The 123,102-nt window shown below is 45.6% G+C and overlaps 1 protein-coding gene across 1 annotated transcript; it reads left to right on the forward strand.

Annotated features, from left to right (window-relative positions):
• Nucleotides 1-30,855: 30,855 nt before the first annotated feature.
• On the forward strand, nt 30,856-112,680 carry LOC115328540 (aminopeptidase Ey-like). Its single transcript, XM_042293778.1, has 17 exons — nt 30,856-31,353; nt 31,507-31,968; nt 35,677-35,681; nt 36,878-37,033; nt 39,790-39,892; nt 40,910-41,030; nt 46,931-47,082; nt 63,684-63,797; nt 67,727-67,861; nt 75,921-75,986; nt 85,851-85,916; nt 87,437-87,597; nt 92,012-92,103; nt 92,190-92,320; nt 98,297-98,352; nt 112,262-112,409; nt 112,609-112,680. The coding sequence occupies exons 1-17, from the start codon at nt 30,856-30,858 to the stop codon at nt 112,678-112,680; spliced, it is 2,538 nt and encodes an 845-aa protein (XP_042149712.1).
• The last annotated feature ends 10,422 nt before the right edge of the window (nt 112,681-123,102 follow it).

Raw genomic sequence — 123,102 nt, forward strand, 5'->3', positions numbered from 1 at the left:
GTCGATGATAACGTTGAGGTTATTCGACACTGTTACAGAAACGTCGTTTCGGGGCGTTGCGGCGTTAGAGTGGGAGAGCTCCGACGATCTTGGAGGATCTTGGCATCGTTCGTCTTCGGCAACACCGCCTCCCGGCATTGCCGAGCCTAGTTTTCCCGACGGGACGCAATGGGTGACAGGCTGTCTCGGCGAGACCTGCGGAAGGGCGATGGCGAGCGTCGGGGAGATGGCGAACGGAATACTCGACGGGGAGACGACTCAGGAGATGAAGAGTGGCGGAGGTAGTCCTCGATGTCCCGAGGTCGCTCTCCAAGACGTGGTCGAGGGTCGTTGGGCGCGAACCCTCGTAGGCCCAGCTGGCGGTAGGGACATCGTCGGTAGATATGGTCGGCTTCCCCGCAGTGGTAGCACAACGGGCGTCGATCAGCCGTCCTCCACACGTCGGTCTTCCTTGGCGCAACTTGTTCTGGACGAACGTGCGCCCGATCTTCCTGGCGTCGGGGATGCTGCGGCTCTGGAAGCACACGTCGGGGAGGCGCCATGTACGGACGCGGTGCTGATGGTGCTCGGCGGAGCATTTCGGCGTAGCTTACGGCTGGCTCCTGCTGTGCTGCTGCGGTGACGGCAACCTCGGGATGGAAAGCTCGGTGAACTTCCTCTCGGACGACGTCGGCGAGTGAGAGTAAGGCTGTGCGATCTGCAGCAGGTAGAATCTTCCGGAGCTCTTCCCGGACGATATCCCGGACGATATCCCGAAGGCTGTCGACACCGGTGGTGCTCAGGTCCGGAAGGGTAGTTGCGACGGTTGGAGAAGTAGGCGCGCCGGCAAGTCGGTGGTAGTGGCTTGCTCGGGCCGTCAGTGCGCGCTCGATGTTCGTGGCTTCACTCACAAATGCATCGACGGTCGTCGGGGGATTGCGAACCAGGCCTCCAAAAATTTCTGCCTTGACGCTTCGCATGAGGATTCGAAGTTTCTTTTCCTCAGCGGCCTCCGGGTCTGCTCGGGCACTTAGACGCAGAACATCCTCTACAAAGCTGGTCAGGCTTTCATTGGGGCCCTGCACCCTTGTTTGAAGCAGGTCCTCTGCTCGCTGGCGACGATGGTGGTTAATGAATGTTCGTTTAAGTTCGGTGACGCAGGACTCCCATGTGGGGAAGGAGGCTTCGTGGTTTTCAAACCAGTACCTCGCAGTGCCTTTAAGCGAGAAGTAAAGGTTGTGGAGGCACTGCTCAGTCGTCCATCCGTTGTGGCGGGATACACATTCGTAGTGTCGCAGCCAGTCTTCGATGTCTTCGTGGACCTCCCCGTGGAAAGGCGTCGGAGTCCGTGGTGCGACGGACAGGACGACGACGCTGGCGGTGGACGGGTTCTGCGACGACTGGCTGTCCATCGTTGGTCTCGTTGGCTGCATAGTCTTGGGCGGCAGAGGTCCGAATTCCGGGTGTAGGCCTTGGGTGCGACGACTGAACCGGATCTCGGAAGTGCTTTCGTTGGTTCTTCGTGAGCTAGGCGTCGGACTTGCACTGCAGGCCCTCGGAGGGGTACGCGGCAGGGGCATGCGTTACCCCGCACCTCCACCAAAATGTCACGGATGACAAGTGACGAGGCGGCGAATGACCGAGTAAACTGAACGTTTAATGGGGCGAACTTGTACCCGAAAATAAAAGAAATAGAAAGATAACAACAGCGTCGCGGGCGTCGAAGGCGGCGAAGCAGCAAGCTCGAACGCTGAGGCGAAACTGACTCGACAACGTTCCGGTGGCCTCTTATCTAGAATGAGTCACTATCTCGAAGATTCGGCGGAGAAGGTTCGAGCGTAGCGCGCTCGGGGTGAGAATGAACGCGCACTTTCTAGAAAAACAGAAGCAGGGATAAACGATAGAAGGTATGTCCGGAGCAAGAATAAACAAGAATCTTCTACAAGTTCGTGACCCTGCGCGCGGCAATATAAACACAAGATTCTCAGCACACGACTAAGTCATTGTCGCACCCTCCTGCCGGATTTCCGAACCTCCAGAAAACTGCGTTGCCACAGGACACCTAGAGGGCACACGCCACGGCATCGGCACAGCTGACCTCTTTCTCTAGGATGAAGATAAATCACGATCATACCACCTTTCCAGCGGCTTGACGTTGAAGTGTTGGCGGTTCTATTGTTTTATTGCGTATGGACATTGCACTTCTGAAAATTTTTTTACCTCTCACATCCTCTACTATACTATATCTTTCTTACCCCTTTCCCTTCCCTTTGAGGACGGTAACAAGAATGCGCACACTAGCGTCCTACCAACTGTCCTGCATCCTTCCCAAGAGTAATTAAAATACATTGCCAAACAGCTAAGCAGAGCTCGCAGCGGCGAGAGCTCCGGGCTCGGAGCGAAAATAAAAGTTTTCTCTCTCTCTCGCAGCGGCGCGAGCAAGGCTACGATGAGAACGTGATGGTGCTCACTGCTCGAGCCATCTCATCATAAACCAATATTTCGGCCACACCACGGGTGGGTGTCGCCATATATTGGTTAAACTAACGCCTTGTTCAAATTGGCTGCCGTGGGTCATTCAGACACCGTCCAGTCTGTCCAGCATAGTAGAAAGTTTTAGAATAGTGGGCTCCAACGCTTTGGGGTACCCAACGCAACGACACCCCACGCAGCGTGCTTATAGAATAGGGTTTGTGACGACGCAACGCGGCACGCTCGCCTTTTTTGCGTGCAGCGCCATTGTGGACAACAAACAAACTTCTTAACATTTAAAAATTTTTAAAACGCAAAACATGTGCGCTGAAACGACACTTTATTGTGGCTTGCGGTTCAAATAATAGGGAGGGCAACACCAGTTGGAAGGGCACAGCTAGACCCATCCGCCGACCGTCTCTGAATCAGAAGATTTACTTCTCTGGTCACAGGAGACTGCACGCCCTCAAATACCAGGCTACCATATGCGCCAATGCAATTATCTGTGAACTAGACGGGCCATTCCCCGGTCACAGGCAGGACGCTGGTAGGTGTAGCTTGCTTTTAGCCCATCCGGTAGCTGAAGCAGCACGACAGTTATAGAGAGTTTTGTAATAGGGCGTCCCAAAGCATTGGGGCCCCAAAGAAATAAGGGCTCAGCAGTGCGGATGCGCAGAACCCAAACTCAGTTCTGGTTTTTGGGTTGGTGCGCGCCCCCAACGTGAAATTCGAGAAATAGCGTGGGGCCCCCAACTGCTTGGGGCCGGGTTGTGTCGGCAAACGTGGCGGCGCCCTTTCCGCTCGCTTCGGAGCAAATTCGTCATGGTCACTGCAGTATTAGCTAATTTCATTGCCAATAAATAGGGCAACCGGGTTCGGTTTGCTTTATGTCGCTCAGGTCACAAAGAATGAGTGGTGGGCTCGCCCCATTTTGAAGATCGTACCTGATTCTGGCCGTACCTAAAGGTCGGTTCACACGATGCATCTTTTAGGCGCGCAACAGTTTCGCGACACTCAAGTTTCGCGAAATGTGCTCGTTCACACGTACCGCTTCACGTGCAACAACGATGACGTTTAGACTCGCGAAAATAGTTTGGGTGTTGACCATAAAGTGACGCTTCAGTTGGAAGCCAACATCATCATCATCACCATTAGCCATTCAGAGTCGTGTTCTCCATCTCCCGCCACAATCTAAGAGTCAAAACGCAGGCGAGCTGGTGAACAATCATAATTAAGAAATAAAACCTTAAGACAAGGAAACAAAAAAGGGACATACACACCACCGTCTTAAAACCAGCACAGCATACAGCTGTCATTTACTTCCATTTACTTAATTTACTCTCAAATTGTCATTTACTAGTTGTTGAATTGTCATTTACTGCCCAATTACTTTATTTACTGTTGAATATGTATAATTTCGATGGAGGTTGACAAAGAAGAAGACTGTTGTGGAAGTAAATGAGAGCTGTACGCTGTGCTGGTTTTGAGACGGTACTGTGTACGTCTCTTTTTGTTTCCTTCTCTCAAGGTTTTATTTCTTAATTATGACTAAAAATAGAGACGAATTAACGTCAACAGCAATTACGTCTTCGTCCACCGCTATATTTTTTTCCGGTATGCTACTCACTTCTCCTTCAGTGGTGCTTGACGTGCTTGCGGAAGCGCCGGCAGTATCCATCGTTCGTGGTTTCGGTTTTTTTCGGATTTGGCTCGGCTACAACACTGGCAGTGAAGTTGTCTTCTCAAACAGCTCGCTCCCCCCTCAAAGGCCACCTGAGAACGTTTCTAAAGGCCCGTTCACACGATGCATTTTTCTCGCGCATCTAGTGCCGCGAAACGTAGTTTCGCGAAATGGTTCCGTTGTCTGAACGAGTCCGAAAAGGACGCGCGCATCTAAAAAAAGTTGCGCGCACACCTCGCTTCTGGAGCGAGCTTTTGCTGAAACTTTGCCGAGTCCTGTCAATCACTCTGAGGGCGCCGCCAATGGCCGCTCAGAAACGCTCTCACGTGGCCTTTGAGGGGAAAGCGAGCTGTTTGAGACGACCACTTCACTGCCGGTGTTGTGGCCGAGCCAAATCCGAAAAAAACCGAAACCACGAACGATGGATACTGCCGGCGCTTCCGCAAGCACGTCAAGCACCACTGAAGCAAAAGTGAGTAGCATATCGGAAAAAAAATCCAGCGATGGACGAAGACGTAATTCGTGATGATGATAATTCGCGTCTATTTTTAGTCATAATTAAGAAATAAAACCTTGAGACCAGGAAACAAAAAGGGACGTACACAGTACCGTCTCAAAACCAGGACAGCGTACAGCTCTCATTTACTTTTTTTTTTATTAGGCTTAAAGGGTGAAAAACAAAGAGGTAAGCCAAGGCCTATCCTTGACTGGCTACTTTGTTGGGATGGGGGAAGGGGAGAAAAGAATATGAGAGGAAGGGAAAGAAGTGAAAAAATTCACACACACTTTGGCACGATTGTGATAACACGGATTGCGTAGCAGAGTTGCTAGTGGTAACTGTGTTCAATTGTCTTTGTATAAGAGTCCTCCGCAATCGCAGACACCAACGCAGACACAATCACCGTCACGGTCACGAATAGTTTGTCACACACGTGGTCACATTCTAAGACAAAGTTCGGACGGAGAATGGTAGTCGTGCATTGGTTGGTACCTTTTCAATTAAATAAAGAACATATTTAAAACAGATATTTAACACTAAAGTCTCTGCATCAAACCTGTACTCTCCAAAAAGATGGAAAACATTTTCACAGCCTTTCATTGTTCGCCTGGCGACAGCCAGGGACCTAGTATTTGAGATATGTTTATATTGGCGGTCTGAGTACCCGGTAGGGACATAAGAAGATTAGCACGTTCTGTGTTGTAGAGCGGGCATTCGGAGATGATGTGTTTAACATCTTCAAGTTTTCCACATGCACAGCAGTTGGGGCTAGACGCAATCCCAAATTTGAACTTGCGGCCATTTGTGTAGGCCGCGTTGATTCTTAGCGGATGTAGTAGCGATTCTAGTTTCCTTGGAAGGCCTTTCGGAAGGAAGTTTCGTAAACAGGGGTCAATGTGGTAGGGGTAAGCATGATGATTTTCAGGCGATGTCCAAGTCCTAAGAAAGTGATCCTTACCTAGTGTATTAACAAGTTGGCGACAGTCTGCTTTTGTAAAAGGTATATCTTCACCAAGCTCCATGTCGTGTCCGCGTGTGGCAGCAGCATCTGCTGCCTCATTTCCAGGGAGGCCGCAGTGTCCCGGTATCCATTGAAATACAATGTGCTGCCCATTGCCTATCGCTGTCGCATGGAGATATAAAAGTTCAGAAATTAACGATTGATTTGTTGTTTTGTAGAGAGGGTTTTTTAAGCATTGGAGTGCAGCTTGCGAGTCTGAAAGTACGACCCATTTTTGTTGGAGATTAGAAGCCGAGATGTGTTGAAGTGACTTTTTAAGGCCATGAAGTTCGGCTGCAGTGGATGACACTTTTCGTAAAAGTCTGAAAGACTCAACGATTTGCAGAGACGGGATATGAATTCCTGAAGATGAAGAAGTATCAGTTGTTGATCCATCTGTGTATATATGTATAAAGTTTGTGTACCTTGAATGTATATGTGATAGTGCACATTGCAGCAGGACAGTTTTAGATTGTGTGGTTTTGTTTGTAATGCCGTCTACATGCAGCGAAACATTCGGTGAAGGTAAAATCCAAAGTGGGCAATCGGGAGGCTCAGGGTAAGCGGCAGCTTGCGGGACATTACGCTGTAGCTGTGCAATATTTTCGGAGACGTCTGAACGCCTTTGTTGTACGTTCATTAGGTGATGATGATGATGTTGAGTTTTGTATCTAAGGTAAATGCGGAGAATTTCTTGAATGCGCATGATGTTAAGTGGAAGTTGGCGGGCTTCGGCAAGTGTTGCTAATGGGGATGAATCAGGAGGCAATCCAAGACATATCCTTAGCGATTTATTCTGTCCTGCCTGAAGGTTCGACATGTTGCTTGTGCATGTATTTAGCACGGCTAACGAATACCGCAACAAGCCATTTACGAGGGAATTTTGTACTCTGAGCATGGAGTATGTTGATTTGCCCCAAGATTTACCAGTCAAGCAGCGGAGAACGTGATTTGCTGAGTCTATCTTTTTTCTCAACGTCTTAATATGAGGGGTCCATGTAAGGTTTCGGTCAATAATAAATCCCAAAAACTTATGCTGTGAAGAGTAGGGGATTGTTCTTCCTGCCAAAAGTAATGGAAATCTTTTCATTGACATGCGTGTGAATGCCATTGCAATAGTTTTTTCTGGTGAGAGGCTGAGTCCGCGTGAATTTAGGAAGTTGCTAATTATTCGAAGTGTGTGTTGAAGCTTCCTCTGAGAAATGAAGCGATTTTGATTGGTGGTCCATATGCAGACGTCATCTGCATAAAATGTGATTTTTACTCCTTCAGGGAGGTTCCGTACAAGAGATATTAGACACAAGTTGAAGAGTGTCGGGCTGAGGACACCACCTTGCGGGACACCCCTATTAACTGTATGAGGAGAGGTGCGCCCCTCCATTGTTTCCATGAAGACAGTCCGGTTATTAAGGTAATCTTCAATCCACGAGTAAATTCGACCACCAATTCCATGTTCAGATAAGGCTGTTAATATTGCAGAGTGTTCAACAGAATCAAAGGCGTTACGAATATCTAGAAAAATGGCTATTGTTGTCTTCCTCTCCGATATCCCGTGTTCCACACAGGTAATAGGGTCAATCACATTGTCTATTGCTGACCGCCCGGATCGAAATCCGGACATTGCCTCGGGGTATATGTTGTTATTCTATAGGTACCAGCTTAGCCTTGTGAGAATCATCTTTTCCATAACTTTTCCAGTACAGCTTGTAAGAGCGATTGGCCTGTATGATCCTAAATGAAATTGGGAATGCCCCAGTTTTAGAATAGGTATGATTTTAGCCCTTTTTCATTCTGTGGGAACGGAGCTATTTGTGAATGATGAGTTGAATGCTTCAAGTAGTCTACGTCGTGGATTGTCTTTTAACCTACTGAGAGCGGCATATGTCACTCCATCAGGACCAGGGAGGACTTTTTCTTTGTACTTTGTATAGCACTGTCGAGTTCACTCAGCGTTAAAGGGAAATCTAGTCTGCGGTCGAATGAGGTAGGAGTTGTCGGTTGCTTTATTGTATACGAAGCTCTGCTGTCTGAAATCAGTTCGCAGTATGACTCGGCAACTTCAAGTTCAGTTGAATCTTCTCTGAGAGCAATAGTCCTGAAAGGATAGCGTTGGAGGTGAGTTTGGCGCCTGATGCCGCGAATTATCTGCCACATTTTTGCTAGGCTATTTTTGGCGTCTAAGGACACACACAGTTCTCGCCATGATTTCCGTGCGAGGGCATCCAAATACCGTCTTACTTTTTTTTGCGCTCTCCTCTCAGCTCGGCGATCTTCCGGAGTTCTTGTTCGTCTCGCTTTCCTTTCTGCTCTTCGCCTAATTGCACGCAATCTCTCATACTCTGCATCTATTTCGTTTCTGTTAATCGGCATTTTTGTTCGTATTGTACACTTTGCCAGGCAGTCCTTTATTATTGGTCCTAGTTCTTCCAAGGTAGTAGCAGTAATGGACTCATTTACAAGTACAGAAAATTTTTCCCAGTTGGTGGCAATCAAAGTATGAGTCTTTTTACGCATAGTAAAATCTTTACAAAATGTTAGGAGGGGCATGTGGTCGCTGCCTCTACTCTCGAGGTCTGTGGTCCAGCGAAAATTATGACATTGGTCTGCGGATACAAAAGTTAAATCTAATGCACTACTACTATTACCTCTATGAAAAGTTGCGCTGCCATCATTTAGGAGACGGAGATTAAATTTTTCAATAATACTCAGCAGGGCAGATCCCCGTGTATCTGTGTACCTGCCACCCCAAAGTTCATGGTGAGCATTAAAATCGCCACATATGAGGCGAGGGTGTAGTCTCTAATAGAGTCTCGAGACGTCTAATATCAAATTCAACTTGTGGCTGAATGTATGCTGATATTAACGTGAATGTTTTTGATTTGTTGCGTACTGTCACGCATGCATATTAATTTGTTTCATGTGGGGAAACTTGATGTTCATTGGAAACGAGATCATTTCGCACAGCTATTAAAGCTCGACTAACTCCGTTTGTCCGTGCTGATGTGCTGTATGAATATCCCGAAAGTCTCAGTTTGGTGACATCTTCTATTCCTGCCTCCGATATTGCTAATAGTGGAAAAGAGTGGGTCCGTACAAGTTGTTTGAAGCCTGACATTTTTGAGCGAAGGGCATTCGCATTCCATTGAAAGACAGTTGTTTGATTTAGAATTTCACAGAATGGTTCATTTATTTGAACCAAGCGAGGAGGCAAGGTTGAATGTAATTAATTAGGCTGAGTATTATAGGAGCCCATGTGTAGTTGCCTTGTCTTAGAAAGCTCCGCACAAAATCGAAAGCCATCGTTACGGCTGATTCGCAAAGGGATTTGTTGTTTTGTATGGGAGTTTCATGGCGGGGCGCATTTTTGTGGGAAGACACACGAGCGTGACCACTTGCATCAGTGTCAGTGTACTTACTGGTTACTGATCTCGGCTCCGTTTGTGCAATGTCAGCATCTATCGACCTGGATTCTGCTCCACCCGGCGCGATATCTTTACGCGAGCTCTTTGGAGGCTCGGCTGTTAAGATATCCTGATAGGATTTTTTGGATGTGGCATGTACATGATGAGGTGTTTCCACGATCTCTTCAGTCACGCACACAATTTCAGAGCAGACCTCTGTAGAGGGATGATCTTTCCTCTTTGTGACAATGGCTTCCTTTGGAGCAACTGTGTCTGTAGCGAAGCCTCTCTTACGCAGCTCAGCTTTCTTTTGCTGTTCAATTCGTATGGGACAGGTAGGGTCGAGTGCGTCATGTTGCTTTCCGCAATTGATGCATTTTGGGTTTGTGGCATTACATTTTGAACTGCTATGCCCTCCTCCGCATCGAGAACAAGTCTCGCCCTTTTCACAGGTCACGCCTTTGTGGCCTTAACAGCCGCAATTTTTGGCTAATGGTGATGATGATGATGTTGGCTTTCAGCTGAAGCGCCACTTTATGGTCAACACTTAAACTATTTTCGCGAGTCTAAACGTCATCGTTGTTGCGCGTGAAGCGGTACGTGTGAACGAGCACATTTCGCGAAACTTGAGTGTCGCGAAACTGTTGCGCGCCTAAAAGATGCATCGTGTGAACAGACCTTAAGCGGCCACTGGCGGCGCCCTCAGAGTGATCGACAGGACTCGGCAAAGTTTCAGCAAAAGCTCGCTCCAGAAGCGAGGTGTGCGCGCAATGTTTTTTAGATGCGCGCGTCCTTTTCGGACTCGTTCAGACGGCGCAACCATTTCGCGAAACTGCGTTTCGCGACACTAGATGCGCGAGAAAAATGCATCGTGTGAACGGGCCTTAAGCGTAAACATACGTCGAAACGAGTGACATGGTGACGTATTGTTACTCCGTGGCTAAAGGCTCGTTCAATTCACACAGACCCGTTTTTTTTTTTTTTTACGTTACGTTACGAAAAGTCATTGGGAAATCTGTGCTTCGTATTATACTGTGCCCGCAGCAGGTCGACCCGGTCGCGGATGGCCCGCGTGGAGAAATTTATTCCGATCCTGTAATAGGAAGTATTTACTGGCGGCCATATCCGTGTGCGCTGCTGCTGAGCGCGTGCTGACGGCGAGCTTCCGCAGTCCTTTTGGAGCGCGCATTTAGCACCATCACGGTTGCCGGTCTTAGCAGTCTGTTAATAGGGAGTTTTAGAATAGCGCACGCTAAAGCTTTGCGTACGCAAAGAATAGCGTCGTCGCCACTGCGCATGCTCTGAACGCAAACCAGGTTTTGCGCTTTGCGTGCGCAATTTTAGCGCGCGCTATTTCTCGGAATTAGCGTGCGTACGCAAAGAGTCTTTGCGCTTCTCCAAGGAGGATTCGTGATGGGAAGTTGGCTAAAGCCAAGACGAGCACAGTTGAAAAAAATGGCGGCTTCCAGGATTATGTCGGCGGCTGCTTTGGCGGCGTCGTGAGTGCGACTTCGGCGGCATCCTCGTGACTGCAATTTTCAATACGGGACGACATTGTACTCGGTTTGGCAGCGATCACCGGCAACTTGATGCTTGCGACGCGCGAACATTTCACGGCGAAGGAACGATGTGCGAAGGTCAGTACACGAGACCTCTCTTGTCGAGGCGACGCAAGCGGACACGACCGGTCAACCGCTCGCGTCGTGTTCTCATGTTTAAACAAATTAAAATGCTACTCTGGACCAAAAAACTCGTTTTCTTTTAAAGTTACATCATTTCGTGTGTGAAATAAAAATTTGACTATCTTGGTGGCGTCGCAAGCGCGAGATGCTTAGGCTTATACGTCGCGGCGGAGAAACGCTATTCTAAAACTCCCCTGCGTCGCTAGCGTGCGCTAGCGTGCGCTAAAATTGCGTACATTATTCTAAAACTCCCTAATAGGGAGTTTTAGAATAGCGCACGCTAAACCTTTGCGTGCGCAAAAAATAGCGTCGTCGCCACTGCGCATGCGCCGAACGCAAACCAGGTTTTGCGCTTTCCGTGCGCAATTTTAGCGTGCGCTATTTCTCGGAAATAGCGTGCGTACGCAAAGGGCCTTTGCGCTCCTTTAAGGAGGATTCGTGATGAGAAGTTGGCTGAAGCCAAGACCAGCACAGTTTAAAAAAAAAAAAAAATGGCGGCCCCCAGGACCACGGCTGCGGCAGCTGCGGTCGCTTTGGCGGCGTCGTGAGCGCGACGTCGGCGGCATCCTCGCGACTTCGATTTTCAATACGGGACCACGGGACGACATTGCACTCGGTTTGGAAAACCCAGTAGGGTGGGCATCGATCACCGGCAACTTGATGCTTGCAACGAGCGAACATTTATCGGCGAAGGTCAGTGCACTCTTGCCAAGGCGACGCATGCGGCGGACACGACCGGTCGACCGCACGCGTCGCACTCTCACGTTTAAACAAATGTAAAATTGTTACTCCGGACCAAAAATCTTGTTTTTTTCTCAAGTCGCAGCATTTCGTGTGTGAAATAAAAATCGTGACTGTATCTTGGTGGCGTTGCAAGCGCGAGATGCTTGGGCTTTTGCGCCGCGGCGGAGAAACGCTATTCTAAAACTCTCTTGCGTCGCGTGCGCTAAAGCAAGCGCTAAATTTAGCGCTAGCGTGCGCTAAAATTGCGTACGTTATTCTAAAACTCCCTAATGTGAGCTCGTTCTCAGCATGCGCTCTAAACATCGCCCTCAATTATGGCCTCCAGTGAATACCTCCTATAGGTTAGTGGCGTACACTTCGCGTAGGACTAAAGTGTCATCATCGGTCGAGAAGCGAACGCGCGCGGAAGCCTTCTCTTCCGCCATTTTCGGATCGGCCTCGACTCGTTCGGCCATCCCGCTTCGGGTGTAGCCGAAACAATCCAATCTGTAGCGCTCTAACTTGGCGCTTGTTCTCGTAGTAACATATGGCGAATTCCACGGTCGTTTTGGAGCGCGCCGGGATCGACTTTTCTGGAGCGAGCCTATTTCACTGGGCGATCGGGATTGAGACCGACATGTTTCACTGGTCGTTTTGGATTAGCTCCCGCTCCAGATCTTGATCTGGATCCGATGGCGAATTCCACTGGGCTTTTTGGAGCGCGCCGGGATCAGTTGACCAGATCCGGAATGGAGCTCACAATCCGAACGGGGTCGCGCCGGGGATGGATCCCCGTGGAACATGACCACTGCTCCGGGGTCGGCATTTGCCTTCATGTCATTCGACTGCCGGGGAATCCCCTTTCCGCGGCCGCCGCGATCGTTTCGAAGACGTTTTCGCAATCGCGGCGCTAACACGTGTTCGACGCACGAGCGGCAGGAATGGCTCAGGAGCTTCTAGCAAAGATTGCCGGAATGCCCGTAGCGCGGCCAAAACCTTCTCTTCTCCCTCCTGGAAAACGAACCGGCTGTCGAGCCAAGAGGTAAGGGTCCTGTCACACTGAGGGGACAGTTGGACAAATCTATCCGGCAACACGGGGAAGTCGTGTTGCCGGCGACCCTGTCACATCGCGGCAACAACAACAGTCGGGCAACATGTTGCTGCCGCCCGGCAACAGTGTTGCCCGATTTGTTGTCCGACAACCCCGTCACACCGCGCTGACGGCGAGGACAACACGGGGAACACTCCGCCATCTTGATTGTTTACCTTCGTTCGTGTGCGGCACGGAATCGCTGGAAATGTGACTCTACAAAGTGCTAGTGCGTTGGAAGGGCCGGGAATTACCACGGTACGACATCAACCAGTGGCTGTAATTAGAAAACTTGACACGGAGAGTATTTTCCGCTCTTTATTTTATCGGGATGTTCTTCATTCGCTGACAAAGCAGATAGCCCTAACCGAGGAAAGTGACATCGCTGATATATGTTCGGCATTTACGCCACCGTATGAAATGTTTCTGTCCGGTTCTTTCATGCACCTCCTATTTCTACTGTGAAATTGCGTTAGCACCGACAGTACCCCAAACCGTCTTTTGTAACGTGGTGTTGAGCTGAACTGACAGTGCTTCAAAACTGCGACACCGACACCATCGGCCTTCATAACAATCGGTGGAATAAATATTTTTCAACGCTGTCTACTTGTTTACCGCCTGCTATGTGATTGATTCATTCCCCCAAAACGTCCTAGGTATTTTTGAAACAAATCAGGTGTCTGGTAGCCGCTGGTTCCAAGTTCCAAGCATCAACGTTTTCGAGATCGCGGCTCTAACACGTGTTCGACGCACGAGTGGCAGAAATGGCTCAGGAGCGTCTAGCAAAGATTGCAGGAATGCCCGTAGCGCGGCAAAACCTTCTGTTCTCTTTTCCTTTCTGGAAAACGAACCGGCTGTCGAGCCAAGGGGTAAGCAAGCGGCCATTACCATTTCCTCTGAGGCGAGATCAGGCGAGATGCCCGCGAGAAAGGAAGTCACGTGTGTGCGCCGAGGGCTGACCCGGCTGGCTTCCGGTTGAATCCGCCAAAATCGGGGGAGCGACTTTTCTCGGATCCAGATCGAGATCTGGAGCGGGAGCTAATCCAAAACGACCAGTGGAACAAGTTCGTCTCGATCCCGATCGCCCCGTGAATTAGGCTGGCTCCGGAAAAATCGATCCCGGCGCGCTCCAAAACGACCCGTGGAATTCGCCACGAGAAAAGTCGCTCCAACGATTTCGGAGCCCTCGGCGCACACACGTGACTTCCTTTCTCGTGGGGCATCTCGCCTGATTTCGCCTACTGTGATTTCGCCCATCTCGCCTCAGAAGAAGAAGAAGCACGTCGCGGGCTGGGCTCCTGATTGTCTCGACATCAGAAGAATTCGTAATGGCCGCTTGCTTACCCATTGGCTCAACAGCCGGTTCGTTTTCCAGGAAGGAGAAGGGAAGGTAATTGCCGCGCTACGGGCATTCCGGCAATCGTTGCTAGAAGCGCCTGAGCCATTCCTGCCACTCGTGCGTCGAACACGTGTTAGCGCCGCGTAGCGAAAACGTCTTCAAAACGACCGCGGCGGCCGCGAAAAGGGGATTCCCGGGCAGTTGAATGACGAGAAGGCATCCGCCGATCCCGGAGCAGTGTTCATGTTCCACTGGGGATACGTAGGCGGCGCGACCCCGTTCGGATCTTGTGCTCCAATCCGGATCTGGTCAACTGATCCCTGCGCGCTCCAAAACGCCCAGTGGAATTCGCCAATAGAGAGTTGAACTAGGTGGTACTCAGAAGGACATACCTCAAGCGGGTTTCACATGCAGCGATTTTGGCCCTAAAGGGCCACCCACACTAGCGAGAAAACGCGCCCGGCGCGCCGATAAATCGGTTAAGCGGGAAGATAAAGGGCGTGTCTCTGCACGCGCTCGTGGCGCTGACTGTGCTTCGGCGACATTTTGTTACTTGCCGCGATCGGCGTGCCACGCGCGTTTTCTCGCTAGTGTGGGCGGCCCTTAAAGCGGCGCGATTTCTGCCGTCGCGGCGCTCGTGCCGCAGAATTGCTGGTGCTGGCCAGAGCGCCGCGACGGCAGAAATCGCGCCGCTCTAGGGCCAAAACCGCTGCATGTGAACTAGGCTTCAGACTGCGCACAAGCACAGGAGGAAGATAACGGAACACGGGTAGGGGCGCTGACTCTCACCTTATGCATTGTGAAAGAAAGAGAAAGAGGAAGCTTCAGATATGATGCCCACGTTGTTGGTTTTCTTTCTTCTTTTTTTGCATATTTCTTTCGCAGTGACCTTATAATGTCAGTTTTCTCTTTTTCTGCTGCAACTTAGTAAGGTATCTGTTTTTATTCTTTCTTCTTTTTTACCTTGTGGGTGCGCGTGGGGGGCTTCATGTCTGAAGCTTCCTCTTTCTCTTTCTTTCACAGTACGTAAGTTGGGAGTCAGCGCTCTTTCCTGTCTTTTATTTTCGTCCTCCTTTGCTTGCGCGCTGTTTTATGTGTGGCTCGTTCTCGAATTTTTTGGGCGTTCATGTGCGCTTTGACCATCTGCAGCCTAAGATTTAGGCCTTCAACTATGCCGAGACTGAGACGAACGCGAGCGCGCATACACTGCGAGCAGCCGCACTATTTAGATCTTAGCCGGAGCGACTTTGAAGACATGAAATGCTTGTTTTTAAGCTGCAGGTATCGTGTCACGAATGAAATCCACTCGGAGCCACGGACTAGCCATACGTTTGCCATGTCAACGGTTGCCGCGCATGTTTAGGCTTCGAAACGGCCAGAATCGGGGACGGCATTTAAAAAGGGGCGAGCCCACCGCTCATTCTTTATGACTTGAGCGAGATAAAGCAAAGCGAAAGCCGGTTGCACTATTCACTGGCATTGAAATGGGCTAATACTACAGCGACCATGACGAATTTGCTCCGAAGCGAGCGGAAAGGGCGCCGCCATGTTTGCCGACGCAACCCGGCCCCAAGCAATTGGGGGCCCAAGCCAACACCTCCTAGACAGGTGGTGTTGCCCAAGTGCCAACCCAAAGTGGTGTTGCCCAAGCGCCAACCCAAACCCCAAACGGAGTTTGGGTTCTCCGCATGCGCAGTGGTGAGCCCCTATTTCTTTGGGGCCCCCAAGCTTTGGGGCCCCCTATTCTAAAACTCTCTTGCAGTACCTTCCACATAAAAGAAGAATGCTACAGGGAGTATTCACTGGCGGCCATAGCTGTGTGCGCGACTGCTGAGTGCGTGCTGATGACGTGCTTCCACAGTTCTTTTGCAACCTGCATTCCGCACCATCAAGACTGCCGGTCTTAGCAGCCTATTGATGTGAGCTCGTTCTGAGCACCCGCAAATATGGCGTCTATACTCGGCGACAACTTTTCTTGGCAATGCAGTGGAGGGTACAGGCACGTGTTTTCTATCCAATTTTGAGCGCTGGATAAGGCTGTGCGTGGGCTATCGTCAACTTCCTCTGCACTGCCAAGAAAAGTTGTCTCCGAGTATAGTGAATACTCCTCATATACAACGCCTGGTGAACAGAAAACACAACACCGCACTCTTTTTTTTTTTGTGGCATGTGTTTTTTTTTTATTACTTTTCCTCTTTTACATGAACGTTAGAACAAATTTGTCGGATTTTTAGGGGCTGATAGTACTACGGGCACACCATACCTACTTGTCACTTGTTTTAGATTATGCGATATTTTGTGTAGATATGGCATAACCACCACGTGGTTTTCGTCAACAGGGCGCCTAGTTTTTTTTAGCTACTTTTACATTTTTCACTAGCGTTCCTATCACTTCCATTAATATCTGGTTAGGGAAGCCCGAAAATTTTAGTCTATCGATTTGGCCCAAGAGACTCCGATGAATGGCATGGAAACATGGCTTTCTTAGGGCTGAAGTGAGGCAAGGGATAGCAATGCCTCTCTTCACTACCTTGGAGTGTGAGGATGTCTAGTCGAGGATACCTTTTAGGAAACTTGGTCAGAATGACCAGTTTGACAAAACCCGGGTGGCGGTTATGCCACTCCTACACAAAATATCGCCTAATGTAAAACAAGTGGCAATTAGGTATGGTGTGCTCTTAGTGCTATAAGCCCCTAAAAAAACGCGACAAATTTGTTCTAAGGTTCGCGCCAAGGCGGAAAAATTATCAAAAGCTCGTGCCACAAAAAATATGTGCGGTCTTCCGTTCCCTGTTGATCGGGTGTTGTTTATAGCATTCCTCTTTCATGTGGAAGATACTATGTCAGACAGACTGGACGGTGTCTGAATGACCGGCTACGAGAGCACAAACTTTCTTTAACATTCACCATAGGAGGTCACCTAATTGGGTATAAGACCCGTACGTGCACATTATCCTTGAAACGAACACCAATCATTGGGCGCTTTAAAGAAAACGAATTCGCGAGCAGCTCGAGGCTTTCATCATCTTAAGCCTGGCCGAATGCTCCAGCAGTCAGTCGTCGGTAGCTTTAAGGCCACGGTCCCACTGAATGTGGCAGTTTAGGTACTTTTTGGCAGGTCATTACTCATCTCCTTATAAATACTGTTTTGTGGCATTGATGCCATTCGAAAGGTAATGCATTCCTCTTTCATTTGATATTATGTATGTGTTGGATTTTACTGTTCATGCGCGTTTGTAGCGTTGCGAATATGATGGCGGGGACCCTCACCTGCTCCTCTAGTTCATGTTTTATGAACGATCCATTAAAGATAGCACGTTTCCAATATAGCAGTTTTGTTAAGATGATGTCGGAGCAAAATGTAACGATACACTTTTTTGGTATTTGCACTACTTTGTTTTTTTCATCCCTCCAAATATTGCCCTAAAATTGACATTTTTCAGCACAAGTATGTTTTTATTGACAAGCGCTAGGGCAATGAAATTAGCTACAGATGTAGTGCTTATAATTGGTAATATGCAGAACAAAAATTTAATGTTGTGTAAAAAGTTTTTGTTTAGATATTAAACGTAGCACTTTTTTGTGCTTTGAGTTATCGTACTTCAAATGCCGCTGAGGAAATATTTAAACTATGATAAAATATTTTATAACATTTAGAGCTACAATGGTTGCCCAAGAGGTGGACGATGGCTTTTTTTCATTTTCAAAGTCATAACGCTCCAGGAGCCCTTCAACCTTACCTGTTTTGACGCATATCTTTTTGGACATCAAACAGATTTATTGGCATCTAATAACATTTATTGTTTGCAATAGACATACATTGCGATGTATTAAAGTTTCACAATGATCTTGCTTTGGTTTCATAATAGGTGTAGAGCTTAGCTAAATTTGAAAACAATTAAAAACTGTTTGGGTGTTTTGTTGCGCTACCTGGCGGATGGCAGACAAAGTGCTGATTTCTAGTGTTCGAAAAATTTCCGAGGGCGGCGTTGGCGTCTGTATCATCATCAATCGCCGTGTCTTTTTACCTTCACATTTAAAAAATATATTGGAAGATTTACTATCATCGATAAATGAATGGTTTAAGTACTGGGTCAGGTTAATAAATCTAAGACAAATAATTACACACGCGTAGCGTAATAAAATGTGTTAATTATTCGATATGATTGAACTCAATAAACAATAAAGACGAAGAGAAAAATAATACACCCGAGTTCACTTCATGCCTAGAGTCACTGAATGAGCTTCAAAGTGTCGGCACTCTGTTCCCCAAAATTTTCTGGGCGCCGCCATTTTGGATTCTGTTCAGTGCAAACGCAACTGCCGATCGTCATGATCCAAAAGCACGACTTCCTCAGCATTAGATGCGGTGCTAGGAAGCTGATGCAATATTGCAATGCTCTGTCGCGGGTAGTTTAAACATTTGTGGGGGACGGAAAAGCGTTTCCTGTGATTTTAAATAGTGCTTCAGGTAACTGGCAACCATGATTTTAAGCCACAATATGGCCAAGTGTCGTTACTCTGAACCGTAGCTAATTTACTGGCACAAGCGGGAACAATAAAGAAGAGGCAGGTGTCAAAAGGTAGTGGCTTGTGGAATCCACGGGGCTTACGTCTTGGCCCCTCCAGGTATTAGAAGCCTCTTGAACAAGAGCATGAATAGTGTCATTAAATAAGCTACGCGTGAGAGTAGCGACACTTGGCCATATTGTGGCTTAAAATCATGGTGGCCAGTTATTTGAAGCTTTATCTGAAATCACAAGAAACGCTTTTCTGTCTTCCACTTTAAACAGTGTGCGACAAAGCGAAGCAACATTACATGAGCTTCCTAACACCGACTCTAATGCTGAGGATGTCGCACTTTTGCATCCTGACGATCGGCTGTTGCGCCTGCTCTGCACAAGAGGAGGAAGCGGCCAAGTAGGAGAAACGCGGGTTTTATGTGCGACCGTTCTAACCGTCTCAAAAGAGAGAACGCGCGAGCTTGCGCTGGTTTAAAAAAAAAAAAAGGCATCCAAAGGAAAGAGGCGGCACGCTGTGCTCTTTGTTATTATGCGTCTAATTGCAAATTGTTGTGTGTATGTTTATACAGCCGGAAGTTAGTCCGCCTCAGTGGGCGTCTGGCTCTCAGCTGTAGATAAGCAATTCAGCTAGTGCGGTACAACCGCCAACCTGGTGTCTTTAACGTGCACCACGCAGTAGTGATACACGACCACACGCCGGTAGGATGCTCTTCCAGATCGAAACGGGCAGGGGCGGGGTGGCTTCTGCAGCGCGAGCTTTCGCTCCAAGTGCTCCGAGCTGGTGTGCGCTAGACCATGCACTCGGCCACCGACGACCCCCCCCCCCCCGCCCCCCCCCCCCCCCCCTCCCCTTGTGCGTCTGATTTATGTACAGGTGTAAGTATTTGCAGATCGACGATGGACGTCGATTGTCTCGAGGTAATGTAACGTAATAACATTATATAAATAATAAACTTGTTGAAGGACTCAACGACTCAATTTTTAATTCTTGGATTGTAATATGGCCGTAGCCTATTGTACTTGCTGTTGATGAAGAGCAATATGAGGTGACGAGGTAATGATTAAATGATGAGGCTCTATAAGCACGACGACATTAGTGAGTGTCGAACCACAACGTACAGTGCCATACTTGTTTCAAGTATCGTGTACCCAAAGACTTTCTTCTCCCGCAACAGAATATGGTAGAATCAATGAGGATGCTACTTTACAACTGTACGTGGAACAGGAAAACTGCACTGTGCAGAAGTGCGGCTTATTCGTTAATAAGAGGGACGGATTTCTAGCAGCATTCCCTGATTGATTACTTGGAACAAATGGCCTCATTGACGTAAAGTGTCCCCGTTACAAAAGATTCTTGAAGCATACTTAAACCGCAAAGGAGTATGAGGCGAAAAATAATAAAAAGGAGCCTGGTGTGAAAGGTCCGAATCACCCACAATGGCTTCTACTATGAAACACAAGGGCAGTTACACAATACACAAAGAGAGTTTTGTGATTTAGTTATATTTACACTCAAGGACGTTGATATCCAACGTATACAGAGGGATGACACCTTCTGGTCAACCAACATAGAGCCTTTTCTACTCAACTTTTACATGGAAGGCCCGACTTCCGCTGAAATTCCTTACCTATATAGACGAGTTGTCCGACCGAATAAACTACAAGTACTCCCGATCTGGGAATCTCTCGATCTTCGTTTGTAAGCCATAGTATCATGAGATCGAGGCAGGGGCGGATCCAGACCTCCATTTTAGGGGGGGCGGTTCCTCGGTGTAAAAGGGGGGGGGGGGGGGGGGGGGGAGTGTTTATATTTTTTGTGGAGTTATCGTTTTTACTAAACTCTGATAACATAATATAGATCTTGAGAGCTTTTGTATCGGTTTACCTGTCGGGGATGAACTCTTTGAATTAAAACCTTTCGGGTGACCACGCTAGAGGTAAGTATCTAGAAAATTGTGGTGGCACTATCCTTTCTGAACACCATAACGCAAGGAATTTTGTAGTTCATAGAAAACGGGATTACTGGATTCGCGTGGCAGCGCGCTAGAAATAGAAAAAGATGTTTAACTACTGGGGATGAATGTTTGGTGCTATAGCGGCTGTGACAATTGCAGACAGTGTAACTTGATAGCTCAGATATCCCCGGCAAGGCTACAACTTTTGGGCTCTTTCTGCTTGAATAATATATTCTCGTTACACTCGCAGAGCATGTACGGAGAGCCAACCTTTGCCAACTATACGAAGGAAGCTCATGCAGCTAATGACAATGCGAAAAACGTTTTAATCTAAAACTCGGCTGTTCTTTGAGATTAAGCATGGCATAGTAGTTAGAACTTTATATTCAGTGCCAAAATGCAGAACGTGGTTTTAAAACATAATTTCATTGTCGCCGGTTGCTTCAATGGAGCGAGTACGTTGCAAACAAGCGACAAAAATGGTCCGGCGGCTTCGACGCTGCTTGCGGCGTCAAAACACTGTTGACGCAGCGAGCGAAACGAACGCTGCCAGGCAAGATCGTCGGTTGTTCGCCGTATATTTGGAATGTCCAGAGCGCAGCACATGCGGCATTGCCAACCCAAACTCGTGTTTTTACGTGTTCTGGATGCAACTCGAGAGAACGAAAGCAAATAATTGTTGAATATTTTTAAAAGCATGTTGCAGTTCGGCAACTTTTAAACTTAAACAAGACCTTAAACCAGCAATGGATCCTTCCAAATTATATTCAATTGCACCTAGTCTAGATATTTTGGTATGAAAGGAACACTTGTTTCTGGGTAGTTAGCTCATTCGTCAGGGTCGAGAGGACAGGTGCAGAGATGTGATGGGACAGAGCGGTTGTCCGGTCGGCGAATCTCAACTGCCGATCACGACTGCAGCATGGATGCTTGGGAGTCGGTGTTCAATCGAACGGGAACAGGCACTGTCTATTTAATTTATGGATAGTCGCATCTTTGAAAGGGATCATTTTCCCCAAGTCCCTAGGTAGAAAATTCGAAGCCGCAGTTGCAAACCAGCAAGCCCCGCCTCTGTTCCGTTCGAGACACACATATTCGCTCCTGCAAAGCCGCGCGAAAGCTCTGCCGTCAATCCACAGAAGCCGCGTTTAACTCGAAAAGTAAAGACGGCGCCATGGTGAGACAAGGGGTAGCGGGCGCCTTCGCTAAAATATGTCCCGCCGACCTAAGTTCAAAACGGCATTGTATACAAATAAATGCCTACGGCGTCGGCTTGAGGACCCCGTGTAAGCAGCCTCCAGCCTTTAGAGTGCTCGTACCGTTTATTTTTCTTTTATTAGCTTTCCGCCACGAGGATTCGTACCGCAGGCAGTATCAAGCCCATTAGAGGAAACATCTCCCCCTTCTAACGCTCGTCGGCTTCTTTCTGTAATGGATGAAGAAATAATAAACAATTAAAACAGGGACAACACCAACCACATTTTTCAACTAGCAACAGACTAGTAAACTTTCAACAGCGAGCAGCCGAATATACCCATAGGAGTAGGGGAGAGAAGGGGGAGAGAAGGAAAGATTAGACACGCGAAGTGCAAGTCAGGGTTGTAGGGTTATTTCGGATTTTAAAAATTCAACCTCAGTTTTCGTCAGCAGGAGGGAAGGGTTTGACACGTTGTTTTTTGCAGTGGTCAGCAAAAAACAACCCTTCCCTCCTGCTGACGAAAACTGAGGTTGAATTTTTAAAATCCAAAATAACCCTACCACCCTGACTTGCACTTCGCGTGTCTAATCTTTCCTTCTCTCCCCCTTCTCTCCCCTACTCCTACTGGGAATAGTCGGCTGCTGGCTGTTGAAAGTTTACTCGTCTGTCGCTAGTTGAAAGATGTGGTTGGTGTTGTCCCTGTTTTAATTGTTTTATTCTTTCTTCATGCATGACTTACACCAACACGCTCTTCTCCCAAGCATTCTTTCTGTATACCGCGCTGCGGCGCTGATCCTCAGTGAGGGGTGGAGGCGAGGACGAAAGAGGGCTTATGTTTAAGCCAAGGTCGTGGGGAAGTCCGGAGCGTCTTTAGGAGAAGCTCAGACCCACACTACACTGTACCCAGAGCATTTGCTTCCTCTCTCAGTTGAGAAGAAAAGCAATTTGTCACCTGGTTGTACAAGCTGCATCCCCCCCCCCCCCCTGGAACGTCTCCTCTTGGTACGTCCCCTCCCCACTTCCCTTGGTAATGAGCACACCGTGCCATTAGTGAGCCACCTTTTGTGAGCCCGTGGGCGACAGCATCTCAAAGCAAGCCAAAAAAGACATGCCAAAAGACAAGCCCAGAACCACGAAGAAACCATCAAACGAAAAGTGATGAAAAGGCGGCCGCTAGAGAGGAAGGATATTCCGCTATGTATAAGATCGTACCCTTGAGGAAGTCTGCTTGGCGTCTCCGTTTTGGGAGCTTTCAGGGCACAAATTTTTCGCAGACAACCTCCATAGAGATAGAAGGGGGACTAGATATGTTGAAGGTATTTTCCCCCCGTGCTCGACGTGCTGGCCTTGTTTGGAAGTGTGCCTGCAGTGGAGGACCCTGGTATTTGGTGAGCCTCCCCACTGTCTCTTCACTTCGAAACTCCTGGCGCCGTCCCTGTCGGGAAGACGTACCGTGACCTTGACGGAGATAAACCCCACTTTGGAAGCGCCCAGCAGGCGCGTTCACCCACCGCTGTTTTAATCTTTTGTCATTCGCGTCGATTGCTTACGTTTTTTCTTCGAGCTGACAAAGAACCCCGGGGGAGGGGGAGGGGGGGGGTTGCCTGGCGAGGCGTTTGGGGGGGGAGGGCGATCGCCCCGCCGCCCCCCCCCCCCCCCCCTTGGATCCGCCACTGGATCGAGGGGTCTGGCTCTTCGTCCACCGAATATTTCTTCGGCGGGTGTTTTAACGTGTAAGAGGAGACCGTCGCGTGCTGCTTGAACAACAACCTGGCGATTCTTCACTGAACTGCTTCTTCTGTAAGCTTCGAAAGGCCTTTTTTTTTTGTTTCGCACTCCATCTGTTCTGCATGCCCGTTAGTCGCAGGATGGTATGGTGCACTAATGTGATGCGTGATGCCGGTTTTTTTCTTCAAAAACTTGTTTATTTTGTTTGAAGCAAGATTTGGCGCGTTATCAGAGAAAAGTATTTTCGATAGGGCAAAAGTAGGTAAAAGAGACCGTAGAACGTCAATGACAGGTTTGGGCGTCGTGGCAGGCATCGTGTAAACTTCCAGCCACTTAGAGTACGCATCGCCCATGACTCTGCAGATACGGATACGTTTCGCCACCCACCGATTGAATAGTGGACCGTTTTCAGTTACTGTTCATGATGGCGTTGGACTCAAGGAAGACTTCGAGTCTTTCCAGAAAGTTAGCCTAGGTGCCAGGACTTTTGTCGAAAACGGTAAGTGTTCGAAACGTCGACAACGTCGGTAGCCACGTGTTGTGCTTGACACTCGACACTTACCATTCGCTGAGACGAAACTTGCTTGTTCGTCTGCCACGAGTCGTCCGATATCAGGTCATCACCGCAACACCATCTCCCGACAAAAACGCATGTCCATAGTTAGCAATCACGTGAATTTATAAATTCCCGAACGCTCATAACTTGCCGTCGCTGAACGCCATTCATTCATAGCGTCATCATTGCAAATAAACGCCTCCCTATTTCTTCTGATGGTTTTCATCATATTCCTCCTAAGCTGTACTTACAACATTATGTGTGTCGGTACTTCCGAACATATTGCAACGGCGTTTGTTTTCTGGGAACCCCCCTCCCCCCTGTAATGTAACAACCTTTACAACATCTTCCGAATCCCATGAAACACAATATATCGTGACGTTATTTTAGTCGTCATTAAAATGGTGAGGTAAGCACCGTAAATCGCGAAGCCGTTCACTAGACGTCCGCTTCCACGGTGTCTTGGAAGATTGAGTCTACTGAGCGTGCATTCCTGCAGAAGAAATTTTCATTGATAGAATATTGACACGTCAATCAACATTTGATTCCTTCTTGGTAAGATTTATTGCGAAAGCCCGTTACAACCGCCGAACCGCATCTTCCTGTATCAGAGAACAATTTATACCCAGCCTGACATTCTCGGATACATCAGTTTGATGGGCCACGCTACTTGAGCTAGCTGAGCACAGCTGGCAGCGGCGCGAGCAAGGCCACGAGGGGAACGTGATGGTGCTCGAGCCATCCCACTGTTAACCAATGTTTCGGCCACCCCACGGGTACGTGTCGCCATCTATTGGTTGAACTAACGCCTTGTTCAAGATAGCTGCCGTGGGACCGCAGCCTTAAGCGAAAAAAATGTTGCCTTCTTGCGAACATTTGACTGTGACTGAACTCTTTATCCCCTAGTGCCGTTGTCCCCTGTCATGAAACGTGCTACCTCTTTCCTTTCTTCACTTAATATACCAGAGTTGTGAGCACGCGCCTGTCTGTGTTCTGTGTTTCTTTCTCGTAATTGTCCCTCTCTCTTTGCGCGCAAAAGGCCATATGCGCAGAGCCGTTTATACTGAGAGAGTTTGGCCTTCTTAAGGAGATTTTGACAGTCTGACAACCACAGCAGCGTAGTCTGACAACCGGGGGATAACTACTTCCGTCCGCCATATTGTGGATCTGACTCATACGAACTCTACGCGATTTCTCAGGAATGAACAAGACAAAGAAGTAACGCCATATTGTGTTATCGCGAAATCCGCTTGTTCTAGCGGCCAACAAGCTCCGCCCATCGGCCAAACTCTCTCAGTATAAACGGCTCTGCATATGCGAAATGTAGAACGCCATCTAGTAGCGCGCCGAGAACTACGTCCGCCATCTTGTTAGTGACAAGAAAACAAAACCGCGAGACCCCACCGGCTAAGACACCATGTAAACAAGCGGCCGCGCTTCGTGCGAGAGATGCGATGCCAACGATTGCTGCGTTCCGCTGCGGACGCAGCGATAAACCTTTGATTCGCGCGTGACGTGAACGCAAACGTGAACAGGGTAACAACTAAAAAAAACTAATTTCGAGTCATGTATTTGCGTGGAGCAGTATACCGCTAAACATTACGCTAAGCATGACGGCCTCGTCCTTTCGGAGGGCTGTGCACACGCTGGCGACAACGAGCTTCCACAGCGAAGGCATAGGAATTGCTCCGCTGCTTCGGCGAGGTTGTCGCCAGCGTGCACAGGCCTCCGAGAGTTTTGTCAGACAGTTGCGGTAGGTTGTTTAAACTGTTCGTCCACATAATACCGTCAAAAGGCGGAAAACAGTTGCTGCGCCATTGCACATTGCCCGTACGGATGTCTCCGATGCCCCCACCGTGCTTTGGTACCGACAACACTTGCCAACAATAAAATGGCGACGCTGTCAGTGTTGTCAGACCACAAAGCAATTTCGCATAAGGCCTATTTTTAACCATGTTCAACGTTTAGCAACGCGCCCAGCTTACTATTGTACTAAATTTGAACGTTCAGTCAACTGTCGTCGTGATGGCGATACCAACTTTTACGAGCGACTTGATAGCTGTTGGATATAACGTACTAGACAGCTAATGTGCGTATGGAAGACTAGAAGAGAAACAAGACATTGAGACTTTGTAGCACAACAAAAATATGCTTGATTGTTTTACAGCAGCCTTTGATGCGTACATTAGCTATTTAAGAAATGGTATCGGTCAACTATGAAGCCGCTCTTGAAAGCTGGTATCGTCGCTTCGACATCTGTGTACTGAACGTCAAATGTCTGTTTTTGGGGTGTTACATATGGGGACTAGGGTGCCTCAATGTCCTTCTGTTTAGGGTGATGCCATCGTTTGTAGTACCCGATGCCGACAGCACGCGCACGCAGGCAAAATACATAGAAATCGCAGGAAACAAAATGTCGCCGTAGCACAGTCAGCGCCACGAGCACGTGCAGGGACACGCTCTTTCACGCGCTTCAGAACAAAAAATAAAAATAAGCGTTCGAAACAAAATGGCCAGATGTCATCACCCCAAGCAAAGCGCACATGAAGGCACCCTAATGGGGACAAGAGGTGTAATCCTTTAGACCACCTATTCCTTAGAGCGTGCCTCAGACTAGATGGTGCTGGCTACCGCCCGATTCAAGCAATACCGACATTATTCACCATCCATGTGTCAAGCTGACGGTTATTGCATGTCTCCATGCATTTACCTGGGGACGCTACTGGCCGCTGGGAGAGTTTGCTGACGGCCAAGTGGGCCGCTGGAGGTTATCGAAGTGTCCGCTTTTTGGTTCCCTTTTTTTTTAATTGATGTGAAAGAAGGAAGCCAGAGAAATTAGCCGCGAAGGATCTCCTGAGTTTCTAGTCTGGTTAGAGGGAAGAGATGTGGGTAGAAAGATATAGTAAGTGTTAAAAACGCAGGAAAATAAATAAAAATGAGATGAAGAAAAGTAAAATCAGTGTATATCTTGTCACAGCGTCAGAGTTTCCTGTTGAGACCGGTCGCCGATAGGTACCGCAAGAGGGCATTTGCTGCTTTTGTGGCAGAGGCTTCGTTTTCCCATGGTCCCAGTATCTTGCAGACGGTGAGGTCTTCTCCAGAACGTAGTTGCATTTCTTTTTGCAGTTGAGTGCGTTCTTCTTCATACTGAGGACATTCCAGCATGACGTGTTCTAAGTCTTCTGTAATTCTGCAGTGATAGCACTGTGGAGAGGCAATTCTACTTATGCGGTATAAGTATTGATTGGTGTAAGCTACTTTTAAACGTATTCGGTGTAGTACAGCTTGGTGCCGACGAGTGAGACCACGAGGTACGCGAAACGTTAGGTGAGGATCAATAGCTTTTAAGTGTGTATCTTGATTGGTTGCGTTAGCCCAGAGGCGTGCAGTTATAGTCTTCGCCAGGACTCTTATTGTACTATTTATGTCCGTTCTAGTAAATGAGGCTTGAACTTCGTGTGTAGAAATTTGAGCATCTGCTGCCACAGCGTCAGCCAATTCGTTGCCTTGAATGCCGCAGTGACTTGGTATCCACTGAAGACCATATTCATTACCTTGACAAACTGCGTCCCAATGTAGTTTGAGGATGTCCTAGCTGTCCGTATAAGCTTTTCTTACATGGGTGCTGGAGTGACTGAAGTGATGATTTAGAGTCTGTTATTATTGTCCAAGGTCGAGGAGGAATTGTTAGAATATATCTCATCGCTTCACGAATAGCCACCAGCTCGGCAGCTGTGGACGACATCCTATGGGAGAGCTTATAAACCTTTTTTAAGGAATGTGCGGGAACTACCATACTAATAGAGGGCTGATTGAACGTTGTGGACGCGTCAGTGTAAATTTGACATGAAGGTAAGTGTTCAAAATGTATGTAAGATAAATAAAGAGAGCTGTCAAAGAGCGACAGCGGGGAGCATTGATTTTTTTGTAATACCCGGAAAAGTGCTGTAGATCTTAATTCTAGGTAATGACCACGGAGGAGTAGAGATTAAATTGTATCGCTGAAAAGATGTTGGAAGAATGTGCGTGTTATCGAGGATCTCTTGTGTAATGCGGCTGTAGAAGCACCTTTCCGGGATGTCCGCTAAGCGATGGGCCTGGTGCCTCGTAAGATGGCGCATATGATTTCGAAGAGTTTCCCGCGTACGAGGAGCTGCTATGGACAGACAGTGGGACTCTGCTATTGTGTCATGGTGGATGTACATTTAGGAACACCTAGACAAACTCTGAGCGCCTGTGCTTGTAGTGAGTGTAGCTTCTTCGTGTTAGTCGGAGAGAGGCATGCCTTACAGGAAGGCGGTAACGAAGAGTTCAAACAAATAAGCTATTATACAGGCGAAGGAGGGCACCTGCTGAAGTTCCCCAGGTTGTTCCGCTTATAAACCGGCCAAGGTTAGGAAATGAAGACAACTTCACTTTCAGATGAGCTAACCTGTTTTTCGCCTCTTTCTCCTCCTTTTCCTTTTTCCATGCGCGGCGGCGCGCGCGGCGCCGCTATTCGCCAAAATTAGTAATGTGACGAGGAAAGCATCCAGCATCATGCAGGAAAGCCGGCACTAAGGCCCTCAGCCGAGGCTGGATACGCAACTGTGCTACCGTAGGTAGCTAAATACAGAAACTCTAACACTTTCAAAAGTCCGACATTTTGTTGCAATCCCAGAAGCTCCAATATTGCTTCCCTAAAGCCTGTTTCACATGCAGCGATTTTGGTCCTAAAGCGGCGCGATTCCTGCCGTCGCGGCGCTCGTGCCGCAGAATTGCTGGTGCTGGCCAGAGCGCCGCGACGGCAGAAATCGCGCCGCTCTAGGGCCAAAACCGCTGCATGTGAACTAGGCTTAACGGCGGTGATAGCAAATCATGAGCGGCTAAACCAAGCACCATCTATTTCGTAAATCAAATGTGACGTAAAGCACCAACATTTTTCTCCTTTCTGCTTAACGTTTTCGAAGACGTTCGCTTTTCCTGGTGTGGAGAAGTTGTGTGGTGCCGCCATCAGAACGTCGGGTTCGGTGGGTAGACGGAACTTTGGAAAGTGTCTATTGAGGTCTCAAGGCCGGTTCACACAGTTGCGTTTGATTGCGTTTGACTGCGTTGCGTCGAGTACCGAAAGCGAGTCAGCGGCAGATCTGTGGTTTGTATGAATCGTGGAATGCAATTCAAGGAATCATCTTGGCACGCGATATAAGCAGCAGGGATGTCCTGGGTTCTCGCGACCTCAACGCAGTCAAACGCAGTCATACGCAACTGTCTGAACCAGGATTTACGATCTACCTACTGCACAGGACGAGAGGAAGGTTGGCCATTAAATTGCTTTGCAAACCTGCGTAATATTATTTTTCTCGGGTGCTACGCTTCTGGTTCTAGTTTCTATAACCGCATATTCAGATACCCAGTCAAAATTGGAACATATAATAAAGATGATTAAAAACACTTTCAGCCTTTCCACTTTGGTGAAGAAGACCAGCGGAGCTGTACAATAGAAAGTAATGGCCGGCCGCAAGTCCGTAAGCCAGAGTGGAAAGGCTGTCGCCAACTACGAGCGACGGAGGCAACCAGATACGGGGCTTGCCGCCGTCGCTCATAAATGGTGGTAGGTGTCCAGAGTTTGGTGTCTTCATTTGTTTGCTGGGGACACGATCCTGAGTAACTAGTCCTTAACAGCTCCACTGTAATTATATTTTGCGGCTGGTGCTTCAAGCTCAACAGTGCTTTGACGGCCTTCACTCTGCTCCCTGGGAAATGGAGCGTGCTATTCACCGCGTAGCCCCTTCACTAACGACATCGCTCGTAAACCAGAAACCCACTTTGTAAGGCCCCTCTCTATGGCACGTGCACCCATTTGACAGCCATGGCGAAGCTTGCCTGTCGAAGTGTAGGCTTTGGAACAACTCCCACACGATAAAAAAGTCGCAACTCTCGCAACCTAAAGGGGCGCACTTAGGCCTATCAAAATATCACAATAAAGTCGACTTTATTGTGATATTTTGATAGGCATTTTCACAACAATAAAGGGCGCCACTTTTCTCAGCATGGAGGGATCCCTCCATGCTGAGAAAAGTGGCGCCCTTTATTGTTGTGAAAATGCTCGAGACACGTGTCGCGAGCCACTTCTGGGAAGAACATGGCGTCTAGAATCTATCTAAGTGCTACGCTGTGCCGCAATGAATTTCCCAAGGGCTGCATGTTGCTCGTGCCTCGTAGATCGACGCACCTTGCGCTACTTTTCAAACGTGAAGTGGCTTTATATCAAAAAAGTGTGCCTTTATCACGGTGGCCTTTTTACACAAACGCGCTTTTGTTTGAGTGGTGACGTTGTACTGACACCTCAGTCATTTCTCTACCCTAATTTAATTTCGATGTCTTCGAAGCGCGCGAACTCCGGCGTGACTAAACGAAGGCGCGTAGCTTTAGCTACTGATTAGACGCCATTTTAAAGCATAAGTCACGTACTGAACTGCGCCAGCGTGTCACGCGCTGACCCCCTCAGTGCAAGAAAACATGTATTTTCCCCGCGACAAACAAACAGCGCGCCTACAGAATAGGGCACCCACTAAGAAGCACATCACATTGTCAAATTTGTTTTTTCATCTTTGCTTTTTTTTATTAATTTGTAATGACGTTCAATTTTTGTTATGATCGTTGTCATACGAGCCTTATGTTAGCTTTGATGTCCTTGTAATCCCTCTATTTATTCTAATTTGTGAAAATGAACTGATAACAAATTACTATTATTATTATTATTATTATTATTATTAGAAATATAATAATTTTTTAGTCTTTTTGCTTTCGACTGTCGTTAGCGATGAAGAAGTTTCACACCCTCGTGCTGTCCTGTTCGCTTCGCGGGTGCCCTGCGCTTTGCAAATGCATTCGGGGAAGGAATGCAAAATGCAGCCGTTCTAGCCAGTGCGCCCATTCCGAGGTACGCCTAAAACACATTGAAAACCAACGCGGTGGATAATATTTTGTTCTTCGCTCGGACTTCTGTTCAAATCGTGACTGAAAGTAAAGCGAAAGCGGAAGCTTGCTATGCACGAGTCGAGCGCCGAGTACGTCATGCAACGTGTCAACAAGGACTTGCGTGGCAAACGGACTGTCTCAGTCAGCAGCCGTCTGCGTACCTTGCTGAATGAGAAGAAGTGGCAAGTCATATTTGGAAGTTGCCTGATTCTCACCATCACTGCAGTCGCCATTCCTGCCGGCGTGAGCCACACGTTGCGGGAATCGGGACCACAGCCCTCACCTCCTCACAACACCGCCGCACAAGGCGAACCTGCTGAAGGACGGGCGAAGAAGCGACGCGTTGACCACGGAAACACAGCCGCTGAGACCGCAAAACGCCTACAGCCGGTTGCCCACGCCGCACCGCTGAACCGCCGCAAACCAGGTACCAAGAAGCAGCAGGAATCCCAGGCCGCATTGATAAACCACCTCAAACCAGGGACCAAGAAGCAGCAAGACACACAGGCCGCAGCACGGAACGACAAAACACCAGGGGCCAAGAAGCAGCAAGAGGCCTTCAATGAAGTGCGTGGGCAAGAAAACTCGACGGAGCTACCCGAAACACAGCCACAGCCACAGTCACCGCCATCGCCACCGCCACCGCCGCCAACCGCCGCCCCGCCCGTGTCCGAAGAGCCCTCTACAGTTCATCCTAAAAAAACGGCGCTGTTCGCGGAGCACAAGCAAGGTGTTAGCGTTCAGGCGGAAGGCATATATAGGTTTTCTCCCGTTCCCGAGACGGCACCGGGCGACCACTACGTAAAAGATCTGCGACTTCCCAAGACAGTCGAGCCACTCGAGTACAAATTGAAGTTTGAGCCCGTGTACACGGATCAAAGCGTGTTCTTCAAGGGTCACGCGCGCATCTTCATTCTGTGTAAGGAAAACACTAAAATGATTCAGATGCACGCATCCAATCTTATAATCGATCGATCCAACTCAAGTCTCACTACGGTCGATCAGAAACCCGGACCAGAAATTCTCAACATTCGCACGAACGACTTCTCCCAGTTCCTCTACATTTACCTCGCCGACGATATAATCGCTGGCGAGAAGTATTACCTGAACATTCCCTTCACCAGCATTACGTTTCATGACAACGGCTTCAACGTACGCCACTACACTAGAGACAACGACACCGTGTAAGTGTGCCTTTTCAGTTAAATTGTAAAGAAACTAGACGCAAGGAAAGGTTTCCAACCCCGCTCTACTTTACGCGGCTTGCACTGACCTGACTCCGTATTATGGTCGGGTGGCTTCGCTGCTGATACACTCATGCTGGTAGCTCGTATCAACGTTGCTAGATTGGTTGGCTTGTATAGACCTTTGCATTGCTTATCCCCCGGCCGAAATATGCTGAGTCACGAAAATGTGGGCGTGCGCAGGGTCTGAAAAACCCCACAGCACAGCAGTAGTGCATTCTCACAAGGCGTTCCACAGCCCAGCAGAGAAAGATAGAAGCGCGCAGGTGATTTTTGCAAAGGTCTATACACCAACACGCGAATAAGGTATTACGCAGCTGCGCTGACGATGCAGTTGACGCAGCGCATGCGCAGACGGATCATTTGACGCGGATCCGGTTTCTGCGCACGCGAAATGCCCACACGAGGCTTGGGCAAACGCTGACTTCCTTGCCAACGGTGTGTTGGTTTATACGTGCACAATGTACATTTACCAAAAATCCCAGAAGGCGCGCGCGAATTCCTGCGCTCGCCCCCTTGCCCTTACGTGGCACTGAAGAGGGCGAGATGGCACCGCAGTGCTTGCCTGCCTTTGCCCACTCGCCGTCGTCCTAAAGGTCACTTCTGTTGCCTGCTACAACCAGATGTTCCCCTGAGTTTCCGACATGCATTTCGGCGCAGCGGACGGCGCTGCACATTTTGCAACGATGTCTATTCCAAGAGCGGTGTTTTGGCTGGAGACCCTTGCGCACAGACCAGCACGTGAAAGTAACGTTGACAAGCTTGTAATTGGACGTGCTTCTATTAGCGATCGGTGGCATGGTAGTGGTCGAGACGTCTTTGTTGCTTTTGCAAACATTATAGCAAGTAATAATGAGTTACATTGACTCCACTTTATATACATCGTCCACAAGCTAATATAACGCGGACACTAAGGAAAGTCTAGGGTTTGCGGGGGAGAATGGGCCGGGGGGGGGGGGGGGGGCGTGTATAACTCAATAACTGCTTAGTGTAGTATATAATTAATGTTTGTAGATTATTTTACATCGCTTTCACCCCTTCTTCAAACGGTGATATGAGCTTTCCGTTCTGACGAGTGTATTTTGTACCGCTCGCTATTTTAGGACAAATATGGGGTTTTCAAGTGTTTAAGGGGGGATATGGTGCTTTAGAGTAATTTGCTTATTTGTGAGATAATACTTATCACAATATACACCGATATAACCCCCTCGCGCGTATTTCAAATATGCAATCAGATATTGAATATCTTTAGTGATACCCGAGTTATGGAAGATAGGTATATATTGACTAGGTCATTTGCTAACGGTAGTTGAAGAAGGTTATTCTTGAATTATCGAAATTTTTAATGCAACTGCATTCACAAGGGTGTGATTTGTGCGGTGATGCTATCTTAGATCTCACCTGAGAGGATTATGTTACTAAAAGCGATTATAATTATCGTGTAAAAATACACGCTTTATCGTCATTTAAGAAAGTAATTAATTAGATAGAACTCCTACCTTGGAAAAAATAGCTTCAACGCACATTTCCTTTCTTTTCGATTAAAATGGCACCGAACATGTTAATATTTTCCAACACAAACTTCACAAAACGCCTGTAAGGCATTGGTACTTGGGGAAGAAGTGTGAAGAGAGAAAGAAGCACTTGAAGAATGTGTATTTCTACGGAATGTTCATAGAAATTGAAGACATCGTATTTATTTATACTTAAAATTTGTAGAGAGCTCGGTGGGTATGTCTAGATATCAGAGAAGTTATTTTCTCAAAAATGACCTTCCATCAACTTTTCACCATTCAAAGACCAGACTCCTCTCATCAGATGTTTTCCTTCAGTCACGGGAATTTATCCAGTATCATCATAGGTTCATGAGTCATAATGGCTGTACATCTTATAACGAACTACCTATGCATTGAAAAACATTTGGACTAAAGTTCAAGTCGTTAATGAACCTAATCTGCTTCTCGGAATCTACTACTTCCAACCTCATTTTGGCCTTTTAACACTAAGCCACACTTTAAACGACATTTCTACGTTAGTTGACTTTTCAGCTTATAATGTTTTAATTTCCGGTGGCTTTAATTTGCTTAGAATCGAGAGGATTTATACTTATTCAGTTACGAACAGAGTTCTGGAAGTGAACTGGTGCTACTCGATTTTGTCTATTTTAATAAAGTTGACCAAATTAACCACACTACATATTCTGCAGGACCACATCTATGATCTATTTTCCTACCAACATTCGAGAAGCCTTGGGAGGCACTGTTACCGATCCTTTTGTTCATATAGATGAGTGGGAACTTCCTTTCTCTGTAACGGTTTCATTCCCGTTTGTTAGAACTTCGAATGTGCAGCCTCCGTCGTAGAATTTTATTTGCAGCGACTACTTCGGGTTATACACGGATTTCAACAATACTGACGGGGTTGGCGCTTACCAAAGTGATGATGTTTACCGAGCTGTCGCTTTGCGAATGGGCATCATTAAGACTACTATGAATCGCTTATAGACGCTTTACACACGCGCCAGATTGAGCCGCCATAGCCGCCCTTCTCTTGCCTTACCGAGATGCCGAGCCACTGAAGCGGGCGTTGACGGGTCTTCACAAGGGCCTATGCTGGGCACAAGAACGCAGTAGCATCTAAAATGGCAATAACTTGTCCTGTTGTGGTAACGATAAAGTGAAGCGGAACAAAAACTGAAAATCAGTTATGGCGGCGCACATGCACAGCTGCCGTAAAGCGTCTATACCGGTAAAACGAAGTGGCCGAGCTAAATTTTTCTTGCGGTCTTCACGTGATCTCCGGCAGCCATTTGTCCTTAAATTTCGGGTTCGCAAAAACTGCAAGTCTTCCGGTTTGAAAAGATCGCACTCCTTACTTAAGAAACATAGATCTAGGGTGAAAATGTCGCTTTAAGGAGATGAACAGATGTGACAGGACTATTGAGTCCGACTAAACCGCCGCCCTGACCGTCTTTGGGAGTATGTTAGATACAGCAGACTACCTAATAGATCTGAGGCCATCCTACTGAAGACCATCTCAGGTTACAATTCCGATCCTCTGTGTATTTGTCCTCTGTTTTCTAAGCATTTCTCCTCTATACAAAATTTCATCACAGCCATGTCGGTTATTACTACCACGTGCCAAGGTACCTTCCGCCTTATGTTCACTCCTAAAATGACTTATAATGACGCATTTATCGCAATTAAAGAGCTTGCTGCAAAAAAAAAATCTTTAGGGAAGACGGTTACCTGCTTTCATTATCAAGAGGTGCTTTGAGATAGTGGCTCCTGTGCTGTAGCAGATATTAAATATGCCCCTTTAAACAAGTACGTTCCCCTCGGCATGAAAGAACTCTTTGATTATGCCAGTCCACAAAGCTGAAAGCACCATGTGTGTCGGCCATTATAGACCAATTGCACAGCTCTGTACCTTTTCTAAGGTCTTTGACAAATCAATTTTCTAGCGTGTCAGTTTCCAGCTTAAGACTATACTTAGTCTGCACAAGCGTGGTTTTTCTTTTCGAGCGATCTGTTGAGACAAACCTTATAACATTATTGTGAATTCGCCAAGCCTCTTGTTGGGTTTCGAGGCAGGTAGATGTAATTTTTTTGGGCTATTCTAAACCGTCCAATCGTGTAGATCACAGCCTTTGTTTGTTAGCAAAGATATCTAATTATTTGTTGGTTTTGGCTTTTGCAATTGGTTTGAAAGCTATTTGAGGGATCGTCGAAATACAGTGCCTTATTTAGGGCACAGGTCTTTTCCTCACGTCCTAAAATCTGGAATGCCACAAGGTCTAACCCCAGACCACTACTTTTTACTATACTGTACACGACTTATTTGTCGCGTGTTCAATATTTTGCGGTTTAGGCCAAAGCTGATATTTTGGAATAATTCGCGGGTTCAGATTTTCGTGACGTAGTGGGAACTCAATATAGATTCTAATGTGCTTACATTTTACTGCAAATGTTCGCTGGACCTTTTTTTTCAAATTGTAGACGATTCACGAAATTCGGGACATTTAGGTCCTCCCGAAAATTAAGTTGTTTACAGTATTTGTGAATGATTTTGCGACTAGTGTAGGCGATTCGGGGGTGCTTCAATTTGCTGACAATATTAAAATGTATTGTATTATTAATACTATAGGAAAATGTGACCTCTTACAGCCTGACATTAATGCCATACATTTTTTATATGATGTCAAATTAGTTATCTTTAAATCTCGTAAAAACTAAAGTTGTTTCTTTCTCGCCAGGATTGATGACGGTGGGATAAAACCCGATATTAGGATTGCAAAAGTAAAACGACAAAGTTAAATATTCTGAAAATATTATAGCATAATTAGGAGGGCATGTGTGCATTTTGTTATTAGTTTTACATTGCATTCATAGCCATAGAGCGCAAATAAACAAACATTTGAATAAGCGCTGAAGCAGCGTTAGAAAGCACAATTTACAAATACAACTAGCCTTGAGAATTGGCTTTAAAGGGAGATTCTCACTTTAAAAAAAAAGGGGCACCTAAATTTCTTGATGTTACGAGTCTCTGACACGCGATGGCACCCCTCAATAATGCTGCAACCGCAAATAGAAGGTACCACAGGCCAAATGTAATTTATTTATGTATTTATATGTAGTTGTTTATTTGTTTAAAGATACCACGGCCCTCGACTGAAAGCCATAACTTGAACAAATAAACGTGATCACAGAAAGAGCGGTTTATCAAAATATGTCGCGAAGTGCACCAGTGAAATGATTAAACGAAGAATGTTTTGCCATATCATTTCTAAGCGAAAGTCAATCTGTGTTATATTATACCTCGGGTTATGTGCTCTCTTTTTTTTTCAGATGGGTCATTGGCACCAATTTTCTCCCGACCGAGGCTCGAAGCGCTTTTCCTTGCTTCGACGAGCCTGGCCTCAAATCGGTCTTCAACATGGAAGTCATCCGAGACCCCAATTTGCACACGCTGTCCAACATGCCCCTCGCCAAAGTTTATCCAAAGTGAGTTTGCTCAGTGAAAGCCTGTTTATGCGCCTAAAATTGGTTGAGAAGTATCACGAGATGCTGGCGTGTGCCTTTCACGTTATTGCAATTTCTGCCGAAACCTCGGCACGTGTGTCAAGTGAGTCAAGGACTTACTGCCAGATATTGCAGTCGAGGGAGGCGCTGTCGAGAGCTCGCTTTACTGAGTTCAGAGTGCTGTTTGTTCTCTCAAAGGAGGGCATCCGCTTGCCGCCACTTCTTTGCGCTTAAGAGCAGGCACGTGATATTAAAAGCGTGCCATAGTCGCCTTCTGGCGCATGGCTAGGTGAGGAGATGAGCTATACATGAGATAAGACGCCACCGTCGTGCCCTTAGAGGCTAACTCGAGAACTAAACATGCAGGTACAAAAACAACATGAATTGTCAGCTCGTGTTTCTGAAGCCCCACTTACCGGACTTGGCCGAACCCGGTGTCTTCGCTTGGCTGATGCTCGTGCTCAATCAGGAAAGCATCAAATGAATGACAGTGCACTCCAAACGCGTGTCAAATAACTAGTGTCCGTGCCCCTCGCTCGATAGACAAAGATGGCGTAAAGAATCCAGCCCACAGGTCTTTTGCTGGGCAAACACTGAGCTCTGTAAAAAAAACAGGCTCGAAAAAAACGTCCGTATAGTGGTGGAACGCATCTCTCGCTCGTTCTTTTTTTCTTCTTGGTTTTCAAATCGTGATTGTAATTACCATTCCTATCTAAGTTCGTAACTTGACTAAGCGTACATTAAACAAATAAAAAAAAACGCATAGAAAACCGCTGGGTAGTTGGAAAAGTTTCGGTATCTCGCTACTTCGGTGATGCTTGCATGAATCGTTCGCGTTCGGTCTTGGCTGTCGTGCACGGGTTTTAGAGAGGCCATGAAACGGTATTTCTACTTTCGCTAAATTCTACTTTGAATCACTCCCTTACGTTAACAACTGAATAAACTTGACTTAGTTTTTTTTTTTCTAAATGGCATTCGAAGACAAAAATTTTAAAATATGAGCATTGTTCGTTCCCTCAACTCAGAGCCGGAACACGTGGCCACGTAAAACCCCTTCATGTTTTAAAAGTAGCGCAACGTGAGTCGATGTTCGAGGCACGTGCAACGTGCAGTCCTTGGGAGGATCATGGCGGCACAGCGCAGCACTGAGCTAGATTTAAGACGCCATGTTCTTCCCAGAAGAGGCGCGCGGCACGTGTCTCGAGCATTTTCACACGAATGAATGACCACACGTTTTCTAGGATAGGGAAGCTTTATGGCCAGGTGACCTGACACCTACCCTAGGCCGCCAATGGTAATTACAGCCACGCGCCAGCGGGGGGGGGGGGGGGGGGGGGGGGGGGGGGGGGGGGGGGTTGGCAAAGTATTAAACGCGTGCTGAGCTCCAGGCATTTTTAGAGTTCGGCTAATCTCATCACCGGAGTGGTTGGACACGAGCCACCACCTGAGTTCCCTCCGAGGTATGGATTATTGCGTGCCGAAGCCGAGCGCTCACGTAGTTCTCGTGTCCGATCCATGAGCCGCGCTCGACTGTCGTCTGGCGGCTAGTTTTGACCTCAGATTTACGTCATCAAAGTTGGCGAAGGCAATACTAAAAAATATTAGTCCCCTTTTTTATTCTCGCTATTTCACACCAGCAAAAGAAGCTCGTTGATTAGTTGTGGTCTGTGCGAGCATAATTGGACCAGACCATGACCTGTACGCCGTCGCGAAGTCATGAACATTCCAACCCAATATCGTTTCAAGACCCCTTTAACGCGTGGCATTTACATTTGATAGCAGTTCCTGGAATAAAGATACCGACAATAATCTTTGTCTAACATCTATTGTTGTACATTCATTACGGGCAACAAACCGCACAATGATTTTTGTTTGTTGATAGTTTCAGTGTTATCACTTTATCGCGTTTTTTTTAAACTTAGTAGTCGGGCCTTTTTAACTTAGTAGTATGGTAGTTTCGACTTGAAGGTCGAAACTATAACCTTATTTTGTGAAAAGATACGAAAATAGTTGAGGATAAAAAGTAAGTTTAGAGCTGAAATATGTGGCCACCGAGAAGAGGCAGAAGCGCGAAAAAAATAAAGAGGTGCCTTCCTCTTGCCACTAATTTTTTACAATATGAGATCCTTTACATGTGGTTATCGAATGCCCATATATTACTGACATTTTATAGTTATCCCTAGAAGTCACGCAAAAGAACCATTTTCGGCCTTCGCGTGGTGTGTCCCACAGGAAGAAAGCTCGAACTTACAACCTTACTAGTTTCATTTTCAATTTTAGTTCTGTGTTTTTATATTATACTGTTAAAAATAATGCTTTAAAAATAAATGTTTTAGGCCATGTTTGTATATCTAGTATAGCGCCTGTCCTGTATACTTCTTGTCCTTGTGTTTTTCGTGCTATTTTATGTTTTACTTTGTATATCTCGTAAATAAAGGGTTAAAAATGAACCAATCAGTCTCGAGCTTTGGTAAGTCGTCATGCCTGACGTCATACCTGGCTCAGCCAATCAGCATCGAGTTAATCGGCGACTTTTAAGCGCATTTTATTGTCCTGTTCTCCCCACTCGTGCGTATATAAGCGCGCTACCTTGTTCTCTTTATTCTTAAAATGTAAATGATATAAGTGCGCATAAAATTACGTCCGCTCAGAATACCAATACAGGAATTCCAAAAACGAATGGTCAAATGGTCTGTAGCGTGGTTTTTATACTTCTCTCTTTTCTACTTTTTTCGCAGATCAAAAGGAAAACAGGCTGACACGTTTGTGAAGACGTTCCCCATGTCAACGTTCTCGGTTGGATTTTTCATCTCCGACTTTGTGTCATACGGAAACACCTCGGTAACGTGCTTCTTAACTGAAAATGTAGTGTACATTGATGAAACCATAAGATAAGTCCCCTCAATCTTTCATGTTAAAAACGCGTTCAAAAGAGCGTTTGAAAAACGCCAGGTTCATCAGAATCGGCCGGACTTGTACGGCACTCATCACAAGTAATCGAATTAATTGTAAGCGATTACGTTTCAAAATATCTCGTACTAATTCGATGAGGAGGAGGAGGAAACTTTATTATTCTTCCGGGATCAGGTATTGGGGGTGGCGGAGGCCCAGAGGGCCGCCGCGATCGCCAGGGCCCGTGAGGTGGTCAGGACTTGGGCTGACTCCTCCGGGTCGCGCAACATCTGCTCTTAAAGGTGAGGGGATTGAAGAGGGGGGTATGGGTATGGCGGGGCATTCGCAAAGGGAATGATAATGAGTGTCGAGTGCCCCGCAGGCAGGACAGGCGGGGGAGGTAAAGTGGTGTGGGTGAGTGTGTATTAGTTGTGTGACATTGATTACTATATAATCACAAGGGTCATGTGACTACTTTTGGAGGTACTAAAATTACTCGTAACCCCCATTTTTCCCCTCTCCTTTTTTCCCCTCTCTCCAGTAATGATCCAATTTAATACTTTTCATGCCTTAGTCATTGTAATGCAAATCAAATGATCTATTTTTTTTTTTGTAACGTGTACAAGTCTAGGATTGGCCGACTACGAACTTAGTTTCTCCTTTCTGTCCAGCTGCGTCTTTCGTCTTCTCAAAAACGCCTTCCGTGTCACGTGTCAACACTTTTCTCACTCCAGATGCATTGCCACCATCGCCGAGAATACTTCCGTCGTAACTCGACATGGCTGTGTCGTCTTTGATAGCCGCGACGTTTTTGATGCAAGCATTTTATGCTTACTACCTAACTCGGTGTCCGAGAAAGAACTGTGAATTTCATTGGTGACATTACTATTGATATTGCAGTCACGTTCGAAGTTGATGATTGGAAGCTTACATTCAAGTTGAGCGTGTTTTTGCCATCTTTTTCAGTTTAAGCTGTGGACGCGTCCCGGCATTTTGAAGGACGTGGATTTTCTATTGGAGCTTGGTCCCAAAATCCTCAAATTTTATGAAACGTATTTCGCCATGCCGTACCAAGTTCCCAAGATGGGTGAGAGATGGGGATCTTGCAATTTTATGTAATATTTGCTTTGAGCGGAAAACAAAGGCAATTTCTTGCGCACATTTCGTTCAGAAAAGTTTTCGTTTCTTGTAAACTCTTTAGCTACCAATTTGAGTGTCCTTCAAGGTATATTTTCACAGCGCACATGACACTCGATTGGAATCATGTTGATGTTACGTCAATCTGCCATTAACTAGCTCACTAACAATCCAAAACAGTTTTGGAACTTAGTCAACCCTGCCGACAAACATTTAATACAAATTAAAAATTCAGGCGGAGAGGTGATTTCTGGTGAAGATTGCGCTATGACTTTCAACGAAAGTTTCATCAGTGTCTTTAGTGATTTCTTAGGTGCCAACCATCCCGTACTACCATCTTCTGGTTTTTTGCCCATGTTACCAATTGTGTTTGATCCACCCGGTATTGTTAAAATTATTGAAAACCTCAAGCTGTCGTCGGCATCAGGTGTCGACGAGATAAACGCGAAATTTCTAAAAAATACCAAAATGTACTCCTCAATCATCTTGTCATCTTTGTTTCAACAATCACTTGATCATGGCGTCTTACCCGAGGACTGGAAGGTAGGGAAGGTTGTTCCAATTCACAAAGCTGGTGACCGTTTCTCCCCTTTCAATTACAGGCCAATATCTCTTACTAGCGTACCCTGCAAAATCATGGAGCACATAATTTCTTCACAGCTCTCGCGTTTCCTGGAGTGCAACTCCTTCTTTAGCCCTTTTCAACATGGATTCCGCAAATCTTTCTCGTGCGATACTCAGCTTTTAGTTTTCACCCACAACCTCCACTCGGCTCTGGACCGTGGATCTCAGACTGACTGCATCTTTCTGGACTTTGCAAAGGCTTTCGATAAGGTAACACATAAACTACTACTATACAAGCTTAGCCTACTCAGTATTGATCCATATATCTTATCTTGGTTAGAGTGTTTCCTCACTAACAGATCGCAATTTGTAACTGTCAATAACAAAAACTCGTCATCGTCCCTCGTTAAGTCCGGTGTACCACAGGGTTCTGTCCTAGGCCCCCTCTTATTCTTAGTATATATAAATGACCTACCTACTAGCATTTCCTCCTCCATAAGCGTGATTGCGGATGATTGCGTTGTTTACCGTGAAATTACTAATGACTCTGACGTACACATAATTCAATCTGATTTAAATGCAATTTCTTCCTGGTGTGATGCTTGGCACATGAAACTAAACACTATGAAGTGTAAGACAATGAGGATTTCTCGCAAAGCAGCACTCTGTCCTAACTACTTCCTATCAAATAACATCCTTGAAAACGTATCAACTTACAAATATCTAGGTGTTCATATCTCTTCTGACCTATCATGGAAAACTCACACCGAATATATCGTTAATAACACTAACCGCATGCTTGGATATTTAAGACGTAACTTTTCTCTAGCTCCATCATCATTAAAATTACTACTTTATAAAACACTGGTGCGACCAAAACTTGAATATGCATGCTCGGTCTGGGATCCCGGTACAGAAAGCCTCATATCAGCGCTTGAAGCCATCCAAAACCGGTCAGCACGTTTTATATTATCAAACTACCATCGTACATCAAGCGTCACATCCATGAAAGCTAGTCTCTCACTGCCCCCTCTTTCCACTCGTCGCACTATCTCCCGTCTCTGTTTATTCCATAAAATTTACTATGCCAATTCACTCTTGAAAGAACAACTAATCAGTGCTCCCATCTACGTATCCTCTCGCCTCGGTCACTGCTGCAAAGTTGGTATACCCACTTCCATTTCAAATTCTTTTTTCAAATCTTTCATCCCAAAAACATCTCGTGATTGGAACGGCCTTCCCTCACCCATTGCGTCCATTGGCGATTTTGTCCTCTTTAAAGAAGCTTTAACAAGTTACTATTCATGATCTGTGCCGGACTAACCATTTTCAGCGTTTTTTGTACTTCCGTTGCCCACCCCCTCTGTAATGCTTCGGCCCTGAGGGTATAATAAATAAATAAATAAATAAATAGAGTGCATTAATGCCGCTTGCTGGTTGCTCCTTGTAAAGTGGCGCCATCCTTTGGTTGGGAAAGCGGCGCCTTTTACCGACCGCGGTCAACATTTTGCCTCCTCCTTTCAGACCGATGACGAAAACAAATTCATATTTGGCGGCAAGCGTGACTCAACAAGTTATTTTATTTATTTTATTTCCTTTCGCAAGTGGTAAAGTTCGCTAAATGCGCAAACAGCTAATAAACGGCCACGTATCGGAGAGAGGCAAAATGGCGCTTTCAATAACAGACGAAAGGGTTGTCCCGGCTCTGGGAGGACCGCCAGTCAATAGTACCTATAGTAGACAAGACCTGCGCATGAGGGCATCGTTTAAGCTGGTATTGCGTCCGCCCCGCAACATTGACGTGCTTTGGTACTCAAGACAACAATGATGAAGGGCCTCGGTGATTAGCCTAATTTCATCCCTGTGAACGTTCCCAAGAGTGTTGCCATCCAACGCAAACAGTACCGTAACGACAACGTAAAGTGTCAGCTTATATCGTCCCACGTGTGAAAATATAATAGCCCTTACGTACTATGTGTTGCGGAGTTCCCAACCTATTGTGTGTGTCATCGCCCTGGGCCGCTGAACTCGTCAAACACAAAGTTGGGGCCAAAATTGAAGAAGCGCACCAACTGACCTATCACGACGATGACTTCGCGCTTTTTTCGTCGCCGTCCAATAGGCGCGCTATGCAAACGTTCGGCTCTAGCTTTTTGTTTGACGAGTTCAGGGCCCCAGGAGTGCGACAAAAGTACAGTCAACACGAAACGAAACCCGAACGCCGGAAAGCGTGGCCGTTGATACAGGCTGCTTCACCTGGACGGCCCCCGAGAACTAATGAAAATGCGCCGTGGTGCGAGGGTGCGGGTCCTACTAAGATGAGCTCGACCCTCGCGCGGCGCGTCTGGGACTTCCGCGTTTCGCCGGTGGCGCGCTGTAAGCGCCGTCACATCCGATACATTTTAAAGTACTGTCACTCGCTTTGTGTATCGGATTTCCAGCGACATCTCTTCAGCGCTGTCATTCATTATCGCTTTGTGTACCACAAGGACATAATGAAAGTTAAAACATTTCGTGCACAGAAGACCCTTAGTGCTTGATGACGTGCCAGCGCCACGCGCGGTTTCTGAGAAATAGTGAAACGTCTTAAACACAAAATAAAATTTGTTTATTTGCACGACCATACCCTTTATGAAAAAAAATACTGCCACACACGGACGCGAATGCCTCGGTTTTTATGAACAATGCGCATGTTTTCTTGCGAGCTTATCATTCGCTTCTTAAAAAGCGAGGAATTGCTTGCTGACGCTCGCTTTTTTAGCCCCCGATATGGCAGAAGTGTCGATTCCGGAGCGAAATAAATTCATCACCCTGCCTGAGCAGGTCCTACTGCAAAGACCTATAGTCAGGTTAAGCGGTCGAACGGTGTCGACCGGGCGACATTGGGGCGACAGTGCAGCGACAGAAAAGTACACCGAGTGACGGCGCTTACAGCGCGCCACAGGCGAAACAGAAAAGTTCCAGACGCCCCGCGCAAGGGTTGCGAACATCTTTGTAGTACCCGCACCCTCGCACCCAGGTGCGAGGGCGCATTTTTTTTAGTTCTCAGGGGCCCTACAGGTGTACGAGCCACGCGCTCCTGCGTTCGGGATTCATTCCGTGTTGATTGTACGTGACATACACATGCACGGTGAAAAAAATTACTGGGCCACTTAATACTGCTTACATGTAGGAATGCGAAAGCATTCGTAGAAGCAGCGAATTCGTACAAGCAGCGCGCCCCGCTCTCCTCCGCGGAGAATGGGCCAACGGGCGCATGCGGCGGCCACGTGCGCGCCAACCTCTCCTTTTTCCGCCGCGCGTGCAGCAGCGCCAGGCAGAGGGCTTCTCTGTAACGTGGCGTTCATTGGAACCCTGACGCGTCGCAGCCAATAAGAATTTATCTGTAGTTTCACTCAGCCGGAATCGGGGTGCCGTTTCGCAAAGCCGGAATTTAGCTGTCGTCTTTCACGGTTACAGACAACGCCGGCTGCGCTCCATGGGACCAGCTAATGCTTTCGCATTAAAAGGCTAATCGGAAGACCACTATTCCAAGGAACAGTAGTGCGAAATGCATGGCCCATTCGTGGCTTTCATTATTCCAGAGAACTAATTTCTGTGGCCTTTTCAGCCAAAAGAGCAGTGCGCGTGCACAGCTTTAAGCAGCGTTTATGCACGCGCCTCCGTACCTTTCATAGCATAGCCACATAAATCTGTCCATGAGTACTTTTTTATATGTGGTCCTTCGACCAGTATAAGGAGTATTCACTGGGCGCCATATTTGTGGGTGCTGTCTAGAGCGCATGCTCAGAACGAGCCCACATTAATAGGCTGCTAAGACCGGCACTCTTGAGGGTGCGGAATGCAGGTTACAAAAGAACTGTGGAAGCTCGCCATCAGCACGCGCACAGCAGTCGCGCACACAGCTATGGCCGCCAGTGAATACTTCCTATAGCTTCAGCAAAATTACCAGTGTACAAGGGAGCATGCAGTGAAAATACTTGCACACGCTGCATTTGCGGACTCATGTGACAGCAATTTTGTTCGAGCAAAACTGCAAGTGTCAAAGGCACGTGCCTTTGCCAATTAACTATTTTGGGTATCTACTTCGTATATTTTATACAGGTATAGTAAGCATGAGCAGATCGGCCACCTACATTCCCAGCATTGTTTTTGGCGCGTTTGTAATCTGAGAAAAAGTTCTCTATTACGACGTCTGCCTACGTGATGCAGAAGAATCCTCAGATTAAGGGCAGACATGTTTCTGGGTGCTGTGTGCCGTTTTAAGCCACAGAAACATGGTCCCCGAGATAGTAGGACATTCTACTTTCGCGCCATCTCTTGGTTGTTATCGGCGAACTATTTTAAAATTTTGATTTCAGCTAATCGAAAAGAAACATCATCACGGCAGTAATACAGTAGGGATTCTTGCCATTTAAAACCCCAGGGATGATTTTTTTTTCTTTTTGTTTTAGTTCTAAACCATATTTCATATTGTCTAACTATAATTTCATATTGTTTCATATTGTCTAACTATAATAGAACTGCAAGCATCAGTACAATGAAATATAACCTTGATCTGCCATCCCTAACATCCCGCCGCAAAATCTCTCGTCTTTGTCTCTTTCACAAACTGTTTCTTCATCCCTCCTTGCGCGCCGAACATATTTTACCCCCCCCCCCCCCCCCCCCAATACATCTCATCTAGATTAGATCATGTTCATAAAGACGGGATTCCATCGTGTAGAACTAATGCTTTTTTTCAGTCATTCTTTCCTCGCACATCAGTGGAGTGGAATGGCCTTCCCGCCCCGACAGCAACAATCAAAGATCCCCAGCAGTTCAAGAACGCCATAGCTAACATTGTATAAATAAGAGTCAATTTACTGTACTAATAACCACTGCATTTTTTAACTTTATACTTATACTTTGTACCCACTCCCCTCTCTAATGCCTTTGGCCCTGAGGGTATATGAAATAAATAAATAAATAAATATATATTTTGAACCTTTTTATTTTTGTGTTCGATCCCCCCAAACAATCCTTTCTGTACAATAAATGTTAGCACAACATACTGAAGAATCATAATATTCTGGAGTCTTGTAACGGCATCAGACTCGAAGCACTCATCTTGAATACGTTTCGCTTGCTTCTATAAGGAACGAAACGTTCCTCAGCCAGGTCCAATTAGATAAGTTTATACGCAAGAAACGAAAACGCAACGGTCTTTGTAACAATTTGTCCCCGTACGAAGTCCACCTCGTCTGAATACACCTTGAACATAAACGTTTTTTTTTCAACCTGCAGACGTGGTCGCAATGGAGCATTATATCAACGACGTTCAGAACATGGGTCTCCTCTATCTTCCGGAAAACATCGCCTTTTACGATCCGGAAGAAGCGTCCGTTGTCAAAAGGCAGAGTGTTCTGCTCGCCCTGTGCCACGCATTCTCGCACGAGGTCAGGGCTTTCATCATTTTCCTACGCACTGGCATCGGCTGCTAGATTCATTTACGGGGACACGAGTTTTTTTAATCGTTTTTTTGGGGCGAAGCTCCTTAAGGGATAGCCATGTCCGTATGTCCGTCCGATATCCGGCGTCGTGTGCTCGTGCTCACGTGCACGTGAGCACGTGCTCCCGTGCTCGTGTAGGGCAAAAGAAAACAACAACAACAACAACCGCATCTCCACGGGGTGAATGATGTTGATTATGGCGAAGCTCTGGTGGTGCTTGTCTGCTTAGACGGTGAGCCGCAGCATGTCGAGCCTTTCGTTCGTTTTCATCCATGTCAGAAAGAGAATGTGTGGTATGGAACGTGGTTATAGGAAGTATTCACTGGCTGCCATATCCGTGTGCGCTGCTGCTGAGCGCGTGCTGACAGCGAGCTTCCGCAGTCCTTTTGGAGCGTGCACTTAGCACCATCAAGGTTACCGGTCTTAGCAGGCTATTAATTTGAGTTCGTTCTGAGAACGCGCTCTAAACATCGCCCTCCAATATGGCTTCCAGTGAATACCTCCTCTACACGCATTTGAGCATTTGACCGCAGCGTGACATGGATGAAAACGAACGAAAAGCTCGGCATGCTGCGGCTCAGCGTCTACGCAGACAAGCACCCACCAGATCTTCGCCCCAATCAACATCATTCACCACGTCGAGATGCGTTTTTTTTTCTACCACGAGACTCCATTGTAACATAAAATCCGGAACTGAACTCAGTTTAACGATGTTTATTTTAACATGCGGTCTAACGGGAGCACCAAGTGGCGGCCGTACGGAAGACGTTTGGTGGTAAGCTCCGCGCACACGCGTGCTGCTCTCATGCCCGAATTCTTTGTGAGGTACTCTACGACTAACCGAAGAGTGACGCTTGATATCCGAATTTGCTCGAAACAAGGTAACTTGCTAGAAATAACTTAGGGGGTGTGGTATGACGATATTGCGCATAACGAGCTTCCGCGCCCCATCTTTGTAAGCGATTTATTTGTTACTTATTTAAATAAGAGGCGGCCCTTCATTGCGCCGGCCTAGCATCCGCAGTTTCCACCGAAACACATCTACATACCCGCCGCCATGCGCAGAAATCTTATCAGCAAACTGTTTACAACTCTAGGCAAAAGGAAATGACAGGTGTGAGAGTTGAAATACGTGGAGAGTGCAGACTTCGTATTCATGCACTCGACAAAGCCACTGAGGCTAAGTCCCTGTTTTTTTTGTTTTTTTTAAATTCTTGGCTTGGTTTAATAGCTTTAATCCAAGGTCGTGTTCTGCACGTAATTGGTAAGCACCCTTGAATAAACAAAGCACGTTTGCATGCTAATAAACATGGTGTCCAATGCCCTATCTCTTTGTACTCGGGGACAATTGAACACACATTGACCCAAACTTGAGTCGAGTTAGTTCTTCTGGATATTTTGGGCGAATGCCGAAATGCGAGACTGAGCAGGCAATTCACTCCAAGCCAATACGACACCGTGTGAATTACCTGTGGCAGACGCAGGCTCCAGAAAATGTTGCTTACGAGATCGCGCAAGAACAACAAGCACAAATCGCCGTAAATATAAAACATGGTAAAAGACCCCGAGATGTAAGTTGTGGAAGCTGCTTTCGCCTCATGAGTTGACCGCAATGCTCAATCAGCGCTGTCCTCGGCTTTACTCTCCCGCTTGTAGCCATGAGTGTGTGCGGAGCAAGAAAACTGAACGGAGTTCCGCGGTTGTTCGCAGCCCCAAAGATGTCCCTATCTCGTGGCGATTGGTAAGCGGCGTCTGGCCGCTTGCCTTTTCCTCAATGATTCATGCAGAAAGCAGTATGCTTTGAGTGTTGTTACAGCACAGCGTGTGCTGGTGTGTGGAACAGTAACATTTCTAAAGCAAAAAAAAAAAAACATAAAACGGATATCACTGGGTGGGTTCAGATAAGGTCGGTCACGATGGTGTAACGCCAATTTTTTTTTTATTTTCAATTACGTTTTTACATGAGGTAGTGAAACCTGTTGACACAACGAGACAAACCTTAATTTTGCAAGATACTTCATAGTATTCGTGAAAAAAATCGCATTTTAAAGGATGTTGAAAAACAACTTTCCCAACTGCGCGATGACGCAACTTTGAAGGCCAGAGGAATAAAGAATACAGCTCTCTACACCGTCAAACGTTTTACGTGTGATGCAAGAATATTTTTCTGCCACAATTAGTCAAATTCAACTTATATAATGATATATTTCAAGTGAAATAAAATGCCGAACTTGGCCTCTGGAGAAAATCTTACATAACGAGGGATTTTTGGGCGAACTTCTAAGTCGCTTTAAATTTATGTTCTAAAGCTGAAACGTTTTGTGTCCAGTGTTTAATGCCTTGCAAACGCTTAAGAAATTATTTAGCGTTCTACTGTTGAACATATTTTTCTGGATTTCGCCCGAAAATGTCGTCAAAATCAAAAAAGTCAAAATCTTGTGATGTTTGTGCGGCAATCAAAAACAATAAGCATTCTCGATTTTCTTCAAATTTTACCCGATACGCCCTTGATGACCGGTAAATAGAAAACTTCAGAAACTTTTTGCATTATTTTGTTTTGAAACAAAAACATATATAAATGTGTAACCAGGTCGTGGTCGTGTCAATTACCGCTGGGGCGTTTCTGTCTTAACATCTAGTGGTACACGAGCGACGCATGCCACAGTATATCCGTACTTGGTCATGTGAAGGCCCAGGCACCATGAAGCACTCTAAAAATAGCACGTGAACTTGGTTTCATTGCTTATGAGGGGGATATTGCCAACGAAAACTGAACGTTGCAGCGCTTCCCATCCTTATTAGGGTATTATACTTGGCTGGTTAGACGTTCATTGTGCTACCATTTAAAGTTAGTACTTTAATATTAGCGCCTGGTTGACAAAATAAATTGATTCTTACTTCTAGGCACCACTCTAAAGCGTACAATTAGTATCGGTTTTTACAATGAGCGGCCGCTCTATCGCTTACGTAGGCGAGGCGAGAGTAGATTGGTGCGTAGTCCTCGAGGTGTGCCTTAATTTTGACAAGGCTAAGCATGCATGAGCCGAATCATGAGTTAGATGGTCGCAAACAGAGGCATAGCTGCGCGTCGACTTCTTTGACGCTACGACGCACGTAGAAATGCGGTTTTGAACCATAGGCGGAAAATCCTCAATGGGCACTGGAGCGGACACAACTACAGACCCAGGCACGTAGCCAGAATTTTGATTCGGGGGAGGGGGGGGGGGGGGGAGGGGGAGGGAGGGCGGGGCGCCCATGACCAAATGCTGTATAAGGGAGAGGACGGAGAGGAGGCCCCAGCAAAGTAAAAGATTTCGGGTGGCTGGGGGTGTCCCTGTGCCCCCCCCCCCCCCCCCCTCCCGGCTACGTTCCTGTAGAGACCGATGCGTCAAACATGTTTCCTACATTCGTCGTACACACCGGCAAAACTCTCAAACAGTCCTTGCTCCCCCCTTCGTTCTCTGTGTTTGTTCTTCCGTGGGGCGGGGCTGGTGTGCTACCGCAGGAGGAATGACTTTAGTTTTTGTTTATTATCGGCACACGCCCGGCCGGTTATGTTTACAGCACGCAGGGTCGCCGCCGGTGACGCGTAACGCCCCCGCGACTGGGTGAGGTGCGCTCGCCTTTGCGCGCGCGGGTGTAACATTCGGCCTCACTTTCTGCCACAGAGAGGGGAATTGAGGGCTGTTACTCATTTTTTGGCAAGTCTGCACCAAGAAACACTTGTTTTCCTCCGGCGTTGTCTTCAATTATACTCTGACTTGTAGTCCAGTTATACGCCATGCGTCACAATGCCATAATATGTCACTAGCTTAACCTTCCGTTCACGCCACGCCCTCCATCGGTCGGGCCAAAAGCTTCTGTAACATCGCTCGGTCCTAGCGGTGCCTAGAACAACGAATCAAATTATTGTGTCAGCCAAGTACTGGTATTAAATGACTAATTTGAAAATGTAGCTCGATGAGCATCTAACCAGCCAAGTATAACACATTAATAAGAATCGGATTCGCCGTAAAGTTCAGTATTCATTACAAATACCAGCGAAATCAGCGATCAAAACAAGTTCCTGTGTTATTTATGAAATGGTTTATGGCACCTGACGACCAAGTACGGATAGTGTGGCATGCGTCGCTCATGTACCACTAGTCGATAAGACAGAAATGCTCCTGCGGTAAGTGATGCGACCACGACCTGGTTACACATTTATTTTTACAACAAAGCTTTTAAGGGCTAGTTTCCCCAGAATCGTGTCCGGTACCAAACAAATGTCGACACTCGTGGCCGATACAACACTCTGGTTGCCGCTGTTGCTCATAGATGGCGGTAGCTGTCCGAAATGTTGTGTTTGCCAGTTGTCTGCTTGCCGCCGTCGCTCATAGAGCAAGGCAACTTTTCTTCGGAGGAAAAAGAGCGGGAACAGAACGAGCGGCGATGTGCGCAGCAGCGCGAATGGTTGCGCAACTTCCGCGAAGCCGCTATCGCCTAAAGTTACACTGTGTAGGGCGCTTCAGATTCCATTGCGAAAGAAGAGCGCACCGCTCGCCTGGAAAGCCATCGCCGAGAACAGAAGCTACAGCTCCGCTGCTGTGCCTTCTTCACCAGAATGGAAAGCTTGAACGTTTTTTTTTTGTTTTTTTTTCGCCTTTTATAAGAAAATAATGCAACATGCCTTTGCAGATTTGTACTTACCGATCATGAAGGGCCTATCGGGTAAAATTCAATGAAAATCGTGAATATTTTTTAATTGCCACACAAAATTCGCAAAATTTTGACTTTCTCGAAATTGACAAAATATTCACCGCTAACTAATTTGTTAAACGTCCGCAAGGCATGAAACACTCGGCAGAGAAAGTTTCAGCATTGGAACATAAATTAAAAGCGACTTTAAAAAAATCGCCAAAAATGCGTCAATATGTAAGATTTGCTCCAGAATTCAAGTTTTGCATTTTATTTAGCTTGAAATATATACTCATATCAGTTAAATTTACCTAATTCTGGCAGAAAATGTACGCTCGAATGACAGGTAAACCTTTTGATGGTGCAGGGAGCTGTATTCTTTATTTCAACGGCCTTCAAATTTGCGTCATCGCGCAGTTGGGAAAATCGTTTTTTTAACGTCCTCTCAAATGCGATTTTTTCACAAATACAATGAAGTATCTTGCAAAAGTAAGGTTTGTCCCGTTGTGTCGACAGGTTTCGCTACCTCATATAAAAGTTTAATTAAAATTAAAAATAGGCATGGCGCTACCATGATTGTCCCTATCTGAAGACACCCCACTTTCACTGTATTCGTTAACCGCTCATTTCAGTAATTTACTTCGATTTGATTTTATAAAAATCAGGCTAGCGCGTGCAGGATGTGTATCTTAACGTTTCCAGACTCCTTCCTGGTGCTTGGGTAATTAAAAAAAAAAAGAAAGACGTTTACAATTTCCTGTCATGCCGAATCAGAGCGCAGTTCTTGAGTTGTAGAGGGTATGGAGACCAGGGAATGCCCCTCTTCCTTCTCCTCCCTGCTCCTCATCACATTCTCCTTCCTTTCTTTTCCCCTCCTCCTACCTCTCCCCTTCTCTTTCTGCCTCCCTCCTCCCTCGTTAAATAACTCGTGATCCTCATGACCCTGGTGATCCTCGTGACGTCACTCGTGAAGACCTCTTGACGGTTCTGACATTCACTGTGAAGGTTCACGAGAGAGCTTCGTGACCCTAGTGAACCTCGTGACGTCACACGTGAGGTCTCGTATGAAGTCATTATGCGAAACGTCCGATAATACACCGCGCAGTTTCGTCGACGGTGACGCCGACGGCAAAGCCGCTGAAGCCGGAAACGGGCGCCCAACAGCTGCGCTCTGAAAGTGTAAATACCGGTTCGCTCATTAAGTGCAGCGCTCAATCAACGGATTGATTGTCATCGGATTCAACACCCATTCCGCACTTTTACCTCTCACCACTGAGGTAATAATAATTGTTTTCTGTATAGTCAGCTGCAATGGGCGTCTGGTCTTTCAGTTGTAAAGGGGACATTTAGCCAGTGCAGTACCACTGCCACCCTGTAGTTCTTGATATGCATCTCGAAGTAGTGATACGGTTAAAACCGACCGCACTCCGGTATGATGCTCATCCAGATTAGAATGGGCAGGGATGATGATTGTTATAGACAAACGCACTGTTGATACACGCCAGTCCTGTTGTACGTGTGCCTTTTTTGTTGTCCTTGTCATGTTTGCGTTATTTTAATGATGTCTAGATACACTCCGCGTTTACCCGAACCACTTGGGCGCATTGCGCGTGCGCCGGAACCAAATCAGTGCAAGGTGATATACGTGCTTTGTGATTAAGCACCTGATGAGGGCGAGCATTCACCCATAGCCTTCTTTATATTGACAATGCCTGCCCATTTTCCAGCTTTCGCATACTTTGGCGGCGTAGCGTCTGCTTCACATAATCACCGCCAGGAGCTCTCCATAAAATGAAGGCGGTGCTTGTCCGCTGCGCGCTGCTGCCACTGTAACGTACGTGATTCCAATAGTTCCGGTACGCATATCTCACAGCGTGTGAGCGGCAAGATATGTAGTTTCCAAAAGGGAATAAATGTATTGGACTGTAGGTATGAGGCAGTACAAAAACAGATCGGACGGACTAGCTAGTTAAGTTTCAGAATGTCAAGTCGGCGAACACTTAAAGCTTTTATTGCTCACGCCAAGTAGCAGGTGAAGACCAGAAGGGGACGATAAATTGCAACGGCCAGAGTCCTCTGGGGCTACAACTGCTACGAAGTCTTTTAAGCAGTGCGGAATATGTTAACTGTGCCGGGGGTCACGATATGTAATGACCCACTGTGTCGGTTGTCAGGAACCTGCCTCAACCTCTAGGTGCGCGAGAAAGAGCTGAAATAGTCAGTCAGTCAAGCAACACCGAAAGAGGCCGTGGAACATGGCATGATCAAGCTTTGATGACAAGGAGGCACGAACCAAGCGGAGCTTTGAGTGAAGCCTGAGCATAATGGTGAGGCTTTATCCAAATGGACATCAACAAAGGCTTGTCTTGACAAACCTTTCTTCGTGTATGTCGCAAAACGGTGCTTGACGAGGACGAGATAGAATTTGAGACGCAGTATTTGCTCAAAATGTGGCTCAGTCCCTTTTTATGGTTCCGGGAGTTGCTTGGCGTTCCGGAAAATCATGCCCCGGCACGTTTCTTTGCGAGTCTGGCTAACCCGCGGCGAGATGCGTGCTAGGAAAAAAGTAATGAATAAATTACCTAAGTTCCACCGCTACCATGCCTTGCCCAAAGCAGCACAACAATGCAAGAACTCACGAGAAAGGTTTAATTCCGTCGTTCACGTTTTCTGTCTTCTATAGGAAAACGGCGCACCCTTGTGGTGATAGCTGGCAACCGGCGATTGGGCAGGCATTATCAGTATACAGGAGGCTATGGTTTGACGGACTCTTTTTACTCTGTCGAAACTATACTTTATGGGAGGCGTTAAACTAAGGCCTCCAAGCTGCTGACAAACAAGTTTCCATTCGCCCACACCACGTGTAGGCACTGCGCCTGCGCAGGAACCAGACCCGAGTCAAGTCATACGTTTGTGCACGAGCAGAGTCAACAGCAGCGCCACCGCAGCTGCGTGGCGTCAGAGACGCGTATTAGTGCATTGTTCTCCCTCTGGACGTCACTCACTCCAGTTGGCCAGAGCGAGCGTGATGACTCGATGGTGTTTCCCTGGGAACGTTCGTGAAACTCGAATGCCGCCAACCGCCGTTAAAGGGACGGTGCAACAATATTCAATTGGACTGTTTTTCACTTCACACCAGCTTACTGACACTAGTGTGACTCAAGAATACTCGCACGCAACGCCACTGACCAAGAAACTCCTTTGTTGCGTTGTAATTTCGAGGACAAAACCGAGTGTTTTCATTCAATGTCTCCTTCGCAAAACCTGGTGACGTAACTGGGCGGTAGCGGTGCCGCCCAGTGACGATATTTGAATACGGCTCCTAAATTGGAGCCGAGCATGGCGTGGACACTCGAGTTGTGCTCGTGATAATCGATAGCTCGAGAAGCATTCGGGTAGTGTCCTGTGTCCAATCGCTGCAATGACGACGACAGCCGAACCATTACAATGTCTGGAACTCAGCGCATGTCCTGCGCCTTGCCAACCCCAGCGCATGGCTATATGATCAACATTGTCGGCGTGTAATCGGCTCCAGATCACGTGGCCGCTTGTTCTGGCTGCGAGTTGAGGGGGCAGACTCTGCTCGTTTTCTTAACTTTTTTCTGTGACTTCGATTGCGTGTGGGGAAAACCGAACGGGTATTTCACAGGCCATTAATGTCAGGGATCCGTTCTAAGCGGTATTTGCGCAAAATACAAAAATCGTTGCATCGCCCCTTTAAGTCACTTTTTTTCGTTCTGCTATGCTCTACCTACGTAGACAACTGCGGAGCTCGCAGACCTATTAACCGCGGCATTACTCGACCAACTCGACACACCCTATACTTTGTTTTACTAAAAGCTACAAGAACGTGCTCCGGGCTTTCAAGGTCCTTGCTGCAGTGCAATGAACGACATGCTCGTGCTTGTAGCTTTGACTGCGATCACGCGAAAAGTTATTCTGGTACGCAAACAATGGTGGTTGTTCCTGTTGTGCAACGTTTTTTTAAACAACGTGCATATCAACGGCTTTTTCGCCAGAGGGCAGACGCCTTTGCGATGCTCGGTCAATGCTTTGGACTGCGGTACCACTGGTCAAAGAGCACAGTGCGATTGTTGTAGGATCTGCTGTGCAACGGGGAGGGTATTCGATGCGAGCGAGAGACGGCGTCGTCGATGACCGTTTAGCAGCAAGTCCTTATCGCGTCTATGTTCTTTGTAAGAGCTACCAGGGCGTGGTCGCTACGGACGACCATGACCTGGCGGCATATCGGGGCGAGGATAGTCCTCGACATGTGTTTGCGTACCTTTCTGCACGACGATCACCGATCAAGGCAATAAATGTGTTGGAATCTCTGTTCAAATTCTATGTCACGGACGTGTCGTGTGATAAACAGCTTCGCTGGATATCCACCTTCGCAAAGTGAAATGGCCCATGATCTTTTTCCAAGAAAGCTCGTCTGCTTCCAATCTGGGTAAAAATTTTCGCATTCACTCGGGTGTTTTAAAATTTCAGAACTGGCAGAAGAAGAATTAACCGCCCTTTTGTGGTCCAAAATTCGGACGTTCAGACATCGGTCAGTTTGACCCAGGTGCGAGAACCCACAGCCTATTGATATTCTTGGAACTTTCGCGAGGACGGCATCGGACTCCCTCTACGTAGAGGATTCACGCGACCACGGCTTGCATCGGCGGAGACGATTTACGATCCCGCGCGGGGGGCGAGCTGTAAACTTCGTACCCGCAGCGGCCGGATGCAGTCGCGAAGATCAACAGTTGGGAAAGTGGAGACGGGCAGAACGAAAGCTGGAACGCAAGCAAGCGGAGAACGAGAAAGTGGTTCGTCTGTTTGGAACGTGTGTGTAGTGTGTGTAGTTTAAAATAAAAGTATTAAGGTTTGCTGAGACTGATCGATATCTCGGAACGCCAAGAAGCAACAATTCCCTCAACAAAATAATTGATGCCGAAACGCGGGACAGAAACTATCGCACTACAAATGAAGCCCATGAGCAACGTGTGATCGAATCGCCAGCAGACAGAGAAGGGAACGTAGCAACTGAACGGGCGAAACCTGGTAATCAACGGCACCATCTACGATAGACCGACAGAAACAAGCAGCACTGCAAGCCAGGACTGAACGGCAATGGACGTCCTCAAGAAAAAACGAAAAACGCATCGAACGCAAGTTACGAGGCTCCTCAGCGTGGCAGAGGATTTATTACAATCAGCTACGCCGACCGTCGATGATCTCGATATATTGATCGAACGTCTAAGCCTCGCTCGGGACCAACTCAACCACGTAGATGCCGCGATCGAGTCGTTGATTTCCGAAAAAGAAGCCGAAGCAGAATTCACGCAACTGATAAATTATTCTGAGAAGATTGTCACGTGCCTAGTGAAGCTCAAAAGGAAACTGAAAAGCCCGGAGGACAGCCAACGAGCAAGCGGGAAACCGAATTAAGAGCGGGAAGCAAGAAAGGTGACATCAAAAATCAAGCTTCCCAAATTAGAGCGCATCAAGTTTAACGGACACCGAAGAAATCGGCAGCCCTTCTGGGAGCAATTTCAGACCACCATACATGAAAATCCGGAACTATCGTCCTCAGAAAAATTCAACTACTTGAGACCAGCCCTGACTGGTGACGGAGCAGCCGCCATCGCAGGACTGCACCCAACCGCTGAATGCTACGCCCACATCATCGAGCTCCTGCAGCAGCGTTTCGAGAACCAGGCGGAGCTGATATCAATCAAATGCCGTCATCACGCAGCGTCAGAGCTCTGCGGCGGATCTACGACAGCGTCCAGGCTCGCATCCGGGGCCTTCGGGCGTTGGGTGTGACAGATCAGTCATACTGTGCCATGCTCTACCCGGTTCTGCTTCGTGCGCTTCCGGACGACATGAGGCTGGAGTTCAACCGCAAGATGTCTTCGGGGAACGTCGAAAACGCCACCGCCGGGGGAACATCAGCAACCGACATCGGCTCCGACTCAGCAACGGAACAAGGACCCGTTAAGGATGTGCGCGCACTGCTGAACTTTCTCAAGATCGAGGTGGAGAGCCGGGAGAAAACATCCAAGGAACAACCCGAAGACGCCGGCGGTAAGCCTCCACATTGTTTCCCCATGTATGAACTCCCGAAGAGGCGCCTAAACAACGCCAAGACTCGAAAAGCTACCGCTACGGCCTTGCATGGCAGGATAGACAGCATGGAATGCTTTCTTTGCAAATCAAAGGCGCACAGCACACCAGACCGCGGAGATCGAACTCAAGGAAAAGAAGTGCAGGCTGCAAGCCGATCGCAGGTGCTTCCGGTGCACAAAGCCGAACCACACGGCAAGAATATGTCGCGGCACGCTCCGTTGTGACAGGTGTTGAGGAAAGCATGTATCCACTATGTGTGATCCAGATTACTTGCCGGGACGAGCTGCCAGCGGATCAGATGAAACGCGGAAGAAAGACAAGACGCCTCTCAACCTGCATGTGAGCGAGAAGGGCAACAAACCGGCTGTTCTTCTGCAAACGGTTACCGCGTGGATGGAAAGCAAGAACAGAAAAAAGTTGGCCCGCATTCTCTTCGACAACAGTAGTCAGCGCTCCTTCATTACAGAGGAGCTGTCGAGGGGTCTTTGTTGCAAGCTTCTCGGAACGGAGGTTCTGACCGTCGGAGTGTTCGGTGGCAAGACTAACGAACAAACGTACCGTAGAGTACAAGCAGTTTTGAGTAATCGTCTAACCGGTCAGACATACGAGATAGACGCCCTCGAGACGCGTTCTATTAGCGAACAAGAACTTCCTGGCCCGGATGAAGACATCCTGGTGAATATGGAGGAGCTCGGACTAACGGTTGGTGACGACCTGAACGGACTCGAGTGCAACAGAGTAGGAATCCTTCTAGGATCGAAGCACAACTGGGGACACGTTACGGGAAGAGTCCGTCGACTGAGCGAGAACCTGGCGGCAGTAGAGACCGCCTTTGGTTGGGCAGTACATAGGCGCTCCCAGGCGACTGCAGCTGTTGTCAACTGTTCCCAAGTGATCGTCCTCAGAGCTGCCGTGAGCGACCAGGAGAACACGGCTGTCCTGAGAGGATTTTGGGAGCTTGAGAGTATGGGAGTTGAGGACGCAGAGGTCCAGGATCACTCCGTTAGCGACATCATGCTGCGCTTTGGGAGAGGCATCGCCAAATCTGATCGACGATACGAAGTGAGCCTCCCTTGGAAACCTGATGTAAAGCTTGATTGCAACCGAGAGATCGCTTGGAAGAGACTCGAAAGCCAACGAAAGAAGCTGAGCAAGAATCCTGAGCTCATACAGAGATATGATCAGGCAGTCCGGCTTTACGTCGAGAACGCAATGGCTGAGAGGGCCGAGAGAGAAGATAACTCGGGTGAGCACGTGTACGTCGTACTGCTGCCTTCTCGCAGAACAGCCTGGTGGGGCATGTAGTACACGCGAAGATGAGAATCGTTTTCGACGCGTCTTCGCACGGACCGAACTGCAAGTCACTAAACGACAACCTGGAGAGCGGTCCGAACCTGAACCCAGACTTTGTTAGCCTGCTTCTCAACTTCAGGCAACACCCGGAGGCACTGTTCGCGCACGTCGAAAAGGCCTTCCTTCAAATTGGAGTAAACCCGGAGGATGACAACTCTCTGCGGTTCCTCTGGTACAAAGGACTTCCTCAACCGAACCAGACAACTCCGCAGGTGGAAGTCTGGCGTCTGACGAGGGTCATTTTCGGAGCCACGTCCAGCCCCTTTCTGTTGGCCGCGACCCTACGACATCATTTTAAAGAAATGGAGAGCGTATCCCCCAAGACAGCAGAGCGACTGGGTAGATCGGTCGACCTTGACGACCACTTGACGGGCGCGGAAAGGGAAGAGGACGCCCGGACATTCTGCAACGAGGCGATCGAGATATTTGGATAAGCGGGGATGAAGCTCCATAAGTGGGGCTCCAATAGCTCAGCCCTGTCGAAAATTCTTGAAGGCAAGGGTCCCGATGAGAGACCATTAAGACAACAAACGGGTGTGTTGAAGGTACTCGGTCTGACGTGGAAGCCGAATGAATACAGGCTTTCCTTTTCGGCAGAACATGTGATTGAGTTTGCCCGCCAACGAAGAAACACCAAGCGTTTCGTGCTCCAGACGACAGCACGACTCTATGACACCCTTGGTTTCCTCTCCCCCTTCGTGGTGCGAGCCAAAACCTTGTTTCAGGAAATCTGGAAGCTGAACCTGCGCTGGGACGAAACACTACCGGAAGAACTGTTGAGTGGCTGGAACAACTGGTGCGACAAGCTCACCACACTTCAGCAAATTAACGTGCCCAGATTCTACGACAGCGAGCTGAAGGGCAACGTTGTACGTCGAACGTTGCACGTGTACTCTGATGCCAGCACCTCCGCATACGGACCCATGATCTTCATCTGCTCAATGGATGACACCGGAGAAACAACCGCGACGCTCTTACTGGCTAAGTGCCGCGTGTCGCCTCTGAAGGAAATCTGCCTTGCTAGATTAGAGCTCATGGCATGCTTGATTGGATCGAAGCTGTTTAAGTACGTAAAGACACACCTCGAAATCAAAGTGGATGAAGTCCACTTCTGGACGGACTCAATGATCGCTCTGCATTAGATTAGGAGAGAGGCATCCAGGAGGAAGACTTCCGCGAAAAATAGAGTACAAGAAATTCAAGCAAACAGCGAGAAGGCAATGTGGCACCACTGCCCGGGGAAGGAAAATCCTGCCGACCTGATGACACGAGGGCTGTTCGCGGATCGACTGCTGTCTGCACCGCTCTGGTGGAACGGACCAACTTGGTTGCTACTGCCCGCGACAAAGTGGCCAGGGGAAAGTGATGAGGAGCTTTCCCACGACGCCCCGAGGAGAGGACTCCAAGAGCAGAGCTCTTCGAGATAACTGCAACTGTACCGGAAGAGCTGCTCGATATCTCAAGATTCAGCTCGGCCTTGAAACCCCACAGAACAACGACCTGAATTTTACGGTTCATCTATAACCTCAGATGGTCAGAAAAAAAGGATGGGACCACTGACAGCCGAGGATATCCAAGTAGCGCAAACACACTGGATAACGAGAGCACAAAGATCAGCGTTTGCCTCCGATATTGATTGTACAGCAAAGAGAATGTCGCCCCCACCTGGGTCGCTCTTGCGTGACTTTTGCACTTTTATCGATGAAGAGAGATTGCTGAGGATCAGCGGTCAACTCCAGTCATCGAACCTGACGCGAGAAGAACGCCACCCCATTGTACTGCCTAAGGAGCATCGATACTCAACGTTGCTGACTGTCGACGCCCATCGCCAGGTACTGCACGCGGGAGCCAGGGTCACTCTCGGGCAGCTGCGCGAGAAGTACTGGATCCTCCGCGGAAGACAGCTGTTAAAGAAAGTGGTGCGTGCGTGTGTGACCTGCCAGCGATTCAACACGACTCCTGCAAGTGCTCCAACGGGACCCTTGCCGGCGGATCGTACAGCGCGAGCGGACCCGTTTGAAGTAGTGGGCACAGACTTTGCGGGACCCCTGTATGTTAAGGCGAACGACCTCACCAGCAAATGTTACGTGCTGTTGTTTACATGTGTGGTCACCCGAGCGGTCTATTTAGAGTTAGTGACAGACATGTCGACAAAGAGCTTTCTGTATGCCTTTCGCAGATTTGTGTCGCGGAGAGGGGTATGCCGCGTCATTTATTCGGATAAAGCTTTGACATTTAACCGGGCCTCAAAAGAGGTAAGTGAACTGTGGAAGACACTTCGACACCCTGATGTGATTTAGCATTTTGCCAATGCTGGCATAGAACGGCGATTTATTGTCGAACGGGTGCCATGGTGGGGAGGTTTTTATGAGAGGCTCGTGCACTCAGTAAAGGTGCCATTGAGGAAAGTGATCGGAAAGGATTGTCTGGGCGCGGAGGAATTGGCCACGGTTCTCACCGAAATTGAAGCCGTGGTGAATTCGAGACCATTGACCTGTGTGTACAACGAGGTGGGAGAGGGCGACCCTCTCACGCCGGCGAGCTTTCTAATCAGTAGACGGCTGACGGCGCTGCCGGCGGCCGGGGGAGAGCCGCTCGCTTCGACACCGGAAACACCTCGCGGTCTGTGGCAAAAAGCGAAAACGGATCCTAAATTTATTTTGGCGGACGTGGGGGGCGGAATACCTCCGAGAACTGAGGTCTGCTTATGCTAGTCACCAAAAGCAGTCCCCTCCACCCCGAGTGGGCCAGTTGGTCCTTTTGGAAGAGCCACTTCCACGACTGCTTTGGAAGCTTGGGAAGGTTGAGAAGGTATTTTATGGACGCGATGCATGGGTTCGGTCATGCGAGATTTGCGTATATCGCGGTACAGTATTGCGAAGGCCAGTGCAACTAATCTACCCCCTAGAAATGACGGAACTCCAGAATGTGCTCGCGCCCATTCGGTGGGGAGGTTGTTGGAGCTTTCGCGAGGACGGCATCGGACTCCCTCTACGGAGAGGATGCACGCGACCATGGCTTGCCTCGGCGGAGACGATTTACGACCCCGCGCGGGGGGCGAGCTGTAAACTTCGTACCCGCAGCGGCCGGATGCAGTTGCGAAGATCAACAGTAGGGAAAGTGGAGACGGGCAGAACGAAAGCTGGAACGCAAGCAAGTGGAGAACGAGAAAGTGGTTGTCTGTTTGGAACGTGTGTGTAGTGTGTGTAGTTTAATATAAAAGTGTTGGGGTTTGTTGAGACTGATCGATATCTCGGAACGCCAAGAAGCAGCAATTCCCTCAACAGGTATCCCATATACTACTGCCACCTCACAAGTTGTGACAGCTTCTTTATGTGTTTTTTTATTTTTGACAACCTTGCTTACCATAGCTCGGTCTAATGCAGCCCTTCTTTCATGCTGTCTCGCGCAACCTGATGGCATCAGCTGAACGTCATGGTGTACGAGTTGTTTTTGAAGATGATTTCAAATTAAGTAAGCTAACTCCTTTTTCGGAAGGTAAGCAAGGTTGCCAAAAAAATTCCCAAAGAAGCGACAACCACTTGTGAGGTAGCAGTAGTTTATGAGATACCAACGGGTTGTGGGTTTTACATGGGTCGAACTGGCCGCTGCCTGAACGACCGAATATAGGAGCACAAAAGAGCGGTTAATTCTTCTTCTGCCAGTTCTGAAATTGTAAAACACCTGAGTGAATGCGGAAATTGTTACCCAGATTGGAAGCAGACGACTGTGCCTGGCAAAGAAAAAAAAAAGAAGATAAGTTTAAAAGTTTGATTAAAGAAAGAATTAGGACCACGAGCGCCGGAAAATGTGTAAGCATGCCCTTTTTAACATTGAATAATGACACTAAGGAATTTGTTTCTGTTTAGTCCCGAGTAGGTTTTGACTGCAGTATTTTTTATGTTTTTGTCCTGTGAGCAAGGGACATTTGAAAAACTGTCTTTAGACCTGTGTTCAATACTCATAGTTTCTCAGTGGTTTGCGTGTGCCTGGCGTTAGGACATAAAATAATTTTAATAGGTGAAGAAAAAAAGACCACAAGCAAGAAGACTCAGTTTGTGTGCTCTATGCTTCATAGTGTAGAGAGAGTGCCTCCTGTTTCATCTGTATAATTTAGATAAAACATGACAAAGAAGAAGACTGTTGTGGAAGTAAAAGAGAGCTCTTTGCTGGTTTCGAGACGGTGGTGTCTATGTCCCTTTGGTTGTTTTTTGTCTCAAGGTTTTATTTCTTAATTACAACAGATCGTTACGCGCACGTGATGTATGCACGACACCGTCTGTTCTCCGCAGGTTTTATCAGGATAATCATCACAAATTTTAATTTGTAGCGTAAGTTAAGTTTACGCGCTTGTTTTTCCGGGGAAACAAACAATCACGGGGTTGGTATGCTCGCAGTGGTTCGGAAACCTGGTCACTCCCGAGTGGTGGGATGACGTGTGGGTCATGGACGGCTTCGCTACGTACTTCCAGTACCGCTGCTTGGAGAATTTCGACCGCACGCCAAAATCGGTAAGCCAGCGGGGCTCTAAGAAACGGCTTAGTATGTTCTTTTTTATTTTTATAGTTATAAGTATCAAAAAATATCGATCGAACGTTACTTTCAACAGCTATTAGTTGCTGTGTTATACAACATGAAAATATTCATTCCAAATTTAAGCTATGAAGTGTCCTAAGCCAATCAATTCATATGTCGGAAAAAATATAAGGTGTCTAAAGGAACCTGGTTTGATCTAAAATGAACCGTAAAATTCGACGCCTCCACATAGCGTGTATTTCACAGGTCGATGTAACATTACAAAGCGCAGCTCATTTTACATAAGAAATAAAGCCAAAAAAATTTCTAGGGTCAACGGCGGACGGTGACGCAGACGACCGAGTCGAGTGGCGGGGCGCGTTTGGTACACGTATTAATAGATGGTGCTACCTCTTTATTCAGACTGCTCGCGTGGATCGTGGTCTATTAAAATCAACAGAATCTTTTATGTGTTGTACGTTTGGTTTAAGAATAAATGCAGACAATGCAGCCGAAACTTGAAGTAAACAAAAAATAAAAAAAAATGAAAGCCGTTTACAACTCCCTGTAACGCCAAAGTAGTGCGAAGCTCTTGAGGAGGAAGGAAGGGTACTGAGGGGGGTATACCCCTCCTCCCTTCTCCTCACCTCCTCATCCTGCCTGCTACTCCTCCCTCCGAGAGGCGTCGCCATCGCCGTCGGCATAACCGTGAGTTCACATGACCCTCGTGGCGTCACGTGGCCCTCGTGACCTCACGGGGGTCACGTTAAAGGGTTATTGACACGAGGCAGAAATCCCGGGGATTTCTCCGCGGCACGCGCATCCCGCGACAAGAACGTCAGGCTTTGCAATGTTTAAAAGCCTCGCGTTTTTTTCTAGTGATGCGCGCGTGCCGGGGAGAAATCCCCGGGATTTCTCCCTCGTGTGAATACCCCTTTACCTTGCGGGGTTACGGGACTTCACCGGGGTCACGGGACCTCACGTGGGTCACGTTGCCTCACGGGGGTCACGTGACCTCGCGGTTACGCCGACTGTAATGGCGACGCCGGCCAAGCCGGAAACGGGCGCCTAAGGGCTGCGCTCTAAAAGCGGCTGCATAGTGACTTCGGCGTTCTGGCGTTTTTTTGTTTTGTTTTTTTATTGTTCCCGCCTGTCAGGGTTACTATGGATGACATTTTATATCGAGCCTCGTTATTTTTCTCACCCTATATTTCTGGAGTGCGCCTCCCATTCTCCCGGATTTCTAATTTTCTTAGAGTTCCTTCATTTACTTACTGAAGCACAAATTTTAATTTAATATGAATTGAAAAAGAAATATCAAAAGTATTTTCCTTAATATCAACGTGATGTTTATAAACGAAGATTGTTGATCTAATTTGTTTCTAGGCGTGTTGCTGGGCCTTTAAAGTATCGGCATCTCGCTGGCCACGACGTTGATTAATGTTTTGACAGACTAGTTCGCGAGTCTGGGTTTTAGGGAATCGACGTAGGGATTTGGGTGCTGCGCACGGTACAGTGATTGAGAGGATACGACAGAGAGAGCAATATTGCCGCTTTGAGCATACTAGAGTTAAGAGAGCATGTGCCTGAAGCGAAGTATTTATTAAGAAAATAAAATGTACGAGAAAGTTAAAAAAATTTTCATGAACCGTATACCTGGTAAAATATATTTACTTAACTTTAAAACTTTATCTTACGTTCAAATATCGTGTAGATTTTTCTGCATCTGAAGCGGTATACCTTATAATACAAACTTAAAATTATCAAACCAGAAGTTTGTTTATCCGATACTACATTTTTGGGATAGGGCCGTAGTCTCCACTGTCGCAAACAATGGCTTCATGTGGCCTGAAAATAATTTAGAACGTAATCATGTATCCTTCATCAGATAACACGCAGACCGTCTCACCACCGTAGTATTCAAACAAAGACAGGGAATGGACAGGAAAAAATATTGTGCTCATAGCCCCAGCTAATCTCGCGCTTGTTAATATTATTTTTTGTGTCTGATTATATCTGAAGAATTCTCATTTTATGGTGATGGACGGACATCTCTTGGAGTTTAGTTGCCAAGAGACGGAGTGTCTAAACTGCGGATCACTATTAATTTCAATTTTCTATACTGTACCAAATAAGTTTCAACCAGGGTTGGGCATTATCACGGTACAAATGTATCACGATAGTATTTCAGAAATACTTTTCGTATATGTATTTGTGTATCACGATACATTTTTTTCAGTAGTATCTGTATTCCTGTATCGAAATACATTTGGAATGCTTCTTGGTATCGTGAAACAATCAGAATAACATGCATTTCGTTACATTTCTTCAAAAATATCCCCCCCCCCCCTCCCCCCGAAAAATAAAAGAAGCTCGAACGCCTTTTTTTTTAAACCTTTGACGGCACTAGGGTCAGGGAGATGCTGGGGCATTGTTACTATGCTCACCAAGGTTCACTCCGATTCTGCAAACTATTTTTTTATTCGTCCTCTTCTCTCTTTTGAGAAGTGTTGCGTAGTCGGGGACTACAATTAGGTGGCGTGCCAAGAGTGGCCCAGCATCTTCTGCTGCAGGTCCTTAGGTAAAGATTTTTTTGAGTCATTGTTTGCTGTTATCCAATGCCCGCCACATACCGTCTACCTTGCCCTAGCGTACACTGTACACCCAGCCGGCAAATCCTAGTCACAGTCCGTTGCAGCACGAGCCTGGCGGTGGATGACTTGAAATAATAGGATGACTCACGCAGTGAAGTCCAACACATATCCGAATGAGTCTTCGGCTGCGCCTGTAATATTGCATGGCTCAAGGGTATACGCGTCATCAGTCAACGTGAGCGTGACCCACTGCTCTGGTGATTCGAAACCCAGGAAGGACGCCAGACGTGACCTCGCTGTGCGGGCCCAGATTTCGTACACCTTCGACTCGTCTTGAGCGCGTTGTTTCTCGAAGAACTTGCACTTGTACCGGCAATATCAGGTCGCAATCCACGTGGTCTCTGTTTGGGTGATGCTGGGCGAGACTTGAGGACTGCAATTCATGCGTCGGTGGCGGAGGGTCGGCAGTAAGGATTATCACAACAGATATGCCACCGTACTGCTTTTGCAACCGTAACAGGAGATAAGACGTGTGTTCCAGGATGCTTCAGGTGGTCCAATATTCTCAAAAAAATTTAAATGACACTGCCTGCAGAATCTCCAACGAGGTAACCTACAACGAAAGTACGTATTGTCGTTTCACACAGCAGTGTGGGTAAAGTATTACATTCAAGGCCACACCTACAGATGAAGAATACCAGTTCATTCCACCGTGACATCCTGTGATCAATACAGGGGCGTCATAATGGGACAGGGGCGTGGTGACGTTTTTATGGGATTTAGGGTAACATAGAATTTATTTAGAGGTCGAACTACTTTCGCGTCACTCGTCAGACAGACGGGTTTTCATGGAAGGGACCGCGGTCAATCCTGGATAAAACTTTTTTTTTGTTTGTTTTTTAATTCATTGGAGACTTCTCTTTGTCCGAAACCACTACCTTCAAGGCGAAGTGCCAAGACTACAGGAAAGTGATCTCGGGATCAAAAACTTCCACTTCAAGCTTCATCTCAGTTGGCGACTTAAACAAATTTGAAAAATATATTTCAGCATCAGTATTTCTGTTTTTGTATCTCTGCCCTCCCTGAAATGCATTCCTGTTATTGTATTTCCAAAGACTTTTCGCCTCTGTTTAAAATGTATATTCAATACGCATCGCGATACATTTTTTACAGATATATTTTGGTGCCTACAATTTAGCTACTATTTTAATGTATCCCAGTATTTTTATTTCCCAATACATTTTGGAGTATTTCTGCCCAACTCTGATTTCAACAGTGGTTTAGTACATGATATCATACAACCTAATTCATACTTGTGACTCTCATTTCAGTATCACCTGATGGTAATTAACGACGTAATTTCCGTCATGAAGCACGATATCATCAAGTACTCTCCCGCGATCGTAACGGAAGTCGACACCCAGTACAGGATTTACCAAGCCTTCAATGTCTTCAGCACGCAGAAGGTAAGTAAAAATTAAGGTAGAATTTCATTTTTGTATTGGAAGTTCTTTCGGGATGTTTTTATTAGTACATGTCATAGATTCAGATCTGCACCAAAAACCTGGTGCCGATCTTTTCTTACATTTTTTTTGCCTTTTTTAGTTTTCCGCCTAACCGCAGATGCCGTCTCGCTTTAAATTTCATTAATAGCTAAACTGGAGAGCATTCAACATTATTGAAGTTGTATTTATGAAAAAATAATATATCTTCAAAACGTCGCGGTACAATCTGTAGGTGTTTTTTTCGCTGAATTCGATTCATTGGTATGTTTGTATAACAAAACAGGCGAACAGTTTCCGCTGTACTATATTTTTACAATAAAATTATTAAAACGTGAGAAGTGATCTGAAGCCTCGCAAGTGGAACAGAATGTCACCGAAAACAGTACTGCGAGTGTTAATAGGTGCGGCTCTGTGTACAGTTGAACCTTTTTGTAACCAACACTGATGTAGGGAAATACCGAATATAGCAAACTAATCATGAAGTTTTGTTGGTAATGCTTTATTTGAATGGGAGTTCTAGTATATAACGAAACCGCAACCGTGAGATGTGACACACTACCAGTTATAGCAAAGCAATTTCTGCTTTCCTTGCATCACAAAACACCATAAAATATTATAAAAGTAAAACAAATATTAATTTTAAAACGAAAAGTTTCAAAAGATTAGATTGCCCGATGTGCAAACAGGCGCGTTTTGGGAGGTAGCGCTAACTATGAACCGAGCGGATAACGGCGGGGGCGCCGCTGCTGGCCTCTGCGCGGCATCAAGTACCAGTGCAGACTAAAACCAACCGCCAACCACGTCACTCGTAACGGCGCTGCAAATAACGACGAAGTGGAAAGCCGTCTTTTTGAAGACAAAAGTGAATGTTCCGAGGGCGGTGGACAGCGGTCGGAAGAAAGAGGACATCGCTTTGGACTTCGAGCTTGCACCAAGCATACTATCTACCATCTAAAGCGCAAGGAAGAAGATCGAAGACTGCTATGCGAACAACGCCGACAAGATTGGCTAAAAGCTTCTCAGACCTTTCCTCTCCCTTCGTTCCTCGTGTTGCAAATTAATGTAGTCATGTTCCTGTTTCTTTTTCTTTAATGCTTCTTAGTGACATGTAAGAATATCTAGGTCCGCGATCACGCGCTTTCATGTTGTACTGCTGTGCACGTTCTTGCATGGCTTCGATTGTGGGATCGTTCGCGTCGATTTCTCTGTGTATTTTTATTACGAATATCGTATATAGCGAACAAATTTCTCCTCGCGATGCTAGTTCGTTGTAACGAGGTTCGACTTATACCTTATTCACCGACTTTTCGAAGTGAGATTATGAATTATATTAAACTAAAGTGCACAGCCTTGTCATGGGGGCGTCTGTTTAGGGCCTACATCCACGGGCGGCTATTCCAGATTGAAAAACGTTTTTCCTCATTTGACGCCCAAGATATTGTTTTCTTCTCGTACCCTGTGAACCGGCACCCTTGTCGCAAAATGGGCACAGTTATTAAGCATAGACGAGAAAAAAAAATGCTGCAGCTCTCGGCAACCAAAGTAAGGAAAAACCTGTGTTGGGCAACGAACGTCACCAGGTTTGGTGGCTAAAAGAATTGTGTGTCGGCAAACAAGAATTAATAGCTTGTGTTGTAGAGTGCTCGGGTGACAACTTAATTGTTGTGTATACATTGACACTTATGAATGCCTGAGTGATGATCACTCTAAAAAAAGCCCGTGAGTGTGCTTTCCCGCACAACAATCGGAGAGCCAATCAGCTCAACTTGCGGAGGCAGCTCAGCGAATGACAATGCCGAAACATGTTTAGACAAAAAAACATTGACATTAAGCAATGCGAGCGTGTCGTCTCGCATTGCTTAATGTCACAACTCAGACTCCGTTTTTTGGTCTAAACATATGTTTCGGCATCGTCATTCGCTGAACTGCCTCCGTAAGTTGCGCTGATTGGCTCTTCGGGTGTTGTGCGGGAAAGTAGACGCACAGACCTGTTTTAGAGTGCATACTCAGTGTGATCTTTGATTCTTCAAAACTGGAAAGTATTTTATTTTCACCGAGCCCGATGCATCGTCTTCGCTGCCTGGATGTCGGGCTTGATGTACATTAGATGGGAGGTTATACCGGTCACGATCAGTAGAGCAATTAACACAAACAAGTTAATTTACCTTTACATTTCTGCTTTGATGGGTTACGTTGTTATTGCGGCATTTACGGCGATTACACTTGGAGACTGAACAAATGGAAATATTTTGCAAATGTGCAACGTGTTTTGGGATATTAATAGAAAGGTTTAATTCCGTTCTTTTTTCGATTTCCAAAAATAACAAACCTTGACCTCTTTTAGCTTTCATGTTGAGAACTGTAACGTAGTTGATTTTGGCATCTCGCCACATTCTCGGCAGTGTGCCATCTCTGCAATTACCAGGGAAGAGCTGCCGAGATTCTGAGGACGAGACTGATACAATCATACGACTACGCGGCTCTTCTGAGCAGGGTGTCAAACTGAAACCGAACCGAGACGGAAACCGGAACCGAACCGTTATTTCTAGCCGAACCGAAACTGAACCGAACCGAAATCTTCGTGGGCATGTTGAAACTGAAGCGGAATAGAACCGGGAAAAATATAACGGTAACCGGTTCCAAACGGTTCACGATATGTTTTATTATTTTTTGTTAGTATCACAAAATAAATATATGGCGAAAAAGGGCAGCTGTATTTCTATACCTTGGTGAAATCGTCATACACAGGATTCCAGTGAATCAGAAATGGAGGGTTCTCGTAACGCTTTTGCATTGGCACTATAATCAGTCATGTGTCACGAGGTCACACGATGTCATGGTGTCAAGACAAGGTGTCCAGTAATGTCACGTCACATGATCACGTGACGTCACGTGATTCCCTGCATGTAGTCGCTTCAAATTGAAAACTTCACTATATTTATTAACGTTGTTAACACCGTGACGTAATATGGCATCTGGACTTCTCACCAAGACGCATGTGACACTCCAACATACGAGATTTTCCCCACCCCCAGTCGAGTGCATGGGATCATCAGCATCGCCGAACATTCGAGTTACGGCTCGGCCTCAATTAAAGAGGATTATTGCCCAACTCTAACCATATCTGAAGCTCAGCCCATGCGCTATGCTTTGCCAACCCCAGTGCATGACTATGATGAACATTGACGGTATATAGTTAGCTTTTGTCTTAATGTCACGATGTTGCTTTTTCTAATTGCAAGTTAAGGGGAGAGTTTTTTTTCTGCATGCCGCCATTGCGTGGAATAAACTTACGAATGTTTTTTTCTTTTTTGAATTTATAATGGTTAGTGCTTACATCTTGGCGGTGTTGCACGGCCCATTTTGCATATATAAACATTATTGAGGCACCCAAACATGTTTTCTTTGTCGTTGAACTGCCTCAGAAAGTTGTCTCCGAGAATGGAAGTATTGAAAGGATTAAATTACTTAATTATCTGACGTTAGCTAGAACCATAAGTTTGACGGGTGGGACACATCAAAAGAAAGATCTTAGTGGCCTCAAATGGTCAACCGAACGTTTTTTGTTCTCAGGTCCTTCCGCAAGAATCAACCGCTTCCGCATTTTTTTAAAACTTCACAGTTAAGTGCAACATAAAAACAAGAGAGGATTGCTGTTAAATTGTGACACAGATATAACTGTCGAATTAACATCCCCAAACAGAAAAGTCACTCCATCAAAGATTAAAAAAATATATATATCTATCATTTTTTTATTTTCCCTTGAGGGCCCCAGGGGGCGTTATATATATATATATATATATATATATATATATATATATGGGTGGGGGTAGATTTACACACTTACTGTGTTGTAAAGGTTCCTCTGCCCCGCGTCTTCGGTACAGACCAGGAAGTGTACCGCGGAAACTACTTCTTGTTTTCAAAAACACTCCTACCTGAAAGCGTGTTTTCGTGGTGCTAGACGTGTGCGCTGTTACAAAAATAATAATTTGTGCGTCTCAAATACATGGCTTCCACTCAGCGCCAACCTTCTGCAGCGTGAATTTTGCACCAGCAGATTCGATTTTTTTCAGCAAGGAGCATGTTAAACATATAGACATTCTGGTGAAATGCGATGTTCGCAACACAGGCAATAGATGTGCAAATTGTAAAGGATATATAGAAGTCTCTCAATGATATACGGCTGCCAAAGGAAATATTGAAGCGCATGACTGATAAAGCACAGAGTTCTAAAGTGAGAGCGCAAACCAGTGCACGTCAAACAGAAAATAATGTCATCCCCCCGAGGCAGTATTTCGCGAAGTTTCGAGCTGATGCAAGCTCGAAACTACGAACCGGTTTCGAGCCTCTCTGTCCTTCGCGCTGTATATGTATAATAAGAAATATTATTGCAAGCATCCGTATGAATTTATTTTTACAGTCTGGCGTTGTGTATGAGATTATTTAGGAAAAACGTTCAGCCTTTTCACTCTCGTAAAGAAGGAAAACCAGCGGAGCTGTACTTGATACACTGCCGCAACGCGCACGCGCCCGTTTCCCGCTGCTTCTCGTCCGACACGCCGCCGATCGTGGACACGTCTCGGCGAACCAGAGTCGGTCGCACACGGAGCACGTTGCGCCAAACGGCTAACCCACAAACTCCCTCTGGAACCTCGCCGTCGCTCCCGGGAACTGTTCTGCCGGCGTGGAGTGATGTCGTCGCTGGGCCTCGCGCTTGCGCTTGGCCTCCGTGACGTTGGCGCGCCGGCGCCTTTTACATCGCTGGATCCAAGCACAAAGCAGGATTTTGTTTGGGGGGAAGGGCCACCCATGAAAAAATGCTGTATGAGGGGGAGGGGGAAGAGGTGGTCCCAGCAAAATGGAAGATTTCGAGGGGGGGGGGGGGGGGGGGGGGGCTTCTCTGAGCCGCTGAAAGCGAAGCTCAGTGAAGTTCTGGTAGAAGTCGATGAATTCAGAGAGAGTCACAAGCGTTTTGACGACAAGGATTTGAAAAGCATTTTCGGCAATGCGTTTCATGATACTCTTCAGTTTCTCATCTTCGGTCATGTGGGTGTCAACACTGTTGCACAACTTCAGGACATCTTCGATGTAGCTAATGAAGCTTTCATCGTGCAGTTGGGTGCGTGATGCCAATGTCCTCTTTGCGACGTGCTTCCGCTGGGCAGGCTTCCTAAATACTTCCTGGATCTTTGCTTTGAAATGGGGCCAGGTCACCAGCTCTGATTCATGGTTGGTGCACCATAGCTTTGCAACGTCGGTTAGATAAAAAAATTATGTTATGAGCTTCACGGTGTCATCCCATTTGTTGTGGAGGCTCACCTTTTCAACTGACTCCAACCAGTCGTCAATGTCATCGTCCCCGATCCCGCTGAAGAGCTTCGGGTCCCGCTGAGGGAGGGCTCCGGCGCATACGATAGTGGTTGCACCTGCAACAGTGGGTGTCTGGTTAGAGGTGGTGCCCTGCGCTGCACCATCCGCGGTTTCCTGGCGTGATATCCCTTGGCGTCGCATCGATTTCAGAAGTCCAGGATGCACGAACACTTGCGAGGGAAGTCCGGATAGTTAGGGAAGCCCGCACCTCCACCAATTGTAAGGAAACGATGATAGAAACTGATGGGGGTTTATTATTTACAGTGTGGTAGCCAGGTTGAGAAAAAGGCCGTTGGGAATCCAGATAGTCGCGCGCTCTGCCTGAACGAACCTCTTCTTCCTCGTCTTCCCTCAGCCTCCGTGTTTTTCCAAAACGCATCGTAAATCTTCTCTTCGTCACAATATATAGCTCTCTTTTTATTTCTCTTTCTCTAACTTCGACGTAATAGTTTCAATCACTTTCTTCCCTCTTCGCTCACAATATTACAAGGGATGCACTTGTCAATCTTCATTCATTCCCATTATTGTTGTTACTCTTTATTAAGATAAGGATGGCGCGATGGCCTGGAGGGGACGGTTTACAGGGGGGGATTAAAGCAAAACGAAAATGAAGGTAGAAATCCTTCGGACAATGCCCGTCGCGCGCGCAAAGTCCCAGAGGGACAGAAGCGTGTCTTTCGCACAGGCACGCACTTTATATATATATATATAGTGAAATGTAATTTGTATACCACAGTTCACGTTATATATGGCGACGAGGGGCGCATGCCATGATTAGCACTGTAATAATTCCTTAGTTCAAAGAAAAAACTGAGATTTCACTTTCAATACTGCGACGCAAAGTCGTACCGATCACGTGTATTTTAGGCAAAGTACAACACTTCCTGACAACCTTTTGATTCAAGTAAAATGTATATGACTCTGGTTTACAAAGGTATGTTCGAGTCGTATGAAACAACATTTTGTATGTTAATCTAAACTTTCTTTTCCTGTTGTGTCTAAATTAAATAACGGCCTTACATTTTTTTTTCGGTCGCGCACCAGTCACCAAGCTGTATTTGGAGATTTTCGTTTGTCCTTTGTCCCCCAAGGAATATTTTCGTCACTTATGTCCAGCTCGCTTGCACCTTTGGCATTTAAGTACATTACAGTCATGACCTTAAATTGCAAGCTTTAGCCATGTTGGCGTTAGACTGGTGGCAGCTCATAAAACTCGTTTGTTCTACTGACGTACAACCCATGGTGAGCTTTCGGTTTCAAACTCTGCTTCTTAGCGGTTTTGGGCAGGATGTGCGACACTCCCCCCCAATAGCGTTGGGAAATCGGTCGACAAATAATGAAACCTTATCAAATATTATTTTGAAATTATTTCTTTTTTTCGAAACTGTTTAAAATATTTAGGTATCTCCATGGGACTGTCGTTAAAGCTGAAACTGCAGCATGACCTGGCAAACCATCATTGCGCAAAGATACTAAACAAATTTTAGTTAACCTTTCTGCGGGTTGTGCCGATTATGCACTCATACCATTTCCGGCGAGCCCGGTGCAAATAAAAGTAAGACGGTACTCATGTAGCAGTCTCCCACTTTAAAAAAACGCTCGAATTAAAATCAAGCACTATGTATAATGGTATACAGATACCTTCTTAAGGTGGCCGATGAAGGGACATAGTGTATATACCTGCATACTTGGAGTGCATAAACTTATGTGCAATAAGGCAGTATTGAGCTACTGAACTATGTACCGATATAAAATTGTGCTGCGAAGCTAAGCTTTTTTGATGATGCTTTTTTGTGTGTGTGTAGCTGTGGAAACCGATTTTTGAAATCATGGCATTTTCCTGACATAAACAAACTCCAGCACCTTCGAACTTCTGAAAACATATTAATATTTTTTGCGACATTAAAAGTCATGCAAATACCTTTTGATGACGGTAATGTGCGAGCGCAACCCCTGCCAGTTATTCTTATTTATCAGAAGGCTAACATTCTTGATGACATATCTATTTGTCAAAACCTTGGGAGGATTCCAAAATTTCATTTTAAGTCTAGGCGAAAAAAAAAATTAGATAGGACAGACAGCGCTGAAGAAACTTTTTTTTTATCTCCATCGCAGCAACAACCGAACCGCCTGACGCACTATCTGACTAGCAGGGTGACAGCTCAGCTGAGGTCCTGCTACGTGACAATCGTAGCACAGTAGGCATACGCAGTATTGATATCTTATCGTCTATTTTTTTGTTTGTTTTTGTTTTTGTTCCAAGAGCAGCCATTCTAACACATCACCGCTTCTATTGAAATATCTGTTTAACAGGTTACCTGACGTCGGACATAAAGCAATATATTAAAACAATTCATTTATGGCCGTATATTTCGACCAATATTTTAGTTTAGTTTGTCCTGAGTTATTCTTATTCTTACAAGTCTTGCGTTGATTACCACATAAACATCGCACACTGCGGAGATAAACTTTTCTGTGAGTTGAAAGTATAGGCACCTTTGTGGTTTAGTCCTGTTTCCGTTTTATTCATTTCGCAATATAAGTACTTAAAGCAACACGCTCGTTAGAATATTGGAAACATTTCCTTCGTTAGTGCAAATTGTGCGGTTGCCATTTTGCGTTAAGGAGTTTGGTAATGCATTTTCAGGCTGTTGCAGTCTTACGTATGCTAGACATGGCAATGGGAGAGAACATTTTCAAACGCGGCATTCACGTGAGTAGACTGCTTTGTTTACTTGCACTATGACTGTTTCAGGATTAAGTTTACTTTTTTTAGTCGGTCCAACATCTTTAGACAAGGGCAACTTGGGTTAAGATTATCTTAGACCAGACATATACAAGTTACTCCAAAGTTAATTATGTTAAGGTACTGAGTATTGGACTTACGAGTAATTCGAGTAGAGTAGAAATTACTGAAATGAAAAGTAATAGAGTAAATTACTAAATACTGTAAAAACGCAGCGGATTGCCTTTGATGTTACTTTTTTATGGTAACAAAAAGTGCACAGGTTTTGATCTATTAGTAAAATTCTGCTACCGAAATATAAAGCGGTTGTGTTTTCACAGAAATGGCTTTAATAGATTGTTCTGCTTCTGCGTGCCTAATGGTTTTTCTACATTTTTGTGTTTTGGTAAATGATGTACTGTGGATGTATAATTTCTAATATGAGGTTTAGCACTGCCAGAGCTTGATTTTTCAGACAGTGTTTGCTTGTTTGCTGTGTTGCGTAAAGTACATCTAAAAAGTATACTTGAAGCAAAGTACAAGGTAAATGTACAAGGAAGGAAGTAAAGTGCCATAAATACAAGGCGCTTTTTGTGTAAAGTAGCGGTACTTTTGACACAATCTTTCGGGACGCCCTTTTATCCCCTATAGTTATTTTTCTTCTATTAGGCAAGCATCGTTTCAGGGGTCATTGGAGGCTGTGCATCAGTACCTTCGGAAATGTCGGCAAATATTGGATAAAGTCAAATAGCGTCTCGCTGACGAACTATTTAACAAAATCTACGCATAAGGCCCATATTTGTATCGGTCTTATAGTCGCCATTACTTCACTCAAAGAAATTACCTGATGACGTCTCAAAAGACGATAGCGCGTTTTCACATTACGATACGCCATTCTTTTTCTTTTTCGAGCTTGGGGAAGGTATTTTGATGCCGGGAGTTATACTTTCCTCGGAAAGTACCAGGAAAAATACTTTAGGAGTACATGCTCACATAATGTACTTCAAGTAGCTACAATTTTTCTAAGCCTATTTGATGTACTACTTCAAGTACCCTCTAGTTAAAGTATTTCCCAGCACTGCTTGTTTATAAATATTATCTTTTAAACGTTGGGAAAATTATTAAGATTTCTCGAACGATCTTGGAATCTTGGATTACCTGCATGCTCTGAGTTTCGTGAAAAAGCAACAAAAAAAGAAACCTTCCAGCCTTTCTACTTTGGTGAAGAAGGAAGAGCAGAGGACCTGTAGCTTCTGTTCTCAGCGCTGGCCTTCTAGGCGAGCGATTAGATCTTCTTTCGCAGGTGAATCTGAAGCACTCGACGCAGTGAAACTTTAGGTGATAGCGGCTTCGCGGTGGTTGCGGAACCATTCGCACTGCTGCGCACATCGCCGCTCATTGCGCTCCCGCTCTTCTCCCTCCGAAGAAAGGTTGCCGCCATCTGAGAGCGACGGCGGCAACCAGTTGTCTAGTTGCCGCCCTCACTCCTAGATGGCGGTAGCTGTCCAAAGTTCGGTAAACCGGCTTGCCGCCGTCGCCCATAGATGGCGGCCTCTGCCCAGAGTTCGGTGCCATCATTTCTTTGCTGGTGGACAGGATCCTGGGAAAACAAGCCCTTAACTGCTCCGCTCTAAAATGTCACCTTTGCGTTGCAATTTAGCACGCGATTCTTCGCATAGCACAAACTACGGCAGCATCAGATGAGCTTCAGAGCGGGCGATGCATTTTGTTGCCTCCTTTGAGTGAGGATGCAGTGCGCACACCTCCTGTAGTGGTCCAGAGTTCTTACTTCGGGGAGAAGTGGGAACAAGACCTTTCTTTAAATGAGTCAAGTGTCCTTGAGCTCTGGGACACAAAGAAACATAACTTTTCGGCGCTAATCCCTCAGTTACTCGGCATCAGTTGCGATGTGTCTGTGCGCTCCTCGCGCCTCGTAGCAGGGTTCTTGCAGTGGGGGACTCGTGAAAATTTTAGTGTTTCAAACCCTCTAAACAACTGTCCCTGGCTATGCCAGATGCTTCACCTATTTGTAAATTTTAACTGATCCACCAACATATTTCCTCTTTTTTTGTGCGGGAATGTTAGTTCACGGAAAAATTAATAAACTGGAAAATGCAATGTCAAATATTCAGAGCGAAATGGTGAAAGTTGATAGTCTAAAGGAAGTCGTTGCAAACCTAGAACAGACAGTCAGACAGCAATGTGAAAAGCTAATTGACCTAGAAAATAGAGGAAGGCGAAATAATCTACTTATATTTGGCTTACCCGAAAAACACAACGAAAGCACCGAGGAACTGAAGCGAACCGTAACGAAAGATGTCTTCCCGGAGACTCTCGGCATCACAGTAACTTCGATTGAGCGAATTCACAGACTTGGACGTAAGCGCGAGGAAACGAATAGACCGGTAATCATAAAGTTCTTCGACTACAACGAGATAGAGGAAATATTTAAAAACTGTAGAAAACTAAAAGGAACTAAGCTCAGTATCAGTAGTGACTACGCAAAAGAAACAGTGCAAGTAAGAAAACTATTATGGGGAAGCGCGGCATCGAACAGAGCAAAGGGCGATAAGGTATCACTTGTACATGACAAGCTGAAGATTAATGGTGAAACATTTGTGTGGGATCTTAATCTAAACCAGCGACGTCGTGTTCAACCCAGTGGGGCAGCCTACAACTGACGCGATGCAAGGGCGGCTGAAAACGATCCACCTGAATTGAGAGTTATTAGCCTAAACGCCCGAAGTGTGGTTAATAAAATTGAAGCTCTAGAAATTTTGTTTCTTGCCCACAGTCCCCATGTGGTAGCTATTACAGAAACATGGCTAAACTCCAATATAGAAAGCGATTGCATTGTTCCCCCCAATTATAAATTAGTTAGGTGTGATAGAACTACCAGAGGCGGGGGTGTGGCTATTTGTTTGAGAAATGACATTGATTGTGTGGTGCTTGAATGCGACTGTGATGAAACTGTTTGGTGCCGAATTTCTTATTACAGTCGAACGTTCCTTTTCGGAGTGGTTTATAGAACGCCAAACGCACCAGTAGAATTTTTGGAGGGCTTGAATGAGTTTTTGTGCAAATATGTAAATGATACTACCAAGGTAATCATGACTGGAGATTTTAATTTGCCCCATGTAAATTGGGCTCTTTTGACAGCTGGTGGCATTGATATCCTTAACGGAGAAAAAATAATTGACATAACGTTTAATCACAACCTTACCCAAATAGTCAAGGAATACACTAGAATCACCGACCAGTCTCAGTCAACATTAGACCTTGTCTTTATTACAGAAAACATATCGGATTACGAGATTTCAATTGTAGAAGGAATTTCAGACCATAAAATGATTTTGTTTACGATTCCACTACCACGACAGGGTCATTGCAGGGTTGCTAGGCCCCTAATTGTTAAAGACGTTACTCGCGCAGACGATACAAGTATTATAGATTACTTAGAGACATCCTTAGAAACATTAGACCAACTAAGCATTACAAGTACAGTAGATGATCTGTGGAATTTTTTTAAAACTACTACTTCCTTTTGTATTAATTCCTTTGTTCCCAATAAAACTAAAAAGACATATCGCACAAATCCCTGGATAACGCGTGAAATTATCCACCTAAAACGTCAAATCAAAAGGCACAGAAAAGGTTTTAAAGAACATATAAATGCTCTAAAAATTAAATTAAAAACGTCACTCAAACAAGCCAAAGAGAGATTCTTTTCAGTGACTCTTCACAACTTTATAAAAACTGCCCCTCAGAAATTCTGGCGTTTCTTAAGAGGAAAGAGGGAAATGATCGAGCAGATTGTTGAAAACGATGTGGTCATTACTGACAGTGCAGAAATGGCAGATCGGTTTAACGTGTTTTTCCATTCAGTCTTTTCAGCCCACGACGTACAAAATCTCGATGAGGCCTTTCATTCTGATATTGAAACGAGTACGCCAGAAATAGAGATAAGCCAGTCCGGAATATTTGCTAAGCTATTGTCACTGGATACAAAAAAATCAACAGGCCCGGATAAAATACCGAATGAATTCTTAAAGCGATATGCAGAGTGGCTATCTTTTTATTTAAAAATTATCTTCGACAAATCATTACAAACGGAGTCACTCCCGCAAGATTGGCTATCCGCACGTGTCGTCCCTGTGTTTAAAGGAGGAAGCCGCTTTACGATAGAAAACTACCGGCCTATTTCATTGACCAGCGTTTGCTGTAAAGTGATGGAGCACGTCATTTCAAAATATATATTTACTTTTTTAGAGGAGCGAAAGACGTTATACTCTCATCAGCATGGCTTTCGAAATGGTTTGTCAACCGTAACGCAGCTTGTTGAAACGTTTCATGATTTTTCTTTATCTGTAAATAATAAGGAACAGATCGATGTAATTTGTATAGACTTTTCAAAAGCATTCGACCGCATACCTCACAAAAAATTATTATTCAAATTAAAAAAGATAGGGTTGTGTGATAAAATCGTTAACTGGATAGAAGCATACCTGTCAAATCGGAGTCAAAAAGTTAAGATAAATGGAAACATATCACCACCTCTATCTGTAACCTCTGGAGTCCCGCAGGGCTCAGTCTTAGGTCCATTATTGTTTTTGATATATATAAATGATATAGCTACGCATATTGCAGAACCAGTAAAACTAAAACTTTTTGCAGATGATTTCCTTCTTTACTCTGTCATAAACAATACTAATGATCAATTAGCTCTTAATAGGAACCTGGAAAATCTAAGGCAATGGTGTGAGGACTGGCAAATGCAAATAAATTTTCGTAAGTCGACATATATCCATATAACGAACAAAAAAAGCGTTTTGAAATTTTGTTATAATATAGGCAATGTTAATTTGAGTGTTGTAAACAGTTTTAAGTACCTTGGTGTGGTGATCTCACACGATTTGCAATGGCGCACCCATATAGATAATGTCTACTCCTCTGCCTATCGAAGTTTGTGCTTTCTTAAACGAAAGTTAAAACATGCAACTAGTAATGCCAAAATCACAGCTTATAAGACAATGATCCGTCCTATTTTAGAGTACGCCAGCATTGTATGGAGTCCAAACAAAAAAGTAGACATCAATAGACTAGAAAAAATTCAAAGGCAGGCTGCACGTTTCATTCTTAATAAATACAAACGAACAGACTCTGTGACTGAAATGCTTAGCCAGTGTGGACTTCAATCATTAGAAACTAGACGGAGAATAGCGCGGCTAAAGTTCTTATTTGCGTTGTATAACAATCACTTAAACATTGAACCTGAACTATATTTAAATGAAACACATAAACGATCGCGCAGATTAAATCACAATAAAACAATCCAACCGTATAATAGTAGGATAGACGTTTTTAAATATTCATTCTTTGTGCAAACAATTGAAGACTGGAACCAACTTCCAGATTATGTCATTAATTCTGCAAATATGTCCCAATTCGAGTCTTCTTTAGAAAAGATATTTACCCAGCAATAAATAAGAAGGGCGTTTTTCCTTTTTTTCTATTTCACTTCTTTTTACAAAGTGTGGCGATATGGTTCACGTTGTCTTCAATTAAAAATTGTATAACAGTCTTCTATTACGTACATATGTATAGAGTTCAAATTTTTGATATGACTATATATATTGTTGTTACCTCTCCTGTAATAGCCTTCAAGTGAAGGCTGACAGTATTCTTAAATAAAAATAAAAATAAATAAAAAAATAAAAAAAATAAAAATAAGCAAACCTACCAATAAAATTCGACAGTAGTTTGTGATTTGAGTTGAGATTACTCGGAAAAATTAGTAAAAGTAAACTACTAACTAGCAAACTAAACGTGTAATTGAAAGTTACTAAAGTACTAAAAAGTAGCTAAACTACAGTAACTAGTGTAAAGTAGTTGAACTACGTACAAGTCTGTTTTAGACCTGGGGTTAAGTTGGTTGCCATGGCAACCTCTGGAAAAGAGACGAGAGGTGTTGAGCGGTTAGATAAATATTTAGAAAGGTAGAAGGAACTTATTTATTTTTATGTTTGGGCATAATGTCCGAGGGGTGGTCAGAAAGTTTTTCAACTCGGCCATAACCAAAAGGCTCACAGCGATATCTCCATAACCTTTGGTTAATTCATCAGTCTACCCGAACATGGTCGCATTTAAAGCTATCCGGTTCTTCTCTTGATCTGCATCAGTCAGTTAAACATGGCCACCTCCCCGATTTCAAACCCAGGTACAGGAGCGTGATAAGTTTTTGGTGCTAAACAAGGAGCTCCCCTACAGAAATGCACAGTAGAATAATAAATGGGCATGGCAGTGAATGTCCTTCTGATGCAAGAATAACTCGGAGAAAGGGTAAAAGCACAGGCGAGCTGGTGAAGAACTTCCATCGTAAGCCGGAGACACGGCAAAATAAAAAAAACGGCCGTCGCGACGTGCGCGACGACCGCAGGTCAGGGCGGCCGTGCACTTCGATCGATTTGGATCATTTAGCCCGAGTTGAGTCTTATAAGGAGGAATTGCTGAATTAAAGTATCCGAAGTTGCCACAGAATTAAACATTTCCTATGGCAGTGCGTTCACAATCATCCATTACATTCTGGGCATCTCGAAGGCCTCGGCACGATGAGTGTCACGGAATCTCTCTACGCAAAATCGACAACAGCACTTGCATTCATCAAGCGAACTTTTGGGTCTCCACGAAAGCGACCCAGAAGATTCTCTCGCCCGCCATGTGAGTGTGAATAAGGCGTGGCTTTACTAGTGGCGTCCAGAAACAAAACCAGGGCTTATGTACTGAAGACATTGGGGGGTCCCCCTCTCCGATAGAATTCAAGTGGCAACACTCAAGTAGAAAAGTTATGGGGACGGTGTTTTTTGGAGGAACGCGGAGGGGATCCTACTGATTGATTATCTCTAAAGCTGCATAATAGTAGCAGGCGAATGTTAAGCCAAAGTCCTCCGCAAATTGTGTAACCTATACTTCGCTTCAGCTTAAATCCAGACGCACCTGACACTACGAGCTAATACGACCAATCAAGTTGCGTCAAAAGCACAAATCACGTTCTATTTTGATTGGTTTAGCGATGATGTAACACGTACAGGTACATGAGGAACACTATCATAGTGCGCTTTTGATCCTGTTTAATTGGTTCCCCCAACTCGTAGTTTCGGCTGCATCTGCACTTGAGGTAAAACGAAGTATAGATTTTTTTTTAATAACCCAATCTAGAGAAACATTTCAAAACAGCAAGGTTCAAGGACTAAAACGCACTACAAACTGCCACAGAGCAGTGGTTTAACGAGAAGAAAGAAAGTTTTTTGCTAGCTACCAGAGGCCTCCCAAGCAAATTGAATAAATGCATATATGTAGAGAACGGATTGCATTGAAATATATTTGTTTCTTCAAATCCGTAATATTTGAAAACGAGCGCGTACTTGACATGATACGAATATTTGAAAGAATAAAACACCGAGGGCAAAGAAGTAAAAAAAGACTTCTTTCACTCAGCAGCAGAACATAGTATCTATGTTCTATGTTCTGCTGCTCAATGAAAGAATTCCTTTTTTCGCCCTCGTCTTCGATGTTTTATTCTTTCAGGTGTTTGTACCTTCAAAGCGCTGGTTGGCTTTTTATATGCGACTTGCGCACCTTCACGATCACCCCTTTTATATGCATGATTGACACTCGATCTCAATTTTTTGTCTACACACGTCACCAAATATTTGTTAAAGGAATGGTCCGGTGATATCTAGAAGCACTAAGTTTTTGCACATGTCACGTACAGAGGGTCTAAGTATAGTCACTTGTGATTTCTATTTCTTTTAAAAATGGCCGAATAACTGTGAATTTATTTATGAGCATCACTAGAAAACCGCAAGTCAAGTTTTGCAACAATCAATATGTCGCCATTTCGTGACGTCACAGCATGCATATTATCGTGAGGTTCGAGGGCGTTGACTTATTCCAGTTTGAGGTGAACAAGCTCGATTGCGGGAGCAAGGAACACCGTCGAAGAACCGAGCTGGCCCCAATAACGTAAATATTGTCGTTCTCAGAACGAATTTACTTTTTTTTAAACAGCAGTTGCAATCGGACTCTGCTCAAATAGCGCCTCCATCGCCAGGATTAATTGATCTCGCTGCAGACAGCTGTCTTCACAATATCGGATGTTGTGAGAAGAAAACTTGAGTGGTGCGAGAAGGCAATGCATTACTGAATTAGCGCTTTACACAGACGATCAGAGAGCCCGAACTGCGGTACGGGACAGTGATCTTGCCTTTTTGCAGTGATTTTATATCAACTCAGTTGTGGAACTAGCGCATAGTTGGGCGTCCATCTCTTCACCTGGCTTAAAGCGCTATCTTAGGCGTTGCCTTTCAAAACTGTATTCTTCGGAAACGATAAGGTGAAGTGCCATCTCGGCGCTGTTTTTCAAAACCTGCGTAAATGTGGTAACGTCATAGCAGCCGTCCTTCCAAGAAACGGGGATGCGTCGAACGACGAAGGGACCTTGGGGAGGGGGGGGTGGGGAGGGCACGTTTCATTGAAGCGGCATCTAGGAGCAGTTCCGCAACTAGATGCCCTTCTCACAATGTTTCGTCAGAGCTTCAATGTTCCCAACAAAAAACGCCGCTTATTTTGCGGACACGATTTGACCAGTTGGGCTCTGTGTAAGATGAAGTAACCTGTGCGGAGAAGGTTTAAAAAGTCTGATATTGTGCAGAAATTGTTGAAGTGGCAATGAATTTATTTATGATTTTGTCGAAGACAAGAATCTACCCCCCAAAAAAATACCTTCAAAATTTGTAGTGGGTGCTACGGTGCGGGAAATGTCGCCTTTTTACACAATTTGAGACAGAACCTAATCCGGCAAATAGTGCCAGTGATGTCGATTTCTCCACCCTCCGCCGGCTCAAAAAATAAGCTTGCTAATAGAGCTCAGCTTGTTGTTTCCCGCAGAGAAGCGGTGGAGGGGAATGTCCCCAGTCATCAATGCAATTTTTACTCCCCACGGAAAATGAATGATTGGGATATCTATTATATTAATGTGCTCCGAAAGGGCTGCTAAATATATCTCGCAATATTTTATCACTACCGATGATAGCTTTATGTTCTCTAGAGCCTGAGCATAAAACTATATAGTGCGGGAACTTGTACATTTTCATTATACATTTAATATTCCCTTCACTTCGTTAGAAAAAAAATGTTCTCTCCAGTTTCTTCTTTAGTAAATATAAAAATTCAACATTTTGACAAATTTAAAACATATTTGCGTGCTTTTTAAACAAAGGTTAAAAGAGTGAAACATTTAAAATTACGTTCGTGAATTCACGTCAAAAACTCAATTAACGCCGAAAACAAACTCCAGCACCTCTCATTGTAAATTCACCGAAAATAAAGCCCATAAACGCAAATTAGGCAGTATCATACCACCATGTTGCCTCCACGTAAGGGATAACAAGCGGGGTTGAAGGTAACTACTATATTACCATAAAAATGTGTGAAACAATCCAACTTTCGAAATAGCTAATTGAGAATTGACAAATGCCTCGGCACCACCGAGATACGAAGTTTTCTTGCCGTGGAATGTGTGCTCCAAGTGTGCTTGTGCCTCGCCAGTGGAAAGTGCCCTTGTGAAACAAAACGGATGTATTTGAATTTCAAACACAAGGGTCGTGCATTCCAGCAAGATTTCATGAAAGTTTTATAGACATGCCAACGTGGGATGCTATCATTCGTATACGGGCTCGCCGATTCTTGGTTTCTAAGGTTCCTTTTTTAAAGCGTTTCAGATCTAATAAATGCTCACAGATTATTCATAGATGTACTGCGCATTCTATAATAATCTCCAATTTACTTTTTCAGGACATTCTCACGTCCAGGATGTTCCAAAGCGTCACTTCCCAGATGATTTGGGACGCACTCACAGAGGTATTCTCCGCCTTGTAATTGTGTCCGTCTTGTTCAGTTGCAGCTTATATTTATTACCTATCTACTTTACTGCAAATAAAACATTCCGGTAAGTTAATAAATGCAAAAATAAATTTAAAAGGTTTAGTAGCGTAACCACAACTTCAACGAAGATATCAAATTTCAAGAAGCGAAAGCAAGCAGTTTCTTAGGAAGCATCACCTAAACCCCGTAAAAAGGATAAATAAAGGCACAGGCAAGAGGACACAAAATCACAAAACGCAGCTTGATTTATTTGCAAGGGAGCGACCGAAGAAGAACACCCGCCCCCCCCCCTTTTTTTTTCTGTTTTAAGCAGCAAAACCCTCGAAAAAAAAAATAAAAAATAACCGAAGAAACATTTTTTTTGCGTTCATTCAAAACTATTGCCAGCTGGATTACACAATTCCTCTGGTCCATTATACTTAAAATTTTCTTTTAGTTCCTTTTAAATAAATCACTTTCTTCACGCAAGAGAGGCTTCTTCTAACAAAGGAGTGCACGCATTACATCCAGCAACATGTTTGAATATTTGAGATAATGGAGATCATTTTTCCCATTTCCTTTGTGTTCTAAGAAGGTGGCTCATACGAATAGACCCCCCTTGCCCACATACCAGCCCTCCTCCCCCCTTCCCCCTTTCCCCTCCCCCCCCCCAAAAAAAAAGAAAAAAAGGAAAATAGGTTTCTGTTATCTTATTTTTTGGTTATCTTAAGGATCTCTGTCACGGGTTTGATTAGGGTAATTGTGCTTTGTTCTTATACCTGTACCTGCAAGTTTATATTCGCGCAAACTCATGAATATAGAAGATTTTACACTCTAAGAAGTCTGTAGCGTTTGCTTTCTCGCAATGCACTCGAGAGGGCCAATCTCCGCACTCTGCGGAAAGAGCTCGACAAATGACGGGGCTGCTAATCGTGTCGAGACGGGTTACAAGAAACTCGGTTATAAGGAAATAGCGGCTGCAGCGGAGCGATCACTATTTCCCGTTTCCCTTTTCACATCGTTAAAACGAAGTCGCTTATAACGAAATAACAGATATAACGAAGTGATTTCTGATTCCTGTTTACTTCGCTATTACCGGTTTCGACAGTATGTTTAAACTTAGGAGAACTGCCTGCTATGAGACAGGAACCATGACGTTTCACCATTGTCGGTGCCCCGGCGAAGTCCGGAGTCTATAATTACTATGAGCCCTATTGAAGTCTATAATTACTATGAGCCCTCTGATTCGTCAAGCACCCGCCGTAGATATCTCGGATTGGCTCTCCATAGTGTTTTGCGGTAGAGGAGACGCTTCAGATTTCTTCGGGTGTTTGGTCATGTCTCTCTGTTACGGTACTCTTGCAAGTTATTTGTAAAATATTCAAAGACTCGATGAACGACCATGTCCTGTCGTCGGAAATCGAGCGTTTAATTTCGAGCTATATAGAGCATGGTTACAGAGGGCTAGAATGGCCCCTGAAATGCCGCGTGCGTCGCAACACTTCGTCCTATCCCAGGTACAACCCAAGAAGAGGCCGCTGGACGTCAAAAGGATCATGGAGGCTTGGACGAATCAGTCCGGCTTTCCCGTGCTTTCTGTGACTCGTATCTACGACGAGAATTCCGCGACATTGATTCAGAGCAAGTTCTCTTTGGAGGCCGAGGAGCGAGAATCTAAGTAAAAGCACTTTCCTTGGTTTTGATTCAAAATGAAAACGCGCTGCATTGATGTGCAGTTCAAATTCTTTTGGTTGGTGATTTATATTTTGCAGGGTAGCGTAATAATTAGGGGTTTATTTTTATCACGAGGGAATAACATTATGATTTACCAAAACACCAAGTGCGTTTTTGATTTTGGTTTGGCGCTCGCGCCTAACGCAGCATTCTAGAAATAGCGTGGGGTACGTCCCTGCCCCTATTTTCCTGGGGCCGGGTTGCGTCGGCAAACTTGGCGGTGCCCTTCACACCTGCTTTGGAGCAAATTCGTCATGGTCGCTTACGTATTAGCCCTGATCATTGCCAGTGAATGGTGCTGCCGGCTTTCGCTTCGCTTTATCCTCGCTCAAATCACAAAAAATCAGCGGTGAGCTCTTCCTATCTAAAAGATCGTCTTCTGATTCCGGCCGTTCAAAATCCTAAAAAGACGTGGTAACCGCTAGCATGGCAACGTCTTCCTACTCCGAGACTGCGAGTGGATTTTGTTCGTGGCACGTTACCGGTAGCTTAAAAAAAAGTCTTCAAAGGCATTTAAGTCTCTCCAGCTAACACTTAAATAAAGCAGTTGCTCGTAGAGTATTCTCCCTCGGGTTCAACTTACTTTCGGCATAGTTGAATGCCTAAATGTATGCGACAAAAACTGAACGTGGCACACGAATGCCAAAATCAATTTTAGAAGGAGTGCCAAACTAATGCGCTACAGATGGGATTGTTTTTTGGCTGAAAACCACTTACAATATTTATAGTGATCTAAATATCCTTGTCTTTTAACCGGGTTGATTTGGTATTGCCTTAACTATGATTTGTAAACAAAAAGTACTTGCTAAATGCATTTGTTTTTCGTTTTTTTCTAAATTTTTCTTCTTTTTTGTTATTATTACGTTTCTTAGCCGCAATGGCGCTGCACGCGTAAAACTTAAAGGGATGGTGAAACAAAATTCGGATTTCAGAGAACAATGCAGGATATGTAGGCGGGAAGCTACAACCCCTACAATATAACTTGTAAGGCGATATCTCGAATAAACGACAGTATGTTTCAGAAAAAGAGGTCGAGATTGAACGAGGCCGACGAGGCGCGTGACGTCAAGATATCTCGTTTCCTCCTCTCTTCGCTTCACCTCCTCAAGGCGGTGAGGCGGAGATGGCACGAGGCCGTTCCCTCTCCTTCTAGGAGAAATAAGACGTAAACATATCAATCAAGTGGGCCTCCATTTCTTGAAAAATACGGTTATTCGTTCGAGATATCGCTCTATGAGTGATGTTTTGCTATTTGCAGCATCCCGTTGGACGCTTTTGCCGCCGTGTTTTCTGGAATCCAGATTTTGGTTCAGCATCCCTTTAAGCGCCCCGTGCTGCATTCCGGAAACCCTATTCCATAAGGCGGTTGCAGCCACCTTCTCGCGTTTTGGTCTCCCAATTTCTTAGGGGCACCGAAACATTGGGGCCCCCTATCGTAAAACTCTCTCTTGATTCCTGCCGTGTGCGCTACTAATGTCCAAGATACAATCATTAGCAGAAAAGCTGAAAAGGTGATCGTAATTCTAACCGCCATTTTGTTTTTACACCTATTTATACGAGTGATATTCAACTCGCGACAATCGATGGTTCGGTTAGATACAACACAGTGGAAACATTAATGGCCTGGCTACACTAGGCTATAGACATCTCTAAGTACGGTTTCTTGATGCCGCCATCTCGCTGCTACTGGTGTGGGTAGATTGTCGGACAGTCAAGCATTGCTGCGATCCTGGGAACGCATCAGAAGTGCTTAACTACCAGACGATCTTGGTGCTGCCATCTTGCTGCTGGTTTGGGTAGATCGTCCTATAGTCAAGCATAACTGTGATAGTGGGTACGCCTCAGCAACGCTTGACCACCAGACGACCTTGGTGCCGCATCTTGCTGCTGGTGTGGGTAGATCGTCATATAGTCAAGCGTAGCTGTGATAGCGGGTACGCCTCAGCAACGCTTGACCATCAGACGACCTTGGTGCCGCATCTTGCTGCTGGTTTGGGTAGAAAGCCGGATAGTCAAGTATTGCTGCGATTGTGGGCACGCCTCAGCAATGCTTGTCTATTAGACGATCTACCCACACCAGCAGCGAGATGGCCCCAGCAAGATCGTCTGATAGTCAAGCATCGCTGTGATCTGGGGTACGCCTCAGCAAGCTTGACTATCAGACGATCTTTTCACACCAGCCGCAAGATGGCGGCGCCGAGAGGCCCTACTTGCATACGTCTAAAGCCACTGGGGGCTTAAGGAAATTCAGGGCCGGGCGATTTCCGTGCATCTCATTATCGCTGCGCAACCAATGGGATTGCAACATTAGCTGATGGGAAAGCTGACGAACCAATCACCGAAGCGAGAATCTACAGTATAATAAGCCACGCCCCGCGCCTTTTAAAGGGGCGACTAAACCATTTTTGTGCTTCACACAACTACCGCTTCGAACGAGTCCCGGATATTAACGAGTTATGAAACACGCGTTCGTTTTTCATCACTTGCAAAAGAAGTCGAAGAAAAGAATTAACGAAGCTCGAGCAGCGTTCACCCCCTCAACTCGCAGCCAGAACAAGCGGCCACATGACGCCCATATTGATCATAGGCACGCGCTGGGTTTGGAAAGGCGCAGGACACGCACTGAGTTCTAGATATCGTTATGGTTCGGCTATTGTCGTCATTGCAGCGATCTGACATGGGCTGCTACCCGAATGCTTCTCGAGCTATCGATCATGAGGAGCCCAACTCGAGTGTCCACGCAATGTTCGGGTCTAATCTATGAGCCGCATGCAAATATCGTCACTGGAGGATACTGCGATCCCCAAGCTACGTCATCAATTTTTGCGAATGAGAGATTAAAAGAAAGCGCTAGCTTTTGTCCTTGAACTGACACTGCAACAAAGAAGTTTCTTGGTCAGTGTCCGTGCGGCGAGTGTACTGGGGTCCCTCTAGTGTCCTAAGCTCGTGTTAGGTGTAAAATATTCCGAGCAAATATCGTTGATGTCAGTGACCATACACTCTCAACCCTCTGGAGGAGATCATTTAAGAAAACCAACCAATGTAATGTATTTATTTATTTATTTATTTATTTAAAAAACGACCAGCAGCGCTGAATTGTCATAGGAGGTGCATCGTAGTTTTAATGAAGAAAAAGACTTGCTCTTGAAACAAGGAAATTTAAGATAGTAGTAAAACCTGTGAACTAAGCGAAAATAAAGTTAATAAAACAGGAAAGTGAACGGAGTAGTATCTGCGAATAGCAAGTCTTGAAATATCTTTAGCCAGAAAAATACACTCTGCACTTAGATTGACTGGGACAATGATCATGACTTCAGCACAAGAATCGTCATGCTCAGTGTCACGGCGTAGTTTTTTTTTTGTTTTTCTAGACATATTTTAGACTCGCCATAGGCCAATCTCGTCCGTAATTGCAGCGAGTGGCTCACCCAAGTGCGGGGAAGTAGACACTCCAGATGGTCTCGAAGGTATGCTAATAAGTAAGACTAAAGCCCACACATGCCACTCTAACCATTCCATTCTGATCACCGTGAACCTGCCGACATTCACTTAATAATGATAATAATAATAATAATGTCTTTATTTTTTCATCATATGATGAAGGGTAGGCCGGGGAAAAAAGCTGTGAAAACAGCTTGACGGGTCCCCGACCTCCTACAGTGGCAGAAACATAACAGCTCAAACAAACAAACAAAAGCAAAGACAAAAAAATAGCTGTTACAAAAACAGCACCGGCATGACAGATTGTCACAAAAACCGTTACACTGTGCGGTTATTGTACATAGTAATTTCGAAGCTCATTCATAGAGAGCGAGTCCAGTTGAAAGTCACGACTAATAAAGCTGTTAAGTAAATGTGGTAAAGTATATTTTAACATTTGCAGGCCATAGTTAGTTCTATGATGTACCATCCTCCAATATTCAGCGTGCTGTGTAGGATAGGTTACAACATTTCTAGTTAACCTCGCGAGAGTCGTCAGGAATTCTGAGTTTCGTTTTTGATCTCTTTTAAAACCAGCGGTCAACCTGTAACTGTACAAGTTATGTATGGTTATGACAGCGTATTTTTTTATTAAACCAGCAGTATGAAAGTCATGTCGGGCGTTGCAGATAATTCTAACCATTTTCTTTAGAAGCAGGAATATCTTTTCTAAGTTTCCAGCTGTGGTCGTGCCCCAGATAAGGTGGCAATAGCTGAGATAAGAGAAAAAAAGAGAGTTGTAAATAATCAGTTTGGCGGAAGTTAGTAAGATAGAGCGGTTGCGGTTTGCTAATCCAACAATGCTAGATAATTGGATCTTCCGCAACGATAGTTTAGTCCTGAATAATTTTCTCATTTCTGCCGTCCCTTCTATTCAGGAACTTGTGGCCAATTCCTATTACGTTCGTGACGTCTGAGGACCGAAGTTTCAACAAAACGCGACCGGTGATCTGGTTGAACGAGAAAGAGGGTGAGGAACAAGCGTGTCCCTGCGCCATGGCATGCGAAATGTTGACGACTGACGCGAATGCAGACCTTCTCGCCCAACTGTTCCAGGGCAACTGGAGAACCTAGCGAGTCCGCACAACTGGGTCCTGTTCAATAATCTCTTCTCGGGATACTACAAAATCAACTACGACGAAAGGAACTGGGAGCTTCTGATCCGACAACTGCTCTGGAATCACACAGCAAGTAACGCGTATTCCCCGCGAAGTCCCGGTACATCGTCAGCAAGCCCTAAAAGTCGGTTCTTCAGTTATCCTTTTACTTATCCTCGACATAATATCCGAACAAAGAATGACACCAAATAGACCAGTTAGTTCTTACTACGCTGAAAGCAACACTAGAAGCAACTTTAAAAGTAACCAAGCGCACGATCCGCCTCTTGTGTAGGTTCGCTATACCTACTTTGTTTCACCACAAAACAAGCAAAGTCCAAGCTACGAGAGCACTGATGCTGACGTCTGGCATGGCACGCGCACTGCGTGGTTCTCGTTGTTTAATCTTCAGCTGTGCTCACACATAATGTCACAGAAATATATGGAGAGTATTCTGCTAGGGTTCAGCCGCCATATACTGATGTAGCCGTAGAAGGTATTACCTGGCGGCCATAACTGAACCATTTGCTGCTGATCACGTGCTGAAGGCGAACATTCACAGTCTGTGCAACGGGCACTTTATGCGACCAAGTTTGCACTTCTTGGCATACAATAAGCAGAAACCAGCTTTGATCATGCGCTCAGAATATTGCCCTCAAATATTGCATCCAATGGATACCTCTTAGAGACAGAGAATCCTCGTCATGGATGACTTTGAACGTGTTTGTTGTTGCGTGGCGATGTTCCTCGTTAGATAGTCATAGGACTTGCTGAATCTAAGCGAGGGTTTCATTAATTTTAGTGTGATGTATCTCATCCGCGTAGGTAAGTTCTCTCCTGAAATTTTCAGACTCGTAAAACATCTGATATGTAGAGTTCGGCCTGTTCGTCCAATATAATGTCATTGCGTAGGGGTACTGCTCTTTAGGTGTTAGCAGTATTGTGTTTTTTTACTTCAGTTCTTTGCTACTTTTAACGTGAACCACAGGTATCGTAGGACCTTGCTGAAATCAATATCATAGCGAAAGAGGAAAGCAATATCCGCAGCTATTTTCGCTTCAAGAGGCGTGTACAATGTCATAGGTTCACGAGCGCGAGAGAGCTAACCGTCGTAAAAATTTCAACTAGTATCCCCGTGTTTCGGTCTTCCTTTATGGCTGCTGTATTCATCAGCGACAGGCCAATCTATTCTACAATAAATTCAGTTGAACTGATCCTCCAAGGAAAACAATGGGAACGTAGAGAAAACATTTAGCTGGGAACATGACGGGCCAAGATGTTTGTGTGCATTTTAGCATACCCACATATATTATTTTCGTAATAAATATAATTCAAAAGCGAAATTGTCTGCACTAAGCTCCCTTATAAGGCAATAAAATTCGCAGATGGGGATGTTGTTGCTTTGTATAAAAGAAAAGCTAAAGCCGTTTACCACTCCCTGTAACGCCGAATTAGAGCGCAGCTCTTAAGGAGGAGGAGGGAAGGGTACTGGGGGGTTGGGTCAAGTGTGACCTAAGGGGGGGGGTCACGTGAGGATGCCGATGATGTCATCAGTGACTTCACTGATGACGTCATAAGTGATTATGACGATGCTGATACCGATGACGTCATCAGGGACGTCACTAATGACATCATCAGCGATGATGACGATGCGAGTGTCGGTGACGTCATCAGTGATGATGACGATGACGATGCGGATGCCGGCGACGTCGTCAGTGACGATGACCTCGGCGGGGGGTCACGTGACCTCAGGGGAGTCACGTGACTTCGGGGGGTATCGTGACCTCGGGGAAGGAGGGGTCACGCGCCCCCCCCCCCCTCGGTCATGTGACCCCGGGGGGCGGGGGGGCTCGCGGTGTGCATTATTGGACATTTCCCATAATGCACAGCGCGGTTACGCCGACGCCGACGCCGACACCGACGCCGACGCCGCTCAAGCCGGGAACGGGCGCCTAAGAGCTGCGCTCTAAAAGAACATGCTTTTATTTATAACTTTTAAGGTACCTGAGTTCCCAGGAATATTGCGTCGAAATATTAAGAGTAAGAGCCCTATATTGCCTTGCACAAAACGCAATGCATACGTTATACTTGTCCTATCAATTGCACTTTGAAAAGTAGGCATATTAGATATCTAAGGCTATACAAAATTGCTTCGGTATTAGGGGAAGTGTTTAAGGCGACTGTTTGTCATCTCTGTCTAGGTTGCTATGATATTTTATTTTGATCCATAAGACCAGGGTTGGGCAGTATCGGAATACAAATGTATCGCGATGGGTATTTCGGAAATACATTTTGTATCTGTATTTCTGTATAGCGGTACATTTTTTCACCAATATCTCTATTCCTGTATCGAAATATATTTTTAACGTTTCTTTGTATCGCGATACAATCAGAATGAAATGTATTTCGTTACATTTCTGAAAATATACTCCCCCCCCCCCCCCCCCCCCCCGAAAAGAACAAGAACAAGTCCGAACTTTTTTTTTAATTTTTGACGACACTAGGGTCAAGGAGATGCTGGGGCATTGTTACTATGCTCACCAAGCCTCCTTCCGATTCTCCAAACTATTATTCTATGCGTCCTCTTCTCTCTTTTTAGAAGTGTTGCGTAGTCGGGGACTTAAATCAGGTGGCGTGCTAGGAGTGGAGTCAGAGCATCTTCTGCCGCAGGTCCTTAGGTAGAGATTTTTTGAGTCATTGTTCGCTGGCATCCAGTGCCCGCTGCTAACCGTTTATCTTGCCTTAGCGGGCATAGTACACTCAGCCGGCAAAGCTGAGTCACAGTCTGTTGCATCACAAACCTGGCGGTGGTTGACTTCAAATAGTAGGATGACTCACGCTGTGAAGTTGAACACTTATTCCAACGCGTCTGCTCCTGCGCCCGTAATATTGCATGGCTCATGGGTACGTCATCAGTTGACTTGAACATCACCCGCTGCTCTGGTGATCCGACACACAGGAAGGAGGCCAGACGTGGCCTCGCTGTGGCGACCTAGACTTCGTACACATGCGACTTGTCTCGAACGCGCTGTTTCTCGGAGAGCTCGCACTTGTGCCGGCAATACCAGGTCGCAATGAACGAGGTCTCTGTTCGGATGATGCGAAACTTGAGGGCTACAATCCATGCGTCAGTGGCGGAGGGTCAACGGAGGAACCTTCACAGAAAGGAATGCCACCGTATCGTTCTTTTTTTTTGAACTATAACAGAAGATAACACATGTGTTCCAGGATGCTTCAGATGGTCCACTTTTCTCTAAAATTCCAAATGACACTGCCTGCACGATCTTCAACGTCGTAGCCTACAACGAAAGCACGTATTGTCCTTTCAAACAGCAGAGTGGTAAAGTTTAAAGTTCAAGGCCACAGCTACAGATTAAGAATACCAGTTCATTCCACCGTGACGTCATGTGATCAATGTTGACAGGGGCGTCCTTATCGGACAGGGGTGTGGTTACGTATTCATAGGATTTAAGGCGACGTATAATTTATCTAAAGGTCGAAGTCTCTTCGTATCCTTCCTCAGACAGACAAGATGTCAGGGAAGGGACCGCGGTCAGTCCTTGATGGAACGTTTTTTGAGCCCCTTGAAGACTCCTCGTCGTTTGAAACCACAACCTTCAAGGCAAAGTGCGAAGCCTACGTGAAAGGAAGTTCGGGATCAAAAACTGCCACTTCAAACTTCAAACTTCATCTCAGTTTTCGTCTCGAACGAATTTGAAAAACGTATTGCCGTGTCATTATTCCTGTGTTTGTATTCCTGCCCTCCCTGGAATGTATTCCTGTATCTGTATTTCCAAATATTTTTGCGTATATTTAAAATGTATTTCCAACACGTATTGCGATACATTTTTACAGATGTATCAGTATTTTAGCTACTATCTTGATGTATTCTAGTATTTGTATTTCGAAATACATTTCTGAGTATTTCTGCCCAAATCGGCTTAAGACGTGTGCCTCCGAAGGCTACGGGACCGCTATGGGTTCGAACTGGTCTGGCTTGAGTCAGCGAGCGAGAAGCGGGAGAGCCCAGCAGCAATCAGAAACGGCATCCGAGCAGTGGAGACGAAAAGGTGGAGAGCGGGAGCGGCGGAGAAGCCGTCCCTCATGATATACTACGTGGAGAAGGAGGCCAAAAGGGAAGAGCCCTGGTACGACAACTCGGCAGGCAGTAGACTCCTCGCAGAGGCCCGCATGGGTACATTACGGGCCCGGGTGTGGAGAGCCAGGTTCACGGAGGGACAGGAGAGGACGTGCATCCCCTGCGAGCGGAACGACGAGACGACGGAATACATGGTGCTGCAGTGCCGGTACATTGTACCGGTCATTAGTACAACGGCGCTACCTGTAGCACTGGGTTTCCGAATCGGTGCGGAGCAGGTAGAGGAAGAACAAAAGAACGTTCCATCGGCGGTAGATGTAACGAAAAGATGGCTGGAAGTCTGGTGGAGAGAGACACATCGGCGGAGGGGGTGCAACCGATCAGCGGAACACCAAGCGAAAGCGGGAGGCGCGACTGCCTAGGCTAGATCCAGCATCCATTACTGTTGATCCCCCAATATGACGGGGAGAGTCGCAGGCTCCAATCCAATCCAATTCAATGGTGACAGGGGCGTCCTTATTGGAGAGCTACGTGGTGACGTATTCATAGGGTTTAGGGTGACGTATCATTTATTTAAAAGTCGAAGTCTTTTCGCATCCCTCCTCAGACAGACAAGATGTCAGGGAAGGGACTGCGGTCAGTCCTCGGTGGAACATTTTTTTGTGCCCCTTGAAGGCTCCTCATCGTCCGAGACCCCTACCTTCAAGGCAAAGTGCGAAGCCTACGGGAAAGGAAGTGTGTGATAAAAAACTTCCACTTCAAACTTCAAACTTCATCCCAGTTTTGGTTTCAAACAAATTTGAAAAATGTATTACAGTATCACTATTCCTGTATTTGTATTTCTGCCCTCCCTGGAACGTATTCCTGTACCTGTATTTCCAAATACTTTTTTGCCTCTATATAAAGTGTATTTCCGACACGTATCGCGATACATTTTAACAGATATATTTTAGTAGGAGTATTTTAGCTACCACCTCGCGTATTTGTATTTTAAAATACATTTTTGAGTATTTCTGCCCAACCCTGCAAAAGACATATTTTTTGACTAACGTTCTTTTGTTAAACATAATAACACAGTTTAGACTGAAGAGCGTGTTAATTTAGTTGAGGACTCACACCGAAAAAATAAGACAAATGTTGGACGAAGGAAGGCGTAGACTTTTACGTCCACCCTTTTCAAACTTTTGTCTTATTATTCCGGTGTTCGCTATAATAGCACTTATTCTCAGATCGACCAAGAAAAGAATACCTGTTTGACCGCCGAGTGTGATTAGTGGCGCGGTGCAACGATTTGTGTGCTTTGCGCAAATATTGCTTAGAATAACTTCCCTACGTTTAACCTATGCTCAGGTATTTTTACCCCACGCAATGGTAGTCACAAAAATGTCAAAGAAAGAAGCGTTCACAACCTCAACTCGCGGAGACCAAGCGGCCATGTGATCTTAGGTGTATTATGTGCCGAAAGAAGCGTTCACAATCTCAACTCGCAGTGACCAAGCGGCCATCTGATTTAGGGTGGATTATGTGCCGCTAATGTTTATCAAGCTATGTGATGGGCTTGGCAAAACACAGGGCACGGTAGAAGTTCCAGACAGTGTTAGGCTTGGGCTGTTTTTATACTTACAGTGATTCAACACGAATGTCTGTCGAGGTATTGAATATCACGAGCCTAAATTGTGCGCTCACTAAATTATCGGGTTCAATTTTCGAATTATATTCAAAGATATTTACTAGTGGGACTGTACCAACACTGCGACACCTGAGCTTGTCATCAAGTTCTGCGAGAGAGAGGTCGACAAAACACGCTCGCTTTTGTTCTTAGAATCATGCCCCGTCAAAAAAGTTTCTTGATCGGTGGCCTTGCGTGCTTGGGTCCTACTAGCACCAGTGAGCTCTTGTAAAGTGAAATAAATTCCACATAAATATTGTTGTATAGACTTTTTAATGTAAATTATTTTCATTTTCAGTTTATTGATCCGCTGAACCGAGCTCAAATACAAAACGATCTTTTCGACCTCGCCAAGTAAGTATCCTTAAACATCGTTGATAAACTAAAAGCATTGCAAAAAACAAGATTTTTTTAACTTTTGGAAATTCCATTAAAATCTTACTTGTGATAAATAATTATCATTAACAGCAGAAAGCAATTTTCATAAACGATTTTAATATGCGCCTTTATACGCGTTACAATATATATTTTCTAATATATCTTATAAATTTTCCAAAACATATTCCTGGAGCAAGTAAGCGGCGAATAGCCCCGAACTTAACCCCGCAGCACGTTTGTTTTGCGCGGCGCCAACTGCCACTCTGCTGACGCAGCCGCCAGTGTACATAGGAAAGCCAAATTTGTTGCTCTTTTGCAAAATATTTGTTTTATGGAGTCTAGCCTTTAGTTTTTTAAGGTAATCCCTTCTCATGTCTTCTTCTTCGATAAACCTGATTTTTTTCATATACAAAAAAAAATTAATATTTTATTTTACTCTAGCACTGGTTATTCAATATTGTTACGCGAGAAGAGAAAAATCATTTAAAGCTAGCGTTGTTTGATTCAAATATCATTTAGTTACAGATAAGTTTTATCCCCAGCTGCCTTATTGAAGGTAACACTTCAGCCCTGATGTGTTATGGGACCCTCTCAGCGCTACAAACCCCTTCAGCCCACCAAACCCTTCAGCCGTACAAACCCCTTCAGCCAGTCAAACCCTTCAACACAATCTCCTCAACCCATCAACCATTTAGATGCCCAAATCACTGTGAACCATAAACAAACGAAGCAGCTTAAAACGTTCTGGGAAGTTTATTTCAGATGTTCAGTTTTACATGCATGTTGTAACGCAAAAAGACAATAAGAACCAACGTCTACTGACTCAAGCAGCTGTAGACGAAAGCAATCAGACCAAATAGGGGCAACCGAGTTCTTTGTCGCAAAAAATATATTTCAAGGCACTCACAATATCGCTCGGTAAATTACTCAGATGCAAGGTCGTTTAACTTATAAAACCGAACAGGTGACAGCCTGAACACATACACACTGTCAGCTGCACCTTTAACGAAAATCACAAACTCGCAACCAACATCCGCCGCCCTTCAGAAATCGTGAGGAGTCACAGTGTCGTCACTGATGCCGTCGCGGAGGCCTTTTGGCGTCTTTTCGCTCGCTGGATGCTTCTGAATCCGGACGGCTGAAAGGGCACAAGAAAGAGGGCTCTGAAAGGTAGCTTTCTTGATGCGCATACAGAGCCGCTGTAGAAGATAGGTCACACGCATGGAACAGGTAGCCGACACTGACAGCCGACTTCATTAACGGGCCTCGAATCAAACTCCACTCAAGGCCGGTTTTGCGTTTCGTAAACCGACCTCAATTCTCGTCTCGTCGACTCGATAACATTCTCAACTATTTCTTCAGGAATTTCAAGGTACCTCTGGCGCTGCCTTGATAACCTCCTTGGCTTGTGTTTGGAGTGTCATGGCGGCCGACGAGTCGTTCGCGGAGTTCGTGCACTTCATTCTAAGCCCAGAAGAGATCCTCTACGACGACGCAGACGACAATCAATCGGCAGATGTGCCAATACATTGTTTCAGGGATCGCCTGAACCCTTTGGAACACATCAGTGACCGTGACTTTCTTGCGCGATGCCGTTTCACGAAAGCTACCGCAGTGAACGTTCTGCTGCCTCTGCCGCTGTAGGAGAGAGCTAGTATTTAGTGCCTGCCGCACTGACCCATGCTGTAGCTCTTAGTCATTTTGAGCTTTTATAATGCCGGGACGTCCCAAGTTGTCACGGGCAACCGTGTGAGCGTGCCACAGCCCACAAGGTGCCTGGCTGCGGAGCAAGTTCTTCGGCGTTTCACCTGGACTCTCTTCACCCGGTATGTGATCTTCCCGGACGGTGCGGCGAACTTTGACGTGTTCATGCGGGACTGCTGCGCAAGGAAGTTTCCAGGCGTGACAGGGTGCATTGATAAAAGGACCTGAAGGTCCAGATGTGGAAGTGTTCTCGAAACGTAAATGGATACTTCTCCGCCAACGAGCAAGTAAATTTACTCATGATTGTGTTGTTAGTGGTGCCACACCTATTAAATCAAACTCTACCCTAAAATGCTGTATCGTGGGATAAAAACTCTGACGTAAAAATATTGATCAAAACTTTAGAACATATTAGTATTTAGGGGCAGTTTTTTGCAAGGCCAAGCGTGCGGTACTCGCGTTCATTTTAAACAAGAGAAGATGTCACTCAACGGTTGCCGGCTCTTGTGAGAGCAGAGAAATGCCGTTCGGGTAGACTGCCGATCGGGTGGACGAACAAAATTATAATAGCGGCCTCGGCCTCCCTGAGAAAATTTAAGCGGGTGTACCCACGCTACCGAAAAGAACACCTAACAACACGCACGCTGCTGCGTTCCTCGGTTGCAATTGTTTATTCCACGCCCGGCAGACATATTGAAACAGTTTGCTCAAATTTTTTCAATGGTCCTGCTAACGTACAGTTTGCGGATCAAAACAAGACGAGGCACTCTCTCATCATCGCAACGTAGTAGAATTGTTCTGACTCCATAAAGCTTACCCACACCATGGCACAGTAAAGTGAATGATTCGCTGCAGCGAAACCAAATAGCATTGTTATTTCCCATACAGCACTAACTTCTCTCAATGCAAAATATTTATATTACTAAAAAAGCTAAAAGTTAAGAAAAATAAATGCATAGAACCTGCGATTCCACAACTCACAGTACCAGTATGTAAGTATCAAGGTTGGAACACTTTGTTTTATTGAATTTTCTCGGTGATTAACCGATATATCTCTTTTAAAAGAAACAAATACTTAACATAAATAGTAAAATTCACTCGGAAATTTATGCCTCCCAACGTCTGCCTCAAGCAAATGACGTATCTACACAAGCGATTATTTAAATTTAGGCTCTACGCTGATAACACAATTCGATCTTCACTAGAGCACCGAACAGTACAGCACCATTGTCCGTTAAATTTATTTTCCCACCGGTACTATGCGACAAAATAAACGCAAGAGTCTACACCGTCTATTATGCGAGCTTCGAGAACCTATAAGGCGGCCATGCCCGCTTTGATGACGATGAAAGCGCGACGGTACCGCCACCTCTAGTTTGATCTCGAGGCCAGTACACTCGAATTCTGATAGCATCACACTACTACTGTCTGCATGCATGACTGAGTTGCTCAGCACCACTCCAAGGCTTGGCTGGGACTATACTGTTCAATTTATATATCAGCACGTGGTCAGCTGCAAACTTGGGCTCAATTTCTGCGTCGGCATTGTTGTAGTGGGCCATAAAAATGCAGTGAGCCAACCTCGTCTAGCCGAGGTGGTGTCGACTTTACTCCGAATGGCGGTGCAAGGCCATAGATGGTTGCAAGGCACACATCTTTGGACAGGGAATTCGACGTGTCTGAACTCAATGGCGCCAAAACGCGCTCATCCCAGCATTTATTGAACGAGACAGCACGCTGACAACACAATATTGAAATATAACTTACATAAAAAAGAGTGGTAATGTCGCGGTTACGGGTTTTTAGGGGCCCTTTTTTCGCGGTTAGAGATGCCGCCTGCGCGGCTCCATGGAACAGTTAATGCTTTCGTACAAAAAAATGGATGAAAATAATCCCACAAATCAGCCTATTCTTGTGTCAGGGCTTTTAGAACGAGGAGCTGTTGCAGCTTGATTTGTTCGTCGAGCTGGAGCATCTCAAGTTCAAACCAGCTCGTTTCGCTGCTGCTGATGAGTAACCTGGCACTGCCCCTGCTGATTGGCCACCTGACACTGAAGTAGCTGCACCTGCAGGTGCAACTCCCTTGTGCGCTGTTCCTTTTCCTTGAGACAAGAGCAAGTATCTGCCCGAAAACAGTGGTACGACCTCCAGTCCTCCCCACCCGGAGAGCCGTACAGAGGCGACTGAGGAGGTAGAGCGGTGAAGATAGAAGGGCCAGAGTGGAGTCACAGCAACCGCAACCTCCATACTGTTGCGTAAGTCCAGAGGCAGTAAGGAAGGCGGGCCAGGAGGATCTGGGCAAGCACAATACATTGATGCCGTGTGGCCCCACTACAGAAGTGTTAAATGCCAACTGTTGGTGAATTAGAAAGTCTGTTGATGAGCCCTGTTCTGCTACACTCGCAGTGCTGTGGTTTGTTTATAGTTTTATTATTTCAGCATTTGTCTTCGTCTGCTTGACCATGAATGTGTTTTGCCCAATTAAAAAACAATGAACCTCACCACGATGTATCACATGAAGTAAATCGATCTGGAGTACAAGGTTTAAATGCAGTCTGTACTCTGTTTTTTGTAAATAAAAATTTGCCTTCACCCATAGCTGCATTTACATGAATGCGACAGAAGCGCGTGACCTGAAGTTGTCGTATTCAAAGAAGTCATGTAAACGGCTTTATGTGCTACTGGAGCACATCGCATTAAATTGCCACCATGCGAAGGTGGATTGAGACGGCAAATGCGCATTTATAGTGGCCACAGCCCATGTAGACGGAAGTCGCGTTTTAAAATGGGAAGGATTATAGGAAGGGGCTCGCCATGAGATCAGGTGAACAGCTGAGAACACGGCGGGGGACAATCTCGTTCGGGGCAAAAGAAAACGGGCATGGTCCCAATTGCTCGCCCGTGAGATGTAACACAAACTATTCTTGCCATCGTAAGCAAGCTGAATATAGCAGAGCTGCTTGGTGAGGGCGACTCCTGCCCCAGCCTTGCGAATCACAACTTGCACGTCAGAAGGTGTTCGTAGAAAAAGCGACGCGACAAGGCACGGCGTCGAGAGTTTTGAGCACTGGTACCGCAGACCGAGCAGCTCCTATATAGGAGATGTTCCTGCTTACGTGGAGCCTCTCAGCCTCGCGGTCTGGCCCTGGTCGGTGCGGTGGCGTTGTCCTGCGACCGGTTGGAAGCTATCTTATTCGTCAGGACGTGCGAAATCACGTCGCCTCACTTCCAGAGTGACCCGGGCCGAAGCCCAAAGCGCGTCTTTTTATGTTCTTTTTTTTGCGTCCCATAACTTCTTGCAGAGCATTGAAAAGAGCGGGAGCAACCTTTACGCTTGTCAGAAGGGCCCCGTGTGCAAAACACTCCTATTGAAGATAAGTCTAAAAGGCCCATCGGCCTTGAAGGATTACGGGACCTCAAAGCACGTCAAAACTTTTCAGGAATACCCAAAAAAAAACCTTCAGGGATACCCGACAGAAAAACCCTTCAGCGCCAAAGCCCTTCAGCCGGTCAGCCCGACAGACCCTTTAACCCGTTAGACCCTTCATTCCAAACCTTTTAGCGCCTCAACCATTTAGACGCCCAAGTGACTGTGAACCATAGAAAAATGGAGTTCAAAACGTTATTGGAAAATTATATCAGACATTGAGTTTTACATGCATATTTTAACTCAAAAAGACGATAAAAAGCAACATTTGTTGGAACCCGGGTGCAAGCAGCTGTAGACGAAAGCGATCAGATTGAATAGGAACAACTCCGTTCTTTATCACAAAAAATATTTTCCAAAGAACTCACAATGCCGCTGGGTAAGTTCATGTAATACGGTAGTTCAGCTAATAAAACCGAGCAGATACACCTCACGGACACATTTACACTCTCTCTAAGTACATTTAGCGAAAACCACGAACTCGAAAGCAGCACCCGTCACCGTTGAGAAGTCCTGCGCACAGTCACGGTGGCGTTTCTGATGCCGTCGCGGCGGCGTCTTGGCGTCTTTTTTGCTCGCTGGATGCTTGTGAAGCCGGACGGACGAAGAGGTGCCAGGAACAGGGCTGGAAACAGGCCGTCATCTACCGTCTCAGGACCCACAGTGCCATGATCCCGATGCGCAGGCACTACATGTGGTGGGACGCTGACCCCGACTGCCAGGCTTACGGCGAGTAGGCTGACACCGGCCACCATCTCCTTCAATGCGCCGAACAAACTATAGAAAAAGGGTAACACCTTACACCCATATAATGCGCCCCAAAACTTGAGTTCAACGAACAGCACACTATAGTCGAACAGACGGCTCCAAATTTTACGAGGAGCTTGATAACGGTGCGATATAACTTAATAAATAGACAAAGTGCTATCAAAGACCTCAGTCAGAAAACGCAGGTTTCGCAGTAGGGCCAAGAAAACCCCTATTTTTTCTGTAGTCAGTAACATGTATATTTGCTATTTTAATAAGTTGTACTACACGACTATCAAGCCTCTGGGGAAGGTTAGTACCGTCAGGTTGACGTCAGTCCGCTGTACGTTGAACTGAAGTTTTAGGGTGTCTTATATGGGACCAAGGGTGTAAGAATAGACCCTTTATTCTGACAGAGCAGGATGGCGCTCGAGCGGTGCTAAAGGTGGCCAAAGCCGAACTGGGTTTCACATGCGCAACCAAGGAAGAAACTGGGCGGATCAAAACGGACCAAGGGGCGAGCCCCCAAAGCCATGCTCACCTTCCTGGAGGAAACCGGTCCGCTCCAGAAATCCACGGCGGTAGCAACAAGCGAACCGCCCAGGAGCGGGAGGAAAATGGCTATGCCGGCCGGCATCGGCTTCTCCAGAGCACTCTCTCCCGCCGACCGCTGGCGAGGGGCCTGGCGGCCCTGTACCTGCTCCCCGTCGCAGGGCGGAGAGAAACGCAGCACTCCTTCGCCATGTTAAGCTTGGCGCGGGGAGTGGGGGATCTTCACGCGCACGGATCTCGCCTTCCAATAGAGAGTTATCGAGGATCGTTTTCGCCGTCCCGCAACGCTCTCCGGAACCCGCTACGATACCCGGAACTCTACAGTCCAGTCAAGGCCATCGGCGCGCAAGCGCAGTTGCGGATTCTACATTACGGAGGGCCTAGCGGAGAAGGATTATAGACAATCATAATACGGACACATACAGCTATTCAAATCAAATACCATTACCCAAATTAAAATTGCCAAATTGTGCGTCACAAAGCGCTAGTTGACCTCACTCTTCACATATGAATGCTCACTCTTTTAAGCTCATAGTGAAAGCAGCACGAGCCATATACGAGTCCCACTGGAATCTTGATATCTTCTTGGTACAAGGTGACCAGGGGCGGATTTAGAGGGGTGGTCCGGATGTCCTGACCCCCCTCTTGATTTTTACATGTGTAAAATTTAGGGCGTAAAACAAGGGAGAAGGGGAGGGTGTTCGTAAACGTATGGTACGCTGACCAACACCTGCCCCCCCCCCCCCCCCCTCTCAGGAAATTCCTGCATCCGCCCCTGAAGGTGACAGTGGTTGCACACTAACATACGGACACTTGAAAAAGGACGGCGGTAAACGACTGGACTTTACCACTTCTCCTGTTCACATAATGACCTGTCTCGGAGGTGACAGAAAAAAGAGGTGACAGTCACTTTAGAGCAATACGTAACCAACACAAGTTTTTGCGAGAGACCGGTACGCAGGGAGATGAGGTGCAAAGTCTAATTGACGCATTCTAAACTTCTACTTAGCGTAACTTTTATGCGTACTAGTGTCAGTTTCGTGTGCGCGTTTCATTGGTGTACTGTCACTGTGTCCACGTACGCGACGACAGTAACTGCTTCACTAGCTCCTGCGGACGCTGCAGGTGTAGCCACAGCAAAGCCCCATGCGGAGTTATTTAGTACACAGGTCGTGTCGTGGGACTCTGCGAACGTATTGCGTGATTCTGCCCGAACAAAAAAAAAATGGATTACACACCTTTTGCGTAGATATTTGTCCTCGCAGCAGATATTCATCCTATTGGACACTCGTGGGTGGATGTGTGGCATTGCGTTTATACCTGGTACAGTCTCTTCCATGCGTCCATTCTATCCTCCTTCGAGGAATTGTTAGTAGTTTTTTTTTCATTGATTATTAGAGCAGCAAGGAGCTCACGCTCCTCCTTTATGTAAACCACTGACCCCTCCTAGGAAGCTTCCTTGAACGGCATCGTTTTAGGGCAATTCACCGCAATAAAGCTTTAAAGAAAGAGGAAGGGTGAGGAAGGTGCTCGTTCTAGGCGGTGAAAGCGATGCAGGTAGGCGGTGAGACCAGCGAGACAGTGAAGAAACGACGGGGCACAGAGAAGACGGATACGGTGGGAAAGCGGCCACCACCGTTGCCGGGCTAGAGAACGCTTGTGGCTGTTCATCGTAAAATTGGCTACAGCACATAAAATATTTGTGCTGCAAAACAGAAAACTCAGTCTCCCAATTGAATGTTATTAAAGTGTGTCGTTTTAAATAAAATGAAAAAATATGTTCACATTTCATACCACAATAATGTTTTTAACATTCATTTTTGCTACAACCTCGTAACCAGACGCCTCTCACGTCTCTTCGAGCCTCCTCGAGTGGAGGAGGGCTTCTCCGAGGAGCTCCTCCCCAGAGGAATCTCCGCGGCGCGTCTCTGAAGCCTGATGGCTTCTCGAGTCGCGCTCCTTTGCTCTCCACCGCACAGTGGAGGTGGAGTGTCGAGTCGAGGCGCTTTTATGATTACGTCTTGAGCGTTTATTTGTTGCTCTGCATTTATTTTGCGCTCGCTGAAAGCGAAAATCAGTTTTCGTTTTCTGTTTTTTTTTTTTTTTTTTCTTTTTTTTTAACAGCAGAAAGCTTTTTTGTTTTTACTTACACACCCACTCTTCCTTATGAGCGAGGGACAGAGGGTGCATGGGGACCCCTTCCGTGCTACATTGTCAAGGGTAGCCTAGCATCCGCAGTGCTCCATCTGTGCCAAGACAGATGAACTCGTTTCAATCAGCGCCATTCAAAATCATTTACTTTGACAGCCCATACAAAAATGGTCTATGGGCGGCTATAGAAAATCCTTTGTATGGCCAGCTATAGAAAATTAGCCCACTTAGCTATAGCCGCTTCTATGGCTGTCTTAGCTTTCCCTATAATCTCCCCTAGAGCTTTTTCAATGGAAAGCTATAGGATTTTGTATGGTTTACTCTATGGGGGTCTCTTTAGAAAGGATGCTATAGCTGCCCATGGTATTTCCTATGGTTTCTTTAGCTGTCTATAGCTTCATGTATGATCTGCTATAGAGATCTCTATGACCTACTCTATAAATCTTTTTAGACACCTTGCTCTAGCTGCCTATGGTTTTTCCTGTCGTTTCTTTAGCCACCTCATGCTCTCTTCATAATCCACTATAGCTTATTCTACAGTTTGTCCTATGGTGCTCTATACCCATTGTGCATAGCTGCCTATGGCATTTCCTATGGTTCCTTTAGCCGTCTGTAGCTTTTTGTATAGTGTGATACAGAGACCTCTATGGCTTTCTCTCTGGATCTTTTCAGACAGAGTGCTATAGCAGCTATGGCGTTTTATGTAGTCTCATTAGCCGCCTATTGCGCTCTATATGGTTTGCTATAGCTTCTTCTACAGCTCGTCATATCGGTCTCTTCACCATCGTGCTATAGCTGCCAGTAGTTTTTCTATTTACTGCAATAGTATGAAATGTGAAACAAATTATTTGTGGTGACTGTACATCTTAAAAAAAACAACCTGTATTTACATATAAAAGAAGGTTCAACATCTCAAACTCATTTAAGACGTGTCGAACTTAATAAACCCGCTTAAAACACGAAAAACACCCTTCAACAACAAAAAAATGCACTCACCCAGTGCTTGCAAATGGGCAGGTAAACAGACACAAGGAATTGTTTGAAAATCTTCTAAAATTTATTACACAGAGCCCATTCTGTAGACATGTACAAACTAAGACATCTGTAATATGTGAAGAAGTACTACAAAGCTGTTATGCAATTGAGAAGACTGCAAAGCAAACAAGAACCAAAGGTAATTCCAGGGTAGTGTCTAATCTCTTGGCAGCAGGCCAACTTTTTTTCCGGAAATTCTTCTGGCAGTCGCCTCTCATTGGTGCTGCAGTCAGTTCATCGAACAATCTTTCATTGACAAATCGTTTCTTTAAAACGTAATGTTTATAAACAACTCAAAATAGGCTCTTTCTTTTTGTAATGAGTTGCGGCTGACCTTTCAAGAACTCGCGTGAACGGGCGGGCTGGGTCGGTGAGCACGCGCCTCAGGAACACAGGCGCGACGAAATGTCCCTGCTGCGTGCAATTCGCTTAAATAATGTTGATTAAACGTTCATGTCGACAATACGTGTGTCCATAAAATGTGTATTCACAAAAAGGTGTCCATGAAACGTGTTTTCACCAAAATCCGGGAGAATAAGAAAGTCACTATTCTACCTGATGCTTTCACGTGAGTTCAGACAACTAACGGCAGGCAACTGCAGTAGAATTTCGGAAAAATTGCTCTCCAGCTGCCAGAAGATAGATACTGCCAGAAGATACACACTGGAGAACAGTCAATCTACGCCGACTACGTTGCAGCGCACATACGTTGAAGATACCGGCCTTGAAAGATGTAATCCGATATATATGTCGGCATGGGCACTGCAGAACAACCACTCAAACACAAAACCGAGAAGGAAGGGATCCGTGAAGATTCACCACGATATAGCACCAGCTATCATTTGGCAAACCGATCACTGAACGCATCATAACAATGTATTGGGCTTCTTTGACAAAATCGCTGGTTGCCGACATACCCCTATGTCGGCAATGAGCGATCGATCAAGATACCATTTACCATAGAAGCGAAGTCCACAGCAGCCCCGCAGGCCGCACGACACGCGAAACTATGTACGCAAGCAGGCGTTCCGGGATTGGGAATGGCTAATGCGTCGTCCGTCAAACTGCGTGGTCACGCTCTTTCCGTTACATGCGCAGAGAGAGTGGAGTCAAGCGATAAAAACTCTACGGTGTATTTGTCCGGCGAGTGTCCACCTTCTACAACGCTTTCAGTTCAAGGAGAAAGGGGAAAAGAGAGGAGTTGAAAAGCAAAGCTCCTTCAAGTCCAGAACGGGGTCGCAATCACAAAGACTGATCTTCAGGGGCATACCAACCATGAACACAACGAGAGGATGTGTCACTTGTATCGTCTTGAAAGGTCGACCCAAGGTCCAGAGTGCAGTGGATGCAATCTGTGATCTTCGGCTCTAGGCAGGTGCCGTGTTCTGCGTTATCACTAGCTTCGAGACTGTAGTCATGTGACCCTAATTGGAGACACAATTGGCCTAAACCACGCATAGCGTCTATTCTGTTGACAATACCGAGTGAACAGGGCAGCTCCATGAAGGCCAGCTTTCGGACCTTCAAAGCTGTCCTCCTCAAAAGTGACCAAAAACGGGGCAGTTTTGAATATATAATATTTTGCCAACATTATAATTTAAAATGAAGAATTAATTGCGAATATTTTTTGCGCACGGTGTCCACAAATGAATAAGTAAATAAATAAATAAATATATATATATTTATATATATATATATAAAATTTTTTTACTAAGAAATTTAGAATCATGTGTACACTGTTAGGCTCGCATTTTTACACTTCAATTTTGGGAATCTTTGCAGCGTGTTGGCATTTCTGATTACATGGTTTAAGAACTTTTTGCCGTAATACGTTTTTCACCAATGAGTTTAGTCTATAGCACTGTGATTAATTACAATCTCAGCGCACCGCTATTACACATGGGCTGTGTGCTCCAAGAGGCTCACCGACTTTAATGTCTCATAATTAAAAAAAAAAAGAAAAGAAAAATTAGCAACACCGCTTGCTGATATGTCGAAATCGTAGAGCAGAGAGATAATAGGACGTACCTAGGGTATCGCGTGCCTAACAATATTAGTTATTTTTCTGTTGATTTGTGTTTTTGTGTATATTTCGCCATCCTCGACGCAAGCGGCGACGCACATTGCACCGCTGCTTACGCGCCGGGGTGAACTTTTGTGTTGTCACGAAACTCTTTCCCCCTATATACGTGTCTATTTGAAGCTCATGAAGACTCGAGAGAACTGTATGGAATGCCAGTGCACATGTAAATAGATTAGTCAGAGCAACGACGCAGCAATGGCGATGCGAGAGACGACTTGGTTTCGATCTGGCTGTCCGCGTTCGCTCTGATAAAATGTGAGCGTGGGACTCTCGGGCAGCGTTAGCTTGCTGATGATGCAGGACGCTGCTTTGTCGTTGAGAATCTCTGCCTTGCGAATGCCGGCGAAAAGATTCCAGTGCTCGGCGTACCCCAGGCAGCAGGGCCTGTCAGCGACCGCCCGCGCAGCATCGCAACCTTTCTGGCCCTGGTAATCTGCGAGCGCCGACGATTCATCGTCGCTACTTGAATGTGAGCATTTTATGAACCCCCGCAAACATGAAACCCTGCGAATATGAACTCCCGCGACCTTGAGCCCCGCGACGACGAACCGCCGGCGCTCGCAGAAGGAAGGTTCCGATGCTATACGAGCGGTTGTTGGAGGACGCTGCGTAGGGTACGCCGGGCGCTGGAACGGCTTCGCAGCCATTCTAAGGGCAAAGGATTCGTGGCGACAAAGTAGCGACTTGCTTCTTCAGTAAGCTAACGCTGCTTGAGAGTCCCAAGCTTACATTTCCATAGAGCGAGAGCTGCCGGCAAGAGGGAGACGCAGTTGGCTCTAGCGTGGCAATTGCTACGTCGTTGCCCTGCCTTCACTGATAACATGTGCACCGGCCTTCGAAACAGTTTATTTATCGTTTTAACCCACCAATTCCGGTAAACTTGTTTCCTGTCGAAGATTTGGTTCGAGAATTCCTTGGGTAATAAACGTGTGCTAGCGTAGGTCGCTATTAGGAAGGGAAGAAACAAATTAGTAACTGTTCGGAATACCTTCGTGATTACTTCCTAATAAACGTATTCAAACCAATACGAAATTGCCTTGAAAAGTAAACATTTAGAAGTAGTTTAATGATAAGAACCGTACAACTCTGGCGCTAAGCTTATGTATCTCCACGCGTTGTTTCGCGCGTAACGAAGATGGACGGTAGGAAGAAATGGTGTTCCGTTAAATATTGCACTAATATGACTAGGTGGGCTAGTTCGAGCATGTTTCAGTAAAAACTCTCTTAAAAACTGCGTGGGCACAAGAAAAAAGGAATAGGACCAAGCGCTACTTACAACTGAACGATATTGAAAACACATTCGCTATTAATACACACAGTGAAGCTCCTGACACAAAAAAGGCAAACACTTTCTCGCTTAAGTGCACCTACGGTACATTGACGTAGATATCCTCACCCTCCACTCCTCGTGCTGTAGTCTTCAAATAATCCTGTCCCAGTTTTATTTCTAAATTTTCCTGCAGTTTTCTTCTTTTCAAAGATTAGGCGCACAGGGCGTTCTATCACAATGAGTGGAGAGATTGCCCTATGGGGAGCTTGTGACAGATAGGGCATGCTCACGTGCCCTCCTATTTTTACACCTCACATATCTCGGTTTGTGCAGCGTACGCTCTCCCTCAAGTCGTGCCTATGTCGTCGGCGACCGACGTTGCGCAATCAATGCACTGCGCTGCGTGTTCCTTAGTACATGATTTTGTTGTTTTTTTTTTTGCATCAAATCTTGAGCACGGGTTGTACAATTTTTACGGGGCAGAGAACACCACAGCCACTCTTGAGTGTGCGCCAACTTTCTTGAGGTTGTGGGACAACCTGTGGCCGAATGGGATTTCCACCGGTCTTGTCTTTTCTCTCTGAGTGACTGTTCTTTTCTCCTTCTTTTATTTGTTAGATTCATTCATTCGCGGACATATCTTGCGTAGTCGTGCCCTCCCGCGGGACTTTGTCGTTTAAATTTGAGAAACAAAGTGAGTCATGCCTCCCAGACATTGTTTTCTTCAATCGTATACTGAAGCAATCAGCGTTAATGAGCTCTCCTCTATATGTGCTTGGCAGTTGGAACTAGATTTTTTCTCCGAAAAGTACTTTTAAAATTATAACACACATTTTTTTTTGTTGATTGATTCATTCAAAATGTATGTATATTAAATGAACCACGGCCACATGACGTACCTTTATTCATTTTTCAGGGCGGGTATGGTGAACTACACACTAGCACTGGAGGCGACAAAGTACCTGTTGAGGGAGCAAGACTTCATTCCGTGGAAGACGGCCTTCGACAAGATGAAGGACGTCGGGGTCTACTTGCACACGACCGGTACCTATTCTAAATGGAAGGTTCGTAGGATTCTTGCATCATGTTAGACGGGCGTGAAATCTGTCAATAAATACAAAATACAGTCATGTCTCAGGAATATGAACCCGTTGATATGTGTACCCCGCTATATGAACACTACTTTCGGGAACAAACTAAGAAAATACATTCATTTTTGTCTCGTTATAATGGACAGCTTACATTATGGACATTTTGTTACAGGAACGGAGCTTATTCAGTGGTGGTCTATTTACATATTATTTACAGGAGAAGATTGCAGAGATCGGGTGGTGAGCTACGAGCCCTGCGAACATGTCGCTAGCTCAACCAGGAACAGTGCGTGAGGCGTGGCCCGTGCTGAGGCCGCGCGTCTTGCCTTTTGCAAAATGAAGACGACGAAGTCCCATCGTAACACTTCCCCCTTCTCGATAAAACTAATCACTTTCTCGAAAACGCACTGGTTTGTTTGTAACGCGCTTGGGGCGTGTCCTGGGTAGGGGAACCGGAACAGACGAGGAGGATGGTCCAGAAGAACTTTCTGATGTCGGTTCAGTATTCGGCATAGCAGCGCCCGGTCCCTTGATGATCGGTGTAGGCTCTGGAAGTGAAAACGCACCATATGTGTTCGCTGTTGAGAATTCCGTCTCTGAAGATGCCCGGCCTGAGGCACATACATCTTTTTGTTCATCAGGATCTGAGTCAAAAAGTGGATAACTTGGAATTCGAGACGATGTTGAACTGCATTGTTCCGAATGTTGCGCTAACCGACTTCGCATGTCGTCGATGTGTCTTCTTTGTAATCTTCCATCTGAAGTCGTTACTTCTTCAAATGATCGGGAGCCAACCTGACGGAGCACCTTAGCTTCTATCCATTTTGGTTGTCCCGCGAATCCCCTGATAAAGATGGCTTGTTAATTGCTGAACTTAGCGTATTTGTAGCCTTCTTCACATTCCTTACCCCGCGGATGAATATAATCCAATGGGCAAAGCAATTGTCGTCCGAACATCAACTCTGCTGGCGTTTCCCCAATTGTCGAGCTTGGTGTTGTATGTTGCTGAAACAAGAACCGTGCCGATCGGCAGTTCAGACTTCCTTCGGAAAGTTTGCGGAGCGACTCTTTTGTTTCCCGAACCATTCGTTCGGCTTGGCCGTTGGTTGCTGGGTGATAGGGGGCGCTTGTGATATGCCGGATGTTATTGGCTTGCAGGAATTGATTGGTGTCCTTGGCTAAAAATGGCGTGCCATTGTCGCTGCAGACGACTTTCGGGATGCCAAATGTGGCAAACATCGATTGGAGGGCGTCAATGCCGGTGGCAGTAGTTGCTGACGCGCAGATGTGGACTTGCAACCATTTGGAATATACGTCAACAACTATCCGAAGCATTTTTCCTTCAAAAGGACCGGCGAAGTCCATGTGAAGTAGACTCCATGGCTCCTGAGGGCGTCCCCAAGTTGGACTTGGTGCTGGAACAGGAGCGCGTACTTGTTGCTGACACTTTGAGCAGAGTTGGACGCACCTGTCGATTTCTTTGTCGAGGTCAGGCCACCAAAGATGACTTCGTGCACAGCGTTTCATGGCTGTTACTCCTGGATGGTTTGCGTGCAGGAGTTTCATGGCTGCTGGCTGTGCCTCCTTCGGAATAACCACACGTGATCCCCAGAAGACGCATCCCTTGTGGGTCGATAGCTCGGTAAATTGCCTCATATAACTTGCGAACTGTTTTCCGATCATGCATTTGGAGGCTCCGGACTGGACGGCTTGGTAGACCTTCGCCAGGAGGGGGTCCTTTTCCATAAGACGGGCTATGTTCTTTGCTGAGAGGGAGGGTGTCTCGAGCGCCTCAATCATGAGGATGTCTTCTGGACCGCGCGGTTCGTCTACGTTGCTGGGCAGTGGAAGACGGCTCAGGGCTTCCGCATTTTGATGGAGTGCACCGGGTCGGTAAACCAGGTTATAGTCATAGTTTTGGAGATGCAGGCACCAGCGTAGCATCCTCGGGGACAGTACCAGTGGCATCTGCCTGTCTGAGTTGAGGATGCCCAGCAGGGGCTTGTGGTCAGTCTATATTGTGACGGACCTTCCAGCAATATACTGATGAAACTGTTTAACTCCGAACACTATGGCAAACCCTTCTTTGTCAAGCTGGGCATAGTTAATTTCACTCTTACCGAGCGTTCTAGACCCGTAAGCAATGGGAGCTTCGCGGCCTTGGTTGTTCAGCTGGGAATGTACGGCTCATACACCGTAGGGAGAGGCATCGCATGACAAGTAGAGCGGCTTATCAGTATTGTAGTGCGCCAGGATCTCTTCTGACGAGAGCAAGTCCTTCAGCGCTTGGTTGTCCTTCTTATGTCGGGACTCCCATTTTCATGGCACATTTTTGTAGAGCAAGCGATGCAAGCTTTCGGCCACAGTTGCTCGATGTCTGAGGAACCGATTGTAGACGGCAATCATTCCAAGAAATGATTGTAGTTCCGACTTGTCTTTTGGCTCTGGCGCTCCTACAATCGCCTTGACTTTTTCTTGTGTCGGCCGGATGCCTGCAGCATCAACTCGGTATCCGAGGAATTCAACCTCCGACATTTTGAAATGGCACTATCCTTTCTTGACCTTAAGGTTAGCTTGACTCAAACGTCGTAGAACTGCTTCGAGTCGCTCTAAGTGCTGGTCCTTGGTGGAGCCAGTGATGAGGCAGCGCGTCTTGCCTATTGCAAAATGAAGACGACGAAGTCCCATCGTAACAGAGCTGATCATATTAACGAGACATCACTGTATTTCTACACCCGAAGAGAGCTTGATTGTTTGTGACTTATTCGGCTGCAAAATATTATTTTAAAAATTTGGCTCAAGCGCGCTCTTTAGTGTAAAAAAGAGCTTAGAATATTAATTTTTGAATTCTTAATTGTGTTATATTTTCTTAGGTTTGCTATTCCAGACGTTAAGAAGTTATCTTAAGGGGACCACGAAAGTGAAGAGAATGGGGACTGCACAATTATTATGTTCCTCACGAGATTCATTCAGTCGGACAACGTCGTCGGGAATTTTTACTTTAATCAATGCTTTTTTTCGACTTCGGTCAATCTACATCTCAAGTACCACATGCGAAAACCCATAACCTTGACTATCTAAAGACTTATCGCAACGCTTTCATCTAGCAATAAGTTCTAATATACCGCGGAGCAGTTTAATCAGCATACCAGATTGAATCAAGTTATTCTTCTATAAAAAATAGCAGTGTCATTTCACGCCAAACAATCCAGGCCTAAATTCCATTCTTACGGATTTTGTCAAAAAGATGTATGTGTTATTGGTGACGTAAAAGTTAATTTTAGAAAATATTTTTGTTCGAACTATTTTTTACGCCACCTTGAATTTGGCGAAAACAAGCCGCGACTGCCTGTCCGTCCCTTTTTGTCCCCTAGCTCCAGGGTTACTATGCCTATCCTTAACCAGCTCGCCTGCCTACCTGCTTTAACAGTAACAACCACATTTGTTTTCAGAAATGTGTGAAACGGTACTGCGAAATGAACACTCTTTTTAGGAAGTCAATTGGTTTCCTAAATTATCCAATAGGTTTTGTCACGCATTCCCAGCATTTTAAGGTGACCAATGCGTTAATAATGTCCTAAAAAGTTTATATTAATATTTTATGATAAACAACAGGCTACAATATGAAGACCTAAAAGCAATTTGTGGTAGCATTAAGGGAAACACTATGTGCTAAAAACATTTTCCTACAAAATATTTTACTGAATTCTTAAAAAAAAAATGGCCGATATTGAACATAAAAGTCGCGTGGTTTACCTCCCTACGGCATTCTCTGTTGTACTCGGCGTGCGATATAGACCACCTGATAGTAATAAGGAATTCACCTTTGAGCTTAATGAGCGTCTTTCTGAACTCGCTACTCAATATCCTAATGCTTCTGTTGTACCTCTTGGTGATTTTATTTACCCGAATATTAATTGGTCTACCTTCACATCCCCTTGCACTGCCTCTCAAGATTTTAGAGATATTTTCCTAGATTATAGCCTAACAAATATTATCACCTCGCCTACTAGCATTACCGACTGCTGCAGCAATATACTCGACTTGTGCTTAAGTCAGAAACCTTCTCTTTTTAGCAACGTTACCTACTTAACAGGAATTAGTAACCATCTTTTCATCGACATAACACTATCTCTCTTTGTCCCTCGGAAATCACATTATTGCAAATACATTCGCGACTACTCGAGAGCCGACTATGTGTCTATCAACTTATGCCTCGAAGACTTTTACCTATCATTATCTGTTAATATCGAGGAAAGAACCGTCGATAAAAATTTGACGCTCTATAGAAATAAGCTAACCCAGTTAGTTGAGCGCTTCATCCTACTGACCCGCATCATATCTGATAACCGTCCCCCATGGTATAACAAAACGGTGCACAGTCATGCTAACAAGTAAAAGCGACTTTATAAACGAGCGATATCTGTCAACAATTCAGCCTCGTGGGATGCATAACATGCGTGTGCTAGAACATACAAAACCGCCATTACTGAGGCTAAAACCAAGTTCTGTACTCACGACCTCCCCAACATTTTAACAAATAAACCCAAAAAGTTCTGGAAGTGGTCAACCCAGCTCTTTCTCTTCCTTTGCAGTTCATAAACGACAAAGGCATCCCGCTTTCAGACGAAGATAGCGCTCTTTACCTCAACAATTTTTTCACATCAATGATTACTAAAGAAGACTTGCTAAACTTTCCCGACTCATTCCCATTATCTCACCCTCACATGAATCCTATCATAATTGACCACGCAGGAGTATTGAAAGCAATAGAAAACTTAAATGTCTCCTCGAGCTCTGGAGACGACCAAGTTAATTCGGAAGTGTTAATAAACACTAACCACATTTCCTCTGTTTTCCTCTCTGAAATATTCTCAGAATCGCTCACGCTTTCCATAGTTCCACGTGACTGGAAAATAGTTAAAGTAATACCTGTTCACAAAACTGTTGATCGCCAACTAATAAGTAATTACCGTCCCATCTCTCCCACCAGTGTTCCTTCTAAGCTCGGGGAGCATATAGTTAACTCGAATATAATAAACTTTCTTGACTCTCATAACCTTCTTTTTGAAAATCAGCACGGAATTCGTAAATCTTACTCTTGTGAAACCCAGCTAACCGCCTTTCTTTTCTGATATTTATTCAAGCTTCGATTATAATATTCAGACCGACGCCATTTTCATTGACTTCTCCAAAGCATTCGACAAAGTTACCCACCAGCGTATTTTAAGAAAGCATAACCGTATTAATATTCATCCCTCTGTCGTTAAGTGGATTTCTGAATTCCTAATTAACCGTAAGCAATATTCCTCCGTTAATGACGTAAGATCTCCCACCTCTACCATAACGTCATGTGTCCCGCAGGGAACCCTACTTGGCCCCCTTCTGTTACTAATCAATATTAATGATTTACACCTTAATCTCGCTTCTTCTGTGCGCGTGTTCGCCGACGATTTGGTCATTATCCACCCATTTTTTTCCATTCCATGATCACCATGCTTTTTAGGAAGACATAGAGTCTGTAATACATTGGTGTAAAAATGGCAGATGACATTAAACTTCAATAAATGTAGATCCCTACCATTTTCGCGCAGTTCGCGTCCCACACAATTTTCTTCGTATTACCTGTCTAACACTCAAGTAATAGCATGCTCATCTAATAAATACCTGGGTGTTCGTCTCCCCTCTGGCATATCATGGACTGCTCATATAACTTCTGTTATTTCTGATACTAACCGTTCTCTCGGATATTTGCGCCGTAACCTCAAACTTGCTACACCATCCGTAAAACGACTAACGTATACTACTCTTATAAGATCAAAGTTAGAATACGCCTCATCTATATGGTTTCCATTGCAGTCCCACCTTGCAAATAATCTAGAATCCGTCTAAAACAGAGCCCATCGTTTTATTTATAAAAGCTACTCGCCATATCCCAGTATATCAGGATTACGCCAATCAACTAACCTTCATTCACTTTCCTTTCGCCGCCGAGTATCACACCTTTCTCTGCTCTATCGAATTTTTTTATCACAATAGCCATCTCAAAGAATCACTGCTATCACCTCCCCATCGTATTTTCCTGCGTCTAGATCACCTATGTAAATAACGTCCAATTCGATCATCAACTGTTTCTCACCAGACTTCTACACTACCACTGGCCATCGAGGATGGGAATTCACTACCTCATAACATCGTTTCTAATAATAATAATAATAAATTTGTTGAATCCATTACCCTCTCTTTATCTAACTTATCTAGCTAGCTTACAGTGTTATAATTGTGTTTCCTGTTATATTTGTTTTTGTTCCATTCCCACCCCCTTGTATAATGCACCACGGGCCCTCAAGGAAAATAAATGATAATGATGATGGTGATATAACATACTCTACTGTTAATAAAAAAAAAAAGTTAAAAGGTGGTCGATGTAAAAATGCAGTGAACAGTTATAGATATTCTCGAATTCACACAAGCAGGTAAAATTAGAAAAATATTTGTTAAAGGTGAAAAATATATTTTTTTATGCTTTTACTGTCAGCATCCCAAAAATTGCGAAATACTCAGTTTTCAAAGCAAAAACAAAAAGGTGTTGGGTCTAAAACTACATACTTCGCGAATGTGCGTTACTTTTAACCGAGATAACAAACGAGCGAAATTCGCAAAAAAAATGTTACTTTAAAGTAGAAATTCTCCATAGCACTATCTATTTCCTTCTTCTTACCTTAAAATAACGATCTTTTTTTTAACATTGGTTTAATGCAATATCATAGCGCCTAGTCGCCCGTCTGGCAGGGTCTTCGAAACCCGGAGCACGACTCAAAGTGGTTATCTGGAGCAAAAACAAATATGTTGAGAAAAAAATGTTTTAAAACAAAATAAATCTTTTATTTATTTCTTGTTTTTCTTTCGGACACTTTTAAAATAATCATAATTTTAAATTGAAAAAAAAAACATTCAGCTTAATAATACTCCAGAAGGAGAAGGTAAAAGGCTACTAGAAAGGCTCCATTCCTTTCAGTGTTGGCTCTTTCATTTTCTCCTATAAAAAGTACAAAAGAATTATCAAAATATTCTAAAACACAACTCGAGGCTCTTGGGCAAGATGAGTGCAATTATCCGGTTCCACGGATGAACGAAGGCTCCCCCAGAAACCCCACTAACACAAAATAACAGCGCAGGTGTGAGACCGTTCTTATGAAGACGCAGATGGCAGCACTACCACCTGCTATCGTCGTCTCCTCTATATATTTGACTCTAGTTCCTGACAAGATAAGGACAGGAGGGAGGAGGATATCAGTTGTCCCACCTCTAGCGCCAGCTTTCCTACCACCTTCAGTACGTTTCGGCGAAGCGTGCACCTCGAGCACGAGCCACGAGCCAAAGCACGGCGGAAGGCAGGGAGCGCGTGCTAGAAGTCGGCTCTTCGAAGTACACGCCCCACTCCTCTCTTGATCTTATAGTTACTATAGCTGGAGCCCTAAACTCGTCAAATAGAAAGTAGGTGCCGAAAGTTTGCGGAAGGTGATGACTGGACGTCGGCGAAACAAATACGCGAATTCATCGTCGTAATAGGCCAATCGGTGCGCTCCGTCAACTTCGGCTCCAACTTTGTGTTTGACGAGTTTAGAGGCTTTGGCGTCGTCTACTTTGTAGTTCCGTAGCGTCATTTGCTAACGTACGCAATCGTGCGCTTCTCTGCCCTATGGCGGAAACGTCAAGAAGGTGATAGACCAGAGGTAAAGATTATCATCTTAGTTTTCGAGACTATTACATTAGTTAAACTTTGCTTGCTTTTTGTTTGAATTCTAAACTATGTAAAACCGTTAGGTACGTATTTCTAGACCGAACGCCTTTTCTCTTTATTTAAGTAAGCATTTCGCAGTTTTTAAAATCGTGCAATAAAAAAATTTAAGAATGCGTTGGAACGTTTTGTTTTCGGTTGTTGGTTTGTTTATTAAACCGTGAATTGTGTATTTTTAGACCGAATACTTTTTTTATTTTTGATTTGGAAATCGAATTGTTTCACATATTTTCAATACTGGTCATGGCCGAAACCCAAATATTAGTTTGTCGCTTTGAAATATTACAGTTTTCTAACTTTTCTCGTTTGTTGTGTGAATTTCTGACGCTACAATCGTTGAGTATTTATGTTAGACCATCACCTTTATGCTTTTTGACTAAGTATTTTGCTATTTGTTTAATAATGCGTCTGTAGTTTTTGTTTTCATTTTTTGGGAGTTTCTAGTGCATTTTAATGCCTTTTTAGTTTTCCTGATTTCTGTGTTCACTATTTATTATTTAGTTACGAGTCAGCGCTAGTCCTGTCTTGTATTCCTTTCTTGGTCCTCGTTGTTACGCAGTGTTACACCTACACCATGCTTGACTACCCCCATTGTTTTACTTTGTTAAAACACTCTCAGTTTATTTGCGAAAAAAAAAACAATAATAAACTTTGTATCGACAAATATACTTCGTTTCTCTTACAACCAACAAACATGAGTTTTACATCTGTATCTAATATCGTGTTATTAAAAATAAATGGAGTAGACAAGCTTTTTACGACATTATTCAACTCATGTGACCCCTAATAGCACTCAGAAAGGCATGACAACCATTCGATAATTTAGAAGCGTATATTAACCTTCTAAAAAGGGTACTTACTTCGTAATCCTTTTTCAGCACCCTGAGCACGTTTTCCCCAAAATTGAAGGTGTCGTCAAAAATAAATATTAAAAATTGTCATAGCAAAAATAACACAATAAATTTACTATTGAGATCACAAATACATAGAATGTTTTGAAACCAAATCCGAAAGGGTCGAATTTATGTCTGGACCGTTTTGCGTTGCATGACCTAGCACAAACAGACAAGGTTTTATTATTATAAACCAGTGTCTGAAATCACAGTCCACAGCGATAAAAATGGGAATAATAATCTCACACGCAGGCTGCTGCGGAGAGAGGGGCTGCGCATAAAACAAGATTTTTGGTTTTTAAAACGCTCTTGGCATCGGTGTTGTTATTGAATCTGACGTGACTTTACATTTCTGAAGTTCTGCACTGCGATATGCGTACAAGTTCTTAAAGAACAAAGAGTCTTGCAAGGCGCACCACCCCCTACTCTGTCATGGAGTCACCATAAACAAACATGGCGGCGTCCATGAACGGGAGCAGACACAGATCTATACTATTAGAAAGACGTGCATTTTGAATACAAACTAAAATGCATCAGAAATTTCAAACGCACCTAGAAATAGAAATTAACTCTTTAATGACTGAATATAAGCGCGGAATGACTGGAACAAAGTGAAGAAGGTAACGACAACATGGATCGCACTGGCAACTGCAAGTTTTTAAGAAAACACACCGACTTATATACCTGATGGCGAACTCCTCTGATCGTTTGCGAGCGCGCCAGGATCGACGTTTCTGGAGCGCGCGTATTTCACAGGGCGATCAGAATAAAGATGGACGTGTTCTACGCGTCGTTTGGGATCAGCTGCCACTCCAGATCTCGATCCGGATTCGTGAAAGGGCGCTCCTACGATTTCGAAGGTTTCGACCCGTAGCCAGCCTGGCGAGCCCTCGGCGCGCACTCGTGACTTTCTTTCTCGCCGGGCATCTCGCCTAGGAAGAATTCGTAATGGCCGCTCGCGAAATGCCCCGCTTTACTGCTGCTGCTTGATAACAGTTCATCGTAAAGCTGCTCGAGCTGCTCATCTAGCAGGAGCGGCGCGAGTAGCAGCGACGACGAGGATTGTTTTTATGTCCCGCGTGAATTCGACTGCCTTTTCGGACCTCCGCAGAAGAGTCTGAAAATCGAGACGCATGTACTTGGACACCGTTCACGAGCATAACGATAAAGAGGCTAGTGGGTTGTGCTGATGCACATCGCTTATCGAAGCGCATCTTTCATATCATGATTACTTTGCTTATGCGTTGAGCACGTGTTGTTAGCACCGCAATACGAAAACACGTGCTTCGAGATCCCGGCCCGCGCAAGGGGATTCCCGGGAAGGTAAGTGACGAGAAGACATCCGCCGATCGGGCGGAGGGGTGGTCCAGTTTCAGTGGTGATCCGGAGACGGAGCGACTCCGTATGGATTGCGCGCTCCAAGTCGGATATGGTGTGCTGATCCCGGCGCGCTCCAAAACGAGCAGTGGAAGTAGCCATTAAAAACACCACGCCGCCTCCAGCCAGGCCACTCTATCTCTAACAATAACATTTCCTTATCTTGCACGGCATCAAACTGTTTACTGATACACCTATCGGGGCCCCTTGTTTTGATCACAAACACTTTGATGACAAAGCGTTTCTCATCAGAACAAGGGGCGCCGATAAGTGTATCAGTGAGTAGTCTGGTGGCCTATTAGATAAGGAAATTTTATTTTTAGAAAGAGAGAGGGAGAGTGTGTTGGCTGGAAGTGACGTGGTTTTTAATAATGTGTTTAAGTCAGAATGTTATTTAATAAACTTTCAGTTGCAAGTACACTCCGTGTGGCCGTTAGGTTCTTCGTTTTGTCCCTGTCCTTCGGCGCTTTTATTCAGTCATGAACCGACTAAACCCAACTGAACTTTGTTTTATCGAAACATTGCGACTAATGCATACTTTATAGTATGTATTAGTATGCTATTTTTTCGTGATTATTTTGCTCGATTGACATGG

This window comes from Ixodes scapularis, unplaced genomic scaffold (genome assembly GCF_016920785.2).
Source record: "Ixodes scapularis isolate PalLabHiFi unplaced genomic scaffold, ASM1692078v2 PGA_scaffold0__279_contigs__length_252992795, whole genome shotgun sequence".
Taxonomy (NCBI): Eukaryota; Metazoa; Arthropoda; class Arachnida; order Ixodida; family Ixodidae; genus Ixodes; species Ixodes scapularis.

Bases quoted from the DNA above. Each gene is read 5' to 3' on its own strand.
- LOC115328540 (XM_042293778.1), top strand. From the start codon at position 30,856: ATGCACGAGTCGAGCGCCGAGTACGTCATGCAACGTGTCAACAAGGAC. The intron at 47,083-63,683 runs GTCAGGGCTTTC...GTATGCTCGCAG, and splicing joins GCCACGCATTCTCGCACGAG to TGGTTCGGAAACCTGGTCAC. The intron at 98,353-112,261 runs GTAAGTATCCTT...TTCATTTTTCAG, and splicing joins GATCTTTTCGACCTCGCCAA to GGCGGGTATGGTGAACTACA.